This window comes from Furipterus horrens, unplaced genomic scaffold (genome assembly GCF_987537825.1).
Source record: "Furipterus horrens unplaced genomic scaffold, mFurHor1.1.pri manual_scaffold_4, whole genome shotgun sequence".
Classification (NCBI taxonomy): domain Eukaryota; kingdom Metazoa; phylum Chordata; class Mammalia; order Chiroptera; family Furipteridae; genus Furipterus; species Furipterus horrens.
The window spans coordinates 168,765,687-168,909,865 of record NW_028327174.1 but is presented as its reverse complement, the minus strand read 5'-3'; the positions used below and the strand labels follow the sequence as shown (position 1 = coordinate 168,909,865).

At 40.2% G+C, this 144,179-nt stretch overlaps 2 protein-coding genes, 1 non-coding gene and 1 pseudogene across 4 annotated transcripts; 3 read left to right on the top strand and 1 right to left on the bottom strand.

Moving 5' to 3' along the window:
- The first annotated feature begins 22,018 nt into the window (after positions 1–22,018).
- On the top strand, positions 22,019–22,182 carry LOC150013253 (U1 spliceosomal RNA). The gene has a single exon (XR_016510933.1). It is a non-coding gene; the product is annotated as a U1 spliceosomal RNA (small nuclear RNA).
- A 14,684-nt stretch (positions 22,183–36,866) lies between these two features.
- LOC150013252 (dual specificity protein phosphatase 5-like) lies at positions 36,867–37,492 on the top strand. The gene is made up of 2 exons (XM_090275235.1): positions 36,867–37,175; positions 37,322–37,492. The coding sequence occupies exons 1-2, from the start codon at positions 36,867–36,869 to the stop codon at positions 37,490–37,492; spliced, it is 480 nt and encodes a 159-aa protein (XP_090131361.1).
- A 5,924-nt stretch (positions 37,493–43,416) lies between these two features.
- On the top strand, positions 43,417–103,107 carry SLC28A3 (solute carrier family 28 member 3). 2 transcript variants are annotated; one of them, XM_090274229.1, is made up of 19 exons: positions 43,417–43,624; positions 73,497–73,592; positions 77,341–77,423; positions 80,009–80,100; positions 82,048–82,237; positions 83,406–83,550; positions 84,802–84,915; positions 85,542–85,619; positions 87,675–87,755; positions 89,057–89,137; positions 91,060–91,185; positions 92,745–92,875; positions 94,208–94,376; positions 94,748–94,945; positions 99,085–99,166; positions 100,415–100,513; positions 100,754–100,874; positions 101,665–101,812; positions 102,850–103,107. In XM_090274229.1, the coding sequence occupies exons 1-18, from the start codon at positions 43,565–43,567 to the stop codon at positions 101,789–101,791; spliced, it is 2,073 nt and encodes a 690-aa protein (XP_090130355.1). In that variant the 5' UTR covers positions 43,417–43,564; the 3' UTR covers positions 101,792–101,812; positions 102,850–103,107. The 2 variants fall into 2 exon arrangements, with proteins under 2 accessions (XP_090130355.1, XP_090130354.1); XM_090274228.1 differs by lacking the exon at positions 102,850–103,107 and having other exon boundaries at positions 101,665–101,864.
- LOC150013251 (translation machinery-associated protein 7 pseudogene) lies at positions 56,489–56,683 on the bottom strand (annotated as a pseudogene).
- Positions 103,108–144,179: the final 41,072 nt, after the last annotated feature.

The window sequence follows — 144,179 nt, the reverse complement described above, 5'->3', positions numbered from 1 at the left end:
TACTACCATGGCAGAATTCAGCTGTAGTGGCAGAGACTATTGGGCCTCCAAAGAGACAATATTTACTGTCTGGACATTTGCAGAAAGTTTGGTGACTCCTGCTCATAGATGGTGGGATTTGGGGTTATGGGTATTCGGGTTTGGGTTTTTACTTTCTTTTATGTTATTTGCTGTATTGCATAGAATTTTTAATGAGCACTGTAGTTTTTAATAAAGGAATAAAACCACTTTTGTATTTACAAAAGTCCACCCTCAACTTACGGGATTTAGGCGAAGTGACCTTGTGGCTGCTGAAGCTAGAGTTCCACGCGCTCCTTTCTAGCATAATGCCCTTCCGTCTGAGAGGCTGGCATTTCTGGGGAGCAGGCTCAGCACGAAACTGGCTGGCGGCTGTGCAAATCTGGGCCAGCTTGTCAGGTGCCCATCTGAAGAAGGCAGTTATGTCACTGGTTTTGGCAAATAATTTGAGAACATCATCCAAATAAGAAGATGGGTAGGAGAAGGCAGGGGCGGAGAAAAAAATTTTTTTTCTATTTAGCATTTGCCAAAATCACAACCTTCAGCAAATATCACAGAACTCATTAAAAAATTCCTCATTTACTGAAACTAAAATGGAAGTGGCCCAAGAATCAGAAAAAAAGAAAAGCTAATCAGTCCTGTTCATGTGTTTAAAATATCTTTCTGCACTACATGCTAATTTTCCCATGCCCAGATTAAAAAAGAAAAAGAATCTTTCTCAAAGATTTGAATTATAAAGCGTTTCAGAGTCCACGCAACCCAAAGAAGAGTGGTCAGAGTGCAAAATACCATCTGATCTGCTGGCAAGAGACCTTGTTATACCAACTCCTGTGAGAGGAAAGAAGCTGCCCACATGTGTCCACCACTTTGAGCCTTTGACCTTCTGTCTCTGGGCCACTTCTCTACAAAGCTTTCCCACCAGGAACACCTCCCTGACAATTAAAGCAACTAAAGCACTCCCAGCATGGGGTGAATACCCGACCCTGTTCTGCATCTCACTTCACCCAGCATAAATTATTAATTAATTACAGAGCATTTTCCAAGGGCATGGAGACATAATTCTGCAGGATGAGCTATCAGCCATTAGAAACAAAGAGAAAGATTAAGCCCCGTGAATTAGAGATTTCATGATTCAGAATGTTGTCTCTCTTTAAAGTAATTAATAATGTTGATTTTATTCCCTCATTGAATAAATGTGCTTATTCAAAGAACAGTAAATCTCCCCAAGTTCAATAGCAAGCAGAATAAAAGATCTACAGAAATCTCTCTTCTTGATTAGAAAGCAACTTTATTTTTATTTTAATATAAAATCTATATTAAAGACTTTTTACTAACAATGCTAACTGATCAATTAATTGTATCTAAAATCAGAAACTGCAAAATATTTTCTTTATACTTCCTTAGGATTACACACAATCAAAAGTTTCAAGAATCAGTTTTTATAGTTAACGCAAGTTGAAGTTGCCTAAGAAAAATGCTTATAAATTCTTATCAGAATCAGAAAAGCTAGAAAATATTTCTTCTGGAAATTTTACAATTTTTGCTCAGATTTTACAGATCCTCCCAATTGTACTATCAGTGACCCAAATGCTCAATAAAATCTAACATCCTCTCCCAAATAAGCATATAATTCTCCACTTTCTGTTGCCCCCACTACCCATCCCAACTCCCCAAAATACCTTCTGGAAAAAAAATAAACAATCCAGACCAACTTAACCATTCTTTTTAAAGAAGAGAAGAAACTCTTAGGTATGTTTCAAAATCCCTCAACTGAGCCACAAAATGCTGAGGTCTAGTTTGGGAGTCCAGGCTACCCACTAGGCACATGTCTTCACCAGTGGGCAGGGCAGACATCAGCCAAGACATTAAGAGCAATTTAAAAATAAACAATTTGATATTCTAGATCAGAAATCCAATCCCATTGCTAAAGACTAGGCATTTTTTGTTCCATTAATCATTTAAGTCAAACTGAAATACCCCCAAAGAAAAACAGAACCAACTGACAGTCTTTGGGGTATCAAATTATAAAAAAGGTCTACATATTTAACTTTATTACGTGCATTTCTAGACATCTTTCATTATATACTGAACATTTTGTTGTATTCCTCTAAGAATTGTGACATTTTGTCCAACAAGCAGTTAACTTACTAAAAGGTCATCTTGATCTGTTGAGCCTTGGATTTTGGCTTTGTTAAGGTAAATCAATTTCTTCCTTCCTTTCTTTCTTTCTTTCTTTTCTTTTCTTTTTTTTTTTTTTTAATTGATTTTTAGAGAGAGAGAGAGGAAGGGAGAGCAAGAAAGAGAGAGACATCAATTTGTTTTTCCACTTAATTATGCGTTCATTGATTAAGGCGGGTCTAGTTCATCTTTGTTCTCAATCCTATGGAATTACCCCCTTTATTTCTAGAACATGGTCCTTCCTCTTGGGGGGAGCCTTTCTGGGGTCTCAAATAAGTGTCCACCTCCACTTGGGTTGGATCAGAACTCCAACATCGCCCTTCCATGTGCAACTTCTAAAATCACATTCACCTCTCCCGTCCCCTAGAAGTTGTTCTCTGTTGATTTTGCAAAGTCTCATTCAGTGCATATACAGCTAAAGATTTGGCAACAAACCTAGAGGCTATTTCTCATTTGCTGCCTCCTCTCTGGTACCCAATCCTGCAAGTTTCAGCAGACTTTGCAGCCCTAACCTTTAACTTCATTTCCTCCCCCAGCCAGACTGCCCCTCTCTGCCTCCGCTCCAGTTGCCTACTGGTTAGACCAATGCCTCAGGCAAAGAGTCAGCATGAAAGTGGACCTCGCCTTGTGTGTCCCTTTTCTGCAGAACCAGAGCCCTGTGACATCCACCACCCAATGTCTGAGAATAGTTGTTCATATATTTTGCCCAGTTTTACAGCTGTTAAAGGTAGAAAAACAAACCTGTTACTATGTCTTGGCAAGAACTGAAAGTCCTATGGATTTTAACATGTCAGTAACTTTCCTTATTCTAAGAGCAAAGACTTCTCAGCTAAAGTCATCAACAGCCAGGTTAAAACAAGCCCTGGGCTGGGAGTGAGGAGACCAGGCTACTCTACCAGTTCCTCCGCTGCCTGCTCCCATCTAAGCCGCCCGCGCCTCTCAGTTTTGAACTCTACAAAAGAAGCTTAGCTACATGATCACTGAGGTCTCTTTCAGCTCTAGCATGTTATGACCCTTGCATTCCCGTTATGAACATTGGATTAAGGAGATGTACTACTTCAGAAATCAAACCAGCAGTTCTTTGCAAAGGGAAAGTCCTTTCCGAAGTTCTTGCTCCAGCAAGGAGGTCCAAGTCAACCCTGAGGGCGGGAGTCTGAGCCCAGCATGGTGGACCAAGTCAGACTTCAGAGCCCAACTGGCCCAATGTCCAAACTCCCTTACAAAGAGGTCCTGCTGTCATTTCTTTTCTCTGAACCTATTTCTTCCTCCGAAAAGTGATGCTACCTTGCAGGGCTATTCTGAGGATCAAATGAGATAAGGTATATTTAGGGGGCAACTTACAAAAGACTTTTCTTTTCACTGATATTTAAATATGTCCAATGACCTCTGAGAAATGGCTATTCATACACTAAGTTGTAAAATGTCTCCCCCACCACCCTGTCTCCTGTATCCCTGTTGCATCACTGTGACCAACACCACCGCCACCCCGCAGTGCTACAGGAAGCACTTGGTGGTCAGCAGCACTCCCCAAAGTGGCACATTATCCTCTATCCCCTTCCTTTAAAAATAATTATACTTTTTTTTCTTTCACTTTACATGGAAAAGAATTAGGAAGACTTTAATCAATTAGCATTATCTCAAAAAAGGATGAAATATATTTTTTAGATTTTGAGGGCTTCGAAGGAAAACCATCTCAACTCTTGTCTCCTCAATCTCTTCACCTATCTACCCAAAACAGTCTCAGAGCTGAAGATATCCTTTCAGATCCTAGGTAAGGTCCCTGAGTCACTCAAGGAGCACAGGCGCCAGAGCAGACTGACAAAAACTAAAAACTAAGAATGGTCCCCAGAGAACCTCACTAAGGAGCATTCTGGACTGAATGAGGCCCAGGTGGAGGAAAATCACCTTCCTCTGAAGGGCACCAACCTCTTGTACTGAGTGATGGAGCAGGAACAAGTCAAATAGCTGGGGCACAATCTGTGTTCAGCAGCACCCCCAAGTGGCAAGAAACAGCCAATACAGAAGACTGACCAACACTAGGATTTATCCCCACTTGAAAATGGAAGTTTAGAGAAATTTCCTTTTAGACTACAAATATTTCCAAAGGTTCGTGGATAATCCAGAGCAGTGGTTCTCAACCTTCCTAGTGCCATGACCCTTTAATACAGTTCCTTATGTTGTGGTGACCCCCAACCATAAAATTATTTTCGTTGCTACTTCATAACTGTAATTTTGCTACTGTTATGAATCATAATCTAAATATCTGATATGCAGAATGCATTTTCATTGTTATAAATTGAACATAATTAAAGCATATTGATTAATCACAAAAACAATATGTAATTATATATGTGTTTTCAAGTGGTCTTAGGCGACCCCAGTGAAAGGGTCATTCAACCCCTAAAGGGGTCACGACCCACAGGTTGAGAACCACTGATCCAGAGAGAAGAGGGGACCCCAAGAGTGTGATAATAAGCTTATTTGCCAATCTAGTGAGTGGACACCTGAGCAGATGCATTTATCCTACATCAGTTCATACCTATTACATACATGAAGAGCAGAATATATAACTACTCAATAAATTATAAGTATGAATATATATGAGCTGAATTAAATAAGGACAAAGAAATATATATGAGGAAGGACACAAAAAACAGAATTATCTTCTGGAGGGCAGGCCCCTTGGAGTACAGCCTTCCCCTGCTAGGTGAGTGTTCTAGGTGAGAGGCTGTGTTCGACTTCAGTGAATTTTTTTTCATGATGGGTGATTTACGAGCACACCTGCTCACACTACACTGAATGTTCAGAAGTTTTTGACCAAAAACAGCATGTCCCTCATGCCCTACCATCCCTCTTCACCCAAGTTCACCCCAAGCAACTTTTTTTGTTTCCCCAGATGAAAAAAAGTCCTCAATGGGAAATGTTTTGCAAATGTGGAAGCAGTAAAACAAAAAACAGCAGAAGCACTAAAAGGTGTTAAAATTGATTAGCCCAAAAGCTGTTTGGAGCAGCAGAAAAAATGTCTCAATGGGTGTGTTGCATCAAATGAAGAGTACTTTGAAGGTGACCAAAGTTTAAACATATGTGATAAATACACAATTTTTTATAAATAAATTTGTTTTGGGAGTCCCGTCTCATATGATGGGGGCAGACTTGTCAGCCAAAATGATGTTCACTAAAATGTAAACTTCGTAGAAAGAGTATTTTTGTTTATTTTGTATCCTCCGCATTTAGAACTATGCCCGTGTGTACAACTTAGTAAATATTTGTGTAACTGAATGTTAAATGAACTTGGGAGAGGGAAGGGCCTCTTGTAACATGTCATGTGGTTGTGCCCCAAACCCTTTCCTGTATTTACCAGCAGGTTGAGGAGAGACCTAGAAGGCCCAGATTTGCCAACAACACCAAGCTGGAGAAAATGTTGATATGCTGATGACTTGCATCATATTACCATATCTAAATACCAAGCTAGAAACCTGGGCTGCAACCAACAAGATGAAATGTAATTCAGATGAATTCCCACATACAAACTGAAAAAAATCAAATGTACTATTTCAGGGTAGACAAGGCCTGGCTTTACAGCTGTCTCTAAGGAAAAGACTTGAAAGTTTTAGATGGAAGCAAGATCTGTATTAGCAACATCTGATGCGGTCAAAAAACTCATGCAGTGACAGTGACCTCATTGCAAGGGAGCGTGCAGGAGAAAGATGAAATGGTGTGATGTACAGAATGTCACATTCACCTGGGGTCTAACATGGGTCATGTAGAGTGGGCCTAGAGAGTGTAAGTAAATAGAATGGGTAAAAGAATGAGGAGGAATCTTAAAATGTATCATCTGAGGGACAACTAAAAATTAAAGAACGAGGTTTGGTTATGGAGAAGAAAAGCCTCCTAGTGGGACAAGGCAGTTTTCTTCAAATATGTGTAGAATTGCCCTTGACTGTACCTCCAAAAAAATAAAACTGAGGTTAATAGATAGAAATTATAAGGAAGCTTAAGAAGAGTTTCTCATAAGCTAGAGCTGTTAGGAAATGGAACTACCTGTCTTAGGAAATTGGTTCCTTATCATTAGAAGGAAGCAGATGAAAATGAAAATATGCATATATTGAATGCCTGCTGCGTGCCAAGCCCTGGACTAGAGGATTTATGTAATCTCACTTCTCCTTCACATTAATCCTCTAAAATAAGCATTTATTATTAATGCAGAATCCTTTTGTCCAACACCCTCCACCTGTATATGGGTGGTTAATTGATTTTTTTTTTAAGTTAATGCAGGTAATCATAAAAGATGATAAAAACATGCCTTAAAATTTTAATTTGAACCCAATATATATGAGTGTTCTTCCATTCCCCAACTGTGGTTTTGACCCAAGGGCTTTCTTTGAGGAAATCTGCTGATTAGATTCACCTGATCTTTATTTCATAAAGTCTACTTCTATGTATCAAGCATGATTGCCAGTTTCCATTTCTTAGAAGTAGAGTGAGAATTTAAACTCTTTTAAGAAACCATCTGAATTGGAGAATTTTCCAGGTTTTTATCATTTTTCCTAGGTCTTTACAACCATCTTTTCTACACTTAATTCAAAAGCTAGCTTTTATGATATGATCCAGCAATTCCACTTCTGGGGATATATCCAAAGGAAATGAAGTCCCTGTCTTGAACAGATAGCTGCACCCCATTACTCACCATAGCCAAGACGTTAAAACAACCCATGTCCATCAATGGAAGAATGGATATAGAAAATGTAGAATATGTATATAGAGTGGAATATTACTCAGCCACAAAAAAAAAAGAAGGAAATCCTGCCATTTGTGACAACATGGATATACCTTGAGGGTGTTATACTAAGTGAAATAAGTCAGACAGGGAAAAAAAAAATACTATCTGATCTCACTTATATGTAGAATCTTTAAAAAAAGGTTGAACTCACAGAAGCAGAGTGTGAAATGGTGGTTGCCAGTGAGTGGAGGAAATGGGAAGATGTTCGTTAAAGAGTACAAATGTCCAGTTATAACATAAATAAGTTCTGGAGAAGTAATGCACAGCATTGTGACTACAGTTAATAATGCCGCATTATATATTTGAAAGTTGATAAGAGAATAGATCTTAAAAGTTCTCACCACAAAAAATAAAAAATATAACTAGGGGAGGTGATGAAGGTGTTAACTACTGTATAGTGATAATCAATTCACATATAGACATATATCAAACCATCATGTTGAGCTCCTTAAACTTACACACTGTTATATGTTAATTATATCTCAATAAAATAGGGGGTTGAGGTTTTTATCAACTCACCTGTTCCAAGTCTTTACATTGCATTCAACCATTTCAAAGAAAGTAAAAATAACTGTTTTCTTTGGCATCCATATTTCCTCAATTCCCATGATATTTGATTAGATTATGTGAGTATGCTAGGGAGTACAGCTGGCATGGACTGGTTTGGGAGAGAACATGACAGCCTGTGACAGCTTTGGGATGTGTCCGCAGGTAGTTCCTTGAGCATCTCCAGCCACGCCTGAACAGTATGCCGTAGACACCTGTCAGCTCACGCAGTGGACAGAGAGTGGGCCAAGCTGGAGAGATGGCTACATGGAGATCTGCTAAACAACCTTCCACTCTCCCTTTCAGTGCTAGAGCTTCCCAGCCTCAGAGAAGGTAAGCAATTCACTCAGAGTCAAACATCTAATGAGTCTATCTACCCCAAATCTGCAGTTTCTCCACGGGGACCCTGGAAAAGTTTGAGGAATCACTGAATCTACTGCAGACCTTGCCTTACGAAGAACTCCGGTATTGGGGAGAGGGGAGCTGAATGATCACCAAGGCCACTCCAACTCTGAACCTGTGACAATCTCTACTTATGTGTTTGTCTGGGGCTAGAAAGTTGTGCTATACTTTAAATGTCCCATCAATGTGTCTCTGCAACTGCATGTGTTAAAAGATATGAGGAAATAACATCAAGAGTCTAGACCTCAAACTAAAGATTAAAAAAGGCATGTTTGAGACAACGGTGGAGAAATTTGAGTATGGACCAAGAATTAGATAATACCTAGAAGTTATTATTAACATGTAACAATAGCATAGACGTTATGAAGAAATGCCCCATCTAGGGAAGAAATGACTAGATGCTTGGATTTTGCTTGAAAAAGACAAAGACAAAAAGATATGAGTAGGTGGAACAACTATAGCAAAATCTTAATTGTTGAATCTAGATGATAAGGACACATCATGCAATTCTCTTTACTCTTGTACCTGTTTACATTTTTTTGTGATAAAAAGAGTTTAAAGCCTAAAGCTGAGATCCCCATGTGTGTGAGGTGAGGGCCATCTCCCTAGTCATTGGGAAAGCCTGGAATGGAGGAAGAACAGACCTCACCAGGTGCACAGTCTGCTTCCTGCCCCAACAAGGCCCTACAACATCTTCAGGAAATGAGAGCAGACAAATCTCAGTAGCTTAAAGGAGTAGATTCCAGGGCCATGTGCTTTACATAGAGTTATTATTTCCACTAGTTTCTCTCTGAAAGGAACCAAGACAGCATTTCCAGACATTGGACTGCGCCCCCAAGTGTTCTCCGGAGCTTATTAAACATGCAGGCTCCTGGGCTCCAACCAAACCCACAGAATAGGCTGAGCAGTGGCACCGCCTGGAATCTGTGTGTTTCATTTATTTACCCAGTGAACCTGGGGCAGCCTCTATCTCAGCAAAGACCTTGTCTTAGAAGTTCTGTCCACCTGCCCAAGGTCATCACCCCTGCAACTGTCCCTCATTTTTTACAACCTTGACCTCTGCAAGTCTCCTGCGAAGAAGTTGCCCCCCTGTGAGGCCCCTCAGGAAGAATAGGCCCTGGGGGCTCCAGCTGGTAGATAGAAGAAAAACATCCAAGCTCTTCCTCAAAGGCAGTCATTTTCGTAGGTTCTGGGGGCCTCGCACCGTCCTGGGCACTCCTTGCTGGTTGCTGTAACTTCTCTCTTTGCTTCCCCACCCTCACGTCCTCGTTAAGGCCTCTGATTCTGTCTCAGTATATACTAATGACCCCCTGGCGCGGCTAAGGGGCTCTTAGCCTGGAGATGTTCTAATAAAAAAGACAGGGAGGAACCAGAGGATATCTGTTACAGCCGTTATTTTCCACTCAGGATCATATTTTGCATCTTTACTTGAGGTCCATAAATTGAACCTAGAGGGAGCTGCTCCCGAAATCCGCAGTGGGAAGTTCATTAAAACCAAGCCGGGTGCCTTGGGCCCATCAAAGTGAAACACTGCCACCATGTGGCCGCTCTGGGTCATTACAGGCTGCCGTCCCCTTCCCCACCTCTGCTTTCACGGGGTTAAACACAGATGGCGTGCGGGATCAGGTGGATGCGTACAGCCCTTCCCCTCTTCTTAAATGATGCTATTTATATTAATAGAAACACATTCAGCTAGTACAAAACTGGTATGTTCCAAAGGCTCTGCAATAGAACGTTAATCTCCCCACCCTTGGCCCAGAGGCATTACTGAGGATTTCTTGTGTAGCCTGCTAGACGTGCTCTAAATACACACACATGTTCTCGTTGTTTCTACACCAATGATGGCATGCTTGCCCGTGCGTTCGCTGCTGTATCCCTGGTGCATTGGAGACGCTCTGAATAAACATAGGCCCTGGCTATGTCTTGGTTTTTTTCACGTTCTATATCTCATGCAATTGATAAAATCCTATCTTTCACAGACACAGCAGGAGAAACCAGCAGATAATAGACAAGCATGATTTTAACCAAAAGGCCATTCTGACCCACACAAAATCAATTCAGACCACCCATAGTGGAATAACTCTCAGAATACCCTACCCCAACCTTGTTGTTTTACAGATGAGAAATCAGAGATAGGGAAGGGGATTTTCCAAAGTCACACAGCCGTTACTTTCTGGGCTCCTGTAGATTCAACAAATGCTTGGGGGGGTGGGGAGGGGGCGGTTTACACATTGTCTTAAGCCATGCCCGCCATCTCCCTCGCATTGCCCCCTGCTCCCTGTCCTCGGGGGCCCTGTCCGCAAGTGCTGGATGCTGACCTTCCTCCCAGTTTACCAGAACTTTGGGCTGATTCCTCAGCACCCGACACCTGCTGCTAAATGCTGCAACCCTAGGCCCCTTCCTGGTCCTCAACAGCCCCGAGCACCAGCCCAGGGGGTGAGGCAGGACCATATTAGCCTCAGCTGCCCTAACAACCCAGATGGCCCCGCAGCATGAGAAATTTAGGCTGGATGGAGACAAAGAAGAACTTTATATGGGCAAAATTATTACAATCACAAAACGGATGGCCAGAGAAACTAAGAGAATCTCTTCTAAAGATCTTTACAGTTGAATTAAATTTTAAAAAGAATGCTGTGTATAATAACAAATCTGTAATGCTGTAAAACATGAGGGGAAACATAATAAGAGAGCCCGAGGGCTGCCCTGCATTTGTAACTCTCTTTCCAACATTCATTGACTGTGTGCATTTTTCTATGAATATTTTATTAATTCATGTAATGTATATACATACTAGTCACATATTTGGTGAACTATCCATGGCACACCTTACACTGCTTTTAACACAATGCTGTCTCGAAGTTATCAGGCAAAATATTTCTAGTTTATGAAGAAAGGAACCCAAATATTAGTCGTTTTTTTTCCTTAATTGATAGTTTTATAAATAATCGGGTGCATTACCAGTTTTAATTTTCTGGCTTGCTATATAATAGACCATTTTGAGACCAACCAATGAATTATCCTTTTTTATGATGTGAAAATGGAACTAATGCTAGTTGGCAGCATTTGACTTTGAAGAGTAAATCAAATCATTGTTTTAGAAAAATGGAAAAGCCAGAACATGTACAAGGAAGAAACTTTGGATTGTGGGGTGTTAGAGCTAGTATCTGAGAGGTGAAGCCCCAGCACAACACCCCTTGTTTATAAGATGGGGAAACTGAGGCACGGTTTGCTGAAGTGATTTGCCCACGCCCCTCATTCACATCTCACAATGTCTCTGGGTTCTCAATCTCTGTTAGTAACCACCTGGCTGTGAAGTCACAGAACCCCATCTACTCTCTCTAAGCCTCAGTTTCTCCACCAGTGAAATGAGGAAGTTGGACAAGAGAACATCTACGAGGCAACAATCTTAAAAAAAAAAAAAAACCTTCCTGTACTCATAAAACTAAACATTAACTATGCATGAATTGGCATACATGTTATCTGTTTTCTGCAACACCATCTGTAAAACAGAAACTAGCCATAGCCGCTAGGCATTGGTTCTCAGCAGGGACCCTCTCACCCACCACACTCCATTTCTCATCAATGGGGCTGCAGCTGATTGCAATTTCCTCACTGCTGTGCCTGACCTGCACTCCTTCCCACCAGCAGGTCCAGGTTAATGGTAAGGAGCACGCTTCTCTGCAAAGAGCTGAGCCATCCTTCCCACATCATTTGCTTCTGAATATATTTTGAAAATACATTCTGAAGCTGCTGAGGTTAAGTCGAGAGAATAACCCAGCATGTAAATTACAGCTGCCTCTGTTAGAGGTGGACAGAGATCCCACAGCCCAGGACCACGAAGGAACTCAAAGTTGCGGGCATGCCCCGAGGTCAATGTCATCTTTTCTCCTTTGAAGGCCAGAGAGATTTGAAGGACACATAACCTCTGCCTAAGCCAGTCTGACTGGGATATAGACACCTGGTAGGCTCCCAGAGGGTAAAACAGGGGGCTGTTTTACCAGCTTCTTGGCCTGCTACATGTAAGCAAACAGCCTTAAGTACCTCTGAGAGACCGTTCCCTCTCACTCTCAGCGGCTGAAGTGACCTTTGTTCCAGCTTCCACCACTCTCTCCCCTCTCCTACTTCCTCTGTTGGGAGATTTGTGGGAAGGCAGGTACTTCAAGGTACTGAGTCCCCCCCCAAGGCCTGAACGATCCCACAATGGTGCTTGAGTGCATCTGTGACTGCACCCAGACTAGGGAGTAGGTCCTGCTGCCTGCAGACTTTTGCTGTAAGTGGGGTGGCCATCCTGGAGGGGGAAGATAGGAGGAACATATACCACCAAGCCTGGGCACGCAGAGTGTGAGGGTGTGCAACCAGCCCCACTCAACTCCAAGCCCTTGTCCCTGTCCAGGGAGGGCTCCTCGCAGGGGAGGCGGCAACGGTGCTACACACAGAAGTGACTTCTGCTCCAAAGTTGCTTATCCCAGAACTGCAGTCACCCTTTTGAAATTTGTCCATGGGGAAGGGACATTTTCTCCCAAAATTTAAACACAGAGGTCAGCAGGAGCCCTCACTCTCTGGAGCCTTTTTTTCCTCAAACCCCGGCCATGCCCCACCTCGTCCCCCCTGCTGCCTTCACCTGAGCACACTCGACCTGAACAGGCCCACTCCCCACCCTTCTTGCTGACCAGGGACAAAGAACCTGAAGGGAAGTACACTGGCATGACAGCCCTGACCTTGAAGAATTTCTACACAGACCCCCTGGGAAAATAAAGTCCCAGTGAGAAGTAGGAAGCAGAAAAGGCAAGACTAGCAGAGGCAATGGCTTTGGCTCAGCAAAACCCAGGATGGGGTTGGGTGGGACTGGGGGTGAGAAGGAGAGAAGGGAAAAGACTGCAAGCAGAATGTGGACCAGAATGTGCAGGGCCTGGAGTGCTAGGCTCAGAAAGGTAGCTCTAGTCAGGGGGTAGAACTCGATTGGTGATGAGGGCATAGACAGAGTGAGGGCTGGCTGGTAAGAGACACTTTGAAAGAAAGACTGTTAAGTTTGGAGGGTATTTCAGTCTGAGAAAGGAGAGAGGCTCAAAGCCTTGGAGAAAACTGGGAGCATTTGAGCACACATGAGAATTGTAGTGTCACTTTAGAGGGTGACACAGAAATGGTTAAAAGCGCCAGCCTACTCACTGTGTGACCTTGGGTTTTGGCTTGCCTACTCTCAGCCTCCATTTTCTCCTTAGAAAAAATGGAAGTTACAATACTCAGTACTATGATGGTTAATTTTACATGTCAACTTGACTGGGTCACAGGGTGCCCAAACATTTGGTCAATTTTTCTAGGTGTTTCTGCTACAATGTTTTTGTATGAGATTAAAATTGGAGTAGGAGCAGTAAAGCCAATTACCCTCTTTAATGTGGGTGGGCCTCATCCAATGAGTTGAAGGCCTGAATAGAACAAAAAGATGAACTCTCCCCTGAGTAAGAAAAAATTTCTCCAAGAGAGATTGTCTTTGAACTTCATGGGCACCATCATCTTTCCTGGGTCTCAAGCCCACCAGCCCACACTGCAGATCTGGACATTTCAGCATCCATAATTTTATGAGCCAATTTGTCATAAAAAAAATTTCTTTGGTTCTATTTCTCTGGAGAATCCTGATGACATATGAGATCTGTTTATAAAAAGTCCAGCCATTGTTAATATAACAAGAATGGTTTGGAAGACATCAGTGTAACCTGGCAGCCAAGGAGAGTGGACTGGAATGTGCATGTGAACAATGATGACTTCACTGTATTAGTCAGTAGGGGCAGTAGATGCCACTGAGTGAGCATGTGTGCCATGTGGCTATAGCAATCAAAATGACTGAGCTAGTAGAGCAATGAATCTGCATCAAATTTTGTGTTAAACTTGAACATTCCTCCACAGAAACTATAGGGATGATTCAGAAGGCTGAGCTATGGGCAACTTATGATTGGCAGCTTCATCATGACAACACACCTGCTTATGCATCACGTCTTGTGAGGTTTTTTGGTGAAACATCAAATCACCCAGGTGACTCAGCCCCACTACAGCCCAGATCTGGTGCCTTGTGACTTCTGGCTGTTCCCAAAACTAAAATCACCTTTGAAAGGGAAGAGATTTCAGACCATCAGTGAGATTCAGGAAAATACAATGGGGCAGCTGATGACAATTGGGAGACCTGTGTGAGGTCCCAAGGTGCCTACTTTGAAGGGGACTGAGGCGTCATTGGCCTATGTACAATGTTTCTTGTAACTTGTTTCTTCTTCAGTAAATGTCTTTTTCATAGGGCGCGGCTGGATACTTTCTGGACAGACCTCATAAGACTGTGTAAATTAAGCAAAACACTTAGAGCGATGCTTAGCACATACTAAGTATCAGTCCAAGGCCTATAGATATGTGTAATTTAAAATTATACTTCACCTGGGAAGGTTAGTCATCATTTGAAGACCCCTCATCAGGAATCCACACTCCAGAGGTGTTTAATTAGCAATAATCAGAAGACTGCAGTCATAAATCCATTCTCCTGTTAAAGAAAAACCATACACCTAGCTCATGAAAAGTAGAGTGGTAATTGCTTCATATTTCACATTTTGCCAGAGTGCTTCCCAGTAAGCCTGCCTGACCCTCACCTGACATCCCCAGGGTCTAGCATATTAGGCTAGCAGTTCACATTTAGATTGCAGGTAGTTTTTAGCCCTACTAGGCTAAAAGTGAACCTACAGAAATCAGTAAGTTGTGTTTTATTTTGTTTTTAATTTTTATTTATTGATTTGAGAGAGAGACAGAGAAAGACATCAATTTGTTGTTCCATTTATTTATACATTCATGGATTCATGATTCTTGTATGTGCCCTGACTGGGAATCAAGCTCACAACCTTTGTGTATCGGGATGATGCTCTAACCAACTGAGATATGTGGCCAGGGCCAGTAAGTTATTTTGACTGTATGACCTGGTAGGAAAGTGATCCCCAAAACTGTTGCAGTTCTCCTGTGTTATGGAAAGTTAAAATCATATATCTGACCTCGTAACAAAATGCATGTCTGGCTGCCTGCCACTGCAAAAGCCAATACTCCAGAGGCAGGTGCTGATGTTAAGGAAAGTGGTTTATTTGTAAATGCCAGCCACTTGGAAGATGGGGGACTCATGTCTCAAAGCTCGTCTCCTTCTCTCAGCGGAGGCAGAGGTTTTTATAAAGGAAGGAGAAGGGAACAGAACAGAGAGATCAAGGAAGAGGATTGAAAAGTTCTCTATGTGCAGATGAGCACAGTCTATTCCTATAAGGCAAGTGATGGTCCAGTGTGCATCATCCTGGTTTAGTCATCCTGGCTTCATGTCATCCTGGCTTCATGTCATCCTGGATCTACAGTGGAAAGTCAGCAAATCTCCTGGAACTAGGACGCTTGAAGGTGGAGTCTATATCTTTTGGGCAGTTAGTTCCTAGAATTCTTATACGAACATGCTGTTTATCTATAAACTACACATTAATCAGAGTCCGCACTTACAGACACAATGGCAAAGAATGGTGGGGTCAGTTACAATTTTCCACTGTTACAACCTGGCCGTTCAGTTGGGCACCCACTTCCCCAAGGACTCCACAAATCCCTCTCCTTCAAATGCTACGCACCCATGCTGTGGTCTCCATGCTGGTTCTCTCATTAAAGATTTAAATCAAACCTTGACTTGGGGCTGCTGTTTATAGGAAAACTGTGTTCTTAACACACTAGAGGGAGCCAGATCTACACCAGGAGTTCATGATTTCTGAAATGTCTAAAATAACGTCTTTATGGATGAAAAAGTGCCGCCCAAGGCATACGATTGGCAGTGTTTCTCAACCTTTGTTTTGTATTCTTGTACCCCATAAGAGTCGTTTAAGACATTTTTCCCCCAATCATCCTCCTCTTATGAAAATTGAATACAACAGCTATGCAGTGATCCCTCACTTATGGCAGGTATTATGTTCTAGAACGCCCCGCAATAGGTGAAAATTCACGAAGTAGGAACCTTACGCTTATTTTAGTATTTACTGTACAGTACCTCCAAATCCCACGATATAGCAAAAAATCCGCGACAAATAATTAAATATAATATTTTTTAAAATCCCGCGATACAGTGAGGCCACGATAAGCGAACCATGATATAGAGAGGGACTACTGTACTGCACAGCTGTGTATATATGCTGGCCCTTTGGAGGGACCCAACCCATTGTAACAGCTAATATTTTTTCACATAGCCCTCAAGAACCCATGTATTCTCAATGGGAGTTATGGCCCACAAGGGAAATTTTAGGCTCTACCCTTGTATCCATTTGATCTTGGAAAAGGGACCTCCTTTCTCATAGGACAGTTCTGAGGTGTAGGGGCTGGAGGGATCATTCTTCCCAGAGGTATCTGTCTGGGCAAAGTAATTAGACTCTAACCCCTTTTCCTCCAACTCCATTCCATTCCCCCTACATATACACACCCATCCCATCCAGCTTTAGTGTTTTAGGGGGTTTCATTTTTTTGGTTTGGGCTTTTTGGGGAGAGGGGTTGGTTTTTTTGTTTTGTTTGGGGAGATTTATTTTTGTTTGTGCTATTTGGGGCGATTTTTTTGGTCCTTGGGTCACAATGCCTTAAAGCTCTCCTTTTATTTTTTTCTATTAAAAATATTGCTAACTATAAATTGCTTGTTTACTTTGATTCACCTCTATGCTCCTTACAAAAGAGCTCTGATAGAGGACCCCAACCAGCCTCTCCGGGTGTGCACTTCCTCTATCCCACCGTGAGCTATACTTCCATGGCGGACTCCGCTTCTGTCTCACAGAGGAACACTCCGGAAAGACTGGAAGACCTTCTATTAAAATAATACTTCTATTTAATACTTTACTAAAATGATAATGGTCATGAATGAAGTCCCAGCTTCAAGGATAATCCTCATAGAATTTAGGCAAAGTTATTGGAAAGTCATGTGATTTTGTCCTGAACATGTAAAAATGTTTTCTCACTCCAGATTCAGAGCTCCCAGCTTCACAGGGCTGGAAGAACTGGAGCCTTGACAGTCCTGTCCCTGTTCTGAGGAGACCAGGTTTAGGATAAGAATGAAAGGTGATACCATCTCAGGAAGGCACCTGACCTGAAGGAGCGAGACCTGAAACTGAGCCCAGAGCGATATCTGCACAGTAAATGAAAGATAAGGTTCCTTTCTCATCCCCAGGTCATCAAAGTCACACCCTTTCCCTAAGAAGAGATTCCACCTCCTAAGTCTGGACAAGAAAAACAGAGCAAAATGTTTCAGACAGGACGCTAGTCAATCAATTATTCAACCAGAAAGGAACAAGAGCAGGACTAGTACAGCTAGCAGGGCGTTTTGAACGACAATGAAAGGGAGAAAGTGGGAAAAGTCTCTTTTCCTGACGTTTCAAGCTAACCCAGGGAAAAAAGGACACGAAGTCATTCCTAGGTTCCTCAGACCAGCCTTCTTGGTTGTCTTCCCACATCTGTCGTCCTTCACACCCACGTCTCTTCCAAGTGCTTTAGCAAACCAATGTGTGTCCTCTATGTGATTGAATTTAAATCAGAACTACTTTAATACAGGGAATTTTCCTGAACATCTAAGTCCACCAGTAGTCTACACACATTTCCAGCACAAAGCGGAAACTGAAATTGGATTTCTACAATCAGTAGAATATTCCTTCTAAGCATGAGCAAAATAAAATATATAATGAGTGAAAATGTATGAATACTGCTCTGGCCAGGTAGCTCACTAGGTTAGAGTGTCATCCCAATATGCCAAGGTTGCTGGTTCAATCCCTGGTCAGGGCACACACAAGAATCAACCAATGAGTACATACATAAGTGGAACAACAAACTGATCTCTCTCTCTCTCTCTCTCTCTCTCTCTCTCTCTCTCTCTCTCTCTCTCTCTCTCTCTCTCTCTCTCTCTCCCCCTCTCCCCCACTTTCTTTCCCTCTCCCTCTCTCTCTAAAATAAGTAAATAAATTTTTAAAAGAGAAAAATTACAAATACTATCTGGAGTCAAATGAAATAAAATATTCCTGATGTCCCATTAAGAAGCATATTCTAAGTCATCCAGGTTAACCAAGTTATTCCTGCCTACTTATCACATTCATAAAGATGCACTTTCCCTAAGGGAGCAGTACATTTTGTAAGCCTCCTCCTATGGCCATTGAAAAAGTATTTTTTCAGCTTAAGGCTTAAATAGAGTCAATTCTTATTATTCGTGGTAGTTATGTTCTATAAATTCACCATAAACACTGAGTTAGTGAATATCAAACCATTGCTTATACAGGAAATACGGGTTTCCAGTCCTGCAAACCTCTGGTCACAACCTTTTGATCAATCAATCGATACATAACTTTGTTTTATAGGTGTTTCTGTTTAAAAGTACCATACTTAATATATACTGTTGATTAACAATTAATATTGAATGTACAGCCAACAGCACTGTAACTCATGCCTGAAGGCAGCTTATCTAACACACATATTTTCTCAGGTACATCACAGCCTTCTTGCCCTTAGGAACACTAGCTGGAATTTCAACACTATGCCTGAGGGTCATTTTAAAAAGTGAAATCACCAACAAAAAAAGCACAAAAATTCAAAATGTGTCATTAAATGGACCAGGAAACAAACACTGTCTACAGTATGAGGCTGATTCAAAGAGGCAGAGTGTCATCTCGTTTGACCTCAGCTGGGAATGTGTGACTCAAAACTTCCTCCTATCTGCACACACTCACCTATGGCCACAAAAGTGCCGTGAGTACTGATGTTGGGATTACAAAGAAATGTTACTGATAAGGTAAATTCACAAATACAGAATCCATAAATAATGATCTACTGTACGAGTATTTCTGACTTCAGCTCTGATAGCCTAGATGATCAGTGCTGCGTTTGGAGAGTCCTCCAAATATATACAAACAGATTTTACACCCAATGCAAGAACCCTTTCAATTCCTTTCTGACTTTCTGCCTGCAAGAGTCCAGTCCTCTTGGCAGTGAAGGGAATCAGAAATGCCACCCCAAAATATGCCAATTTGGCATATGGATTATTTTGAATTTAAGGTACTTGAGAAATAGCCAGTGCAGGAAGGACACACTGACCCTCCTCTATCCCCAACAGCAGGAGATAAATCTCCCATGTGAAAGCTACCTTCCCTGTATCAGGATATACCAATCACCAGAGACATTTGCGAATTTCGAGCAGAGAAGGCTATATAAATAAATCTTGTTACTTCTTCACCAATTTACTACCCCAAGCCCAAACTCCTTTGTTCTGTCAGTTCTTCACAAATTTATTGTTTCTTTGTCTAAAAAGTATAAGAGCTTCCTGCTTTGATTAATTCATTGAGTCTCATATTTTTCTGGGGCTCCCATGGACCAAAATTAAAATAATTAGTTTTCTTCTGTTAAGCTGTCTTACATTAGTTTAATTTTAGACCAACCGAAGAACCTAGAAGGCAAGAGAGAAATTTTTTTCACCCCTACAACAGCCAGTTTTTCCCATGAGAAAGGTCTTCCTCCCCTAGTAGGTCCCTGAGCCTGGTGGGTAAGAGTGACCTCAGAAGCCTGACATCTGAATTTATGCCCGAGACCATCATTTCCAAGATTTGGCCTTTGGCAAGCCTTGATTTACTTATCTTTTAATAGGGAAGATAAGAGTACTTACCTCATTGGGTTGTTGCGACACTTAAATGGTACGTACAATAAGTCTCAAGCACTTAGCTCCATGTTGACATGTTCATTAGACCTTAATAAGTGAATTTCTATTGAGTTGAACAGAACACCTTTCCCACCATAGTCACACAGAAGGCGATGCATGAAATACTACTCTCCTTATGCTTTTCAGAGCTGTGAGCTGCAGTGCCAACACTGTAAGAGAGAAAATAAAATAGCATTACGAAAAGGCTTATTTTACCCCTGACTCTTTATTTCTCTCTCCCCTGAGCTCCAAGGACCCTCCTTTTGCCTCTGTAAGTTGTTTCCTGAGCCCACACAGCCCAGCTGGCTCACTTTTTCTATCTCTGTGACTTTTTCTAAATAAACTTTTGCTTGTATTTGAAAATAATAATAAAAGATGTGCTTTAATAGGATTTACTTTTCAAGTGCATTTAACTTCAGAAAGGGGAAAAAACTTGGATCTAGGAACCAGGTCCTAGAACTTGACAAAAGACATTCCATGGCAGTTCTCAGAGTTTTCCAGATCACAAGCTGTGCCTTGGCCAATAGTCTGCCTCTCTGTAAAGTGAAGTGTCCTTAGATTCCTTGTCTATCCAGCTCCCAGAGCAGTAATGTTCCAGCCCAACCTGACTTGCAACCACATTTCCCACCTCAACCCCTCACCCTGGTCTCTCCAAGATGCTCCAGCTAAAACAGTTTTCTCAGTAGTAAAATTAAAAACAAAATTTCCTAGGATACTATTGTATCTTGAGTCTTTGTTGAATGCAGTGCTTCTCAACCAGGGGTGATTTTTCCTCTGAAGGGACATTTGGCAATGTCTGCAGATATTTCTGGCTGTCACAAGGTGGGACAAGAGAGGTATAACAGGCATCTGAAGGGTAGAGACCAGGGATGCTGCTAACATCCTACAATGCACAGGACAGCTGCACAACACAGAATTATCCAGCCCCAAATGTCACTGTTGCCAAAGCTGAGAAAGCCTGGTTTCTCTTAAAAGCACATTTCCCATGGATGATGGGATTACAAAGAAATGATGCGTTTGGAGATCTAGGAATGCAGGAGTGAAGGGACTACCTACTTCACATGGTGTCTGGTCACAACCTGTGACTTCCTGCCAACTCTGAGAGAGTGTGATCTGTAACATTATTGGCTCCTTGAACCCCCACAAGACTTAATCCTGCCCTAAACCTATGTTCCAATAACTAGACTTCTTCCAACTGTAAGATCCAATTAAACTATTTTTAAAACCTAAAACTAGAAACTAGAAACACTTTGTGGGTTCAGTTCAGTCACACACCTTCAACCTCAGTAGAAATAATTACAAGGGAATGCTTTACCCGGGTAAAGAACTAACACCTGGTGCGGGTTAAGAATTCTGGCAGCTGGAATAGCTTCAGTATGAACAAGATTTTCACTCCATCATACTTACCATTTGTGCTGCTGGCAGGGAGAGAGGGAAAGGAACTATTTTAAACATTTTTTAAGTACAAGAGAACACTGCATTCTTCTTGACAAGCCCTGCCCTCAGGAGAAACTGATTTATCAGAGCTTAACCTGCTGGGGGGTTTTCAGAGCCTAACTGACCTAGGGGAAGGGAAACACCAAACTTTATCCCCCTATAGCTTTCCATGTGGAAGAAAGGAAATACATAATTCCAGCTCATTCTGCCATCCTGTCTCACCTAAGGAAAACTGAGAAGCACCTGTGAAGTTCATGGTCTAGGGGCACAGGATCACTGAAAGACTGAGACCTAATCAGAGTACAACAGAAGTCTTCCCCTTCCCCCATACCTTATCACCAAATTACTAAAAGTCATTTATAACAACAGTTCTTTTTACCTAGTACACCATGTATAGCTATCAAGGAAAAAACATAGTTTAAAGAAACAGAGCAAATATCACAACCAGACTCTGATATGGCAGGCATGTTAGAATTATCAGACTAGGAACTTAAAACAAGTATGATTAAAATGCTAATGGATAGAGTAGGCAGCATGCAAGAATACATGGACAATGTAAGCAAAGAGATTGAAATTCAAGGAGAAATGCTAGAGATCAAAAACCTTGTAACAGAAATAAGGAATGACTTTCATGGGCTTATTAATAGATTAGGCATGGCTGAGGAAAGAATCTCTGAGTTTGAGAATATCTCAGTAAAAACCTGCAAAACTGAAAGGCAAAAAGTAAAAATCACTGGAAAGAAAACAAATACCCAGGAACTGTGTGACAAATATTAAAAGGTATAATATATGTATGATATAATGGGAATACCAGAAGGAGAAGAGAGAAATGAACAGAAGAAATATTTGAAATAATGGCTGAGAATTTCCCCAAATTAAATGCCAGACACCAAATCACAGACCCAGGAAGCTCAGAGAACACCAAACGGTACAATGTTAAAAAAAAAAAAAAAAATGTACACGTATTTACCTGGCAGGGGAGATCACATGATCATGAAGGTGGTTTTCCCAGGGCGTGGCTTATGCATTGCACTCCGGATGTGCTGACCCCTGCGATTTCCTCAAATGTGGGAAACTCGACTGCATAATTTGTGGTAGTGGAGGACTGCATTCATGCTTTCCCCTGGAAAAGAAAAAAATGTTTTACAACTTAGGTACATTATATACAAACTACAGAAAATCAAAGATAAAGAAAAATGTCCTGAAAGAAGCCAAAGAGGAAAAAACACCTTACCTATAGAGGAGCAAACATAATTATATCTGAATTCTCCTCAAGCCATGAAAGTAAGAACTGAAGTATTTAATATCTTGAGAGAGAGAAAATTATCAATCTGGAATTCTGTACCCTGTTAAATTACCCTTCAAAAGTGAAGGAGAAATAAAGACTTTCTCAGACAAAAACTGAGGGAATGTGTTGCTGGTAAACTTGCCTTGGGAGAAAGCTCGGAAGTTTTTTAGAGAGAGATTGCGTAGTGTTACTGATAATTGACAAAACTTGAAAGTAAGCAGTATGTCCTTCAGTAGGCGAATGGATAAGTAAACTATGGTACATCCAGATAGTGGATTATTACTCAGCACTAAAAAGAAATGCACTATTAAGCCATGAAAATACATGGAGGAACCTTAAATTCATATTACTAAGTGAAAGAAGCCAATCTGGAAAGACTGTATAGTACATGATTCCAACTATATGACATTCTAGAAAAGGAAAAACTATGGAGATAGTAAGGTCAGTGGTTGCCAAGGGTTAAAAGCTAGGAAGGAATACACAGAGAACAAAAGATTTTTAGGGCAGTGAAATTACTCAGTATGATGGCTATATGTCAATATACATTTGTCCAAACCCATAGAATGTACAACACCAAGAATGAACCCTAATGTAAACTGTGGACTCTGAGTTGTCATTGGGGGATCATCACATATAACAAATGTACCTTCTGATGAGGGATGTTGATAATGGGGAGGCTGTGTATGTGTAGAAACGGGGTATATGGGCAATCTCTGTACCTTCCACTCAATTTGCTATGAATCTAAAAGTGCTCTAAAAATAGTCTATTTTAAAAAAGAAAATTCAGCTCCTCCCAGGTAATAGCCCCTGTTACAGCCATGTTTAGAAATCACTGGCTTATATGCCATTTAAAAACTCTGCGACCCTGTGACCTGGGAAAATTCTTTCACCCCTGGCTTCAGTTTATTTCCCATTAAATGGGGATAATCACTTCCTCATGGGATTCTAGGAGGGATTAAATGAGGACTCAGTGTAGGAGAAGTACCTAATACATGTATTGTAATTCCTTTTTCAATCCCTAAGGAATTTGGGTTTTGGTCTAAGAGCAGTTAGAAACTCACTTAATCATTTTAAGAATAATATGATTAGCTGTGTTTAGAAAAATCATTGTTTAAAAAAAAAATTAGTAATGTGGAGATGGATGGAAGGAGGAAGAGAGAGCAAGCTAGATGTCCAAGGAGAGTTAGTTGACAGCTTCTTGCGGGAGTTGAGATAGTGGAATGGAAAAAAGGATACATAGATTCAAGAAGTTAGGAGGTAGATTAAGGGTCATACTCAGCCCTGACACTTATTTTTTCTTCACAGCCCCATCTGCTCTGATAGCAGGTTTTATCTTCTCTACTGCAAAATAACAAGATTCTCTAGCCTCTAGAACCTATGCTGCTGCTATTGTTACAGAGCAAAAGGGGGGTCCTTCACTCTGGTGTAAAACCCAGCAACTAGTATTGAGAGAAACAGGTCTTCATTTACAGTATTCCAATCTGGGGAGGGCAGTGAGCACTTCAGCTCAGAGCCCTGTTCTCCCATGGGACCCAGTACTTCCCTTGCTCCCCAAAAGGCTAGAAGCCAAAAACATGCCCAGAATGTCCCCATCCCTTATCTGTCAGCTGTCTCCTTCGGGATCTGGGGTACAATGTCATCAGCCTCCGTATAACAGTCCAGGAAAACATGTGCCTTGTTGCACTGGATCACACATGGTTCACTCTCTGCCCTTTCCAAGTTGCATGGATCTCTTCTTTTACCTCCTTACAAACCCCGTGGATCTCTCTATCTTTCCTCTCTCCAAAAAAAAATGGCTGCTGCCTTATTTTTAAATCTCTGACTGTGGAGTGTGACGCAGTGGGCACAGTAACCTGTTCTGACCGTTCACAGAACCTTCCGCAGGCCCCATATGCTCTTTCCTCCCCATTCTATGGTCAAAGCCCCTCTCATCTCCTTGGGGCCTTGGAAGAACTAAAGCAATTTGCATAACTAAGACACTAGCTACCAGCCATAGATATGCAAAGACATCTTGAAAGCTGTTCCCTTCCCCCATCTTGCTACCACAGGCTCTGGGGATTTGGGGGGACCTGCTCTGTAACACTATTACCATCTACACTGCTCAGTCCCTATTCTTGGACTATTGCAAAAGGCTTCTAGTGATCTTCCTGCTTCCAACCACAACCCATTCTCTAAATTACAGCTGGAATGTAATTTAGGAATGTAAACCAAATTTCATTCACTCCCTGCCTTTAAATACTCTAGTAGGCTCCTACCACATTGAATAAAATAAAATCACTTAACCCATCTCTAGGTTCTAGCTGATTTCCTCTCCCACTTCATTGCCAATTTCCCTCCCTCACTGTGCTCCAGCCTTTCTGTTTTCCATGAGCTAAGCTCAGGCCCACCTTAGAGTGACAGCAATTAGCTGTGCCCTCTGCCTGGAATGCTCTCCCTGCCCTTCCATCTACCCACCCCACCTCATCCCTTCTCCCACCTCCCCACCATACCCCCTCCATACTTCCTTTCCTATTTCTGTTTTATACCTAGCATTTATCACCATTTGCTATTTTTTCTTGTTCATGTATTGATTGATCATTGCCTTGTCTAACTCTACCTATTGAAATGTTACCTCTCCAAGAGTAGAAACTATCTGTCTTGCTCCTTGTACCTGGTCTGTAATAGATATACAATAAAGGTTGTTGAAGGAATAAAACGAAATTATATGGGGGTGGATGAGGTATTTTCAAAAATGTCTCTGGTGATCCCACCTCAACAATGATTACTTTCATAGTACTTTGAACTCTTGTTCAGTATTTAGTGTATACATACTTCATTACATCATCTTTTTTGCACATCTGCCTTTCCCATTCCCTTTCAGGATAGCGACAATTTTTCAAATTTACCTTTGCATGTTGCTCAACACCTGTCACATGATAAGTGTTCAACAGATATTTGTAAAATAAATGAATGAATGTGTGGATGAAAAGGGTCTTCTACAGTAAGTAACTTTACAGAGTGATCTGATTATAAATTCCTAAATGGTCAGGTCATGGTGAGTAACCATGCCCTAGGCATGTAACTTTTTTGCAAAAGATTTATCTTGGCCTTAAGCAAGTCCTGTCCATTGTTTCTGTGCATCTACATTAAGGTACCTTTGAAATAACCACTCTCAAGAGAGTGCATAATCTTGTTAAGTATCCTGTAATCCAACCCCACCCCTCTGTATCTGACTGTCAATTGGTAGGCCAGTTTTTTTTTCTTTCAGCTACCTGGTTCAATTTCACTAATCCACTTTCCAAGGCATTTTCCTACCTTCTTTCTAAACTGTCTCAAAAGGATGGCTAGAATCAACATAATTGTTAAAAACAGACATTGCTATGTCCCTCCTTAGACCTAATGCATTGGACTCTCTAGAGTCAAGGTCAGGAAACATGCATTTTTTTAACTTTTCAAATGATTCTGAAGGAAACCAGAATATCACCCCAAAATATGCCTTTGACATAAAAATTATGTTAAGCTCAAGGAAATTAAGAAGCAGTAAAGACAAAAAAATTCCTCCTTTTCTGCCTACAAGAAGGAAATAAATTCTCCTTTGACTATAGACAGATTCTCATTAGCCCAGAGCTAACACCAGAGCAATCTGCAAACAGACCTTGTTAAATTAACCCTTTTCTTTCTAGTTAAGGAAGAGAAGGACTATCTCACCTTAGGTGGACCACCCTCAGCCCAAACCCCTTTTTCTTGTCAATTCTTCACAAATATATTGTTGCTTTGTCTGTAAGGTACAACAGCTTCCTGCTGTGGCCACTTCTTCATGTCTTCATTTTCTTATGAAGGCTTGTGTGCACATGTAAAAATTCAATAAAAATTGTTTGCTTTTCTCCTTTTAGTTTGTCTTTGTCAGTTTAATTTTTACACTGAGCAAGAGCCCTAAGAGGGTCAAAGAAAACTTGTTTCTTTGCAACAATTCTCAAGTACAAAAACATTTAAGACTCCTAAGCTATTTTTGATTTTTTAATTGCTGTGTTGATATAAAAAAAAGTCCAAATCTGTAGGGAATTTTTACAAGAGTTTATTTGAGCCAAAATGATGACATATGTTAGGAAGCAAGATTTCAAATGCTCCCCAGAATAACAAACCGTTTTTGCAGTTTCTTTTATGCGTTTGAAATTAAGGAGGGAAGGTAAAGAAGATTGGAGTTAACAAGATTATGTGCTCTCTTGAAGGTTAATACCCTTTTTAAGAGGTATTACTTCTGGTATTTCAAAGGTATGTTAACCTAGTAGCACAAGAACAACGGGCACGGGAAAAGGAAAGAAAATAAAAGAGAAAACCAGAAAAAGAAAAAAAAAATGGACAGGGCTTTTTTAAAACTCTTCACTGAAGAAGTCATAGGCCTGAGGCATTGAAACTGGAAAAAATCAGTATTCAAGCTGCCTGTCACTACCAAAACTAATAAATAGAGGTAAAGACAGAATCTTTATGGGTGCTTCAGATGGCTGGCAATCTGACGAAATAGTGTGTTATGTACCCTAAAAAAACATCTTAACATCTCATCTCCAGTTGACCCTTTTTATAAGGAGAAGAAAAGCGTGGGTAAGGGGGTTTGAAATACAGGAAAAGAGTAGGTAAGGGGTTTGGAATTCAGGGAGAAAAGTTAATCAGATAAAGGCTGTAGTCTAGTGATTTTCCTAGCATCCCTTCATCTGCTGACTGGTTTTTCTTTATCTGTGTCCTGAGCAGCAGACCTCTCTCCCTGGAGCACAGTGGTTCAGACACTACCTAACCCTGACTTGTGTGGCTCCGTGGGTTGAACATGAACCCCAAAAGCAAAATGTCAAAGGTTCAATTCCCCATCAGGGCACATGCCTGGGTTGCAGGCTAAGTCCCCAGTTGGAAGCATGCAAGAGGCAACCAATCAATGCTTCTCTCTCACATTGATGTTTCTCTCCCTTCCATTCTCCCTCCCTTCCTCTCTCTAAAAATAAACAAGTAAAGTCTTTTAAAAAGAAAGAAAAAAAAAAAAAAACAATGGCTCAGATATCATCTTGATCATTTGCAGTCACCCTTAGGCACAAAGGCTGAACTGCTTATGGGCCTCTTGGAGTAAGGACTGTTAGGTCTTACATTCCAGTTCCCAGAACAGGAGCTTTCCATGGGCGTTAATCTCTAAGCTCATTAACTATAAGCTAAAGCTAAAACATTTTAACTCTTGAGTTCCCTTACCAACATGACTACCCAGCATGGCTTGCCCAGTTAGGAATTTATCATCAGATCACCCTGTGAGATTACTTTCCATAGCACCCTCTTCTTTCCCATCCATAGTCAATACCCTTACAATGCAAAAAAATTCTAAAACTGCAATAGTATTTTGGCAGCTTGCTACGTGTAATGACAGAATCACTCCTAGTTAATAAGATGGCCAATAGAAAAGTGTGCAAGAGACATGAATAGGCATTTAGGATTGCCAACAAGCTTATGAAAATATGCACCTACCTTGATTAAATGAATATTTGTATTAATTTCTCTCCTAAATATTTATATACCCTAAGAATTCTTATACTTGGGCACCAAAACATATTCAAGAATGTTCTTAGTAGTTTTGTTTCTGATATAAAGATCTGAAACACTTCAAATGTTTACCAAGAGAAAATTAAATAAATAATAAGTTGATACTGAAACCAGACAAGCCAGTGTTCATGCTGCCTGTCATCTACCAGACCCAATAAGCGGAGACAGGGATTGAATCTTTATTGGTGCTTTATTCAGATGGTTGGTGATCTGAAAAGACAAAGGGTTTGTACCCTAATAAACTGTCTTAAATTCCAGTATAAATGGGCCCTTTTTATAAGGAGAGGAGTAAGTAAGGGGTTTGGAATTCAGGGCAAGTGTTAATGGGATAATCAGATAAAGGCTGCAGTATTCTTTCATCTGCGTCCTGGGTGGTGGTCCTTGTTTCCTGGGTGGTGGTCACCCTGGAGTATAATGACTCAGATATCATCTCGACTGCTTGCCTTCCTCCTGAGGCACAAAGGTGGAACTGCTTATGGTTTCCTGGAGTCAAGGTGGGTCATACCTCCAGTTCCTGAAACAATAGCTTTTTACATGCATTGATTACTAAGCTTATTAGCTGTTACCTAAAACTATAATTTTCCAGCATTTGAGTCCCCCATCAATACAGTGGAATACTATACAACAATGAAGATAAATGAACCTAGTTAGAAGCTTCAACATGAATGAATCTCAGGAAATAATGTTAGGGAATGTAAGGGAAAAATAATTTTCTTTCAACCCTTCTGAATTGTTGGCTGAGAACACTCTGTAACAAAAGACAGATTAACAAGAGAAAAACAGACAAAATTTAGTAACATATCTACCTCCCAGATACGTGGGACACACCCAGGGAAATTAAATCCCTCTCATGGAAATGGTCCAACCACCACCTTAAATACCATCTTAAGTTAAAGACAAAAGAAAAATGTTGGGGAAGGGAGACCAGTTATGGAAGGGTAACCAGGACAAGTATGGTAAACATGGGTACATTCTTATGCAGATTTCAGCCAGTGATTTCTCCATTAATAAGAGAGTTTCTGAAGATTTGGAGTCATTCTTCTCCTGAGCTTAGAGAGACAGACACCTTTCCAAGTGGAGATTCCCCTATACAGTCACGTGCCACTTAACAACCAGGATACATTCTGAGAAATACGTCTTTAGGCAATTTCATCATTGTGCAAATATAACAGCATACTTACACAAGCCTAAATGATACAGCCTACATTTGTAATTGTATGTGCTGTGCTTTTATACAACAGGCAGCATAGTAGGTTTGTTTACACCAGCATCAACACAAACACATGAGTAATGTGTTGTGCTGTGACTTCAGGCTTTATGACAGCTGCAATGTGTCAATGTAAGAAATGTTCAAACCTATAGAGAATTTTTATAGGGATTTATTTGAACTAAATGGACAATATATGCCAGGGAGCAAGATCTCATATGATCCCAAGAATAACAGTTTTGCAGCTTCTTTTATGCATTTGAAATTAAGGAAGGAACATAAGGAAGATTACATGGAGGTGAGAGAAAGCAAAGCAGGGATTGGATTATGGGATATTTAATAAGATGATGTGCTCTCTTGAGGGTGGTTCATTTCAAAGGTGTGCTAACCTAGACACACAGAAACAGTGAACAGGGCTTGCTTAAGGCAAGTGGTTACTCACCATGACATGCCCAGTTAGGAATTTATGATCAGATCGCCAAGTGAGGTTACTTTCCATAGAACCCCTTTTTTCATCAACAACCATAACCAGGCAAAGGGAATTTTCAGCTCCATTATAATCTTATGGGACATTGTGGTATATTCGGTCCATCATTGACTGAAATGTCATTATTCGACACATGAATATAAATGTAAATGCCAATTAAAGAAGGGTAATTTCTACTCTGTTTTTAGAGCTTTTCCTGTGGCTGTTGTTTCTCAAAAATAATCAGCCCAAAGAGGCCTATTTTTGGGTGGCATGTTCTGCTACACTTTGGGGAGGAAAAGCAAATTAACAAGTTGCAAAAGGATACACACAGTATCACCATATTTACAAAGTTCATAAATAAACAAGACAAAAGAATATACTAGCTAAGTGAGACAGGAGAGAGACTAGGAATGAGGAAGTCCTGGACACTGCAGCTGTCATCAGTCAGCACCCTGATTTCCAATAATCACCTTGTGACTCCTGGCCAGGAGCCACGCTGGTGCACCAGAGCTTCAGTTGTACCTTTGCCTCATTATCCTAAATTAGCATTGCAGTTCCTTCCCTGTATGGGCAATCAAAGAGAGTTATGGGACTCATTAAGGCCTGCACACTTTCGGCTAATGTGAGCCATTCTCTGGTCAGAGGTGGCCTGCTCCCATATCTCAGGAAGTGTACTTTTGTTAATAAATCTTGCTTGCTTTGCTTCTCGCTTCACTTAACTCTGTGTAGTCTGTTCAATTCTCTGTTCACAACCACTTAGAGCCTGGACCCTGTCTCCATCTGCAACATCAGGGTACACATGTATATGGAAAACTCATATAGGAAGGCAAAAAAAAATAGCCCTGTAACAAATTTCAGATAGGGATTACCTTAAGGGATGGGGTGGGATGGGGTTGGTGGGATGCAGAGTAATGGGATAATGGGATAAAGAGATTTCATATATTGTTGATGGAAATCAGGCTCTTCCATGGAAAGCATTCCAAGGACCCATCCGAAGTCTACTGTGGCCTCGGTAGTTGCTAGACCCTCATGGTTGTATGCTCCTGGGAAAGAGAGAATGGGTAATGGGTGAAAACACAGGGCAAGTATGGGTCACGAAGCAAGAGGGAGAGGGGGAGGACGAGGGGGAGGGAGAAAGATTCTTTTTCCCCTGGGATTATGTTAGCTTGGGTTTGGAATGGACCAGGTGCTTTTTCAAAATAACCAATCAACTTCTTAACTTCTTGTGGGCTTTTGATAGGTTCACACCCACTAGTTAGATGACAGGCCTCTATGGTCAACACCTCCTCCTGTACACCCCAACAATCTGATACTGGAGTGTGAAGGGAGAATGTTAATCCCTTTGGCAGAGAAATGCTATAATCCCCAAGGCTGTGAAGCTGCAACTTCCTGGTAAAGCAAACAGGGTCATAATCCCCTGTTTATTAAACTTAATGTCTAATTTCCTTTGCTCTCTTTCTTATTAATAACTAGTTAACTATCATACCTACAGCAATACATAGGGTACCTTAAGAGTCTCCTAATGTTGAGTTATTGGCTCACAAATATTTATTTTGTATTGCATATCATAATTTACACATAGATTTTATTTATTCTTTTAGAGGAATAAAATGTTTCATTATTTTCATGAGAATAAAAGATCTAGGGTAGAAAGCATATCTGCCCTAGTCCCCAGAGGACACCACAGGGTGTTTCCTAGTAAATCCTTCCAGAGACATTCTACGCATACAGGGATGGGCAAAAGTGGGTTAATAGAAATAATAATAATAATAATAATAATAATAATAATAATAATAATACCAGAATAAACTCTGTTTCACATACTCACAACTGTAAACCTACTTTTCCCCACTCCTGTAGACAATTACAAATATGTACACAGTTACAGATGTGTATACAGTTGACTCTAGAACAAGCAGGGGTTAAGGGTACCATCCATCCCACCACAGTAAAAAATATGAGTATAACTTTTGATTCCCCCTGAACTTAACTACTATTGTCCCTCAGTATCTGCATGGGATTGGTTTCAGAATCTTCCCCCATCACACTCCACCACCCCACCACCCACAGATACCGAAATCCTTGGATGCTCAAGTTTCTCATGTAAAATTGTATGGAGCAAAGCATACAGTTGGCCCTTGGCATATGCAGATTCCCAACCAGGTATCAAAAACACTGCTTTTCATCAGTGGTTGATTGAATCTACAGACACAAAATTTGGGGATTCAAAGGGCCAACTGTATATTTATTGAAAAAATCATATATAAGTGGATCCACATAGTTCAAACCCATGTTATTCAAGAGTCAACGTTACATACCTTTTTAAACAAATGATCCCATAAAACACACAGCATTCTGCATTCCGTTTTAGATTGTTATGTTATAATGTATTAGACTGTTTCATTTCATATCTTATTGAGCTGTTGAACTTTTCTTTATTTATTTGTAGGAACCTCCTTTATTTTTTTAAATAGCTTTTTTTCATATTCAAATCCATTTTCTTCAGTTTCTCTTTTATCTCTTGATTTTGTTTATGATAATTTTTCACAAGAAAATTTTAAATTTTTAATGCTGCAAATTTATCAGACTTTTTGTGGGTTTTTTATGGTTTTCTTCATGCTTACAAAGGTCTTTGACATTCTAAAAAAATTTTAATGTTCTCACTTTTATTGACATTTTAATAGATTTTTTAAATATCTCATATTTTTATCCTCCTAAAAATTCTTTTGATATATCAAGTGAAATTGGGGTACCATTTCTTTTTCTAGATGGACATTTTTTTCCTAACAGCAGGCACTCAATAAGCCATGTTTTCTCCAGTGATTTGATATGCCACCTTTCTCATGTAATAAATTCTGTATATATCTGGATCTGATGAATCTATACTTTCTCATCTGCTGGACTGCATCTGTTCTCAAAGGCCACCTATAGCTTTGGAACACAAAGCAAAGAAAACCTGACCATTTTATCTCTCATTAGCTCCTTAATGGCATTGCCAAGACAGCTCGTTACAACTAGCTAGTTGCTATGACAACTAGTTAAACGTATTTATTTTTTTTAAGTGTTTATAAATGTTAAAAAAGGCCATCTACAGATGGCCCAACCTTCTCCAGGTCCAGTTCATGAAGATCAGAAAGCCCTTCCCAGGTTGAGTTTCAATAACGCCCAGCACAGCCTGATGCTGGATTAACAACACACATCCTCTCCAGACAATCAATTTGCTGTGGCTTTACAGCATTATTAGCATTTTCATCTATTAATGGAGATTTTGATTTCAGTCCTATGAGAACAGGACTTCACCAAGCAAAGAACTCTTGCTTTGAACCAGATGTAAGAGAAACATCTTCCCTTGACATGCGACTTAACCTCAGAACCAATCTGAAAACTTTTTCAGTTTCTTGGCAAATTTTGCTTTTGGCTAAATTCTGTAACACTTATTATTAAACTATCCTTCCCCTCTGTCAAAGTATGTGAATAACCTTGAGAATTCAAAGCGTCAATATTAGGCATTCTTAGTATCACCAACTCCATCACACAGTTAGTACTTCCCTGCTGTGTATATAGGGCTGTGCCAGGAGCTATGGAGACAACTTAAAGACAAAGGTGACCTTGTTCTATTCCTCAGAGATGTTATATTGCCCTGGATAACCAAATAATAATAGTATAAGTCATAACATGATCACAACCATTCATGCAGGGGTGAGGAGTTGGTTAGAGTCTGTATAAACTTGAGCATGTCTTTCTGGGTCTCCCTTATCTCATCTGAAAACAGAATAAAACTTATATTGTCAATGAGAGGAATAAATGAAACATACATGTATAGAGTATGCTACAGTGTCTGATGCACTGTGAGCCCTCAATAACATTAACCATTCCTATCATTGCAAAGTGCTATGGGAGTTGGGGCCCATTCATTATGTCTATGGACCGCAAAAGAAATAAATTTCACAAAATGGTGACTATAATTCAGTTAATGGCAACAATTTGGAAGTGCCTAAAGGGTGCACTGCCCTCTGACATCAGTCTGCAAAGGCAGTGCAGACCCAGAGAGGGCCATGAAGAATCTGGTTAGTCACTAAGGCGTCAGCTCCTGGATCCAGCCAGAGAGTTCAGCAACCAGCCTTGCTGAGTAAAGGATACCATTCTTTTTTTTTTAAAGGTTTTATTTATTTATTTTTAGAGAGAGGGAGGGAGAAAGAGAGGAAGAGAGGAAGAGAGACATCAGTGTGTTGTTGCCTCTCATACACCCTCAACTGAGGAACCTGGTCCACAACCCAGGCACGTGCCCTGACTGAGAATCGAACAAGCAACCCTTTGGTTCAAGGCTGGAACTCAACCCACTGAGCCACACCAGCCAGGGCTGGGAATACCATTCTTTATCTAATGTAATCTTTTCCTTCTCCCACTTTATCCCTTGTGTTTGAAATAGGAGCATCTCCAGGGCTCTTCCAATCACTCTGTCACCTTCCGAGGGGTATGGTGCTAACCAGGTTTTCATTAGAAGACCATTTTCCATCTTTCCATTTCTCCAATAAATACTAATATCTTCCTCCAGTCTGACATGACAAACAAATCATGTCCACCTTGTTCTTCCAGCCACACAAATTCTATTTTGCTCGCTCTTCAAGTGACAGAAGTTAAGAAAATACATTAAAAGTATACCTTAATTATGCTGTCAGAATGCACATTTTCTAGGGCATTTATCAAGCTTATCAGAGTGGAAGAGAACAAACATGGGGGCAAGTGACATTTTCAAAGATTTAAAGATGCATAAATTCATTTTTTAATAAGAAACAGATGTACCGTAACTAATTAGAGTAGAAGTCTTCTGGCAACGACAGTCCTAACTGTAACTCGCCAGCAACGTCAAGTTTTTTAAAAATTGATTTTAGAGAGAGGCAGGGGGAGAGAGAGAGAGAGATTTGTCATTCTTCTTATTTATGCATTCATTGGCCTCTTCTTGTATATATCCTGACCAGGGATTGAAACTACAACCTTGATGTATTGGAACAAAACGATGCTCTAACTAACTGAGCTACCCGTCCAGGGCAGCAACGGCAAGTTTAAAGTAAAGGGTGACATGGACAAAAATAAAGATACAGTAAATGGGGACGACTAAGGGAAAATAAAGATTTGACCTCTCCTATAACCAGGCAAGACAGGACCAGTATTTAGAATTATTATGTTTGCATAACTTAATCAAAAGAAAAATTTGACCCTAGAAGCACATCTGCTCAGAAGAAATGGGTTCAGTCACTCTATTCTCAATGGATTGGCATAGTGATACCTTTAAAATGTAAGTCAAACGTATCATGTCCCATAGGACCCTCCCCGGTTCCTCTTCACCGTTCTGGCCCCATCTTCGACCACCTTTCCACAGTTTTACCACCCTGGGCAGCACAACTTCATGTTCCTTTTTTAACTGAATTTATTGGGCTGATTTTAGATAACAAAATTACATAGGCTTCAGGGATACAATTCTACAATACATCATTGTACATTGTATTGTGAGTTCACCCTCCAAGTCAAATCTCCTTCCATCACCCTTTATCTCCTCTTTACCCTCTCCTATGTGCCCCCCCTTCCCTTCTGGTAATCACTACATTGTTATCTGTCTCAAACGGTTCCTTTAAAATGGGGTTAACCATGCCCAGACAGAAGGGATTCATAAGCATTCTCCCAGACAGGCCAGGAATGAACCTGGTACCCAACCTTCCATCGCACCTACCAGAGAGGAGGGGTGTTGGTAGTATAGAGGTTATCTGTGGCTCCCATGGAGAATACAGAGAACAGAATTTCCTTCCCTCCACTTCTCACTATTTCACTTACAGGCAATAAACAAATAAGGTATCATTTCCTCTCAGCAAAAATAGAAGTATATTTGGTTTATAAACTAATTAAAGCAGAAAAAAGTATTCCTCAACTTAAAAAATATTTATGCATTTAAATAATCCACATTTGCAGTGAGGGTCATCCAGTGTTTACATAGGTAGCAAGTATTCTAATTGAAAGATAGATGATAAAGGCATCAAGGAAAGATTTTTTTTTTTTTTTTAAGGAAAGAAAAGAAAAAGTCTTATTGTATGGAAGGGTATGAAAACAGCCTTGTGTCTTGCTTCTTGGAACTCATGCTTCCTGTATGTAAATTACTAATTCTTCCTGGAACCATGAACCATATGGATGCAAACAAAGGCTCTATAATGCACAAGTTAGTCTGTCCTCAACTAGGAGGGGGCTCGCAAGAGGATTGGGTGTTCTGGGAATCAAGCAATGAGGAAAAAATCAGTCCAAGGAATAGTCCGAGTGAAAATGCTCTGAGGCAGAACAGAGCCTGAAGGGCCTCAAAGATTTGTGAACAAGGAAGAGAGTTGAACAAGATGAGGCAAGGGCCAGGCCTTCTGCCCTGTTCCTCTACTAACAGAGAACAATGGTGAACAGCATCTCAGTACCTGCAATCCTCAGAAGAGGAAACTTAGAATAGAGTCTCTCTTTTTTTCTTCATTTACTAATTAAAATTTGAATTGAGTGAATGAATGAATGAAGTTACTTGGAATAATTAGTTTTGAGAAGTTTTGCCTCATGTTAATGATGCAAATGATAACTAATGAACTAAAGTTAACAGAAAACTCAGAAGCTGAGATTTTTCTTCCTTAATTTTACATAATTTTGTGTATTTGTGGTTGTGACTGTTACTTTGCATATGTAGGACATGGTCTTTTTCTGCTTAAAAATTGTTTGTAACTCAGTAGGTTGAATAGAATTAAATTCCAATATTTCCCAATGTGCCCAAACATACTACAACTTCCAGATGTTCTATCACCTGGTTTAAGAGCATTGACACTATCTCAAGCTTCCACCAGTATGTGAAATACCTGGATAGAGATAGGTGAGGCTGAAAATGTAAATGAGTTCAAGGCATGGTTTAAACATTTCCTTTTAGACTTAAAGCAACTTTAAAGGCCAAATTATTGATAATTACTTGGTATCTCTATAATTCTGAGCCATAAAGCATGACCTAGTAATGGCAAATCTTACCTTTTTTATGAATATGTGAGAGGAAACCTCGATACCAAAACCTTAAATCCCACTGAGAGCAAAATTCTTATTGTATTGTCGTTAATAAATCCATCCCAACTTTGAACTTAAATAATAAAATTTGTATGGAATCTGTATGTATTAACTATATGGGGGAAATATGTAAAATAATACATAGTTTCAAAGTCTTTATAAAGTATAAAATAGGGCTTCTGGGGCAGTGAGTGGTTTGGCCAGATTGGGCACTGAGCATACAGGATGTTCCACGATCTTTCTGGTGGCCCCAGATCTACTCATCTACTTCCTCAGAGGGAACATCCTAAGTGCTGCATAGATATAAAACTCAGTTTGAAACATCCTAAGTGCTGCATAGATATAAAACTCAGTTTGAAACTGAGTGAGCCCTCATTAGCCAGTGTGGGAAACCAGTGCTCAACATCAAGCTCCAGGCTGGCTTCTGAGCAGGGAGGCACAGTTGGAATCCTCCCATTCCTCAACCTTGGAAGTGGCAACCATGCATTCAAGCATGGGATCCACACCAACCTGCTCATCATGGTCTGGCTGACTGTATGTCTCCCTGAGGACCTCTGAGAACTGCCTGGCCCACCTATATTACAAAGTGGATCCTCCCAGCAGCTGACATTGGCTCCCACTTTCAAAAAGCAACAAGCAAGGTCCTGGTCTACCGTGAAGAGGGGATTTCCCCTTTGCAGACCATCTGCATGGCTTACTTCATGCAGATCCGCCTGGAGGGGGACTTAGATGATATTAAGCATGGGAGCAGTGAGATCTCGCCCAACTTTGACTTTTGGGGCCAGTTCCTGCAACAGGAACCTGAGATCCTGCCTTCCACGCCCACCCAAAGGCTCTGTCCTGCCAAGTGAAGGCTGCTGGTTCTTCATTCATAGCCCACTTGCAGACACTGAGCCCTGGTGCACGGGGATCCTACTGCACATGCGCACATGCCCTACCTCCTTGCCCGCTCCAGTGCCAACCCATCCATAGCCTCAGTGCTCAGCTGGGACCGCATGGCCACAGCCACATCCTGCAAAAATGGAGGTGGGGAACCAGCCCAGGCCCAAGGGAAACTGCAATTATGTTTTTTAAACTTGCAGGCATTTCATACCTGTGCAATACTATCCCAGTGGGGTAGAGAGTGGCTCACCAGACTTAAGGACAAATTTCAGACTGACATTGGGGGTAGGTTCTCAGGACCTAAGGAAGGCCAAGCCCGTGGGAGAGCATCGAGGGCTGACTCCTGTACTTCCAGACCCCCTGCCCATTCAGGCTCAGTCCTGGCAACTCAGCGTTGGCTTTTTCACTTCAAGTGTAAGGCAATACGTACCTGCAGCAACAGGGAAGAAAGCCGTTGCTAGACTTGGAGAAAGGCAATTAGAAAGCCAATGTATTTTGAAGTGAGCACATTCTCCACCTTTTTTTTTTTGTTTTTTTTTAACTTTGTCAATCTCCGTATCTGCCTCTACTTCAGGGCATAAATTGATCACCAACTCCTAAGGAAAGTAATCCCACAGGGTTTGTAGGGACACCATATATACGCTGATTTGACCCCTTAAATGTTTTTGAGATTTCCCCCCTGGGTCCAGTGGAGGCAGTTAGTTGAAGCCGTGATACACTGAGCCTTCTGGGTAGCAGCCTTTTCAATGTGGGCTCTTTCTTCGATGTCAGCGTGATTCTAACTCATATTCGAACCTTTCTTTTTGCACTTCTCCTCACAGCAACTCTTGTGTCATTTGAAAAGAGTTCTCCAGACCATAGACCGAAAATCACCCCTTTGAGGTGGTGACAGTGGGACCAGGAGAAAGAGGGCCCTACTGTGTATTCTGGAACAAAAACTACTGATTTCCCCACCTTGCAGTCCTCATAGGTGCTTGTCTGTTTCCCTTTTCTTCCCTGCCCACAAGGGGTGTTTTCAGGCTCTCGACTTCTGGGATTTGCAGATTTCATAATGTAGTACTACTTTTTTTGTCCCTAAGTTATTTGTCCAGCAGAAAAGGCAATCATTTCCTCAAACCCATACAAATGTGAAGAAAAGCACTGCTATTGGTTATTGTTGTTTTTTATAGTGCAAAATAAAAACAGTAAAAGAGAAAACTATATACTATATAAATTAACCATTTCACTCTCCACATATAACTGGCAAAGAGCCTAAACTTATACTTTTGTATATATATGAATAATTCAGAAAATTTTACACTCTGATATAATTTCAAACTTACAGAAAAGTTGCAATAACAAAAGCTTTCATACTTAATCAGATTCACCATTACCATGTTGCCTCATTTGCTTTTTTTATTCTCTCTCATTTACATTTACATGTCGTTGCTTTTTATCTGAACTATTTCAGAATAAATTGGAGACACATACCCCTTTATTTCTTACGTCTCCAGCATCTAACTAAGGGCATCCTCTTACATAACTAGAAAAGAAAGGATGCTTCAGCTTCTCTGGCTTATTAATAACCAGGAGAAAACAATGAGCTTCCCTAACATTTCTTACTAAGGCACAAACAATGAGGATAACCATGTATATATTTTATAGTTTCTTTTTTAAAACCTTTTTAAATTGAATTTATTGGAATTACATTGGTTGATAAAATTATATAGGTTCCAGGTGTACATCATCTGCATATTGTATTGTGTGTTAACCACCCCAATCTTTTACAGTGTCAACACTGATAACTATAGAAATCAGTGCCTGTTCTTGCTACATCCTGAAAATTTTACTTTATGGGGAGGCAGGGACCATTTAAATATGTATTTGAAATTAAAAAATACTTTGGGATTTGTTTTTCTAACAAAATCATTTTTGCAGTTAGATTTTGCTTCTTAACATTCCCAAATTAATATTGATATTTAATTCCATTCAATCTACTGTGATAAAAACAATTATCTGGAAACTACAGTTTCAAAGCATTCTGCTCTTCAGACCCTGTGTGCAGACTTTGACAGCAGGGGGCACCATGACCTAATCTTTTCTTTCCTATACATTTCTTCCATTTGCTGTAAAACTGTTAATCATTGAAATGTATCCACCCTAATTGTAACCTCTGACACACCAGATGTACTTTGTGCTTACTCTTCTGCTATACAAAAGCATGCCCCACTTTTTCAAAGTTGGAGCACTGTTGAAAATTTTCTTAAAGCTCTGGTCTCAGGCTATAGCCCGCAGCAAGGCCTAAATAGAAGTCTTTCTAATACTTTAAGAGATTCAGATTCTTTTCATTGATATAACCATAGTACAATTATCAAGATGAGAAAATTTGATATTGAGACATTATTATGACCACAATTTAAATTTGGTCGATTGTCCCTACCTTGCCCTTTATAACAATGGACCCACTCCAGTATGGTGTTGCACTTATTTGTTGTTTATCTTTGGTGTCCTGCCATCTGGAATGGTCTGTCTGTCCTCTGTCTTTTATGACCTTAACAGTTATGAAAATACAGGCCAGTTATGCTGTAACATCTCTCTTGTTTGGTTCTAACATCTTTATCGTCAGAAGCAGGTTGTGCATTTTGGGCAGGAATATCACTGAAGTGTTATGTCCTCCTCAATGCATCATATCAAGAGGCACATAAATGTCCCTTTGTCCCATTCTTGGTGACCATTTGGTTAAGGTATTATCTTGTATAATTGAAGGGTTTTTCATTTTCTGATAATATTTCTATTTCCAAGATGACAAATTGAGCCATAGTTTTTACCAAGGTACCATAAGTTAAGTGATAGCCCCGTATATCAAGTTAATTCTTGTGCTACAAAGTAAGTCTGAATTTTCATTAGTTCTAAAGGCTCCCAATGACAGGCTTCAATTTTAAAATTAAAACTTCTCTGTATATTACCATCATATTTACATTTTAGTATAATGATTGTATGTGCAATTTACTCCAATTTTAGATCTTAATTTATCCTTTTAACAGGTATATTTGGAGAATGGAATGGGCAAGTCACTGTGTCTTTTAATCAACACTGTACAGTGGTTTCTAAAATTTTTATTTAATTTTTAATTTTTAAATTACAGGTGACATCAATATTATATTAGTTTCATACATACAGCATAGTGGTTAGACATTTATATAATTTACAAAGTGATCCCCCCTGATAAGTCTAATACCCAACACTGTATAGTGTTCTTGCTTACACAGTGACATCCTCTCAAAATGCTTGGAATATTCAGATTTACTGTCTGCAGTCAAGGGGCTGAAAAATAAATGGGTTGTTTCATTTTAAAAGGTTCATGTGAGCCCTAGCTGGTGTGACTCAGCGGATTGAGAGCCAGCCTGCAAACCAAAATGTCATGGGTTCAATTCTCAGTCAAGGCACATGCATGGGTAGAGGGCCAGGTCTCCATTTGGGGGCATGAGAGAGGCAGCTGATCAATTTTTCTCTCACACATCAATGTTTTTCTCCTTCTCTTTCTCCCTCCCTTGCCCTCTCTCTGAAAATAAATAAAATGTTCATGTGACAGTATCTATAAGAATGTCAGGCACTTGAGTCAAATTTGTGTAATTATAAATTATCATAAATAGCAAAATGAAGATTTTCTTTTTCCTCCAGAGCATAAGGTTCCTCCATAACCTTAAACTAGATTGAGTCTTGAGTTCATTAAGTTTATACTACCTAGTTGCAAGAAGTGGCTTTTGGTTTCAATAATTTTATCATGTAGGTTTTCCACATTATCTGCCTTCAATTTCTCTGCATTTGGTAACAGTGACCGCTTATTTTGGCAAATCATTATTATGAAAGAACTGATAAAAATTCCCAAGTCTCTATTTATCAGAGAATCAATGAAGAATTAATAAAGACCTAAAGCATAATGGAAGTGTGGATGGTGTTAATAAATGAGGAAGACATGGGGTAGGGGTCCAGGAATATCAAGAAATGAGAAGTCAGGAGTCAACTTTCTCACAATGCCAATATGATGGAGATTTAAGGAAGAGACGGACTTGGCCCTCCAGTCCAGCAGGGGGTGCTATGCCTTCTTATGTAGATGCAACAATAGGTGTACCTGGCTTCAGGTAGAAAGATGTACCTAAAACACATGCAAGTAACTTTGTATAGATCATTTTACTTTTTTTAAGCAACAAGTTTACTATATGCCAGATATTATTCCATGTGTTTTTAAATATATTAATGCATTTGTCATCTCAATAATAGTGTAAAATGGGTACTATTATTCCCATTTTGTAGATGAAGAATCTGAGGCCCAGAGAACATAGAAATTTGCCTGAATTCACATGGCTAGTAAGTCAGGGTTCAGCACAGAATTTCTATAAAGGGCAGGAAATGAATATTTTAGCCTCTGAGTCATACGGTCTCTTTCACAACTAACCAGCCCTACCTTCATGGAGGAATAGTCACCAAAGCCAATATATAAGTGAAGGGTTATGCTTGTGTTCCAACAAAATTGGATCTATGGGCACTGAAATTTGAATTTCATGTAATTTGCTTGTGCCATGAAATATTTGTGATTTCGATTTTTTTCAAGCATTTAAAAATCTAAAATCAATTCTTAACTCAGGTTGCATAAAAATGTCAGCAGGCCCCGTTTAGCCCTTGAGCTGTAATTTGCTACAGTAAGTGGTAGAGTCAGAACGTGGCCCCAGGCAGTATGGTTCCAGTAAGCTCTTTCTTTAAAATCCTAACCTGAGGATATGTTTTCACTGATTTGAGAGAGAGAGGAGGAGAGAGAGAGAGACATCAATATGAGAGAGAAACATCAGTCGGTTGCCTCACGTACACTTCCAGACCAGGGATCAAACCCACAACCTAGATATGTATCCAGATTGAAAATTAAACCTGCATCCTTTTGGTGTACAGGACAACACTCTGACCAACTGCAACCCAGCCACAGCTGGTTCCAACAAGCTCTTAACCATTGTGTGTGTGTGTGTGTGTGTGTGTGTGTGTGCGTGAGCAGGCTACATCATAATAATAGTCATACAGTGCTCTCTATAGAACACTCAGCAAAGTATATAGGAGAAACTAACAACCATCCATAAAACCACAACCCAGAAATAACCACTCGTAATATCTGATAGTTTCTTTTATCCTTTTGTCCATTGTATGCAGTGTTCTATTTATTAATTCTCATTTTTCACCTATCATAAGCATTTTCTACACTTCCACATAGGCTGCACAATTATCATAGTTAATAGATACATAATAGTTCACTTCAAATGTACCTTTTTGAAAGAATCCTACAGCTAATAATTTCAGAAAGCAAAGAATCCTTTTATTAAGTGAGCAGTTGGTCACCTTTCATTTATCTGCCACATATTTGCATTTCTAGGATTTGGATTTTCAAAAGCATCCCAGGCCACGGATAGGGATGGAAGAAAACAGCTTTGGAATCCACCATACCTGGATTTAGCTTCTCTTCATGCCTTTATTCGTCAAATGATCCGAAGTATATTGTTAATTTCCCACACCTCAGTTTTGCCTTGTTCTGAAAATACACCAAGACCACCAAATATAAAGTACCAAGTACCTTCCCAGCACAGCACAATAGTCACTCGTTTGCAGCCAGCTCTTATGTCCCCTGCCACCCCCACCACTCCTAGTCTCCAACACCACCCACAGGAAATAGATTATTTCACTCATGGATGTAAAGAGGGTGTCCTGTTGTGCTTTGTGCAGGACATGAGTTTTCTCCCTGGAGTGAAAATGGGCTGGCAATCATGGGGAAATAGGAAGGATTAATGAGATGGGTGGACCTGGATTGAAAGCCTCCACCCCACCCACCTTCCCCGCCCCGCCCCAGTTAGGACATTATGCTTGACATTTCCAAACTGAAGCAGTGTCCAGGTTTCTACAACGGCAGGTGGCCTTCTGACATCAGCAGAGGCTGTGCCGTTTTCATAGGTAAGGAGGACCTCCAGACCAGACATCTGAAAGGAGTTCCGAGACCAGCAAATTCCAAGAGCAGGGAAGAGCTCATGGAGCTGAAGAATGTGACCGCCTCTGAAGCGGAGGGCTACAGAAACACTGGCTTCCAGGTGAGCAGAAGCTTTATCTTTAAGAAAATGGAACTAATCCTCTTCCCTTGCCTCTGGCAACTTTCTTAACTAAACCAGCGGGGTTATTGGAACCCCCGTAAGGTTTTTAATAGAACTCTTTAAGCCTCTTTTTTTTTTCCCCCCTTCTTGGGTTGACAAACCTGAAAAGTCCCTTTTAACTGGAACCTATTTTGATCCCTAGCTTGCCCTGTCTCTTAGAAACAGACTATCTTCTGCTTTTGTCTCATTTGCTCCAGGCAGGGATACATTTAATTGCAGAGGGGGTGAGAGAGAAAGAATAGGGGGAATTCAGATCCTGAATGTAGTTCACACCTAGGGTTTCTTTCTCTTAAAGCAGGTCCCAGAGTTTCTGTCAGAGGTTGGCCAGTGCAGCCAGGTTATGCAAACCAGTCTCATGTCATCAACCAAAACTCACCGAGTGATTAAGGCTGCTTGGCCCAGGGCTGGGTGGCAGAGAGCTCCAGGAGTCCCATCTCTGGGAAACACTGGGCTGCTCTGACTGGGTCTCGTCCGGGGATTTTTCAGGGCTGTTCCTCCATGTGCTTCCTTTTCTGAGCTGACATTCAACGTGGGAGCCTGAAGTCACTAAACAGGCAAAACAAACTTTTAGGCATTAGCCAAAAAGGAACAAGGAAGGTCAAAGAGCTTTGACACAGGTTTTGACTCTTCCATCCACAAGTTATTAAAACTTCTCCGAGCGTCAGTCCAGCTGCCTGCACAGTGGTCACGATGATGCTTATCCTACAGGTTCTAAGTGTAAGGAGAGGAAAAAAATATTTTCTCTGCCCTTGTAGATTCAGTGCCTGTGTTCTGTGAATTAAACTGATAAACGACAGATTTACAGGAAAAGCGGCATCCAAATTTAATTAATATTTTTAATTTTATTCTGTACTGGGTTTTACAGAAAAGACGTGAAAAACTCTAAGAAGCAGTAAGACTCAGGGGCTTATATACCATTTTAACAAAGAACAAGTAAACCTGAAGAAGTGACTGAACAAAGAAGAGAAAGGTTGGGCATTTAGGGTCAATAAATTATGGGAAAATGATTGGAAGATAACCTTCCAATGGAAGTTAAGTTTTGTTAGTGAGGTTCGTTTCTGCAGTCTTAGCTCGGTGTCATCTCTCTTTCCAGTGATAAGTGTCGTTCACCTCCTTCTGGTGTGGGAGGCGGGGGCACATGCACGAGGGGAATTTATGCCCTGTTTGGGGGCAGATAGGGGAAGAGAAAACAGTTCTCTCTGCATCAGGTTTTTTCAACTGTCTTTAGCTCAAGAAATTCTTGTGCCAAAGCATATTTTGGGGTGGCATATCTGTATCACCTTCATAAGGGTAAATGAAAAAAAAGGCATATAGCAGAAGGCCTATTATGATCCAAGAGAATAAAAAGGGATGGAATGGGATAAAGAGGCCAAGTGAATAGGACAGCAAGACAAAGCTGTCTGCTAAGGAGAGAGGTCACAAGCAACTGGCTGCTCAGTCAGATAGGAGGACACACCAGCCACAGCCCTGTTTTCTATCCCTCACTGTCTTCTATCAAAACAGAGGATCTCCAGACCTCAGGGTACAGAGCAAGACATCTCAAGCCCTATAGAGCATTGCACACCAACACCAACCAGTGGTGACCAGGTAATTTCTTCCGATGCTTGTTTTTCAACAAGAACTTCCAAGGACATGTATTGACTCAGCAGAACCATTAACTTTCCTCTAGATATGACCATTGCTAGGAAGCGATTCCAATTCAAGAAGGAATAACACACTATTCTAGCCCTCAAGGAACAGGGCAGGCAGGAACAAATAAGCAATTGTAATTACAATATAATGTGATAGAAAACCAAAGCAAATAATAATCCTGGAGGTTGGCACCAAATACCTTGTAAATAAATGTAGGTGGAGCTGGGCTGACAGTGAGTCTGTGGCAGCATCACAGAGGTAGAGAGAGCATCAGATGGGGCTTAAAGGATAGGCAGGGACTCCCCAGTTGAACAGGGAGGAGTGTCAACAGAGCATCGCAAAGGAAAAAACTGTGCACCGGCCCAGGGGTGGGAAAGTGTGCCTGCCAGGGACAAGAAAATGTGGAGGTGGGTGTGGGGAGTAGGGAAGGAGGGCAGGCTGGTGTCAGATCACATGGCCTCTGTGTGTTCTAACGCACTTGAGAAGTAATCGATTGGAATTCACATGATCACATTTTTACTTTTTTAAAGAGTATTCTACTATCCCTGTTGAAGGGGGACAGAGATGGAAGGCTGTTTGTGTGTGTGTGTGTGTGTGTGTGTGTGTGTGTGTGTGTTTGGTCAGGACACCAGTTAGGTGTTTACTATAACAATCCAAACTAGAAACCTGCTGGGGGTGGGGGTGTTGTCCAACTGCTGATAACACGGCTTTCAGCACTGGCATTGACAGGAGTTGGGAGTAAGAGTTGCTGGCTCTGAAGATTTCAGGTTTTTTTCTCCTTTATAAGGAAGGATAATAATATCCTATGTCAGGGTTGTTGAGAGAATTAAGTGAACTAATGTAAGTTTTTTAAATGTATGTCATATATGTAAAAAATGAAAGACAAACAAACCCATATAATTCTGTCTTAGTCTGTTCAAGCTATATAACGAAATATCACAGACTTATAAACAGAAAGTTGTTTCTCATGGTTCTGAAGTCCAAGATGAAGGCACTAGCAGATGCTGGGTCTGGTGAGGATCCCTCTCCTCAGAGATAGCCATCTTCTTGCTGTGTCCTCACATGGAAGAAGATGCAAGAGTACTCTCTGGGGCTCTTTTGTTAGAGCACTAATTCTATCCATAAGGGCTCTGTCCTCAAGATGTAATCACCTCCCAGAGTGTCCCCCTCCTACTAGCATCACATTGGGAACCAGGGTTTCAACATTTGGATTTGTAAGGAACAGAAACCTTGGACCATAACAAGAGCCTAGTGCACAGAATGAACATAATAATAGCAGGCGTTGGAATGGGGGGCAGGTGAACGAGAGTGGTGAGTCAACATTTCTAACTTGAGATGTCAAGTTGGAAGTTTATTTAGACAGGAAATCCAGGAATAGGATTGGAGAGAGGAAGAGAGTGAGTTCATTTTGATGCCTGTTGGTTGAAATTCAGATGACTTCCTACACCCAGGGAAAAGATGGAGATGAAGCAGGAAACGTATGAGTAGCTGCACCTGGAGCCTAGAAGGGGACGTCACACATCCGGAGGCTGTTAGCAGAGAGGTGGGCTGCCCGTGTGGATGAGACCACGCGGGGGGAAAGCTGGGCAGCACCCGTGCTGAAGAAGCGGGAAAATTAGAGAAGTCAGAGGGAAGGGTCATGGGGAAGCCAAGGGAAGAGAGCTGCAAGGGCAACAGTGAAACCTCCTCTGGAGAACAGGGGAGCACATAGAATGAGATAAGTTCATTTGATTTTTCAATTGCTGGTGACCCTGGGGGTGGGGGGAGGGGTGCTTTACGGTATGAGGGGGAACTAAGAGACTGGAGACAATGTGAGCAGAAGGGACATTCCTTTGGAGAGAAAGAGACAGGATCAGGGGAGGCAAGGTTGGGGTTGTAGGCAGGGAGCTTTTTTATTTAAGAAAAAATTTTATCGTGAAAAATGGCAGAAATACTACACTGGCAGAAAAACACACAAAACCAAATGTACAACTTATTATAAAGTGGCACCCAGGTTAATAAACAGGATATTGCCGTCCATCAGCGGGGAGGCCCCACCACAGGCATTCTGTCATAACCGCCTCCCTCTCCCAGGGTTACAACTATCCCAGCTTAATGGTAATTACTTTCCTGCTTTGCTTTATACCTTAACTTCTAATTATAAATCCCTAGGCACTGCCTTTGCCTGTTTTTTAACTTTATGCAAGTAGAAACATACAAGAAAAATTCTTTGCTTATTGTAAAATATTCATATGGAATTAGGCAACATGAATCATTTTGTAACTGGCTTCTTTGGTTCAGCTTAATAGTTCTAAGTTTAGCTGCAGTGTTGCATTTAACTGGAGTTTATCTGATTTCATTGAGATACAGTATTCTCCATAACTATTAACTATCGATTTTTACTGTTAGTGGACAGTTTCGTTGTTAAGTTTGGAGATTTTGGGAGCTCTTGCAAACAACAAAGCTATGAATACTCTTTTACGTATCTCCTGGTGATATGGAACAAGTTCATTCTGGAGTTACACCTAAAGAGTGGAATCGCTAGGTTATTGGGAGTGCATACGGATTTTCAACGTTAGTAGTAAGGCTAAACTGGTTTCCTTGGTGGTTTTACCAATTTACATTCCCATCCACGGAAGTGTGAGTTCCTATTACTCCATGGCCTTGCCAATATTTATCTGTTTTTTTTAATTTTAGTGATTCTCATAGGTGTGTAGTAGTATATCATTGAGGTTTAATTTTAATTTTTGCATGTTTTGGCCATTAGATGTATCCTTTATGAAACTTGTTCAAGTCTCTTGCCCCTTTTCTTTACTGGATTGTGTCTTTTTTTTTTTTTATTGATTTAAAAGAGTTCTTTAAATGTTTCACATACAAACCCTTTCTTGGTTATATGGTTTACAAATATTTACTATCACTCTGAAGCTGTCTTTCACTGTAATATTCTGATGAACAAAGTTAATCACATAGTGTCCCAGTTATCAGGTGTTTTCCTGTTTTATATATCCTGTTTAAATCTTCTCCTTACAGAGAACAAACTGATGGTTACGAAATGGGAGGTGTTGTTGGGAAGATGGGGGAAAAAGGTGAAGGGATTAAGAAGTAAAAAGTTGGTTGTTACAGAATAGTCACAGGGCTGTAAAATACAGCCAGGGAATATAGTCAGTAGTATCGTAATAACCATGAATGGTACCAGGTAGATATTATATTTATCCAGAGATCAGTTTGTAAACTATATAAATGTCTAATCACTATGCTGTACACCTGAAACTAATATAAAATAATACTGAATGTCACCTGTAATTGGAAAAATTTTTTAAAGAAATATTTTCCTAACTTGCAAGGTAATGAAGATACCCTTTCATGTTTTCAAAATTTGTTATGTATTGTATAAGAGGGAGCCCAGTTTTTTATTTTTCTACCTTCCTGGATACCAATTATTCCAGCATCACTTTAAAAAAACAAAACAACTCTTCCCCACATGAAAAATACCACATTTGCCAATTGTCTATCATTGGGGTAAGTCTTTTCTGAATAAGGCAACTGAAAGATTTTTTCCAAACTCAATGGAGGCGGAAGGATCCAGAGAAGCTAGAGAGATAGCAAGAAAGGTCAGATAGAGCTCAGAACTTCAAAGGGTGAAAATTCAGACAAGTTTTTCAAGGAACACCTTTACTGAAGGCTATCCCTTACAATCCCAAATCAAGTTACCTAATGCTCATGAGGAAGTCAGTTGGGCGGAAACCACTTGTGAAAGTCTGGATAGAGGACTAGACGGGAAATGTGCCTCCACCCTGCATGCATACAGAGGAAACTGACCTACTCAATGTACTGTGTGGTGAGCCAGTCAGGTGTCAGAGTTTGCTCAATGGAGGCTGAAATTTGAAAGGTGGTATCAGTGCTAGAACACTTGCATGGACTTCTAATTCAGATACTCTTAATATTCAAGTTTTGAAGTTGGAAGTAATTACGCAAACTAAAGACGAAGAGTATTGTTTCTCCAAAACACTGGTCAGGGAGGTGAACATGACTCCCACTCAGGTTAGTTCTCACATAGCCCAGGTCATGCTTTTTTCCCCCTACAAATGAATTAAAACACGGAATACACATGACAATACAGTATCTTGCTTTTATGAAGGAAGTTTTAAAAATTGCATTCTCTACTGTTTTCTCACAACTGTATGATCATTCCTACACTTTTTTTATTTCTAAAGGGAAACAACCTAGATGACTATAAGCCATGTCACTTCCATGACGTCTCAGAGGGGATGAATTTAATGATTTTGTTTTTTCCTCATACAAGCATTCCTGAAATGATTCCCTTCGAAAAAAAATAATAAATGGTCAGGGAGGGGACTACTTACTCATTGGTAATCAAGGCATTGGAATGAAAACAAGAAATCATTAATAATGTGAATAAAAGTAGATATTAGCTGAGGGCTATGGTAGTCTTGTCTAATAGAAATATAGTGCAAGCCACATATGTAATTTAAAATTTTTCTACAAATTCATTTAAAATGTAAAATGAAACAGGTATAATTAATTTTAACAATATAGTTTATTTAACCTAACATATTTAAAATATTATCATTTCAACATGACTAATGCAGTTATTGAAATTCTTTCTTTACATTCTTTGTTCCATACTAAGTCTTTAAAATCCAGTGTGTTTTTACACTTAGAGTACATTGCCAATTTTAATGCTAAATTTTTATCAGAAATAATTAATCTGTATTTAGGTTTTATAAAACATATAGTTGAAAAATAAGATTTATACCCCAATTTCAAAATACTTAAATGTTTCCCAATAAATGAACCTCTCATGTTCATTTTAAAATTCAGATTAGTTAAAATTTAAATAAAATTAGCATTCAGATTCTCAGGTGCACTACTTACATTTCAAGTACTTAGTAGCCACATGAATTGATGACTCAGGTAAGGTACATATTTCTTGGTTTAGGATGATACAAAAGAAATCTGATTATCCCTGCCCTTTAAGGATCTGACCACTAAGTTTATATCACAAAGTTAAATATAAAGTGATAACTTTACATTTGCCTGATTTTAGTAACTTATCTTTTCTTATTTTTTCACATTGATCTTTTTAAAATTTATTCTGGATCTTTCTATGTTGGGAAGTTTATTATTCCTAAGTCAATCGTTTTACTTGTTATAGGTCTGATTTTTTTATATTTTTTCTTGAATCAGTTTAGATAATTTGTGTGTTTCTAGGAATTTGCCCGTTTCGTCTATGTTATTTAATTTGTTGGCATACAGTTGTTCATAGTATTTGCTTAATGGCCTTTGTATTTCTGTAGGTTGGTAATAATAGCCTGGAACCCATAAATCTCCCAGTCTTTGCTAGGAGCACTGGGTGCATGTTGTGGGTTTGCCTTCAGTGCTCAGGCAAGCACTTTATGTTCCTGCATACTACTTTATGTTTACCTGCACTTCCTGCTTCTGTTCAGTCTCAAGGTCTGACAGAGATGAGAGCTTTGATCCTTCTCAGGTGTTTCCCACCCATGAACACAACCTTGGCCATGTGTCTGGGCTTCTAGAGTCCCAGGAACTTTTCAGAGCTTTTCAAAGCCCCTTGCAGAAATATTATTCCCAGCTCTTTCTTTAAATTTTTGCTGAGCTTGTTTCTTACTCCAGCCATTAGTTATCTTGGCTCCAGGCAGATGCCTACAATAACAGCTGCCCCCAGGGGAATAATGGTGTGAGCTCTGAGTCAGGTCAAATACAGACAAGCCTTGTGGGATTCTCTGAAGGAACTGCAAGGTAGGTCAAAAATTGCAGTTACCTCAGAATTGGACTCCGGGAGAGTGCCAACTCCATTTTGCCCCTTCCATAGATGGGGAGGCTGCCAGTTTTCATTGTGATTGAAGAGTTGTTTTTCAAGGCTATCATGAGTCTGGGGAGAGTGGAATAGGACTAGGGAATTAAGACACCAGAAAGCTTGCTGTTCTAATTGAGATTTAGTGGTTTTATTTGGTTGGCCAAAAGTTTGTCTGTTTTTTTCTGTAGATGTCTCTAGTGGCACTTAGTTGTTTTTAACTTCATATGAAACAATTTTGTTAAATTGTATTGTGACAGCCATCATATTAGCGTGCATTTTTTTAAAAAAATCAAAATTGGTGAATTCTTTATATAGCCTTTTTAATATTGGAAATTGAAAAAATATGCAACATTTCAGCATATTATGCTTTATTATTTCAAGAAAGGTTGAAACGCAAAAAAAAAAAAAAAAAAAGATTGGTGCAGTGTATGGAGAAGGTGCTGTGACCTATCAAACACGTCAAAAGTGGTTTGTGAAGTTCTGTGCTGGAGAATTTGCTCTGGACAATGCTCCACAGTCAGGTAGACCAGTTGAAGCTGATAGCAATCAAATTGAGACATTAATTGATAACAGTCAACATTATACCACACAGGAGAGAGCCAACATACTCAAAATATACAAGTCAATAAAGTTATTTGTGAGAATTAAAAATGTTTTTTTTATTTTATAGAAAAAACTAAATGGACTTTTTGGCCAACCCAATACATAAAAAATATATATACTCTCTGGACTGTTGTGAGCCTTTGATAAATTTTCAGAGTTCTAAAAAAGTTATTTTGGTCATTTTCCCAGCATTCATGTTGCTTTTATGGAGGCAAGTTTGGGAGGTCCTTACTCCACCATCCTGTTAATATCACCAACAACCTTAGATTTAAATAACAAAGTCAGGTATGACACAAGGGAGAATCTGTTGGATCAAGTGATAATAGTATTGGCCATATCTCTGGTTTCAGGTGAGTGAAAGTAGCTTAGGCTGAAATGCATTGATGATCAGTCATGTGCAGAGCAAGCATTATGGTTCTGAGTCTTATAGCAATCACTTGCTTTTTACTAAAACTGGAGGAATCATTCAGGCATCTAAGTCACAGGAAAAGAAAAGAAGAAAAGAGAGATTAAGTGCTATTTTTTTCCCTACCATGAATGTGCCAAGAGAGACGACATCTTGATCTAAAGAGGCTTTTTTTGAGGCTCTACGTGTTGATTGTATGGAGAAAGGCCTGGTTTGTTATCCATCTCTGGTCCTGCATGGACTGCCATGCAAATGTCATCTCAGGAATGATTGAAAGCCTCTGATCAGCCATGGGAACACGAGTCTCAGTGGATCACAAGGCAATGTATCCTACGAGCACATCCCCCCGTCCCCCCGACCTTCAGAGGGTAGCTACAGAGGTTTTCAGAAAAATGTCCTATCTCACTTAAGACAGAACCAAGACTAGTTACAGGCTCTAGTTTCATTTTTGTTTTTCACTACTGATTATAAAACTTCCAGTTCACAATCTCTTAATTTAAAATGAGGGTGGCGGTGTTCACTGACCCATCTCATCCAGGCACTGTTGATGTTGATGAGAAGCTGGGCCTTGGATGCTAGTCAAACTGTTATTTTTCAAATTTTTAAAAATCAAAGATGGGAATATTTGGAATTTTCTATAGCTAGAACAGATCATCATTAGCAGTAATCTCAAGTCTATCGTGACACAGGAGTTCAGACAGACAGATTTAGACAGACATGGTACAGCATGATTTTCACTCAAAGCCAGTATCTGAATTTGGAGGTGTCTAATTTGACTCCACACATGGGCTAACATGTTTGACCCAGAAGCCACTTATAGTCTTAATGTGTCTAATTGTCCTTTCTTTTTCCTTTGAAAGTAAGTTGAAAGAAAGAGAAACAGACAGAGAGAAAGAAATAGATGGTATGCATATACTGTGTCCTTTGGAAATAAAGGTAGAGTTTTCTTATGAAAATCCTGTGAGTCATGTGGTGAAGAAGCCTCCCATAGTGTTCAAAAACAAAGTAGATGATTACTAGGAATAGTTAAATCAGGAAGCAAGGAAATGTACTTGAAGACTTTTTAATCTTTCTTCTGATCTCCTGGTTCTACAAATTCAATGCTCTGTTCGCTTCTTTTCCTCTAATAGCCAAAACTCTTGACATAAACCATTTACTGATTCAACAAATTTTTTTTGAGTTCTGACATAGTGCCAGGCTTTATGCTAGGAGGTAGAAACAAGAGCTGCTCTTTGGTTAAAATATAGTGGTCAGCTAATACAACACAGAGTGTTCAAAGTGCTATTCATCATATAAGAAGGTGAGCTCACCTAGGTTGGGGGTTGGAGACCATTTCCTAAATATTCCAAATGAACCCTTACAGCTTTTCATTCTTTTTTCTTTTAAGACTTTATTTATTTTTAGAGAGAGGGGACAGAAGAAAGAAAGAAAGGGAGAAAAATATCAATGTGGAAGAGAAATAGTGATTAGTTGCCTCTCAAATGCCCCCAACTGGGGACCTGGCCTCTAAATCGGGCATGTGCCCTGACTGGGAATTGAACTGGCATCCTTTGGGTTTACAGGCCAGTGCTCAATTCACTGAGCCACACCAGCCAGAGCAGTTTTCATTCTTATGCTCATTTATCCCACAAATATATATTGAGCATCTACTCTGTGGTAGGTGGAAGGAAAATAACCAGTAGAGTACAAATAATATCAAGCTACTGTGTCAAGAACTACTTTTTATGAATTGAGGGCATCCTGTCAAGATGATGACATAGGCAGATGTGGCTGGCCTCTTTGCACAACTACATCAAAATTACAACTAAAATATAAAACAACCATCAACCATAACCATCAGAAATCAAGTTGAATAGAAGTCTGACAACTACAGAATTAAAGAAACCACATCCATTGAGACAGGTAGGAGGGGAGCAGATGTGGAACAGGCTGGTCTCTCACCCACATGTGGTGGACAAAAATTCTGGAGGGATATATCAGAAGAAACGAGTTCCAGCCCCATACCAGGACCCTGGCCCGTGGTTCCAGTGCCAGGAAGATAAGTCCCCACAACTTTGGGCTGCAAAACCGTGCAGGGATTGAGTCACTCAAAGCAACTGCTGGACCCCTAAGCAGTTCCTCTTATAGAACCCACACATGGACTCACCTTCTCAGACTCATTTGTTCTGACCTCCAGCACTGGGGTAGCAGCTTGAAAGCCAACAGTATCAGGCATCAAGGCCAGCAAGGGCCTTTGTCACTTTTGTAAAACCTCCCTGCATAGAACCAGAAGGCTGGCGCCATATCTGAGACTCCATCAACCTGGCTAACTCTGTTTGACCTACTTTGGAGATCCCCAGAGACTCTGCCCCACCCAACTTATAGGCCCACTCAAGTTTATTTTCTATACGAATGACTGGTCTTAGCTCATGTTTCACAACTTCCTAAACCCTATCAAACAAGCAACAGCTGGCCTCAGTGAGCACCAGGCCCAGCACTAGCAGCAGCCAGCCTAGATTCACAGCTTGGCTTCACCTGGGAATCTCCAAGCCCAGCACAAGTAGCAGCCATCTCAGATTGCTTTATAGCTCATGCAGGGTGCCCTGGGAAAATCACAGGTTGGGGCTGACATTGGCCTGCACTACCTGGGAAAACCCAGGGCCAGCACACCCAGTGGACAGCTACAGACCATGTCGGAGCACCACCACCCTGTCCCTGCACAGCTGATCCTCTTCAGAGGGTGAAGGTTGTCAGTCAGTGGTCACAGCCAGTCTTTGCAAGTCAATGGGCTGGGTGAAACCCCCTCATTTATCTTCCAACAACAACCAAGCCTCAACTACAAGAGGAGGGTGTACTCAGCCCACTCAGAGGGTGCACCTCAAGTACCTAGCTGGAATGATAGGGGAGGCTGTGCCATTAGACCCTACAAGACATGTACTACATTAGGCAATACTACCAAGGCACAGAGTCAAAGCAGCTCTACCTAATACACAGAAACAAACACAAGGAGGCTGCCAAATTGAGGAGGCAAAGAAATATGGCCCAATTGAAAGAACAGAACAAAACCCCAGAAAAAGAACTAAATGAAATGGAGATAGCCAATCTATCAGATGCAGAGCTCAAAACACTGGTGATCAGGATGCTCAGAGAAATGATTGAGTATGGCCACAAAATAAAGGAAGAAATGAAGGTTATACAAAGTGAAATAAAAGAAAAATATACAGGGTACCAACATTGATGGGAAGGAATCAGGATTCAAATCAATGATTTGAAACAAAAAGAAGAAATAAACATTCACCTGGAACAGAAAGAAAAAACAACAATTGAACAAATGAGGAGATGATTAAGAACCTCTGGAACAACTTTAAACATACCAACATCAGAATCATAGGGATGCCAGGGAAGAGGAAGAGCAAGAAATGAAAAGCTTATTTGAAAAAATAATGAAAGAAAATTTCCCTAATTTGGCAAAGGAAATAGACATACAAGTCTAGGAAGCACAGAGTCCCAAACAAGTTGAATCTAAAAAGGACCACATCAAGACACATCATAATTAAAATGCCAAAGGTTAAAGATAAAGAGAGAATCTTAAAAGCAGGAAGAGAAAAGCAGAAAGTTACTTACAGAGGGGTGCCTATAAGACTATCAGCTGATTTCTTAAAAGAAACTGTGCAGGTAAGGAGGGGCTGGCAAGAAGTGTTCAAAGCATGAAAAACAAGGACCTGCATCCAAGATTACTCTCTACAACAAAGCTATTATTTAGAATGGCAGGGCATATAAAGTGCTTCCCAACAAGGTAAAATAAAGGAATTCATCATCACCAAGCCATTATTACATGAAATGTTAAAGAGACTTATTTAATAAAAAGAAGAAGATCAAAATTACGAACATTAAAATGACAATGAACTCACAACTATCAACAGCTGAACCTAAAAAATAAAACCAGGGACTTCTGGCCAAGATGAAGGCTTAGACAGACATGCTGAGTTTCCCTCCACAACTAAGAAGGAATACAACTACCTCAAAACTAGAGACAGCCAGAAGTTCCAGAAAATCAGGCTGCATGGAAGTCCAACAAACAAAGATATAAAGAAGAAATACTCATCCAGACAGGTGGGGGGGCTGAGCCAGGGCAGAGGGGATGCAGTGTGGTGGCAGCAGCTGGGGTGGCGGTGGCAAGCTGCCGGAAAGTGCAGTCACACTTTTTGTTTTGTTTGTTTTTATAAAAGTTTATTCTTAAATGTACAACAAGCTCCAAAACAGTTCATTCTAACTATAGGTGGCAAGAGATGTTATGATAGGGAATCCAGATGTTAAAACAGGAATGAAATTAAGGATCACCTTTGCCCAAGGCACAAGGAACAGCTCACTTCTTTCCAGATTTCTTAATTCCACCCATGACCAAGGGGCCCTTCCCTGCAGCCTTCGCTGTTAGCTCCTCAAGTTTCTTCTGCTCCTCTTTTTGCTTCTTCTTGAATGCCTTATCTTCCTCATCCATCTCCTTGGCCTGTCTCTTGGGTTGCTTCAGGGGATTCTTCTTGCCACCTTCGTAGCCAAACATGGCACCTGCGACCCCTTCCCCTGCAGTCACACATTTTAAAAAGTCAGGAGGGACACCTGGGGAGCACTCCCAGCGCCAGACCAGATCGTGCAGCTCATGATTCCAGTGCCAGGGAAAATAAAGCCTCATTGCTTCTGACTGTGCAGGCCAATGGAGGTTGGGGCGGAGGGGGCGGCAGCCAGTCTCTCAGCAGAGTCCGCTTGTGTTGGGAGCCCCCACAGTCCTAGAATGTCCTCAGACCCACCCACTCTGGGAACAACAGCCAGGGCAACAGCTAGAGAGGCACCAGTCCTATACAAAGTGGGAGAAGTGCCTGGAAAGGGGGTGAGTGCTGATCAAGCAACATTGTTCGCTCTCAGACCCCTCCCCCACATACAGTGTCACAATGTGGTGAAACAGGTCCCCCTGTACTGACGAGAAAACCTAAGGCTCTACCTAAGACACAGAGGCAAACAAACATAGGAGCCTGTCAAGATGAGGAGACAGAGAAGTATGGCCTAAAAGGAGGAATAGATCAAAGTTCCAGTGGGAGAACTAACCAATGAGGAGATAGCCAACCTAACAAGTGAGGAGATAGCCAGCCTAACAGATGAAGAGTTCAAAATACTGGTGATAAAGATACACACAGACTTGATAGATATGCTTAAGTATGGCAAACTCATAAGGGAAGAAGTGAAGGCTATGCTAAATGAAATGAAGAAAAATCCACACAAAACCGTTGGTGAAGGGAAGAAAACTGGGGTTCAAATCAATGATTTGGAACATAAGGAGAAAAAAAACAGTCAACCAGTACAGAATGAGGAAACAAGAATTGAAAAAAATGAGGAGAGGCTTAGGAACCTCTGGGACAACTTTAAACATGCCAACATCCAAACCATAGGGATTCCAGAAGGAGAAGAGGTAGAGCAAGAAACTGAAAACTTATGTGAAAAAATAATGAAGGAAAACTCCCCAAATTTGGCGAAGGAAATAGACATACAAGTCTAGGAAGCACAGAGAGTCCCAAACAAGCTAGACCCAAAAAGGACCACACCAAGACACAGCATAATTAAAATGCCAAAGGTGAAAGATAAAGAGAGAATCTTAAAAGTAGCAAGAGAAAAGCAGAGAGTTACCTACAAAAGGGTGCCCATGAGGCTCTCAGCTGATTTCTCAAAAGAAACTTTGCAGGCAAGAAGGGACTGGCAAGAAGTATTCAAGGTGATGAAAAGCAAGGACTTACAACCAAGATTACTCTATCCAGCAAAGCTATCATTTAGAATGGAAGGGCAGATGAAGTGCTTCCCAGATAAGGTAAAGCTGAAGGAGCTCATCATCACCAAGCTATCATTATATGAAATGTCAAAGGGACTTACTTAAGAAAAAGAAGATAAAAATTATGAACATTAAAATGATAACAAACTCACAACTATCAACAACTGAATCTAAAAAATGGAAACAAAATCTAACTAAGTAAACCAGAATAGGAACGGGATCATAGGTATGGGGACCATTGGAGGGTTATCAGCTGGGAGGGGGAAGGAGGAGAAAAGGGGAAATGGTGCAGGAATTAAGAAGCATAATTGGTAAATACAAACTAGACAGGAGGGAGTTAAGAATAATATAGGAAAGAGTGAAGCCAAAAAATGTATATGCATGACCCATGGACATTAACTAAGCAGGGTGGGGTTGCTGGAGGGAAAGGGGGTACTGAGCATAGGGGAACAAAGGAGGAAAAAAATGGAATTACTGTAACAACATAATTAACAAAATATACTTAAAAATAAAATAAAAACAAAAATAAACTAAGCACACAATCAGAACAGGAACAGAATCATAGATATGGGAACCATTTAGAGGGTTATCAGCTGGAAGGGGAAAGGGAATGAAGGGAAAGGGAGAAATGGTGCAGGGATCAAAACGCATAATTGGTAAGAATAAAATAGACAGGGGGATCTTAAGAATAGTATAGGAAAGAGTGAAGCCAAAGAACTTACATGCATGACCCATGGCCATGAACTAAGGGGGGAGGAATTGCTGGAGGGCAGGGGGTACTGGGCAGAGGGGGTAAAGGAGAAAAAATTGTGACTACTGTAACAGCATAATCGATAAAATATATTTCAAAGAATAAAGTAAAATAATTAAAAGAAAAGAGCTACTTTTTGCATATTACATATTGTGAGGAAGTCAAGGCCTTGAACGGGAAGGCCTGAGAGACCTGAGCAGGAAGGCAGACAGGGTGGTGAGCACAGGCACACGGGAATAGAGGCCAGTCCATTCTGATTTACCTCAAGGTACTTTGCTTATTTCAAAATCCTTGTCCTAAGAACACAAAACAATAAGTTTAGGTTTAAAGTCCAATTTCTATACTCTACGCACTCAGGAACATTTCAGAAAAAAGCTAGCCTGCCAGATTTTAAGGTTTTGTAACAAGTAATGATATAAACTCCTCCATGAAACATGGCCAGAAAGTAATTCATTAATGTGAGGCAAGGCTCTTTATATACCATGAGAAAGTGTCAGTCATAATCCAAAGGGGCCAAGACAGACATATTTGTTATTCTTGACTCTAGTTGCCTGACCCTCCTGACCTTCTTAACTTCAGGATCATGCCAAAGTTCCTTCCCATCATTACAGTCTATAAAGTTGTGCAGTTGTCCACTGATGGGTCCTACTTCCCTGTCAGTGACCCCCTCTTTCTAGCTTTTAAAGAATTTTTATTTTTCTAATTCAAGTTATTATATCCTGAATTTCTCATGTACCCAAACCCACGGGTTCAAGAACATTTGCAATGAGAAAGTCGGTTAGAGAGCACTGGTCTAACTTGTGCAACCATGGAGATTTAAAACAAATCATTGTTTAATTGAGGGCCAGACCCATGCAGATAAAGCAGGTGGGGAACAAAGGTCTAGTTACATGGTATATTGATCTAGCAAGGAAGGGGAAAGAGACAAAGACACACAAAACCAACAAAATGTTGGCCTTCTTCATTCCCCTGCAGAACCTGAGGTCTTCAGGTCAGAGAACAGGGAACAAAGAAGTAAAGGAGAAGAATTTAGAAAACAGGTGAAAGTAAGAGGTAGTCTGTAATGTTCCAAGCACTGACTCTGCTATACATGGAAATGGTAAGGGGGCTCTTATTAAGGACAGGGAGGACAAAGGGTGAGCTTCTGAAAAAAGCCAGAAATGGAAGGAGAGATTTGCCTACTAAAAATAAATCAGAAAGGAAATGAGACTAAGAAGAATTAATAGATTCAAAGAGATTATATACTTGTTTCTTTTCTTTTCTTTTCCTTTTTTTCTCAACTGTAGAAAGATGTTTTGCTGGTAACTTCCCCCCATGACTAAAGGGGTTGCAGCTTTAGAATTTCAGACACAGACAAGTTTATTCCAATTAACCTGTAGCAGTAGTATGTTGAATTTTTTAAATAGTCCTTATTATGACTAGAATTAAATAGTCAATTGTATAATTTATGGTGGACAATTCTTTTGCCTAAACTACCTATGAATAGAGCCCCCAGAAACTGTTGAGTGAAAAGGCTGATACAGTACAGGAAATGGAGAAGTCCAGGTGGTAGGAGAAAACTAGCAAAATATGTTATCACAAAAGTCAAGGACAAAAGTATTTTAAGGAGAGAGTGGTTTACTAATAACATAAAAACTGCAACTAAGGAAATGGAAACCATTGATGACTTTGACAAGGGTGATTTCCGTAGCATGATAGGAGTGGAAGACATACTGGAATGGAATGAATAGTGACTATGCAGCAACATACGGCACCACATCTTAGTCCATTTGGACTGCTGTAACAAAATATCATAGACTCACAGAAATTTATTTCTCACAGTTCAGGAGCCTGGAAGCTCTAAGATCAATGCCAGCATACAGTCTCGTGGGGGGGACCCTCTTCCTAGTTCACAGCCAGCACCTTCTCGTTGTGTCCACATATGGTGAAAGGGGTTTGGTATCTCTGAATGGTCTCTTTTGTAAGGGCACTAACCCTACTTATGAGGTTCCACCTTCCTGACTTACGCAACTCCCACAGGCCCAACCATCTAATACCATCATCTTTGGGGGTTAGAATTTCAACATAATGAATTTGGGAGCACACAAACTTTCAGGCCATAACAACCAGTAGGGGCAGAAAGAAGACTGGTTTTTAATGGGAGGAGAAAGGATGCTTATTTATAAATTCTTGGCTTCAGGGCAATAAAAAATGTATACAGATACAAATATTAGAAAACAAGGGGGTGTGTAGAGAAGCACAGAGTACTGTGCCTTTACCTGGCCCAGAGTAAAAAGTCCAGGCATTGGCGTGTTATTGCTCTTAGGATTAGCTTCTCATTGGATGTCTTGAGACTTACTTCTGGTATTCTTCCTCTCAGGCATATAATAGAAGCTCTTATTGAAGTATTTTCTCTATTCAAACAAATCAGACTAAGTCAAAGAAAGGCAAGAAACAATAACAGGAAATTAGAAAAAGACTTAAAGAATCACACCTTATCAAACACAAATTATCAACACAAATATCAAAAGCAACAGTAACAGTGAAAGTCAACCCTGAAGGAGGTCAGTGATATCATGGAGCATACAATTCTACCTTTTTGTGACTTTCAGCTAGCTCTAAGCTCTAAAAATTCTGCATGTAAAAAAGAAATAAAGAAATATGCATAAATGCACCTGGAGGAACTTAACGCCTCTATTGGTGATGACCAGGTTAGGGTGGTGCTGAGCAACCACTGTATTATAAAGGTATACTTCTCTCTTTCTAGTTTAGTGGAAATCTGAGTAGGGGAGACTTCAAGTATATGTGAATATCCAGTTTCCCAATGCACTTACCCAATGGTTTTAGCATCCACTGACGATTATTTTCTCAATCAATTATTACTTTGGGATCTGTAAAGTAGTGATTTTTTTCATTTCTTCAATATTCCTTACCTCACATTCTTCTGAAAAAGAATAGATTTCCCTTTTTTTCATCCTGCTCTCTCTTTTTGAGTATCATTAGAGACTAGCATTTATTCAATATCTTATAATCAATTATTAACATTATTTCTTTCTTTCAACACTTTATTATGAAAACTTTTCAAACATTCAGCCCTGACTGAGGTGGCTCAGTTTGTTGGACATTGTCCCGCAGAGCCTGGGCTGTGGGTTTGGCTCCTGGTCAGGTTACGTACAAGAGGCAAACAGTCAGTGTTTCTCTCTCACATCTCTGTTTCTCTCCTTCTCTTTCTCCCTTCTTTCCCCTTTCTCTAAAAATAAATAAATAAAATCTTTTTAAAAAGTTTTCAAACATACAGAAAGGTTGGAAGAATTTCATAGCACCTATATACCAACCACCTGTATTCTACAATTAATGTTTTATTATGCTTGCTTTCTCACATATTTATTCTTCTATGCTGCCCTCTCTATCCATCCATAAATCCATCTATTTTGTCACAAGTTGCAGCCATTTTACTCATGTTTTTGACTCCTTGGTGTTCAATTTGTCCAAAACTTGGCCAGCAATCTCAGGATGCTTTTTAACAAGGATTGAATTTATTTATTAGCTATAACTGACCTAGACAATATATGAAGTAAACATTTACAGTATATAAAATTGAGACCATTGGTTAGCATATTAATGCTTTTAATCAGGTTCCTACTGCCGGAGCCAACATACTGCCATGATCAGAAGTTGGACCAAAAAAGAGTTGGACCAAAAAAAGTTGGACCAAGCATTGACCTTCATGGCAACTGTGTCTTACAGCCTTGATGGAGAGGTGTGATCAAGCAGACATTTCAGGCAGCAACCACTAGGGTCCAGCCTACACGAGCCTGTCTGGTCTGGCACCAGAATTACAGAAGTTAATTTGCATTTCATCTTCTAAATATAACCCAGGACTCTGATGAAGTCAATGGAAGGCAGCCTCCGAGACAATTAAGCAGAATGCTTAAACATCACTCATTTGCTTTCTGTTTCAAGAATCTATGTAAACAGGATGCTAAGGCCTTTATTCTTGGATATTATTTGATTTCCACCACTGGTAGATTTATGGACATATTCATAAGTGGAAATCAAGATATCCAATTACAAATAAGAAAAAAGATCCATATTCTCCCAGATGTATCTATTCATAGTAATGTCATAACTAAGAGATGCCTGTGGGTAAAGGAAGGGCAGGGCTTCCACATAAGCCTGAGTTGGAAAGGAACACATTCCATTCCATTCCACAGACCAAGAGGAGATAGAACTCCTAGTTTGAAGTGAATGTGCAAGATGCAAAAGCACTCTCACTATATGGAGTTAATAATACAAGGAGTAAAAGGACTTCATATTTGTTTCAAATATCTCAAAGTATAATTTACATCCAAGGCATTTACATTAAGGTAGTTATTAGAACTGGAACTTGTTGGGTTTTTTCCTTATTTTTTTAATGTGTTAATAAAAATGCATATACACTATTCTATCACAAATTTATTTTGGTAACTATTTCAATATAATTGGTTTTCTTTTAATCCTATATATTTAATTTTATGTATTTTAAAACACCCAGAAAGAGGTCTAGAGGCTCTGCTATCTGCCCTGCTTGAGGACACTTCCCAGAAGTTGCACCCAGCTTCAACCACACTGGCAGAACATAATCATAGCCACAGGGAGGTTAGGAAATGTACCTTTATTCTGGGAAATCTTAGGCTATGCTAAAATTCAGAATTCTATTTTTAAAGGAAATGGGAAAGAATAGATGCTGGGGACAACTAGCTGTCTTGGCCACAACAGATTTTCTATTCAGGTTATAGAGTTAAATAAAAGTGAATTAGATTCCTGTTATTCATTTTTAGTTTGGTCTTACTTAACCTTACCTTTGCCCATTGGATCTATCATAGACTGAAAGGCTTTCTCAAACTCTTTCTAAATGTGCTTTTAGATATTTCTCCCTGTGTTTCCTTTATGTTAACCTATGCCATTTGTACATAGATAACTATGCTTCTAAGAGTGTGAGACTGTATCCCGTGCTTCTTTTTAGACACATTAATTGTTCTTGGTTGTTGTTGTTCTGTATTCAGCCTTGGTGGATTAAGATCATGACCAATGCATGTTTCATCTTCTCTGAGTCATCTTCAGTGTATGGTTGTGTTTTGTTTATTATCTGCCTTAATCAAAATCAACAATTGATTTGCCAGATAAGTTTGTTTGTTCTTAGCTCCTCTCATCATATTTTATGTTGTGTTTTTTTTAAAATCTTTTCACTGGATGGTTTGTATGTTCCTTATTTTTGTTTCATTTATACTGAAGACCTGTGGTTGTTTGTTTGTTTTGTTTTAATGCTTCTTTTTTTTTTTAATGTGTTTTATTGATTATAATATTACATTTGTGCCAATTTCCCTTCCCTCTGCTCCCCTCCACCCGGTGGCCCCCCTCCCTCCAGTTGTCCCCTCCTTTTAGATCATGTCCATTAGTTGTGCATACAGTTCTTCTCAACCTCTCTCTGTCTATTCCATTCCCTCCTACCATGATCCTTAATTCCTATATCATCTCCCTCCCTCTCCGCATTCCCCCTCCCTGTTGACCTCCCCCCAATATGTTCTCCGTACCTATAGTTCTTTTTCCACTCTCGTTGCCTGTTTAGTTTGCCTTTGTTTCAATTCCCTAGCTTCTGTTGTTTCTTGTGATGCAGTTTTCATTTTAGATTTCATTGTCTTGATCCTCCTTTTTCTAAACCAGTCCCTTTAACATCTCATATAACAGTGGTTTGGATCTAATGAACTCTTTCAGTTTTATTTTGTCCTGGAAACACTTTCTCTGTCTGAATGACAATTTCGCTGGATAGAGTATTCGTGGTTGTAGGTTTTGGATTTTCATTACTTTGAATATTTCTTGCCAGTCCCTTCTTGCCTGCAGGGTCTCCCTTGAGAAGTCAGCTGATAGTCTAATTGGGACCCCTTTGTACATAATTCTTTTCTTCTCTCTTGCTGCTTTTAAGATTCTCTTTTTATCTTTAATTTTTGACATTTTGATTATAATGTGTCTTGGAGTGGTTCTCCCTGGGTCCAGTTTTTTTGGAACTCTCTGTGCTTCCTGGACCTGTAAGTCTATTTCCTTCCCCAAGTCTGGGAAGTTCTCCTTTATTATATTTTCACTCAATTTTTCAAGTTCTAGTTCATCTTCCTCGCTCTCTGGCAAACCAATGATTCTTATGTTGGGCCTTTTATAGCTGTCCCAGAGGTTTCTGATCCTCTCATCGTTGCTTCCCATTTCCTCTCCCTGCATTGGTTGACTTCTTGTTCCTTCTCCATATTCCAGTTTGTTGAAATGAACTCTGGATTTTTTTTCCTCACCATCTGTCTCGTATGTGGTTTTGTTCCTTTCGTTATGAGTGTTTTTCGCTTCTTTCTCATCTTTTTCCAGATCTTTTGTAAATTCTGTAAGCCACCTGATAACAATGGCCCAGAACTGAGCATCTGACAGGTTTCTTATTTGTTCATCTGTCAGGTTCTCCATCTGTTGCCTGGTGAGCTGCGCCACCGGGATTTCTATAGTTGTCTGCCTCATTTTGACAGATGCGTTTTGTTTTCTTGGGCCGGCAATAGGGGGCAGTGCCTGTGTACGCGTCACAACCCAGCGACCGGCACCTGTCCGCGACCTATTTCACAGCCCTGTGGCGCTTTCTTTGGGGGCGGGGGTCCAAGATGGATTCACACAGTTATTCCGCTAGGAGACCGGGATCCATCCTCCCATCCCCCTGGGCCTCACTGTTAAAGGCGATGTGGTGGCTGCTTTCCCCGGCGTTGGGGTCGCAAGCTGCCGAGGGTTCGACTGCAGCCGGGGTTGTTCTCCCCGCGGTTGTCCCAGGTGCGACCGCAAACAGCACCGCCCCCTTTCGCTTTTACCTGCCCAAAGAGTGCCGCTGGTTTATAACTTCATATGTTGGGCTTCCGTGTAGTTTTATTTTCTGGAATTTCTAGTTATCCTTTGTTTTGAAGTAGTTGTATTCCTCTCTAGTTGTAGAGGGAGACCGAGCGCGTCCGTCTAAGCCTCTATCTTGGCTGGAAGTCTCTTTTTTTTTTTTTTAATGCTTCTTTTCATAACCAGTTTATGACTCTTAAGTAATACAAAATTGGTATGTTTTCAACCTTCCATAATTTCTTTCTTTCTCTTCCACCACTTGATTTTAACTAAATACATATGTAGTATTTACCCTTCTATCTCAAACAGAGCCACTTATAATCTCTTTCAGCTCCCAGAAATTAACAGATGAGGAAATGGGCCTGCATACCCTACCTTCTACCTTTTCTTTTCCTTCTCCTTCAAGTAGTGTTCTGATCATCTTTTCTAAATTGTCAGTGGTATAATGTTTAAAATTTGTTCTGGAATCAGAATCCCTGGAGATGTTTTAGATTTTACTTCATTAAATAGATTCAAAACATATTATCACTTCTTTTGTCATAATTTTTCCATCTATCATTTGTTTGGCTGACATTCTTCCTCTAATAGTTTTTTCAAGAAAGCTCGTGGAAATGTGTTCTATGAGTATTTGCATACTTAAAATTTTTATAATTTAAAATTTTTTTTCCAATTATCAATTGCCATTTGCAACAACATGGATGGACCTAGAGGGAATTATGCTAAGTGAAATAAGCCAGAAAGAGAAAGACAAATACTGTATAATTTCACTTATATGTAGAATCTAAAAAACAAAATAAATGAATAAACAAAACAGAAGCAAACTCAGAGATTAAATTTATTTTTTTAATACAATGATTGTAAACCTTTCATTTTTCTCCTTCAGGGGCAGAACTCTGCCACTCTCCCTTTTTTCTTATACTACTGTAATTAAGGGTTCTGTTTTCCCGTAGCTCACAAAGATCACAAGGGGAGAATGTTGCACCCAATTTAAAGCTCCCTTTAGAACATTCAGAGGTGACAGAAAATTGTGCCAGGGACATGTGGCAGTGAGCCCTGGCTTGCCAGGTGGCTTCCTCCCACAGCACTGCTGCTCCTTACCAGGTCTACAAACTCACACTTGCGGGCAGGAAAAACAGGAACATCTCAGGGAGGAAGGGTCTAGCCAGTGCCCATTAATTCACATTAAAAATTGCATAGCCCTGGCCAGTGTGGCTCAGTTGGATGGAGTGTTGTACCATAACCAAAGGGTTTCAGGTTCTATTGCTGGTCGGGGTGCAAGCAGGAGTCAACTGATTGGTACTTCTCTCTCCCTTCTTCTCTCCTTCCTCTCATTTTTAGCAATGAAAAAATGTCCTCAGGTGAGCATAAGAAAAATTTTCATAAACCCAAGACTTGAGCCAGAAGTTTACATGAGCCAGGGTCAGGAGCAATAGGTAAAGATCAAGGACTTCTGAAATACCGTCTTTGAAAATGCAATCCTTCAAAGCAAAGCCCATGCAATTTGGAGAAAAACATTATAGAGAAATGACCTTAAAATATTTGACATTTGTAGATTTTGGAAGTAAAAATATAAATAAAAACAGGAGAGGAGTAATGGTCTCAAACAATTTTGAGAGATCAGATTCTAAAACAGAGGTTGCCTTTTACAAGCCAAATCTTAATAATAAAGAACAAAGAGACTGTAAATGCCCCCAGAGTAAGCAAGCAAGTAGCAAATTAAACCATAAAATTAACATAAAAGTCAAAGAGCTCTTACTTCTGGAACAGCCCCACAGGCAAGTAATGAATACTACATTCCCTTATAACAGGGCACAGGGCCTCAAAAAATTAAGGCTGGATTTGAACCCAGGTGTGGTCATGGAACCGAAGCATTTTATCACAAGGCAGTGCCAATTAATATAGATAATTTACCAGTATTCCAAAAAGCAGTCATCCTAAGATTTATGTTGAGCCACTCCCTACAATCTCTTTATAGTGTATTTTGGATTTTTAAGTTACTATTTGAGGTGGTTGCTCTTGTCTAGTCTCATTCCATGTTCAGAGAAATGAACACAGAAAGATTAGATCACTTAAAGCTCAGAAAAACAACAGAAATTAGAGATGTGTTTCTGACACCTTTATTTAGACATCTAAGGCTTAGAATATTAGAACATAAGGTAACATTCCTGTAGAAACAGAGAAAGTAGTCCTGTACCATTTGGTCTCTAAATTGTAGAGATGCTGTTTCAGCTGCTACTATAATCAGCTCAGCAGCCTTTAGGACTATCCTTTCCATTCATTCAAAAACAGTACCAAGCATTTCTATGCCTGGGTACATAGTATTCAGTGTAGAACAGGTGACAAAGTATCTAGCTTCTTAGCTTAACAGGCCAGTGGGTAAAATATATAGACTTACACAGTTCCAAGTCCAACTGACATCATATTCCCATTTTTGTCACAGGCACTGGGACTTGGAGATCCATGGTAATACTTGAGGCATCATTTCTTCTCAGAATGTACCACATTGACTGCTTCTAAGATGATTGCTTCATTTTTTTTGTTTTTAATAGTTTATTTTTTATTGTATTTTTCCATCACCATTTATCCCCCTTATACCTTCTTCCACCTAGATCCACCCTCCTGCCCCCACAATCACCACACTGTTGTCAGTGTCCATGAGTCCTTTTTCTTTTTCGCTCTCTCCACCTCCTGACCCCTACTCACCAACCCCCACCCCCAAAGCTGTCAGCTTGCTCTCTCTCTATGAGTCTGTCTCTATTTTTCTGTTAGTTCAGTTTGTTCATTAGATTTTACATATAAGTGAAATCATATGGATAGACCTGGAGAACATTAGGAAGATTGCTTTAAAGGTGCACAGAGATGTGCAAATGATACAGATAGATAGATAGATAGATAGATAGATAGATAGATAGATAGATAGATAGATGGTAGATAGATGATATATACATACATAATAAAATAATCAACTTTGAGCACCAATCTAAATTTGTTCTGATGGTAAAAAGCCTTCCAGCCAAGGTATATTATCAAATACCTTATAGAACTTACTGTGAAGTATCAAGTGCTAAAACCAGTTGAAGATCTTTATAGCAACTTTCAGGCTTCATGCCCATGCACATTGGCCTGCTGGGCCATTTCCATCTTCCATAAACCTACATGATCTATGTCCCACCAACAGTCAGAATGAAAATCTCCCTATCCCTCAAGCCCAGCTGTATCCCCTCAACAAGGCCATTCGTACATTCAGAACAATGCCAGGCCACAGCACTGTCTATAGAGAAGGTGGAAGAAAGGCTCTCCTGTCACAGTGATGCTGAGTCTGCAGCAGAGAAATCCTGGCCACAAAAACAAGAAATAGAAGTCACATTGGGAAATCCGGGCCACAGTGGTGGAAAGAGACTGAATGAGTAGAGCAGATGTGGTTAGGTGAAAAAAGAATGTCAAACTCATCTCGGAGACGTGACATGTCCACAAATGCCAGAGTGCCCGCTCATGTGGTTTAAGGATACGGTCTACTTAGAATCAGTCTGTAGGGCGGGTCTGGGAAAATTCTGGCTTGAGAAATGAACTCCAGAGCCTAAACACAGTTTAAAAGTGGTCACCAGCATTTCTGGAACCTTTCACCACCTCTATCATTTCTGCTCTTGTCTTTTACATCTAGAATTTAAATCAAGCTTTCCTAATCAAAAGGGAATTGAATCTGTAGGTGTATTGCTTTAGAAATTCCCAAAGTCAAGGGCCTTGGCCCAGGGGCCAAACTCTACGTGAATGATGTGGCCTGAGGTAGAACAGTCTGAGCTCAGATCCCATCTCAACTATTTCTGGTTGTGCAATCTGAGTCAAGTAATCTACTTATTTTTGCCTTAGTTTCCTGGTCTGTAAAAAGAGAAATCACAGTACCGAACACATGGGCCTCTTAGGATCAAATACAAAATGTTTAAAGGATTTAACCCAGTGAGTCTATCAGTTCAGGTGCAACTAAAAGCAAACCTCAAAAGTGACAAGAGAGAAGTTTGTTTCCTGCAGATAAAAGTCAGGAAATGGGTAGTACAGAGCTGAAGTGGGAGTGTTGCTCAGGGCTTTTGGGGATCCAAGTCCCCCATCCCAGCTCATCACTCTGATATCACTGGGATGGGGCCCTTGTGTTTTCAGTCCAGGTGGAACCATCCACATACCAGGCAGCAGGACAGAAGAAAAGAGGACAGGGATAGAGTACCTGCCAGTCATCTCTTACAGAGCCACCCCATTCAGGGCACCACTTCTGTTTACATTTCATTGGCCAGAATCTAGTGGAAAGGGAGTCTAGGAAATGTAGCCTTTATTCTGGTTGGCCATGTGTTCCCCTGAAATTCTATAGAAGCAGACATCACAAGGAGATGGAGGGAGGTGCGATTTCACTAATTTTCTATATTCTAGAAATTATAATATTAGAAACTGACTGAAAAGAAGAAATTTTAAAAAAGGTCTCTGTCCGTCTGTACTCCCTATAATACCACTGTGGATCTGTAGTTGCTGGAGCAGTAGGCAAAGTGCAACATCAAAGAGAAAACCCCAGGCACAATGTACTCCTGGCCCAAGGATCTGCCCTTCAGGGGAGGTTCTATCTAGGATTACCACCCTCAGGACTCGCGGCACCTAAGGTTAATTTGAGAAATTAAAAAGTGGCATGCTGTCAACTGTTTAGAAATATTCATATGCAACACCCACAATGTTGTTACTCATTCAGTGGAGTGACAGGTTTGCACTTAGAGCACAGTCATGACTGTAGGAGTTCAGTGGAGTACTAAGGTGTCTAGTAATCTGAATTGCTAAATAGACCAGGAAACAACAATGGGCTAAGAAGTAATTGTGGGCAGCCTATTGCGGGCCCACTGACTGCAATTTGAAAAGAAGCAGAGAAACATGTGTCTTAAGGGTCATTTTTCAGACACCAATCAACACCCACATAACACCCCCCATTATTTCTGTTGGAAAGCCTCAAATAAGAGGTATTGTTCTTCCTGGAAATGCTAAAAAGCAAAGATGTGTATTCTGCTGGGAGTAAATCAAGCCCATTAAACATTGCAAACTATATTCAGAGGTACCTTTGTCATCATTCATGCTCACTCTGCCTGCTTCCCCCCACCCCCGCCCCATACACACACCCACACACACTCCTTTCTTTAACTTTAAAAAGCCAGGCTCCATCCTATGTTCTTTCTACAAGGAAGCTTCTGATTCTGCCACCAGGTGGCAGAAATAATCAGCCTCAAGAAGCTGAAGCTCCTCATGGAACCAGAAAATGTCAGGATTGTCAAAGGAACTATAAGAACAACAAATTGAAGATGCTGTATAGACGAGAGGACTGAGGCTTACAAAGATGTGACCTTCCCAGTGTCATACTTGTAATTAGGGACCCTGAGGACCAGCCCCTTCCATTACCTGTGTCCCATATTTCCACCAACTCTTGCTGTATTTTATTTTTAATGTTTCATTAAAGAAATTTTCAGCATCCATGAAAGAATAGTGAAATGAGTCCCTAAGTACCCATAAGCCAACTTCAGCAATTAGCAACACTGTGTCATTTTTCCATACTATATATATTGTCCCCCCACCTACCAAATCTGACAGGAAATACCCAGAGGTACCATATTGCTATAAATGCAACATTAAAATCACTATATTCATTAATTCAACAAATAATTGTTAGTGTCTGCTAAGCACACGGAATTACACTCAAGTAAGATACAAATAACTAACATAAAAGGGCATTTTGGCAAAAGACATGCATAAGTCATGTGTGTACTGGAAGTTAGATTTTATTCATGTTTATATGCACTTTGGTTTCAATAAATGGAAAATGCAACACAAGGTGAAATTGCAATTTTTTCTAGATCCTTGGAACCAACCAGAGAGGCAAAGTTAAAATTAAAGTCCTGCACTTGTTCTTTTTACAAAGACAAGGTCACAACCAACAGTGCTAGGAGGGGACATTTCCTAAAAAGATATAGGGCCCTGCCTGACACTGTTTATCTATCAGTTGCCTTACGTGAAATGAAGTACCATATAAAAAGGCAAGTTGGGATGAGGTGAGAGAAGGGTTGGACCCCAAAAAAAAGGTAAAAGAGAAGTGAGCCAGGTGTTTGTCCCATCTGGAAACAGTGCTAAAGGGTCAGGAGACCCCTCCAAGAGCAAACTGTACTCAATTCCTTAAAGTAAAATCAAGATCCTCACATAAAAAAGATGTTTTCTTATTCTCGTTACTACCAGAGATTTCCTTAAACCAAACAATACACATTTTAACATCTCATAAATCCAATACCTATGAATAAAATGATCTAGCCAATGCTTCACTATAGTTCGTTTTATTATATAAGTTGAAAGCCTGTGTGATGTGATGGAAAGGAGACTGGGAACCTTCACCCTTAGCCTCAGTTTAGCTTATTAGAAAATTATATGGTCCTGAAGAGGGCAACTGTCTTCCTTTTCTCTTCCTCAAGTTGGACTACACCAATCTTTTCTATCAGAACAAAACAAAACAAAAGTCATCCATGTTTCTTTATGAGCCAAGATTCACTGGTTCTTTCTTTAATCAGCTGACTCATTTAAACACCTCAACTTTGTCACCCTACCACTAAACTGCTGTTTGTCCCCATATACGAAAACTAACTCAAAATGGATCAAAGACCTAAATATAAGACCTGAAACAATAAATTAACATAGAGGAAAACATAGGCACTAAACTTAGGGACCTTGGTCTTAGAGAACATTTTATGAATTTGACCCCAAAGGCAAGGGAAGTAAAAGCAAAAGTAAATGAATGGAACTATATCAAACTAAAAAGCTTTTGCACAGGAAAAGAAACTGCCAACAAAACAAAAAGGCAACCAATCAAATTGGAGAAAATGCAAATGACAGCTCAGACAAGGGGTTAATATCCAAAATATATAAAGAACTCATACAACTCAACACCAAACAAACAAGCATCCAATTAAAAAATGGGCAGAGGACTGAAATGACACTTCTCCCAGGAAGGCATACAAATGACCAACACATATATGAAAAGATGCTCAACTTCACTAGCTATTAGGGAAATACAAATCAAGACTACTACCTCACACCTGCTAGAATGGCTGTTACCAACAAGACAATAACAAGTGCTGGAGAGGTTGTGGAGAAAGAAGAACCCTCATTCATTGCTAGTGGAAATGTAAACGTGTACAGCCACTATGGAAAACAATATGGAGATTCCTCAAAAAATTAAAAATAAAGTTACCATATGACCCATCATCCCCTCTTCTGGGTATCTACCCACAAATTTTGGAAATATTTATTTGCAAAGACATATGCACCCCTATGTTTATTGCAGCATTATTCATAGTGGCCAAGACATGGAAACACCAAAGTGTCCTTCAATAGATGATTGGATGAAGAAGATGTGATATATATATATATATATATATATATATATATATATATATATATATATATTATGGAACACTACTCTTCAATAAGAAAAGATGAAATACTGCCACTTGAAAAAACATGGATGGACCTTGAGAATATTATGCTAAGAGAAATAAGTCAGACAGAAAAAGTTAAGAACCATATGATTTCACTCATATGTGAGATATAAAACTGAAAGCAACAAATGAACGAACAACAGCTCATAGACACAGACAACAGTATGGCGGTCACCAGAGGGGTGGGGTATGGGGTAGTATAGTATAGGGTAAAGAGATCAAATATATGGCAATGGAAGATGATCTGACTTTGAGTGGTAGATACACAATGCAATATACAGATCATCTCTCACAGATATACACTTGAAACCTATATAATCTTGTTAACCAATGTCACCCCAATAAGTTTAATAAAAAGAAAAAGGTCTTCTAGGCACCATTCTGAAAGAACATTTATTTTTGGCTTTGAAATTTTATTTTCTAACCTGTACTTTGTTTCTAGAATGAAGAAGACATTCATGAAAACCAGAACACATCAGGAAATAACTCCTTAAGGAATAGAGTTGTGCAAAACAGAGAACATGTCAACGCCAAACAGGTATGGCCAGAGATCATTGAGTGAGTTTATTACCATGGTAACCCTGTGCAACAGGCCCTTGAGATCCATGGGGACAGAAAGCATGGTGTTCGCTGCCATTCAGAGGAATGAGTTAAATGGTAATTCAACTGTGTAAGGCAGAGTCATGAAGGAAACATATGTCCCAAACAAAGGCTTTGTGTTTATACACCTGTCCTTAGAGTTACTTCTCTGATGAAGAGAGTACCCAGGGTTCTCTGACATATCACTACTGCAGATTGCAAGCTCCAGCCTGTGCAGAAAGCACTGGCTTAAACAAAAGCACTTCAATTTTAAGGTAAGTGAGGCAGACAAGAAAGATTCTAAGATATGGTTCTAAAACAGCGTCCATCATGCCCTAGGATTCCTCAGTAACACCTAAGTTACATAGCCGGCTGAAGTGCTCCATCACAATGCCACTTTTATTTCTTTTATATTGAATTCTGGGTAGGAACTCATTTGAAGAAAGCCTTCTGTTGTTAAAAAGTGAGTAAATTCTCCATCTCTGTCATCTCTCTTTATTTAATTTAATTAATTTATTTATTTATTTGGAATTTTTTTGGTTATTTTGCTTAGTTGGATTTTGTTTTTATTTGGAAATTTTTGGTGCCCACTATAGAGACATTTATTGAGGGGTGAGTTATTCTCATGATAAAAAGGATAACTCGTTTGAGGTAGAAAAACAATTCTAAAAAATTATTGCAGCAAAATTCAGAAGACAAAAAGGTAACCTGTAATTTCAGAAAATATCAGTGCCTAACATCTTATAATAAGGCTTTTTAATGCAAGTATACATCCACATGCATGTGTTACCTGTATTGGGGTCATGCTATATATATACTGTCTATTTCATTTACTATATTGTAAAAAGTGTTCATTTAATTAAATATTATTCAACAAAAAAAAAAGGGAGAGAAAACAAGACTTCTGTCCATACAAAACCTGCACATGGATATTTATAGTAGCTTTATTAGTAACAGCCAAAACTTAGAAGCAATCAATGTGTCTTTCAGTAGGTGAATGGTTCAATGAACAGTGGTCTATATAGACAATGCAATATTCTTCAAGGCTAAAAACAGATAAGTTGTCAAGTCATGAAAAAACATGGGGGGACATTAAATGCATATCTAAATGAAAGGGGCCAATTAAAATGGCTTCATAGCATATGACTTCAACTACATGACATTCTGGAAAAGGGAATCTGTGGCTGCTGAGAGGGGAGGGGGAATGAATAGGCACAGAGAATTTTTAAGGCAGTGAAACTACTCCGTACAATACTATAATGGTTGATACGTGTTATTAAATATTTGTCCAAACTCAGAGAATGTAAAACAACATTAAACAAAAAACTTCGATGCCAAAATATTTTTCTGAAAGAAAGGGTTTATTGAGCCATGTGCTAGCCTGAAGAAAGACCCAGTCCTAGGGCCTGCAGACCAAACGACCAACAGCAGAAGTAGATGGGCAAGGCTACATGGCCACCATCCTGAGGCTGAGGGGGTTCTTTTACACCATGAATTTGGGGAAGAAAGATGTAAGTTGTTTTAAAAGAATTTACATTGGTTATAGACAAGGGGGGAGGAGAAGGTGAAGGAAAGAAAATTCTAGAACAGGGGCATAGTCCATAAGAAAGAAGTGTTTGCTGCTGTGGATTGATTGTGGGCAAGAGTCCGGAAGGTTCCTGAGTAAGGAAGGCATGGTGGTGTCTGGTACTCAGCTACTCTCTTTAGATAAGAGCTGAAATAGCTGCCTAGAAATTAGTTCACAGTTTCAACACACCTTCAGGGATGTGAACTGTCTTTTGTTGATTTCTACCCTTGACTCTGTTAAATATTTAACTTCTTGTCTCTTCTTCCTGTTGTCCAGCCTGGTATAATTTAATTTAGGGCATCTCAGAATTTTTCTCTGTCAACACCAAGAGTGAGCTTTAATGTAAACTATGGCCTTTGTAGGTTTATTGATTATAATTAATGCACCACTCTGGTGAGAGACATCAATAATGGGGGAGGCTATGGAGGGAAGGAGGCAAGGAGTATATGGGAAATCTCTGTACCTTCCCTTCTGTTTTGCTGTGAACCTGTAAGTGCTTTAAACAGTCTTTTTAAAAATTATCTCACAAAAAATATCGAAAAGAAAAAAAATTAGACACTTTATTATTGTAAACAAAAATGTGAAGACTGAGAAGTAGCTACTGGATTTGGTAACAATGCCCCCTGAATGGCCTTGGCAGAAGCCATCTCAGTAAAAGCCTGCTCACAGAGGGCTGCGTGAGCAGGATGGGAGGAAGCGGTCACTAAAAGTAAAGGCCACTCTTTCAAGTGATTTGGCTGTGAAGGAGAGGAAGGAAGATAGATGTCCCATGACTCTGGGATCAAGAAGATTTTGTTGTTGGTGTCATTATTCGGTTTTATTTTGTTTTCAATACAGCAAGGGGTTGAGGGGACAAAAAGAAAACAATAGTGATGCTTAACATTCCATAGATAGTACGTGACTTGTGGCAATTTCACTGTAAAAAATAATTATAATCATTTAAATTAAATATTTACCAACCTTTAATATTGGCCAAGCTAAGTGTCAGATGGGGGGAAAAAAATGAATAAGGGTCATCTCTGCCTCTGTCCCCGGCACCTACAGCTTGGACTCAGCTGATCTTTTCTGCAGTTATTCTCTCACCTTCCTAGTTCCTGGGATCCAGCCCAGAAAAGAAAGGTACTCTGAGTCAGAAGTACAGTGTAGTTTGGCACCAAAGGACTTCATGATCTTTGTGGATCCTTTCAGCTCAGTTACATACTAATGACTTATCTCTATGAGTTCTGTTTAAAAAAAGAGAAACCAATGGCCACATAGGATATGACAAAAAACAAAAGCTGATATTTGGCCTTATACCTCTTAGGGCATGTTCAAAACCGCTCCACACCTGCACACTTCCCACCTTCCCTCACCATTGCTTATGATAGCATTTTAGACAATATTACAGAAAGGAGGGAGACAGGAAATTCTCTACATCCAAGAACAGGACAGGTTATGGATATTAAAGAGCTCAAATGGGACCTGGAAAGATTATCCATGTAAAGCTGACCCAGGTATATACATACTTCACTTGTTAATTAGAGCAAGGTCTAGCTGAGGAAGGGAAATATTTCCCTTTAATCCAACTGATAGAAGGAGCCTAGTTCCCAAGGGGAAGTTTATCAGCTCTTGAAGATGCTGAGTTAGTGTTTACATCCGCAGACAAAGGCTTGGGCTGCCAGGAACATAAAACTGGCCTTCATCTCTGCTCTTTGGAAACCAGGGCTGGCTGAGTATAAATGGAAATTTGTGCAGCCTCTAGTAATAACTTCATTTAGCACTTTCCTGAAAACAGAGCTGGGGTTGAATGATTATAGTAGGCACAGGAGCAAAAAGCAGAGATATGAATGAGTCTGTTCCCTAAAGAAAAGGAGAAAATACCAACAGCTCCTTTGGAAGAAAAGGGAGAGAAAAGTAGCTCCTTTGGAAGAAAAGGGAGAGAAAAGTGTGATGCTGGGTTACACATTGTGTGTGTCTGTGTGTGTGTGTGTGTGTGTGTGCATACGTGTGTGTGTTAAGGAAGAAAATGTCTAATAGGAGCTGTTTCCTTATAATAACTTAAACGGACATTTTGAAAATTGTTTATTAAGCAAAGGAGATCAGGGTCCATTATTCCCAGGATTCTCATCATTGTGCCTCTGCTCCAATGTTTGATTTTCAGGACGAAGAGCAGGTCACCATTGAGCAGGATTCTCTAAGAAATGAAGAAGGCAAGGAGGAGGATGAAGAGATTCATCCAAAAGGGTACGGGCTTAAACCAGAGAATAAATACACCTACCTCCTAAACAAATGGTTTTGCTACTTTGTTTATCCTCACCTAATTTTTAAACATTTATTATTATTTATTAGAGATGGTCATCACCACCCATCCTTTTTCCTCACTACCCTCCAAACCATTTTCAGAAAAATTAATGGAGCTCTAAGACAATCAACGTGGTAAATTCAAACTGCTGATGCCCTGGGAAGCCAATACCCAGGACACTCTTTTAATTACAGGTGTAAATTACCAACTAATTACTCCTGTGCACACAAAAGTAGTTCATTCATCTTCTCAATGTCAATCAATAAGCAATTGGTTTCTCAAAACCCAACCTACTTGCTATTACCTTAAGGTATCTTGAAGGTATTCTAAGTTTTTATCACTCCTTGATGTAGGAAAGGCAAATTGTATTTTGGAGAGTGGGGGGTGTCAAGAAAATGAAGCTCAGAGAAGTGACTTTATTCAAGGTTAGTCAACTAGAGAGGAACAAAGCTAACTTAAGTTCAGCTTCTGATTCCTAGTCCAAGATTGTCTGGTACTCTATCATAACACTAAATTATTTGTCAATTTTCTAAATTTCTATTTAAATTTAATTTAAATTCCTAAATGTCTGAGGAAATTGGTTTTTATGTATCAAAGGATATCTCTGGAGTTGGTCAGAATTATGATTGAAAGATCTTGTCACAAAGACCCCATCAAGAAACTTTTACCACCTTGGAAACCTGAACGTAGTTTCATCCTTCATTGCACTTCATGAATCTCTGACCCTGGGGGTTTAGAGAGTCTCCTGGGTGGTCAGAGGTCCTCAGGTTTCACTTACGTTAATGGGATGAAACAGCCATGGGGAGGTTGAGAGTGGCTCAGCCTAGATAACCAAATGGCAGAAGCATCTGTTTCTAGCTCCTTTATTGTATGCAATGTCAGGGTGCTCTAATGGACTACACACAGTCCTTGCAATTAAAAAATCTGATAAATCCAGCCTAAAATAAATGAATGGTCCCTATTAAATGTTGCCCTTCACCACTGCTACTTTTTAACACTATATCCACAACTGATGATAATGTATTATCCTCAATTAGACCATAAAAATGAGTCTTTTCTACACTTCTATTACCTCGTCCTCTTCTAGAACAGCGTTTGTCATTCTCAGTGCACACATTCATACACAGACATAATGACAGAAGTTTTATGAAATAATACCTATCATCACTACACATGATCTACTCTGACATGTCCTATTTCTTTCAGAGATGGTTATCATTCACAACCCACTAATGGGTCCCAACCCACAGCTATAAATACTGTTCCAGAAAAGCAATATACACTCCTGTTTCATTTATCTACTAATTCAACAAATGCTTGTCCAAGGTGCTGGTGCTATAGGACTCAGAGAGGTCTGTTCTCCAGGAAGTCAGTCAGATCAAGGCTTCATAATAAAACACAATAGAAAGAAGACAGTGGGAGTAAAGTGCAGAAGAATGCCTCTGTCTGAGGATACACAAGAAGGCTTTGTAGAAGGGAAGAACTTGAGCTGTGCCCTGAAGCTTGAAGGGGGCTGAGACTTGCACATGTAGGCATCACTGCCAGAAGGAAGGGACCTGAATGCGCTAACCAGGGGAGTGAGGTCCCAGCAGGGAGCAGAGTCCTTTGAGGTCCCAGAGATTGGAAATCTTCTACATGGACAAAAGGTAGTTGTTTTCGAAATGCCATCCAGTGGCCTGGAAGTGGCAATGGTTAAATGTGCGAGGCCTCCGTTAGATGTGGCATGGAGGAAAGGCACCTGCAGGGAAGCCAGGTTTTAGAGCAGGTATGGAGGGACCAGGAGTATCCCAGGAGAAGTAGAGGACAGTGGGTGTGGGACAGGCCCTGTGGCCCCTCCAGTCTCACTCACTGGTAGTTATGATCTTCCGAAAGAAGTAATCACATGCACACATTGATCACACACTACCCACCACCCCGAAACAAAACCCTGAACAGAAACAAAAACACATCAACAATTCTAGAACTTTCTGAGGAAGCTATATGACAACCTACTGGTTAAAGCTCTCAAACCCACAAAATCCTACTGTACATTTCAAGCACCCAGTGAAGTCTGTCAGCTTCCCACTAAAAAGTGTGGTGAGCGAGGACAAGGAACCATCACCTTACTCAAACTTTGTGAAGCCAGAGGGATGAGAATTCATTGGATTTTCTTCTAATCAACATTTAATAACTCTGGCTTACAAGTTAATGGAGGCCCTCAGAGTCTAGTGAGAATCATACTCATCCTATGTATTATTGTCAGCTTCTGGTTAGTTATCAACGTCTCCCACTCTTTCCAGGAACAGGCTTTCTGTTTCTCTGCAATCTCTCACCGGTTGGCACACCCATTCAGCAGAGGTGGATCCAAGCCATGACTGAGTTTAGTCTACAATGAAATGAGTTTCCTATTTCCATTTCGTAGGACATATGCTTTTTGAATTTGTTAGCTTGCTTTCTTTACGAAACCTCATCTAGCTATAATATACCAGTTTATTTCATGTTGTTGGCATTTACTTCTGCCGGACATTTTGCTTCTGTGTTGTTACAGGTATCTGGCAAGGAAATATGGTATAGTTTGTGCTTTTTGTAGGAAACACAAAACAACCATTCGGCACATCATCTGGGGCATCGTATTAGCAGGTAAATATCAAAAGGGGATGGGATGTCAGTGTCTCTCTTTGAGGGTGCCCCAAATATTATGCTGAGCTTTCTGCGGAAAGAAAATAAATCTTCCCTTCCTCTGGACCTCATGAATCATCCAGAGAGGCAGAGAAGTAAATCAAGAAGGCCCTGAATTGCAGGTCTCAGCTCAGTGTACTTATCCAAATTGTCTCCCTGTCTGGTTCATTTAGTTTAGTTAGGTCACCCACTCTGCACCTTTGTTATTGCAATGTGGATTTGAAAGTTGGTTAACGCAAATCCAGGTAACTAGAAAACAGAGTGGTAATCACAAAGTGGAAATCTAACTGCAGGAGGAAACCTAAGCAATTGATAAATACTTTATGTAGATACAGTGTTGGCAGTTGCCTGCGGAAGTGTAGCCCACTCCTTTTGCCTGAAGGCAGAGCTGTGCTGTCTACACTTGACCCTTGAACAATGCAGGGGTTACAGGCAGCAACACCCTACACTCCCCACCACACACAGTCAAAAATCTATGTATAACTTTTGACTCCCCGGAACCTTTACTAAAAGCCCACTGTTGACCTGAAGTGTTGCCAATAACACAAATAGTCAATTAACACATATTTGTATATTGTATGTATTATATACTGTATTCTTACAATAAAGTAAGTTAGAGGAAAGAAAATGTTATTAAGAAGATCATAAGAGAATACACATTTATAGTACTTATTTTTTAAAATCCACAGATAAGTGGACCCACGCAGTTCAAACCTGTGTTGTTCAAGGGTCAATTGCACACAGAAGAGGAGGGTTTTTAAAATTTTCTCCCTCCAAAGCAAAGAAATCCACCCATTTTAAAGAACACACCTGTCTATAAAACATGAACCCTACCACCCAAGTTCACAGAAATTAACCCAAGACTCTGTACCTTCAAAGGCAGTGGTTTTGCTCATGCTCACACAGCCAGAACAGGGAATAACAGGGTTGTGAATTTTCTCTGTACTGGGCCAAGTAGTATTTTGCAGGACATGCATCAAAACCACACATCTCTGCCTTCATAGTATAAAAGTGAACACACACGTGTGGCTGTGTACCCATTAGACTTTATTTATAGACTACCAATACAGATGTACAAACACAACTGCACTTGCCACCTACAAAAACAAGGGGCAGGCCAAATTTACCTTACAAATAAAACCGTGTTTGCTGACCGTTAATGGGAAACCTTGTTGTTCTTACTTATCCTACAATCTCCTCTTTGAAAACAGCCACTTGGTCACCACTCCCACCACTTTCCTTTAGAGGTTCTGTGCCACTTAGAGATTGTTGATATGGCACTTAGAGATTTTCCTATTCAAGTTTAGGGCAAATCTGAGCTGCAAACCAGGAGAATCAATATCATTTTTTCAGTGGTTGCTTCAACGCCTGGACTTTCTCTAATAGAAGTTCACCTGCTGAGTCTGGCTTGATACCAGAAAAAGGTGGTTAGTACTAAGTGAGAGGCCCAGGGATCAAGCATCAAGATTCAAGAACCCAGAAGGTTCTATTAGAAAAAAAGACTTAGCACACTGTCCCAACATTCATGGTGAGACTGTTAGTGACTTAAAGTCAAAGGAGCCAATAATCACATCAAGAATATCAAGAGCACCCTGACTGGCGTGGCTCAGTGGGTTGGGTGTCATTCTGGTCAGGGCACATGCCTGGGTTGTGGGGCCAGGTCCTAAGTTGGGAGTCATGAGAAAGGCAACCGATCGATGTTTCTTTCCCTCTCTTTCTTCCTCCCTTCCCTTCTCTCTAAACAATAGATAAATAAAATCTTTTTAAAAAAAAAGGGGTATATCAAGAGCACTCCTTTATTCAGTGGTTTGTTCATTGAACCTGTCCTTGGCTGAGCCAGATCAGTGCTGGAGGCTGGTCTCTTACTGGTGTGGTGATGTTCTCTGTTCACCTTTGCTTCCTGGACAGCTTACCTCGCTATGGTGACTGCAGCCTGCGTGCTGAATTTTCACAGAGCCCTTCCTCTTTTTGTGATCACCATGGTTGTCATCTTCTTTGTGATCTGGGATCACGTTATGGCCAAATATGAACATCGAATTGATGAGTTCCTATCTCCTGGCAGAAGACTTCTGGACAGCCATTGGTTCTGGCTGAAGTGGTAAATCCAGTTGGTTCTCTTATTACAGTTGGGAGGGGTGTTAGTTTTTTCCAACACTGTTCCAAAAATTTGTTCTAAAATTGCTTCCTCAGTTATGGGATATTGCAGCTAGAAACAACCCTGGGGATAATCTGTTAAAATGTCTTCATTTTACAAACAGGAAATCAAGGCTTAGATAAGGCAATGACTCATTTGAGACATGTTCAAATGTCCCAATAAACTACTTAATTTCAAGTGTTACTATATAATAAACTGTTGTCCAAAACATGGGACGATTCTACTTGGGGAGGTGGCTTCTTGCTCTGGCCTCCTTGAGAGGAAGAACCTGTGAATTACTAAAGCCAGCCTTTTCCTATAGGACCTTGTTTCCTGCAGGTGAGCACTGAGCTTTCCCCCCAGTCTCTGTCTGTGGGACCTCATCTCCCTCCCGGTGGCCCTCCTGCATAGGATCCAGGGCCAGTTTTCCCCAGTATGGCCCACATGGGGTCTACTAGGAAACTTCACACATCCTTGGCCTAATAAACCAGGACTGTGCAATGCCAACACAGCATGCTTTTTGGTTCTTCCATCCAAGCGATGAACCAGACCTGTCATACCTGCCAGATTCTGCAGGGAGTCAGAACCCAGTCTCAAGTCCACCTTAGCTCTCTGAGGCTTGGATAATTTGCCTCAACTGCAGAGAACACATTTCAAGTTCCCCTTCAAAAAGTAACACCTCACTCATCTCCCAAAACAGAGGTGAGGACTCCCAGTAGCTCTTTCAAAGAAATAACCAGACTTCTCTCTCCAAACATCCTTTCTCCTCTCTGACTTCTTTTTTTTTTTAAGTATATTTTATTGATTATATTGTTACAATAGTTCCAATTTTTTTCCCTTTGCTCCCCTCCGCCCAGCAGCCCCCTCCCCCTCCCTGACTTCTTTATATATCCTTGAACCAGCAAAGAGCGCAAGAGTTGTGAAGTGAGGGAGACACATTGCTTAATTTGGGGGCTATCTGGCTTTATAGCCACAACCAAAGAGGATCTGTTGCAATTTGCAGAAGCACAACCTCCTGGTGCCAGGGTGTGTTTCTCTTGTTAATATTTTTTTGTTTGGTAGTTTAAGCCTGATTAAGATTTTCAAGTTAGCACAGCAAATGATGCCAAGACTTCTTTTCTGGCTCTCTTAGGGTAATTTGGACCTCACTGATCCTGGGGGTTATTTTCTGGCTGATCCTTGACACTGCCAAACTGGGCCAACAGCAGCTGGTGTCCTTCGGTGGGCTTATCATGTACATTATCCTGCTATTTCTATTTTCAAAATACCCAAGCAAAGTAAGTATGAAATTTATTTCTTTTGGGGCAGGGGGGTCTCCCTTTCTTCTCATGTGTAAATTGCTCAAATTAATGAGTGTGAGACATTTTAACTGTTATTCAATATTTGTCTCACCTTGCTATGATATTTTAAGTGCTTAGGGTGCCTTTCTTCCACAACTTTTATTGTACAGTTACTCTCTCATTTTTCACTCTCAGTAATTTTTCATTTACACAACCAGTGAGATGTTCTCTCCCGTCAAGTCCAATCGCTACTCAATTACCCCATCTCGCCCTGTGAAGCACAAATACAAAATACAAAGAAAACTCATCCATTTTGATCCAGATTTCCACAGACCAGCAAATAATCTAATATCCTACCATTGGATTCCACAGTTTATCAAATTTCCATCTGCAGTGTAGGCTGTTTCACTCCAAACCTTTGTTCTTAAACAGTTTTGTTCACAGAGAATTCAATTCTCATCCTTATTCTGTCAGCCTGTAATCCATTAAATGGCAAGAATTCTGAGACATTAAAGCTTTTGTATATGACTCGTACAGCAAACCCTGGAAGACTTACTGGCTGAGAAGTTCACCCAGGGAATAAAAAAAGTCACCTAGGATGATCTCAGTTCTTTGCCATGTTCTGGTGAATGTCTCCACTGTGTTCTATGTCTCCAATCCCATAGTTCTTTGCAGACCACTCATCTCTGCACCAAAAATGAAAGCAGATGATTGTCCATTACTGCTGCACTCTCTGGGTCTGCATTAGAGTTAATTGGTGCCTTTTACAGTGAAATGAGAGCCCCTCAACATGGTGGAATTTCACTTAATTCACTTACAAATCATCAGATCAACAAACTTTAGGCACACAGAGAAGTCATGTTCTGCTTTTACATTTTCCAGGTAAAGGAAATAATGGCACGTATCTAATATGAACAACATGGCTAGAAAGGCCAAGTCATTCCTCCTGTAATGGCTCTTCTAAGCCTACTCTAGTGTCTAAGTTATTTTATCATGACATAATGGTTACATACTCTCCCGGGATTGAAGGCTTCAAACTCAGGATTAGCAAAAGGGAATGCAACCCAGAGATGTTTGGGTATGATTCTATCAAGGGATTCTTTGCTCATGACTGCTGTGGCCTCCCACAGAAGGCAGGTCACAGGCCGCATAACAGAAGCTACCAAGAAAATAGTGATCTTTTGAGCATTGTTGCTGAGTTCAGCATTCATTTTCTAATAAGATATATCTCTTCCTCTTTCTGTATAGATTTACTGGAGGCCTGTCTTTTGGGGCCTTGGATTACAGTTTCTTCTTGGGCTCTTAATACTAAGGACTGAGCCAGGATTTATAGCCTTTGATTGGTTGGGAAAACAAGTTCAGGTAAGTTGGGTTCAAATGAGTACCTTGCTTTTATAATGCTTTTAACATTTGAATATAACTCTCAAGACATGTCAGAAATGGGTCTATTTGTCTGCATTAGTGGACTCAATTTTAATTCTGCAGCATGAGTTAGACAAATAGTTATGCTTATGCACAGTATGTTAATCCACCTAGTTTATTAACATTATGGTTGTCCCTTAGCCATATCATCCACTATATCACACCCTATCCCGATTGTCCCCTTTATTCTGCCCAAAAGGGTGTCACACTTTTAAAATGATTCCACAGATAGAGAAGAAACAGGCTTTCTTTGCATCTGGTGATAACTAGTGCCACCTGTGTACCATCTGTGACTTGCTGGCGTTATTTACCATACCTGGCTCATTCTTTAGCACTCTGGGGTCAGACTGAATGTCTGAAATGAAAGAAAATCTGTATGCAAGTGTACTTCAAAAATGCACTTTTATGCCATCCAGGAGCTGGGGAGAGCTGAGAAAATTAATTTTCCAAGTCTATCCAACAAGTTTGCTGGGTCCCCACCCTCTGCAGAGCCTGGTCGGTCCTGTGAATTGTAACCACTGCTTCAGTGGTCATAATGATCTTCTCTTTTCCTTTCTTCAACTCAGACATTCTTGGAGTTCACTAATGCTGGTGCTTCGTTTGTCTTTGGTGAGAAATACACAGACCACTTCTTTGCATTTAAGGTAAAACCAAACCCCTTCTCTATGTAGTCACTTCTTTTTGGTAACTTCTCAGTCTTTGTAGGTGTTCAGATAGAACCTAACTGACCAGAAACCAGGTACATGCCTGCTGGGCATGTCACTGGTGCATAACATATTATTATCCTTTTGCATTTACAACTATACATGAAGTCAATGGACTGCAAACATTTTACTTTGTTACTATGGTATTAAAGGAAACATCAGAGGAAGTTAAAAATATTTTCTAAAAAATCCTTTGGTGGGGGGCTTGTAGATACTTATGAAAATCACATGGGGTAATAGTATCTGAGATTTCAGGGAAGAGAACATTAGGTACCTGGCAGTGAATAGGCCACTACTGGCTTCCAGGTCCAGGATCAGTGACAGCTCTGTACTCAGGAAAACCCTCAAGTCTCAAGCACACCAGGACAGCTAGCTGTTCACCCACGTCAGCTCTGTTCTCCCAGAGCCATCCCCGTGCTAAATCTTCCCCCTCTTTCCTTGAGCACAGCCTTTGCCTAGGTGGGTCTGGAGGCTGGGCCTTCTCCCCTCCAAAGGAGGGATGTTATTCTACAAAAAAAGGCAACCTGGCCCTGTGCCCAGGCCTAACAGGTTCCCTCCCAAGGCTCCCATAAACCCCAGAAGCTCACCTTCCTCTGGAGAAACCGCTATGAATACCTGTTGCTGATTCAGAAAGATGCATGTGGCTTTTTCTTCAGCTTTATTTTTTCTGTGGTATGTTATTATTCCTACACTTCTAAACTGTTTACTCACTTAGGGACTCCAAATTTACCTCCAAAGTACTCCAAAATCAGTTAGGCCAACTGTTAATGGTGAATCTTTTTTAAACTGTTGATTTCGTGCTTTGGTGCTGAGATGACCAAGCTAACTCTGAAAGGTCAAGTGTGTATAAACTGAGGTTGAAATATGTTCATGTCATGAATTTAATTCAAAACTGGAAAAAATAAAGTCACAAGGAAGAAGTAACTTGCTGCCCAGACTGAGTGTCTTCAGAACTTGTCCCCCCAGAGGCGGCAACCTCTAGCCTTTCTGCCAAAGCAGAATCTCTGTGGGAACATTGGAGAGCTGAACCCCTCCAGCTCCCTGAAGCTTTCAGGAAGGCTCTGCTTGCCCATTAAAGCCAATAAAAGCACATGTGAGCTCTCAGTAATGGCACAGGATGTCTTTTAATATATATTATTAATAGATTTTTTTCTAAATTAGATCTTGTACAAATTGTCTTCGGTCATTTTGTGCCTCTGGTGGCAGTTTATCCCTGGCCATTTGAGCAGAGAGTTTGAAGGGGTGCAGTGGGGGGGGCGGTACGGACCACAGCCATGTGGTCTCTGCAGGGTAGAAGCTGCTCCCTGTAGACACAACATGCTGCACTGAGGCACCCAAAGAGCATCAGGAAAATAGGATCTAGAAAAAGGCAACATTTTGTTAACACAGAAGTTAACTAGTTTACCCAGTTCAATCATTTTAGTGACTCAAAAATCTATAAGTAAAATCGTCATTACTTTAAAAGATAAATGAATGAGTGCTTCCTCTCTAGGAGGCACAGCGTGTAAGCACTAACCATGCTGTATCTGATCTGTGTAGCCCCCATGAATGAAAATCAAAGGTTGCTCACCCAGGTTATGCTGCTAATGAGTGGTGGTGCCCATGCTCTGTCCTATCGGAACAAAAATATCTGCCAGTACCCTTGTCTTTGTTGATCCAGTTATGAATTCCTCTAAAACTTCATTCCTTCTCTGAGACACTAAAGTAAGAAGAGCTCATCATAGCAGAGAAAAAAAAATGTCAAGTTGCCTATGAAATATACTCAAGCTTACACAGAACAAATTCAACTAAGAAACAGTCAATTGGGAAGATGCCTACTATAAGCGTTGCTTAGTTCAAGAGGAGTTTCTAGTATTGTTATGATGTCTCAGAGGCAGAAAGGGGCAGAAAGGAGGGCAGAAAGGAGGGCAGAAAGGAGATTGATCTGAAACTTACTCATACTCCTGGGGCCAACATTAACCGGTGATCACTTTCATCCCCACCCTGCACCCACAGGTCCTGCCAATCGTGGTTTTCTTCAGCACTGTAATGTCCATGCTCTACTACCTCGGACTGATGCAGTGGGTCATAAAAAAGGTACCAGGACTGAAAAGGATCGGATGACAGGTGTAGAGCTGAATTATTTCAGGGACCAAGTCTTACATGCCTTTTATCCAGGTTTTTCCAATACTCTTTTCTTTGTACCAAGATCCACCAGCACCACCCCAGTTATTAGATTGAAATGCCCAAAATCCCACATGCTTCCATAGAGGGAATTTTATCTCAGGGACTTCTATTAGCAATTACTTCTTTAAGCCAAAGACTTGACTCCACCAGGTCAGACACCTGCCGGGGAAAACTGTCCACCCAGTGCTTCACACAGAGTCATTCTGTAAGAGGGGGTCACAAGAGTGGGAGCTCCTGGTCTAGGAGTTGTTAGAAAATCAAAGCAAAAAAGGCAAGAGGGAACACTACTGTTTTGTTTGTTTGTTTGTTTTTCTCCTGGGGGAGTTTTATAAGCACACAAAAAGTTTTTAAGTCTGAAAAGTTAATCTCATTTCTGCTGCCCCAGCAACTGTCAGTCTTATACTCTCTATGTTAGATCAAAAAATTAGGAGATATGTAACATAGTTTGAATGCACATGAAATCAAGGCAGTACATACAGGGCCTTAGCACAGTTACAGCCCTACTTTGATCCCTGTAAATAAATAAAATGGATCAAGATAGAGAGAACCAGAATACCAGCAGAATTCAGAATTTCAGCAAGAGTGCCAGGACCTGTAATTATCTGGTTGTTGATTTAAACATTCAGAATTACTGTGCTTCTGTCCAAGCAGAAAGGAGAGAAATGTAGTTGGAAGTTCTCATCCTGAGGTGAACATCATAGGCTCTGGTTGGAAGGACCAGTACAAAGGTGGGACCATAAACCGTTCACTTCAGTTTAGTAGAAAAGGCCAAACCTCAACTACTTAAGAGCCCAGTGATCTTTGACAAAACAACTAAACCATTCTGTGCTTAATTTCCTCTTCCATAAAGTGGACATAATTATAAGACCTCCTTCAAAGGGTTATTATGAGGATTAAATGTATTACTCAGCTAAAGGGCTTAACCCAGTGCTTGGAATGCAATAAAGTCTGCATAACTGTTTACAATATTTCAACAAAAATTCACCTGTATAATGTTCAAAGTATATACAATGACTCAGACATATGACTCAATAGGAGGATTTCATCAGCCTGTTCTATGGACTAAATATGATATACTCACATTTAGCACCATCACTGCCTGTCAACAATTGTTGAAGGTCACAGCACTTTCCTCCAGTTTAAAGATGTTTATCCCTACTTTGAAGTTTTGTGTATATACAAATAGTTCTTCACTGGCTTTTCCTGTTTAGGTTGGATGGATAATGCTAGTTACTATGGGATCATCTCCTATTGAATCTGTAGTTGCTGCTGGCAATATATTCGTCGGACAGGTAAGTTGTAATATCAAAAAATAAAACAAATGGATACTATTCCCAGAAAGTGGAATTTTAAAATGACTGTAGTATTTCTTTTAGTGTAAGGGTGTCAAAATAAGGAATGCTCAGTATTGATAATGTCCAGGATTCCAGAGAAAGAGAAAAAAAAAAGTGAGAGAGTGAGAGAGACTGAGATTAAGATCTCTTCCAAGAATCTCAGTGCACTAATGTGGGATTTGAATTTTTGAAAGTTATGGACAGGAAAAGAGATTGAATCATTTTATCAAAACATTGGGCTTCTCATGTATAGATTCTCAATAAATCTTTTCTGGATTTATTGAACAGGTGAGGTCTCTGGCTCATCCTTCAGAGGCTAGCAGCTCTTCCACTTAAATGGAGTTCACCATTTATCTTGAAGCTGCAAACATGCACAGGCAACTTCATGTTCTACAGTATAATGCTCATCATAATGATAGAGCCCAAGAAAGGCTTTCAACCAACAGTCATGCATCTGTATGAATACTTGAGCTCATTCTCACTTTTCTGAACTGGCCAACAGTCTATCTTTGCTGAGACTGAAGAAAAATGATGATGAACAAAAGCATTTTTATCTCCCTGGTTCATCACACGGATAAATGTCCTCTTGCCTAAAGTCCATTTAAGGGGGTAAAGAAAGATGCCAAGGGTTATCTCTCAAAACAGCAGGATTCCTAAGGGGTGAATAAATAAAAAATGGTAATGATCATCCTTATCACTCAGGATAGGTAACTTCAGGCAATATGGCATCACACACCACTGAAACCAAGTATGAATGCTTGCTATCATGGCTGCCCAAGGAAATTGGATTTGAAGCAAACACCAAGTCAGCCAGAAAAACACATGGCCACAGATCCTAGGCTTACAACTACTCCAGGTAAGCTGGGCCTTCTTATTGGTAAGCCCAGCTTGCTAGCCTGGAGCATAGTCTTTAGTGAGGGGCCCATAATCCTTCCCTAGAAGTTGAAATTATTATAATTATAGTCATAAAATCTCTCAGAACTAATTAGGGCACCATCTTGAGTTGATTACTCCTACCTGCAGGGTAAGAGAGCTCATGTACTGAGTTTCAATTTAGTCCATAAATTGAAGCTCAACACATTCAATCTTATAGAACAATTAGAAATAATGAGGGGAAATTGTGAAATTGCACACATGCTTCTGTGGTGTTTAATTTGATACTTAATATGCTAAAAGTACAGCTATTATTTATGGAGAGCCCCATGCTGCAGGCAGCCAACCCTCCTTAATGGGACTCAAGCCTTTACAACTACACCCTCTCCAATTCCTTTCCAGCCAAGGGGAAGAGGAGGTCTCTGATTCTCCATGAGAAAAGGGCTTATGGGCCCCTGTCCTTGTCAGTGCTGCTATTTTTTTATAGTGTCTCTATTTCCCTGGGGTGCCAGCAAAATGATTTGGGGTCTGTCAAATGAAGCTGGAAGATGGGAAGTCACAGAGGCTTGGGAATCATAATTCACAAAGTCAGGCCACCAGGTGGAGTTACTTGGCCAATAATGTTCCCATCCAAATCCAGTCCTAGGCTAGGTGGGGGCCTTATGTGTGTTGGCCTTGCAAACTTTGCAAACCTAACACATGACTCTATACCATAAGCACACTGACCTAGAGTTCAAATGACGCAGACATCCATGGTAGGGGTCCTTAAACTTGAACATTCATCATTACCACGTGGAGGCCTTGTTAAGACAGGTTGCTGGCCCCACCCTCCAGAGTTTCTGATTCAGGAAGGCTGTATGTCTAGGGAATTCCCAGGTGATGTTGATAAAGCTGGTCTGAGGTCCACTCTTAGAAATACTGCATTTAGAGAATGACGATTTCAGTAAATTGTCATAAACTCCGAAAATTTATAGGGAACGTTTAATCTGGTTACTCTCTGTTTCCAGTCAGAGTCTCCGCTGCTGGTCCAGCCATACTTACCACACATTACCAAGTCCGAGCTCCACGCAATTATGACGGCTGGGTTCGCTACCATTGCCGGAAGTGTCTTAGGTGCATACATTTCTTTTGGGGTAAGAATGCTTGGAAATTGATTTATGGAAAATATAACCTCTTCTTTCTTTTCTATTATTATTTTCCTTTTTTTTTTTTCCCACTGCTGCTGGATAAGGATGCCAAAAGAGTGTCCTTTTTTTTTGCATAGTTGATCACAGTTTCTTTGGCATTTGAATGGAGTGATCTTTGGAGCTTCACTTTCATATCCTTGCCACACAAATGTGAATTCTATCCAACCATAACAGAATGAAATTATATTATGAGGTTACTTTAGCTGAAAACTTAAGTTTGATAAAAATAAATAAATAACACTGTTACTGACATTAGTAAAGGCAGTCTAGACCAGGGGTCAGCACATGAGGACCTATGGGCCAAATCTAGACCGCTCCATTTTTTTGTAATTGAAGTTTTATTGAAAACCAGCTACTCCCATTTGTTTCTCCATGGCAGCTTTCATGCTACAGAGTTGAATAGTTGTGGCTCCTAAAGCCAAAAATACTCCCTCATCCTTTACAGAAAATGCTGGCTGACTGCTTGCCTAGGGCAGTGGTTCTCAAACCTTACTGCACATTAGAATTACCTGGGAGCTTTTAGGAGCCCTCATGCCTGAGCCCGCAACCCAAAGTAATTAAACCAGAATCTCATGCAATGAGACCCGGGCATAATTTTATTTTTTTAACTCCCCAGATTCCAATGTACATCCCAGTTTGAGAGCTGGTGGCCTATGGTATGGGGCTGGAGAATGCTATGATACTGGTGCATGTGCCCCAAGCACAGAGCTACAACCCACACACAGATGCAGCCCCCAGTGAAGAAATGGAATAACACAGCGGTGCAGTGATTAGGAATTCTTACAAGACAGGCATATTTCATTCTAGGACCTCATCTGGGCCTCGGAAAGCCAATTGTAAAAACAAGGAAGAAGAAAAGGGGCAAGGAGACTTAAGGAAGAGCAGTTTGACCAGATCCCCAGAGGAAGAGAGGTGTTGAATCTAGAATTCTGAAACTATAGGAGATGAGACTCCAAAAACAATAAGGGCGCAGGGAGGAAAAGGGAAAGAGTTTAAGACCGGCAGTGAGGAAAACAGAAATAGCTTACAGATTAAAGGGACTCTGAATAAATGAATATTATGGAAAGACACAAAGGATTGTAGGAGAGCAGAAGAAAGATGGAGAGGGGCATGCCTGCAGCCCCAGATATCCCCTATCTAAACTGATGACATAACTAAGTAGGGATGTGAGGGACTATCTGAACATTCAAAGGGACAACAAAGAGGTGGAAGAATCTTCTTTGAAAGTTCCTACAGCAACAGGATTAATTCTCTTCCACAATGATCTGACTAGTTTTGTGCTTCTCCCCGAGGACGTAATTAATTAACTCAAATTCCTCCCTTCTCCCTCTGACTCTCAAGGTGAGGCTGACTTGGCTAAGTGAGCACTTCAAAGCCTCCAAAGAAACATTATTTTCTGGCAAAGAATCGATTCCTGCCCATCTTTTCCCTTGTTAGGCTTTTGAGTCATTCATTCTGAACACAACAGCTATACCTAAGTTGGCCTTTTCCTCCTGAAATCACAGGTTCCATCCACCCACTTACTAACGGCTTCAGTTATGTCAGCACCTGCATCACTGGCTGTTGCCAAACTCTTCTGGCCTGAGACAGAAACACCTAAAATAACCCTCAAGAATGCCATGAAAATGGAAAATGGGTAAGTGGATCACGTTTATCTAGTTAATGACAACACGAGTCAGAGGGGGAGTGCAGCAAAAATGTGATAATCAGCACAGTGAATCATGGCAGGAACTGAATTAACTTCCCAGTGACCATTTAGACTTCATTCCCCCAAAATCTTGTTTCAACACTGAAGGGAAACCTTTCTAAATACCTGAATGTCAATACCTTTCCTCAACTGGCCAATGTAGATATTTCACCTTAAATATAGTAGTGTTCATTGAGCTTTGGTTTAAGACCATTGGAAAGCCATAGAATAACCATTTCTAAAAGTTTCTTACATAGCCCTGGCCAGATAGCTCAGTTGGTTAGAGCATCGTCCCCATATGCCAAGGTTGTGGGTTCAATCTCTGGTCAGGGCACATACAAGAATCATCCAATGAATGCATAATAAGTGGGACAACAAATTGATCTCTCTCTTCCTCTCTCTCTTTCAAAATCAATAAGTAAATTTTTTTTAAAGTTTCTTACATAATAGGGATGAGATGGTGTGATACAACGATACTTAGCCCCTCGTTTGTTCATATTCTTTGGCTCTGTGCAAAAGAATGAAGGGTGAAAAATACTAAGGGATTTAAGATGTTCAAAAGTGTTTCATGAAATCACAGAATTAATCAACCAACACGTTTTTGAGATTCATCCCTTGTTCGTACGTAGGTAAAGTCCTAACCATGAGTGAAAAGCAAGTTGTCAAATGTATATATAAAATATGGGTGATTCCACCTATAAAGTTAGCAAATGTGCAAACCTATACAACATACTATTTAGGGAAAAGACAAGTAGGAAAATTGAAAAGAAAGGGAATGATTAGCAAATTTTAAGGGAGCCAGGCACTTCTGAGATTCGAGAGAGAAGAGGATGAGATTAAGAAAGAGCAATGAGGGGCAGGAGGGTGTGCTTCAAAGGTGATGGTGACATTCCATTTCTTTAATGAGGTTATGGATATTCAGACCTTTCTTGAATTGTTAATTCTTATACCGTGGGCATTTTATAAATATTCTCTGATAGCTATTTTTAATTAAATATAATTTTAAAAGCTAAGTTTTTCTTTTCCTAATTTTTAAATTATAAATGATCCCATATTAAAAGAGTCATATGTGTATAACAGTTACACACTCCTCACCTACACTCAACAATTACAAATGTCGTTCATGATATCATAGAATTCAGGTGAATATTTTGACTCAGGCAAGGGCCCAAGAGTTGCTCTCTCCATCCAAATGAGCTCTGAACTGGCCATTTCCATACATGTGTTATTCATCTGCCACCAACTCCTTGGTAATTCTGGGGTTGCTATTTTTTGATAAAGTGATTCGAGGAATCTCCTAGAAGCTGCAACACAGGGAGCCTCCTCCTCCATCTCCCTCGTGGCAAACATCGCTGTGAATCTGATTGCCTTCATAGCCCTGTTGTCTTTTGTGAACTCAGCCCTGTCCTGGTTTGGAAACATGCTGGACTACCCACAACTAAGTTTCGAGGTATAATTCCACCCTGCTTCTCCTCCATTTGAGTTTAAAAATAAAATAGGTTTCTGAACAGCCTTCCCTAACTGCCTATAGTGCACTCTTACCCAATGTACACTCTTATCATGTAGTCCCTATCTCCCCACCCCCTTCTCTGTCTCTTATCACCCTCCTCCTCCCAACATTCAGTCGTCCTCTCCTGACCCCATCCCAAGAATCCAAATTACTTCAAATGACCAATTCCAAACTTGATTCCATTAGGCAAGGGTGTGTGAAGGGATTTCTATGCCTCAGGGAAACACAGAAGGGGCAGGGACCCTCTTGTCACAAGGGTGAAGCAGAAGCTAATCTCTATTAAAGTATCTATTTTTGTTTTGTTTTTGTAGCTAATATGCTCCTACATCTTCATGCCCCTCTCCTTCATGATGGGAGTGGACTGGCAGGACAGCTTTATGGTTGCCAAACTGTTAGGTTATAAGACGTTCTTCAATGAATTTGTGGCTTATGAGCATCTCTCAAAATTTATCAATTTAAGGAAAGAGGCTGGACCCAAATTTGTTAATGGTGTGCAGCAGTATATGTCGGTGAGTAAATATTTTGATAGTCAGTACACGTTTTCATCACATATATACACTCATCAGATGGTTTACTGGTGCCTCTGTATGTCAGGCAGCAGGGAATGTACTTGGGATACACCAGAGAACAAACCAGACCAAAATCCCTGGTCTCATGGAGCTCATAGTGTACTTAGCACCTCATAATTTTCAGTAATGTTGAATTAATCAGTGTGTGTATGTGTGTGTGTGTGTGAACACATAAAGAGAAACACAACTAATTCTTACCACTGTGATCATTTACTTTTGAGCACTATGGATCCAAACCCAAAGTCATATGAAGTAGGACTGGAATCGATCAGTTAACAAAAAATATTGAATACGTGCTGTGTGCAGCATACTTAGGTACTGAAGCCATAGCACTGAACAAGTTATGATGCCTAAGTGCTAATGGATATCATAGTCTAAGGGGCATGAAGACCTCTTTCTTCCATCTTAAGCAATTCTATGAACTCTGAGAAATCATAAATGCAGCATAGTACCTGGACACCCTAAATAAATAGTGAGACACAGTTGCTACTCCACTCTCCAAGTGGATGAGAGAAGAGAAGATCAGGGTCTGTGGTCTGAACCTCTGAGACAAGCATCCCACAACTATATCAGGCCTTCAGGTAAATAGACTGCAAGGAGATGCTCCTGTCTGCTTGGCCATGGATGGGATAAGGGAACTCAGGTGAGGCCATTATTCAGGCCATGTTTGCAGTTGAGTCTCCAAATTTTACTTCTGTGAAGAACAGAATTATCATACATAAAAGCTCTTAGGAAAATGGTGAACATTTCTGACCATTTCTCATTGAAACAATCTATTTGGAATTGATGTCCTAGGCATGTATTTGGCTTTAAAAAGAAAGGGGAGGAAAAGCATGCTGCCCAAGGTTCTAATGCAGACAGACTGCCCATTTCTGAATGCCATCATCTCTTCCAGCCTCCCAAAGACCAAACATGCTCCCACATATTACACACATACAACAGCATACTCCAGGAGAGTACTAGTTTGTATTTTATGGTCAAGGGATGATATAAGTGGTGGTTCTGTAGGTCTCCTGTTTCTCAAATGTTCATTCTTCAACTGACAGCACAATGGAGCTTGGCCCAATACACTCATTGTTTAGATACCACCTCTAGCTGGCTGCTTCCCTGCCAAAAGTAAACAATAGACTAGATTAAGTGAAATGTTTTCCATTCCCAACTGTTGGCTGCCAGGAGAAAGTTGTTTCATTAATGGGCAAAGTAAGCTCACAGTTCTGGCAGTGCTAAGAAGGTTTGTGAACAGGTTATTAAGAGGATAGAGAAAAGAACAGCAGAGCTGATTTGGGCTGGGGATGAGCCCAGCCAGAGGCAGATGTACAGAGGATGTTTGGAAATATGAGCTCAATGTCTTCTACAAGTGTTGTGTCATAACTGGAAAAGCATTTTTGATTTTCCCAATCTTATGTCCAATTAACAAAATGGGAATGCAGCCCTACAATTTCTTGTTTACCAACCAAGAAGTGGTGAGAGTGCCCCAACAGTCTCCTAGGAAAGTTACCATGTAACTGGAGTGTAAGATATGAGTGCATGAGGCAAAAACCCAATGTAACTGAATTATGCCTACTGCCGACCTCCATTTAAGAGGTCAGAACATGTAAGTAGCACCCACATACCCAGAATGATCTCTTAATTGCTCCGTCATGTTCTCTTCCTTAACCATAACATTGCATGTTTTTTTACATGTAATACATACCATGGTACAGAACTCCAAACGTACAAAAAGATGTAGAGAAAAGAGTAAACATCCTACCTATTTCTCTGCCCCCATCTCCTCACCCTGTACCCTATTAGCCTCTCTGTTCTTAACCTTGCTCATTGAACTTAATGCCATATTTCAGATGCCCTTCCATATCAGTGTCTGTGGCATAGTATTCTCTTGTACAAGCACACCGTAATTTATTTTAACCAGTCCCTTGCTGATGAACCATCTTACCAATTTTTTGTTATCAGAGGTAGTACTACAATGACCGTCCTTGTTCATATGGCATCTTCGTTCATGTGCAAGAAGAGCCATGGGATCTATTATTAATTTCCCAGTACAGTGCAGCTCGTTCCATCATGTAACCTTGCACTTTGATGGGAAAAGGCAAAGTGCAATCATCCCAGCCTCCTTTTCCTCTTATTATAAAACCCTCCATGGCCACATCTGTGTATCCCCTCCCTATAATTCCCCAGAAAGGGGAAAGAGGAATCTCAAGTGCTTTATGTCATCTCCCTCCCCACGGTCTCTTAATAGGCTTGCCTGTTTTTGAAGCATATTGCTCTAAATGGAAAGCACTAGAGAAAGCAGGGGATGAGAATGAGCTTTTCCAGAAACACTGGGCTGCTCAAATACTTGCAATATTTTTTTCCTGCCTGCTATATGCACACTGATTGAAAGACAACAACGGAGTTCTCAGAAACCATGAAAAAGAAGAGGGACCTTATAATTAACAAAAACTTAACCATGATCACTTGAGTCTTAAATATGAGCTTTAAAAAAATCCAATTTGTGAAAGGGGGTAAAAGTACCCCTACTTTGAATGTAGCATTGACCTGGTTTGTTCTTTGAAACAAATCATAGATTTTTCAGGATTTTGGAAAAGAATATTATTGCCTTAATTATGTGGGTGCCTTTATCAGATTGGGTGTGCTTCTGTTAAACAATAAAGTCCATTTAATCTTCTGAGCCTCCTATAGTCAGTCCCTCAACCTGAGAGAGAATTATTGGACCTGAGCAGCAGTTCTTAACAACCTGAATGGAGGCAGAGGGCCCTATTCATGGTTCTATGAATTCTCCATCATCTCACTGCCCTGTGAGGACTGTTAATTCTCCCACTTTTGAGTGAGCACTTCATATTCCTATGGGATGGTCAGAGCTCAGGAACAAAGGCAAGCACACACCACGGTCATACTGAAAGGAACTCTTGTGGTATCTGTGAGCTTCCTTTTTACTATAATTCATTTTAACATATTCTTTTTACTGAAATATAGTTACATACAGAAAAAAGCCCATTTTTGGTGTACATGAGTTTTTGACAAATGTGCCACCTGTGTAACCATGACCACCATCAACACATAGAACATTTCCATCACACCTAGAAAATTTCATTCACATTCCATTGTGGGCAACAACCCTCCTCTCCAGTCCCAGGAAGCCAGTCATCTTTCTTTCACTGTAGATTACTTTTGTGTTATTCTGTAATTTCATATGAATGGATTCACTTAGCATCCATGTTGTTGCATATATAGTTATTTCTCTTTTTATTGCAGAGTAGTATTCTATTTTATGGATATCCACAATTTGTCTATTTGCCTGTTGAAGGACATTTGGGTTGTTTCCAGCTTGGGGCTACTGTGAATAAAGCTACTATAAATATTCATATAGTTTTCTTGTGGGTATATGCATTTATTTATCCTGGGAAAGAAAATTCCTAGGAGTGGGATTGCTGGGTCATACAAGCAGTGTGTGTAAACTTGATTTTGCAAATAGGCTGTGTCAGCTTACATTCCCATCGACAATGTACAAGAGTTCTAGTTGCTCCAGATCCTCGCCAATGCTTGCTAATGTCCATCGTTTTTAGCCGTTGTAATGGATGTGTAGTGGTATCTTCTTGTTTTTACTTGCATACCCTGCTGATCTTTATCTGTTTTGTATTGGGTGCTTGTCTTACTATTGAGTTATAACAGTTTTTTATATATCCTGAATAAGTCCTTTATCAAATAGATGTAATATAAATATTTTCTGGGGCCAATTGGTATCTTCAGCAGCTAGTACTGTGTCTAGCACATTATAACAGGTGGCCAGGTCATATGGAATGTTAGGAGTTACTATTGGGCAAGAAGGAGCAATATGTAGAGGCCAAGACAACCAACCCCAAGCCCTTTGTAGAGAGTCTCTAAATACACACAGCCCCTCAAAATTCATGGGGAGATGGGAAAAAAGAGCCTAAGAAGCCATGAGTGTTGGGCACCATGCACTGTACATTTGCTTGTCAATACTGTTTCCATAGTAACAATAGGAAGCCTGGTTAGAATGTCAGATTTATAAGCTGGATCACACCATTTATATACCTTTGTGTGTTTATGCTTCTTTACAGATTCGTTCAGAGACAATTGCCACTTATGCTCTCTGTGGCTTTGCCAATATCGGTTCCTTAGGAATAGTGGTTGCCACACTCAGTAAGTGGAAAGAATACTCTTCGACAACAGATGTGATGTAAACAGGCTTCAGATCTCCATTTTTCTCTGTAGCATTATTCATGTCAGGGAAAAAAAGTCTCTGCAATAACAATAAATGCTTTGGGGTCTCCTTTTTAGCCCCGTTCTGCAATGTATTAGGTTGGCCAAAAAGTCTGTTTAGTTTTTTCCATAAAGTAAAAGACACAATTTTCATTTTCACCACTAACTTTACTGATTAGAATATTTTTAATATGTCAATTATTTCCCATGTGGTATATCCTTGATTACTGTCTCAATTTGATCGCTATCAACTTCAACTGGCACATTTCAATGTGGAGCATTGTCCAGCAAGAAATCCAGCACAGAACTTCACAAACCACTTTTGACACATTCAATCAGTCATAGCACCTTCTCCATACACTGCACAAATATTTTTTGTGTTTCAGTTGTGTTTTTACCTTTCTTGAAATAATAAAGCATAATATGCCAAAACTGTTGTTTATTTTCTTGCATCTTCAATATTAAAATAGCTACACAAAAATTGACCAATTTTGATAATTTTTTTAAATGCACACTGATATGACAGATGTCACAATACGATCGAACAAAATTGTTTCAAATGAAGTTAAAGACAACGAAGCACTAGAAGAGTTATCTTACAGAAAAAAAACAAACATACTTTTTGGCCAACCCAATAGTTTTCTTGTGTATTCCCAAGTTAACCTGAGCAAGAATTTGCTCCAATGGACAAGTGCTTCTCCACCCAGGGATGACACATATGTTTTGTTTTGCATTCCAGTTCCAGGAGATTTATAATGGCCACCTGGAGAAGGATTCTGAGGTCCAGGGGAAGTTCAGTGGGAACATGCTGTGATTAAATTGTGATGCCTGCCATGGGCATAGAAGTAGATGGTGATGAATGGATTGCAAATATTTGGAATCCATCCTTGCAACACATTTGTCTTGCCATGCCCACAACATACCAGGAGCCTCCTGGGTGAAACTGAGGACTTGTTTCTTTGGACAAACTTCTTCCCTTCCTTACACACCAGAGAACTTCAGATGTGGAGATCATCCCTAAGCTCTTAAATCTTGAATTTCCCCACTAAGCCTTTTTTTTTTTTTTTTTTTTTTTAAGTTAGTTGATGTGATATCCCAGCCCCAGAACAATTCTCAGAGGCTGGGAGTTTGGAATTCCAATCAATACCCTTGATGTTAATCTCTCATGCTTGCTTCCATGTTTCCCAGCATCCATGGCTCCTTCCAGAAAGCATGACATCACCTCCGGGGCACTGAGAGCTCTGATTTCAGGGACCGTAGCCTGCTTCATGACAGCCTGCATCGCAGGTACCACATCCTGTCCTTTGTGTCCTGTCTCCTTGTGCCCACAGGATGGAAGCTGTCAGTGGTCAGTGTCTTCCCAACTGCATACCCAGCATCTGCTGCTACAGAAAGCTGAGAGGCAGAGCTGCCTTTAAGCATGTTGTAAACTGACTTGTGTGGGACATGCAGGAGACACTAATAACAGAGGAGAGTTCAGGGACTTTGGTAATTAATATACTGAATGGCACTCTGTTCCACTCCCAGGCATTCTCTCTGGCACTCCCGTGGATGTCAACTGTCATTACATTTTAGAGAATGCCTTCAACTCCAGTTTACCTAGAAACACTACCAATGTAGTATCTTGTTGCCAGAGTCTACTGAGCAGGTACTGTATTCTTGATTATAACTTCTTTATATTCATGAAAGACCCCATCCACTTGTTTTTATAATTTCATACCTTACTTTATTTAAATGTAAGAATATGTGTGACAATTCTAACTCCCTTTCACTTTGACTTTTCTCAGCTAAGACTGGGAACCATAATACTAGCCAGTGCTGCTCAAGCATTTTATATGCCACCAGCTCAGTATTAGGTACTGGGTATGAATTAGCTCATTTGAACTCCGAAACTACTGTTTACGTTAGGTACTCTTGCTTGGTTAAGCACTGGATAAAATCAGGGCTTAGTGAGGCTGTGTCACTTACCCAAGAAAAATGAATGCATGCATAATCAAGACAAAAAAAAAATAAACAAGAATAATTGGTCTTTCTGCTACAGAGCCCATGCCCTTAACTAGTACCCTTAACTACTATTAATTACTAGATACTGCCTCCCTTTGAAGATCAAGCAGTACAGGATGTCCTGATAACATGGTGATGGACAACAGTGGATGAGGAGATACCAGTGATCCATGCCAGCCACCCCCCACTCAGTATAGTTTTTATTTACAAAATCAATGTCTCCACCCATCTGCCCTTCTTAATATGCAAGTGTTCTAAAAGGATTGAGTTGATCCTTTCTTTGTTTATTCTGGAGGAAACAGGGGAAGTCTTTGAGGCCAAAAAGGATTTGAGACTCAACATCAATTCTCTGGGGCGTCTGTCCTCCTCTTTTGCATACCTACTGTTTCTGTCTTCTAAGGCTCAACTAACTGTTTCATTCCACTTTCCACTAGCACTGCTGCCAGTGGTCCTGGCAAGGTCATCCCAGGAGGAAACCACAGCCTGTATTCTCTGAAGAACTGCTGCCAATTGTTGAGTCCATCAACACTGAACTGCACTTGGATCCCTAATGCATTTTGAGTTCAATCACTTCTCCAACAGGTGCTGAATTTTCTACTTTGGGAAGAAAATAGAAGTTATTCTTACAGATTGATACTTCCATTATGGAATGAGTTTTAATGGGAAAAAAGAAAAACAGGAGTGAACTCTTAGGATCTACAGCATCTTCTTTCAGATCTACAAAATCTTCCCTTCCCTTCTCTCCCCAGCCCCTTCCCCATTGAGAACTACTGTGGCATCCTGAAATATGATGTCTCCAGTCCCAAAAATGTTTAATAACCTTAGAATTTCAGGACATTGAACCAGAATACAGGTATAAATGACAGCTCACAAAAACTGTGCTATGACTCAGCCACACCCAATTAGTTCAAGTCTCAGAGTAGTCCCAAGTGGCTTGTTTTAAAAACATCTCAGGTCAGATCACTCTGCATTCACCGTGGTTGAACTGAAATAACCTGAACATGAATCTTACATGGAGGAGGACCAATCATTGGTCACCCACTCATTGCCTGCCCTGGGGGAGTCTTGCAGAAATCAAGAGTTCTTCAGGAGAGCACCTAGACTATTCTAAAACTAAGTTTAAATCCCATGTGCTTAGAGGATTATATCAATCAGCTTAAGCTAAACTGGTCTGCACTAACAAATAAGCCAAAATCTTGGTTTCTTACATGCTTATTTTAATTCACATTATAAGTTTATTAGGGTCAACTTTGGCTGTACTCTATGTTGTTTTCATTTCCAAGACCCTGGCTAAAGGAGCAGACCCTATGTGGAGCATATTTGTCTTATGAGAAAGGGAGGGAAGATGGTGGGGACCACATGATAGCTCTTAAAACTTCTGCTAGAAGTGACATCTTTCACTTCTACTACAATCTGTTATCCAAAGCTTATCACATGACAAACCTGATTTCAATGACCATGGGTGAATTATCCTGTCATAAGGAGAGATAGCAAGTATTTTTAAGAAAAAATATGATAGACCACATGGATGCATAATACCATGTCTCCCCTTAAGGAGTCGGCCTGTTATTGGGCATAACTGTAAGCCTATTCATGTGGAAATTTTGTTATATTGTTAGTAACAGGACTGGAAAATGATGCTACACTTCAGTCAAAAAACCACATAAGGACAATTTGAGGAAGAAATATGTCCTGGCTGAGATCTGAAAACCTCCCATTGATACTTCCACTGACCAGGAAAGCATCAGCATCAAACTTGCTTCCTTAATGGGTTCCAAGACAATGTGTCTTAGAAGAAAATTCCAGAGACAATGGTGGGGTGCTCTTTAATGAAGTGCTTATCACCAATGCTCTTCATACCATAAAGACCACTTTGTGTGAGAAAATACAAATACTAATGGCTGGATTCATACACACACACACAGAAAAAAGTATGTGAAACAGGTTTTGAAATACCTTAAGTAATTTATTTATATATTTCCTTTTTGTTCATGAACAAGAGTAATTTTTTAAAATCTATGCGCAAATATTTGACTTTCTTTTGTAGTGGTGGTGGTGATGGTGAAGGAACAAGCTAAATGCCCAAAGAACTCTTTATGTCTAAAGTAGAATATACCAGGATATTTCTAGTCATTGATCATTTGTATCAAATTTTTCTGGGAACTCAATGTGCCCTTTTTATACATAGACTTTATTTTATGAAAACATATTTATATTTTGTTTCCCTCTGTTCTTATGTTCTGGTGTCAGCCTTCATAAAAGCCTTTGGCTTAGTGTGTCAGGGATGCCAATTACTCATATGTTTTTTTTCTCTTTTGTATTTTAGGGCTATTATTTTTCTCTCTTAATTCTTTACATTTTTCTATTCTGTTTTATTTTTAAGACTCTCTTTGCAGATTCTAATGTACCTCTCTGACCAACTAATTTTCATTTTCTGTCTGTTACCATTACTATTCCTTGGATTCTTATAGCTCTAGCTCTTCTCTGAGCTCTTTTTTAAAATTATTATTTCAAGAAAACCAATTACTGCCCTGTTTTTTGTTAATCTTTTTTTTGTTTGTTTCAAATTACAGAAAGTAATATCAGCTTGTAATTTTAAAATGATGATGTTACAGATGCTTCTCAACTTATTACATTCCAGGAAACTCATTACCAGTTGAAACTATCAGTCAAAAATGCACTTAATACACCTAACCTATCAAACACTATGGCATAGCTTAGCCTACCTTAAATGTGCTCAGAACACCAGTAATTGCCTTCTTCTTCTCACCAGAAGGAGACACAGATGGGCATTTTGTAGATGTGATGGGATGCAAAAACACAAAACACAGTATCTTAAGAATGCTGGCAACACAGTACATAGTAGATATCCGTTGTTTACCCTTGAGATTGCATGGCTGACCACGATCTTCATCTCACTGCCACTGCCCAGCATCAAGAGAGAGTGTCTTATCACATACCCCTAGCCCAGGAAAAGATCAAAATTCAACATCCGAAGTACAGTTTCTACTGAATGTATATCACTTCGATGTCATTGTAAAGGTAAGTCATAAATTTGGGACCATCTGTATACACACACACACACACACACATACACACCTTTTTCCCCACCCTGTTGACCCTGTCTCTTTCCAGCACCACACTCCTGAAACTAATATTGTTAATTGACTGGCATATTCACCTTGCTCCAAATATATAAGAATGTGGGGGATCTGTTGTTTTTATACAGAAAGAATGAGTCTATTTACATATCACCTTTAATTTCTTTTCACTTGGCAATATACCCTGGAAATTCCTATAAGTCATTATGTATAGTTCTAGTTCTATCCTTTCTTTCCTGCATTATGTGTGTGTGTGTGTGTGTGTACAATTCTACATAAATGACATAATATGCTACATGCTCGCAGTGAAACCACTGGTGCATGGTGAAGTCTTCACTCTTCTTCAGCAGACATAGAGGCTGAAGGGCTGTTCCCCACTCACCACTACCACCAGTTTATCCTTCACCCCACCCACACGTAGTCTTCTAAGGTGGTGTGTCTGTGTGTTTCCTATGTGCTTTCTCAGTTGTTGTTTGAGGTCACTAAGTGCTGACAGCATGTTGCTGTCAGTTGAGGCACCCTGACCTTGTTATAAGCCAAAGCTGCAACATACTCTTTGAAAAATTCTGCACTGTGTCTAGTCAGCCCATGAAATTTGAAGCCCCAGCCTTCTCTCTGAGTCTGTGCTCACACTGGTAGTTTTCACTAATCTGAAAGCCCTTTTTCAAACAGTTACAAGTTCAGATATGAATGTCTCCTAATTTCAGTGAAGATGGAGGTTTGCATTACTGCTTATTCTTCTCCTTGTTTTTCCACTGGTTTGCAAAAGGAGTGGGGGACAGAAATGGCATTTCTTTTCCCAATGCAGAAACTATGGTTACAAACAAATTCTTTAACCCTATAGAAACCTTGGCCAAGAATAAATTGGAGTCATGGACTACAGAAAATTTTCTGAGTTCCGCCCCCTCTTCCCCATTGGTAAAATCAGCACATCCAAGCAGTTAGATCCGAGTGGCAAGATCTCTGTAAATACACAGATTATTAACGTGCATTCATTTTGCAAATGCTTCCAACTAGTTGTTTTTATATTTCTGTAGTTTAATCAGGCTGGTAGACCACTCTGAAGGGCTTAAGAAGTGTGCTTGCCCAGTGAAGCTGACTTCCAATTACAGAACAATTCCAAAATCAATCAGACATGTTTTTATTTTTTTTTAATGAAATTGTATCTATAAATTATGTATGAGCAACAGCTAAAAGCACTCTTTCGTGTGTCAAGTCACTCGATGGCATATGCACTGACATCTATCTAACTTCTAGAATCTATAAATGCCAATATTTATACCAGCAGAGTGGGGAAGCTCGTGTTTCCACAAGCGGCATTTTCATCTCACTTTCATCCTAAGATTTTGTCTTAAGCAGCAGCCCAGCCTGCCCAGCCCCAGGTGGGTAGTGGGGTAAAGGAAGAGCTGGCATTCCAGGCCTGCTTTCAAAGAAGGTATTGAAGGACAGTACTGTCAGGTAGGATTACTGCCCTGAATGCACTGAAGTGGGGAGCCGGGAGGCAATCATTCACTTTTTAAACAGGCAGGAGCACAGAGTTGGGGGAAAGAGGTGGGGACCAGGGAGCTAATGAACCACAGGGTCTGAGAATAACTACTTTTTACAACTCCTTACTTAATTTACGAAAACAAAAAAACTTGTTTCAAGCTCGAACAGGAAGGAGAATATCCATTTACCAATTCTTTTTCTGGATCTAAAAACAAAACAAGCTTCTGGTAAACAGTCGTTTTCCTTTATATTACCAAGCAATGTGACTGCCCCCTGGATGTAGAATGAGTACTTTCAACTGTAATTAGTGGGGCTCCTTGGCATTTTCATTTCAAAAAACTCTGGAAAAAAAGCAATGAATCTGCACCGAGTCAGCCCCTCTTACCCACAGTACCTTCTGCAAAATGGGAAGACAGTGACTGGTGTTAAGGAGGCTATAGCCTGTAGCCATCCAACAGAGAAAGGCATTCAAATGACAACCCTAAAATGTAAGTCCTCTGGCAAATGACAACAACCACTTTATCATGAGAAACCAGGATTGGAATAAAATTTACGTCTTAGAAGCCATATTAACATGTAGAAATCAGCCCTATAACTTCCATGCTTCTGGTAATATTCATAAAATAAGAGGATTGTAGAACCCTAGGTCATTCAGAAATGCTTCAGCTCCTCTCACCCCCAGCTCCACATCCTCAGTCATGTAGGGCCACCAAACCCATGGCTAACAGCCAAGTTGGGGCAGTATTCCCTGGTCTAATCTAAATCCTTTTAACTGCAGAGTATCTACCTCATTCTTTTGTTGTTTGCCCACATGTCTGTCTGACCACTAGACTACTAATTCCTCCATATCTCCAGTACCTCGTATCTGGCATCTAGAAGACATTTGGTAAATGTTTACTCAATGAATGAAATGAATGAATGAATGGATGAATATTGCAAAATGGCTAATCTTCACATAAGCAGAAACAGGTAATTGGATCACTGTTAAAAACTTATAAAAACCTCATCAAGAAAGCATACTCATAAAAATTACAAATGACATGCAAGTGTATAATTGTGAAATTGGAAATTTCCTCCCACTTCACTCTTATTCCCTCATAAGTTGACCCAGTTAACACTTAGGTGTCTATATATAATAAGCAATACAATAAGTGATAACTATCAAGTTGGAGCGGGTGAGTGTTGAGGAAAAGCCCCCAAAAGTCTAAACTCAGGGTTGATTTCAAAGAACTGACACATAGCCTATTCAAATTCATAAGAGCTTAAATAGGAGAAAATTACATACAAGGGTAAAGTAGCTGCAGCTCCCAGTGGTGGCCAGCTGGGAAAAATCCACACCCCTGTCAAGACAAGGTCTCTTTTTATAGGGAGTTAATAGTAAAACCATATGATGGGTAGCCATGTAGACCACCACAAAGAACAATGCATTTCTAAATTAACAGATAACATCAGGCAGGTATCCACACTCTGTACCTTCTTCCTGGGGGCATTACATTTATCTTTGGGTTTTCTGGGCAGTGAGCCAAGCCTGAGGCTACAGAGTTAAACAGTAACAAAAGGTTAAACAGAGAGTCCAGCATTTCCCAGATGCCTTTACTGCTGGAGCCATGTTGCATCTTTAAGTGAGCTCCCCTACTTCTTCCAGGCTCAAAGTCTGAATCACAATTTGGTAGTGTTTTCTTCATTGAAGCTAAATGGAGTTATTAAAAGCAGCCCAATACCCAACATAAACAAGCATATTTAAAGTAACCAGATTCTTTCTGCTTAAATGAGCCATTATTCTATCACATTTGGAACAGCTCTTTAGGGAAGTGGAAAACAACAAGCCAGTTGCTACTTTAACAGCTAAGATTTCAGCTCTGGAGTTTCACTACCCGTGTTCAAATCCTGGTCCCAGACACTAGCTCCATTACCTTCAATATTTATGTACCCTTTCTGCCTCAGTTCCCCCATCTATAAAATGCAAATAAACTTATCTTTTCTCCCATATTTTTGTGAGAATTAAATAAGTTAAATCATGTAAAGCACTTAGAAGAATGCCTCACAGAGACAGGCTATATAATACACTTTTTCTTCGTTGAAGTATAATTTATATACAGTAACTGCACAAATTTTAAGTGTACAATTTGATGGCTTTTGACAAATGTATACACCCATATATGCGACTATCACCCCAGTTGAGATGAACACATGTCCTTCATTTCAGAAAGTTCCCTGGTGCCCCTTCCCACTCAGTCGAACACCCCTGTCCTCCTAGTTTAGCCTGATTAATTGTCTTTCCCCCAGATATTAGTTCTGATATGTTCAGATAGAATTTCATGTAAATAAAATCATACAGCACAAGCTCTTCTGACTTCCTTTTTTTATTCAGCATATGTATTTAAGTTTTATCCAGTAGGTAGGTCTTTCTGTTTTTATTGTTAAATATTATTCCATTATATGAATTTATCACCACTTATGTATCCAATCTATTCCTGATGAACATTTACATTGCTGTTTTCAATTTTTGTAGACTATATTTTTTGAAAGAAACTTATATTTACCACACATTGCTTAGGTGTTTCAGAACATTTTAAGTTTAGGAAATGTGAATTGGAAGGTGAAGAGGGTGTGGTTTGCCCACATGGGGGTTTGCGGGTTTGCTCCTTAACGCCCTTTCTCTCCCTCATAATCTCGATGATCCTCTTTATCTACATGTTGCCTTTCACAGATATTTTCAAGATTGTTGCCTTTAGGCCACAGATTAGTGATAATTGAGCCTCAAAAGAGAATAACAGGGAAGCTAGAGCACCATGAGGTCACTCTTGATTGAAAGAATGTTGATTAACCTGTTCCTACACACTGCCTAATGGCACTTCCACTGTACTGCATATTGAGAAAATTCACTTGGCTTTTCTAAATCTCCAGTAAATCTACTTTACATTAACACTGGATGTCATGGGGCTACAGTGCAGAAACATGAATTTTTAAAAATACAAGAATGGTAAGAAAACACTTTGTAGTTTGAAAGTATTGTAGGAAAGCACGACATGCACAGAAGGTGAGCTCTTATCCTGTCGGACCAGATTTTAGCTCCAGCAGCTTGCAAGATACAAAAGTATCCATCAGCTGAAAATTTTGTTACTTAGGAGTTTTAAAAAATTTAATCCCATTTATGAGAAAGGATGGCCAGTTCTTAAAAGCTCTGTGTGAAACGATGATTAATTTTCTCTAAAATTCGCCTTTCAAAATTCAACCTGCCTGTTCTAAGAGGGACATCTCAAACAACTGAGAATTAGTTGCTCTCTTTGACCATCTATTAATCTATGTCTGACCACGGAAAACGGGTTATCCAGAAAATAAAAGTTTCTGCATCTATTTAAACCAAATTAAACCAAACAGAATAAAACAATATGTTCTTGGGTGCTCAGGAAATGTCCTCCTGTCAGTGTGACTTGACTATAGTTTCCATAGCAACAGACTGAAATTCTCAAACAGACCCCATGTGCTCACAGGAGGCTACAGCTGGACACTGAAGAAAATTCTTTCTCAAAAGTTGCTGAAGAAGTAAGTCAAAATTTCATCTAAAATTGCTAGGGAAATGGTCTTCTAGATTACCTGAAGGTGACATGAATTTCTTAAATGCTCTCTCCTCCTTCTTACCTGTAATACCTGGAATATGCTTGAGGGGAATTTTATTCAGGTGATAGGTATTTACCAGTGCCTCTGCTCAGGAAGACAGCATAGACACCTGGTGTCCAGACATCAGCAGCGAGGAACAGGGCAGAGATCCAGATAGTTCCCCCAGCCCCTGGCCAGACCCCACACGGCCCTGGGAGGACAAGGCAGAGATTCGGGTTCTAGAGGTGATTGCCTGCGTTAGCCCACTGTAACTGGATTGGGAAAGAAGTTCAGAGGCATTTATGTCTCTACCCCTTCTCATAATAGCTTTTATAAGATGCGTCATTGCAAAAGTATCAATCATTTGTTGTAGAAAATAAAATCTTTACCCATACCCCATTACAAAAATGTAACTAGTACTAATAATCTGTAATATACAGCCATTCAATGTGTGTGTGTGCATGTGTGTGTTTGTGTGTGTGTGTAACACTATTGTGATACATTTTGAGGCCAGCTTCCCCCTACTAATATATCCTGAACACTTTTGCATGTTGTTACATAGTCTTCTACATTTTTTCTTTTTCTTTTTAGATTTTATTTATTTTCAGAGAGAGGGGAAAGGAGGGAGAAAGAGAAACATTGATTGGTTGCCTCTCGCATTCCCCCAACTGGGGACCTTGCCTGTAACCCAGGCATGTGCCCTGATCAAGAATGGAATTGGCAACCCTTCGGTTTGCAGACCAATGCTCAATCCACTGAACTACACTAGCCAGGGCATCTTCTACATTTTTTAAAAATTATCATTGATTTTAGAAAGAGAGATTTGTTGTTTCACTTTTTTATGCCTTCATGGTTTGATTCTTGTATGTACCCTGAATGGGGATTGAACCCTTGATATATCAGAATGACATTCCAACCAACTGAGCTACCTGGCCAGGGCTTCTACATTATATTATGATTTAATGGATGCAAAGCATTCCATTATATAACTCTAGTATAATTTAACTTACCTCCTATGGCTGGCCATTAGGGATATTTCCCCTTTTTTGTGATTATTAACACATGTACAGTAAAAATTCTTGTGATCAAATCTTTGCATAAGTTCATGATTAGTTTTTTGCAGGACATAAAAATTCTAGAGACACAGAGATTTATCTTCCAACAGAATATTTCCCATCTTAAGCTAAACCTCAGGGCAAAGCCAAATGATCAATCTTTGAAGGGACAATTTATTTCCAGTACAAAGCCAGTCTACCTATAATCAAAATTCTAGATTCTGCTGGCAAGTAAGAAGGTAGTTAAAACATGACAGCAAGCTTAGGCTTCTGTGGGATTCCATACTCTGACCACTGGCATTCACTTTGTAAAAACCGGGTTATCTTCATCTGATTAACCATGAATTTTCCAGTTCCAAAATTGGAACTGAAAGCAGTTTTTCTGTTTCTTCAGTGGCGTTTTATGCTGCCAACATGGTTTCATCAGGTATAAATAAAGCAAAAGTACGTTTGAATGCTAACTCCTGACCATCCTTAAACTCAGTCCCACAGGAAAGAAGTCCTAGTCCACAAAGAATCAAATAGTATGGTTCCTTCCCACTAACATAATTGGATACAGTGTGTACTGACAGCAGGGGAAGGGTGCGCACTGAGCAGGTCCCTGAGGATCTAGGTCTGTTCACTGAGTTAGAAGAGAGCCAGCAATTTCACCAGCAAAAGCAGGATCCAGAATTGGGTCTTGCCCTACCTCCTCAGGTTGCCCAGGAGAGAAGCATGGGTTCCCTTTGATGGGGCGAGGGGGTCAGCTCCCTGTACTGATGACTCACAACTGGCTGCGTACTGTACACACTGTTCTGTACCTAGCTCTTTTTCACTTAATAATATACCTAAGGCTCTTTCTATGTTACTACATAAAGACATCATTTTTTTGTATGTATTATATGGGTTTACTATAATTTATTTAGCAGTCTTCTACTTATGTTATATCCCATATTTTGCAAAAAAAATGCTTCAATAAATAGCTTCTACATGTGTCACTTAACACATGTGAGTAAACTTGTAGGAAAAATTTCTAGAAATGAAATTGCTAAAACTTAAGACACATAATTTATCATTTTGAAAGATTGACAAATTGCCCTCCATGGAGATTAGACATTGATATTCTCAATAGGCAAACAGAGAGCAATATTTTATTAAAATTTTGGATGTAAAGTGACATGTCAGTGTTGTTTTAATTTACATTTATCTTGTTTAATGAGGCTGAGTATCTTCTTTAACATTTAAGAGCCATTTTACATTTCTTCTGCTTCTAGGGATAGTCTATTCCTATCTCTAATCCAATTCTCTGTTGTATAAATTACCTTTTCCTCAGACATTTGTAGGTGCTATTTATCCATCAGGGAGTGTAATCTTTTGTGTGCAATACAAATTGCAAATATTTCTCCCATATTGTCATTTGTATTTTTACTTTTCTGTGGTGCTTTTTTGCCCAACATCATTTATTGAACAATGTAGTTTCAATTTTTCCCATTTAGTTGAGATACCACTTTTATCACATAACAAAGCTCCATGTATTGGGATATATGTGGACTTTCTTTCCAGTTCCATTGATCTGTCTATCTATTCCAGTGAGGATCAATTCTTTGATCTTGAAGCGAATCAAAATATGCAACCCCAAAGCATGTCACTTTGGTCTAAGGATTGTCCTGAGCTGCAAGAAATTAACTCTTTGCCCTCCCCCTTTCTGTCTAAAAGGAAGACATTATTTTCCATTTGTAAAGGTGTTTCTCTCTCTCCTGTACCAGGAACAGGAGGATCAATGAAGAAGGCACCAACTTGCGTCTGTAGAACAAATTTTACTAAATAATTCTTTTCTTTCATTAGTTTGCCCCATATATTTACCTTCCCACAACTTATTGCCCCTAGAAGCACAATTTACCGCCAATTTACTTCCCATAGTTTGCTTCTATTGTCTAGTTATTTCACAATTTATCACTCTTTGGATTTTCACTTCTTTCTTGTGAAGCCCCCATATGTATGTAGATTATCATATCTGCCTCAGAGAATTAGTCTTAAGAATTAAGTAAATGTGGAATATTTAGAAGAATTCAGTAAATTTCAGCAATGATGATAAAGAGAAGAAAATGCTGCCTACTTCACTCATATGCAAAGAAATGCAGATACCCAGGGTTCACAGGTAACGGTTGTTAAAAGATTAGCCTTTCATTAGATCTAAACTACAGACTCTTTAACGCTTGGAAAATTATGTTATCAATGATTTTGATAGTAGGTCTGGGGCAATTTTAGTAAATTTTTTCACTAATTCAGTTTGAAAGAGAATCTACTAAGGCAAAATGTCAGATAAGACCAGATTTGAATTCTAATTTATCCATTCATCTCTGAGATTCCATTTCCTTATTATTAAAAGAGGGATAATTTTACCTGCTTCACATTCTGACAAATAATGAGATAGTAATATAAGAAAAGTGGCTAGTGCTATGCATATTATATAGTAAATGTTTCATAAATGGTAGTTATTTTTGTTATTATCATCATGTTCTTTGTTGTAATCATTAAAGATGATGGCTATAGGTGAATGAGGACAAATAAAAGGAGGATAATAAATGTCAGAATTGGAAGGAAATAAAGAAGAGAACAATCAATATTAAAATCAAAACTACCCAAAAAAGATTGTATTGATGGCGGAACAGAGGGATATACAAATGGATCAAGTGTGATAAAGTGTGATAAAGTACTTAAAATAAAATGTTAATCATAGAATCTAAGTAGTGTGTTTCACTATAAAATTCTTTCAAGTTCACTATATGTTTGAAATTTTTTTATAGTAAAATGCTGGGAGAAACTCAAGGTTATCATCTTTCTCTCCTTCTAGCCCTAATTTTATCATACCTGTGCCCAAACACTCAAAGGCAAAGGATGATTGATTTTCCTGTGTCTTGATATTTCACCTAGAAGGAAGAACTTAAAACTCACCTCCTGGCCTAAATTTCAAGCTGTTTTTGTGAATGTGATTCACTCCCTCCCCCTGAGATTCATACTTGTTACTTCCTGCTGGTCCAGTTGACAGCTCCAATTTACACATGTCTGCCACCAATTTCACTCATGTCCCAGAATCCCCCCTCCTACCCTGTTTCTCTCAAACCCCTAACTCCCGGAGTCCAAACAGCTTCACACCCCCAAACTGGGAAGTCAGGGCCTGAGATTGAAAGCCTTGTTTCTAGGACTTTTGGGCCACCAAGGTCAACTGCAGCTTTCTCCTGTTGCTATGACACAGGTGACCCTATAGAGTCACCAGCCTGGAAACTGACAAACAGGAATCAATGTGCACTGGTTGCCATGGTGAGGAGGGGGCCTAATGCTGATTTCTGCACTTCCATTGGTGCCTGGCCTGCCAGGTGCCCAGAGCTGCAAGAGAGTGCTAGAAGCACCTCATCGAATCATTAACATTTAGGCAGGAATTCAATTGTGTACAATTGGTCTGAGGACCATGCTTCACAAAAGAGATTGGGAGGAAGAGAATTCGACCTTTCAGAAACCCACAAAATGTAGCATTTAAAGCAAATTTTGTATTTTTTCACTGTTCCTGTACCTTTATTTAGTTGGGTTTTTTGTTTGTTTTTTTTTACTTTTTTTTCTATTACAGTTGACATTCAATATTATATTAGTTTTAAGTGTACAGCATAGTGGTTAGACATTTATATAATTTACTAAGTGAACAAATTCTATATTTTTTAATGACTTGTTCCTATTCTTTTATGAAGAAAAGTTTAAGTGCATCGACTTAGAAATGTTAAACTTTGGGCAATCAGCATCCTCTAGTTCAGTATTTGTCAAAACACTGTCCCCAAACTACCAAATTGGAATCTCTGTGGATGGGGCCCAGGTAACTACAGTTTCAAAATGTCCTTCTTAAAGTTTGAAAAATACTGCTCTACTGTAGCTATATAACCTGAAAGTCTCATGACAAAACAACAATTCTAGCCAGTAGCACCCAAATTTTCACTATTCTGGATCATTTTTGCCATGTTCTCCCATCCCATGGCATCCCAAGAGTTGCAATCTTTGAAGGATATTTGTATACCAAACAAACTGCATGTATTGAATAATAATGCTTTTCCCCCTTTTTATCTAAGACTAATATAACCCAAATCTGATCGGCAGAGAGCAGTGTTAAGATATTACATTGATCAAAATTCAGTTCAAGGAGAGTTTATCTACCCCTGTAGTCTCAGCTCAGGTGAATGCACATTGCTCATCAGGCCTTTGGAGATAAGAGAACAGCCCACAGTCAGCAGTATTACCTTTGCAGAGACTTAGTAATCTGAGCATCCTAGTTTCACAGAAACTGTGAAAGAACTCCACGGCATCAAAGAGCTCGTTCTGAGAATCTGACTTGTGTCAAACAGAAACAATAACAAGATATCTTCCTCCTTCTAATGAATCTTTACATATTTATCCCTTCACTTATAACTTTTCCTGCCTCTGTATGTGCTTTAAAGTTATTTGCAAAGATCCATTAAACAATCTAAATTACAAATAAATGTACCACAGCCTGCTACTTGTTTCCTAATGGCCCACCTCTCCTTCCTCCTCAGTACTAAAACGCTTCATTTTTAGCTAAAATGCATGGCTACCCACACTTACTAGCTGTGCTTATAGCTAGGTGAAGCCATGTGAGTAAGGTATGGATGATGGGATATAAATGGAAGTTGTGTGTTTAACTTCTAGGAAGTATCCTTAAAAGGGAGGATTGATTGTGTTTCTTTCTTTCCCAATCTCCTTCCTGCTGACTGGATGCAGACACAATGGCAAGAGCAGGAGCAGCCATATTGTACCATGAGTTGAAAGGTGTGTGCTGAGGAGTCTGGATTCCTGGTGATCATGGAGTTGCTGTTCCAAACTTGGACTACCTACCCAGAATTTTACCTGAGAGAAAATGAAGCCTCCACCTTATTTAAGCCACTGGTATTTTCAGTTTTCCATTCCCCAGAGCCAAACCTAACCTTTGCTGTTAATGTGTAAATGAGGGGGGAAAAGGACAAAAACATACTGAGTCAGAAATAAACTTAAGACAAAAATATATACCACAGTCTTTATATTTGCTATGAATAACTTGCAAATTTAGCTTCAAGCTTTCTAGTGGTTAATGTGACAATAAAATGAAACAATACTCTGTGTCATAAGGTTTACTTTTTTTAATTTCCCAGGGGAAAAAAAAAAGACTGTTCCTGATGGTATGAACAAGTTGATTTATTCTGAATCTTCATAAAGAGGACATCCATCATGTAATTAAACAACAACTGCAGTAACTGCTTTACAGTAGAAACGATGTGTTTCATGATGGTCTTTGATATAGGTCAGGAGAATCAAAGTGTACATAATTTGAAATTGCCCTGTGTACTGGTTTATGTAGTATGCTAGATTGAATGCTTCTTCTCCAATCCCCCACAAACACTAGCTAGGTAGAACTTAGAGAGGTAACTGATGGGAGGATAAGTTGGTTTAAAAAGCCAACTCAACTCCTATCCAAGTTGTCTACCACCAATACTAACACCACCACCATCAAAGAGAAATGGGCAGAACTGACCTGTCCTCCCTTCCATATACCCCATTCAATCTTTAATTTTATTACCTATTTTCTTCTTCAAAAATTGTGTGTGTGTGTGTGTGTGTGTGTGTGTGTGTGTGTGCGCACACGCACGTGTGCATGTTGCGGAAAGAACTCAATGTGTGATTTTTTTTCCACTTCTAGTTTTTGTAAAATTCAGCTATATAAGACACTCACTAACCCATAAAACACAGGAACCAAAAATGTGAATATTTAACTTATAGGTCATGTGCCCCAATTGTGAATACAATTTATATCTCATAAAGGAAACCAAAATGGTTTGTAACACAAAGCAGGTGCAGCAAGCCAGGCACCCATGAAGCCTCAGGGATACATTTTCAAAATCCCAGTGAGAGGCTTACTGATGGTCCTCATGCCTGCTCAACTGATTCCACAGCATTCAAGTAGAATGTTGCCCTCCAAAGACTTGCCAGTCAAAGCTAGGTCTCTTTCTGGATTTATCTCATTAAAGGAATGATGTGTGAGGGCAGTGTGTGGGAAATTGGTGAATACGTGCTACCTAAACCACATGATTATATACTTTAGATCCAACATGATCCCTTTATACTTCACGGCTAAGTTGTTTTAAGGTATGCTTCCCAATAACTCAACATTGGCTTTGAGTAAAGAAAGGTACATTGCTTTTTGTTTGGATGGTTTTTACCCAAGAATTTCTTAATTTCATGATGCTAAGGCTGTATCGACATTGTTAGAGCTGCAGGATACCCAGCCATTCCAACTAACTCAAGTTCCTTCAACACAGAACACAAAATTAAGTCCTCTCTATCTCTTAGAATGACTGAATATCTTTCCCCCCTTCTAATTTAAAATAACTATCCAATTCACATAGCTGCTGGCCAGAATTTCAAAACTTTATCACACTAGTCTGGTTGTTACTCCCAATGGTCCAAAGCCACCTTTTCATTTATATACTGAATTCACAAACAAATTCATTTTCCACAAATGGAATCTCTAATTAGGTTCAGCTTTGTTTGAAATTGTATCACAAATGAGGAAATGAGAAGATTAAAGAACATCAGCAATAGCAACTGCAAATAACTTTTAAATCAATCTGGATATTCCTCTCCAAGAAGTCACTCTTCTCTTCCATTTAGGAAATAGAAAAATTCTGCCTGCCGTTAGCAATAATTTCAACAGCATGCATAATGATAGTAATAATGACAATTTTTTAAAATGTCAATCAATATCTGTGTAGATTTTTTTTTCAATACAAAATGCTTCCATTGTATTATCATCTCCTTTGATTTTGCATCTTCTTTGTGTGCAGTAAGTGGGTGTTTTTACTTTATTTCACAGAGACAGTGTAGAGGGGTTCATAGTGGGAACTCACTTCCTTAGGTTTAGGTCTTAGTTCTACCACATATCACCTCAGTAACCTTGGACAAGTTATGTAATATATAAGAACCTCAATAATTTTTAAAATTGTCTTTAGATACAGAGAAGAAGGGGAAGAAAGACAGAAAGAAAGAGAGAGAGACGTAGATTTGTTGTTCCACTTATTGATGCATGCACTGGTAGCTTCTTGTATGTGCCCTGATCAGGGATCAAACTCGCAGCCTTGGTGTATTGGGATGACGCTCTAACCAACAAAGCTACTTGGCCAGAACTGAACCTCAATAATTCTATAAAATGAAGATAAAAATAGTACCTACCACAGACAGATGTTGTGATATGCAGTAACAGACATGTAATAACCCTGGTAATATGCTGTAATATTATTTGAGAAGAGAGGGCTGGGTCGGTCTTCCCAAGAACGAACAATAGTTTAATATGCAGAACCAGAAAGAACCTCGCCTCTGAACTCCAGATCTGGGGCCTACCTAAAGCAAGAATTGATTTAGGAGTGGAACCAAGATGGGACATTTTCAACACTTAACCTTTCTCCATTTCTATCATCCCATCAGCTATGGGAGCACTCTTGAGCAATGAAAGGATAACTGACTCGCCTTTGGGGCTAGGGTGCAATGCAAACATTTGATGATCAACGGAAGAGTCTATCGTGAATAGAGTCCACAGAATTGCACTTGGAATCTTGAAGCCTAGAAATGCCTGTCACAGACTGCTTCTCCGCCCACCTCCTTCCGCCCTCCCCCGGGCTCAGCTAGGATGCCCTGCACACTTAGAGGACAACGCACAATGCTTAAGTCCACTGCTGGCCACAAGGTGGCAGGATGTCACCAGCTCAAGCCCCAACTTCACGAGGGAGCAAATCACAAATCAGGCCAGGGCACTGATTGATGTCTGACACCCAAGAAGACAAACTGAAATATTCCAATTAACATCAACCCTAAACCTAAATTAGTGCCAAAAATTCTGCAAATGCCAGTCTTCTGCATAAATGCTTAGCTCTTACTTAAGACAGTACAGTGGGCATCTCATCAATCTACACATACAAAAAGGAACCTTAAGGTGACCATGAACTTATTCCAACACAAATGCCTACTTCTGTTTGCATGAATTCCAATGTTCAAATGTATAAAGGAATTGAAAACTTTAGGTGTCAGCTCTCCAGAATCTACAGAACTTTCTTATTACAATATTTTCTTATAAAGATGAAAATATCTCTTAAAAACAGTCAAATTTAAATTATTTCCATATAACTCAATTACCAAAAACATTTTAAAACTTGGATTTTCCTACCAACCTTCATATTCTTGAGCCATCTTCTTTCTTTTACTCATTATGAAAATGAATGTTTAAAGATTATAGAATAACTTAAATATAGTCTAAGGTTTTACATAGACTCATAATGTTTTATTTTTATTATATTTTATTGCTTTTACAGTTGTCCTGATTTTTTCCCCCCTTTTCCGCCCTCCACCCAGCATCCCCCATCATCTCAGGCAATTCCCGACTATTCATGTACATGAGTTGTGCGTGTAAGTTCTTTGGCTACTCCATTTCCTATCCTGTATTTTACATTCCCATAGCTATTTTGTAACTACCTATTTGTACTTCTTAATCCCCTCACCTCTTCACCCATTCCCCCAGACCCCTCTCCCATCTGGCGACCATCAAAACACTCTCTGTATCCATGATTATGTCTCTGTTCTCAGTTTGTTTTTTAGATCCAGTTGTTGATAGATATGTATTTTTTGCTGCTTTATTGTTCATAACTTAGAGAACCACTAGCAAGGAGAGAGAATATCAGTCCAGTATAGTATGCTATGTGATTATAGTAGTTCCACTGACTCTGTTAGAAATTCAATAGTAGGACAATAACTATCTGGGAAGCATCATGATTATACCAATAGTAAAGCCAAAACGAAAAAAGTCCTGATGATCCAGAGCTAATCTCTCTAGAACCTGAAAAAAAAACTTGCTGGGTCATAGCCACTTGACTGGAATACAAGACTGGATAACATTCAGATGGAAGAAACAAAATGCCTTTCCCTGGACTCTGGAGACCCTGAGCCCTGTCTCACAAAGTTTGACAGTAAAGTAATGTATCTGATGTTAAAGGAAATGCAACCCGTGCTTTCTAAGTGAGCCCTGTGTTCTCCACAACACTCACCTTGGGAAGCTGCATATCTGTCCCAGAGATGCCGCAGCAGTTCAAGTATTAACTCTTCTCTGTGACTTGGCTTCGGAGTTTTAACCATGTTCTGCCAATTCTGAATCCCAGCATAAATCTTGATCGTGTGAGGGTGCAGTTGTTTCTGGAAAACTTGCAGAGTCAACTCTTGGGGGAAACATGAGTGATCAAGATAGATAACACTTTTGAATAGAACTTCATTGCATGAGACAAATACCTTATGAGCTCACTTATATGTAGAATCTAATGAACAAAATAAACTGACAAAATAGAAACAGAGGTGTGGATACATGGAACACTGATAGCTGTCAGAGGGGAGATGGGTGGGGGGAACTGGATGAAAGAAGGTGAAGGGATTAGCCAAAGAACATATATGCATAACTCATAGACAGAGACAACAGTGTGGTGATGGCCTGAGGGAAGACAGTGCAGGTGATGGGCGGAGGCAAGCAAAGGAGGTGAAATTGGGACATCTGTAGGAGAGTAAACAATAAAAATAAAGTTTAAATAAACTGAATTGCATATAGTTATTGGGTTTATTTTCCCTGTGGCTTATAAATTGGACTATATTGCTCATCTAGTGGAATAGATTCATCTTCATGGAGATAGGAAAAACCTGAAGCTATTACTAATACCTTCTGCATTACTGACTTCTAAATAAAAGCTTCTTAATTTCAGGCCTTAGTCATTTTGCACCTATTGATAAGTTAATCTTCTGTCTCCCAATTCACATCTAAACTACTATAAGAAAAAGACTACTTACTAGATTGAATTCTATGAAATTGCTGCCATTTCACTATATTTGATCTACGAAAATCATATGGTTAATTAGACATTTTAATATTTTACGTTTGATGTCTTACTATTTTAACACAGTTGTGAAAAGGAACTCAACAGTGTTAATATCACCAGGCTAAGATAGACAATCATGAATGTCAATATTGAATTTCCAGAGAATGTACCAGGTATGATGCTCCACAGCCAAGGTAAACATCAGCTTCTCCCCTTGGTAGTTCTACTTTTTTACGCCTCTAAATTTTTTCTTTCCCCAATTTAAACAGCACATCTTAAGAGTGAAAAAAGTCTGCCAAGCACACCAACAATCAGCCTTTTACAAACAGGGCTCTCTGTGAAAAACAACAGTCTCTCTCTAAGTAATAAGCTACATACAGGTCATGAATATAATCCACATATCTGGAAGCAGATTTGCTGGCCTTGTCCTTCTAGGTCTTGGGCCTCAGCAAGAGAGGAGGATGATCTTATTTTCCCTTAAACGGATTTCGCTAAGGAACAAAGTGACTCTCTGTCTTCCCACCTCTCTGACAGGGCAGATGTGACCCAGAGCATCGGGGCTGAAGTCATTGTGCTGCAAGCCATCTTTTCCTTCTGGTTCTTCTTCACTTCATTTTTTATTTTGTTTTTCCTTAGCCTAAATTTGCCATCGAAATATGATTAAAGAAGCTGCTCCACCACCTATTCATTTCAATATTCAGGAGGTGTCATGCAGCATCTCTAACCTGTTGAGCGGGAGGGAGGCAGGAATCACGGTTAGGACAGAACTTTCTGGCTATGATTTCAGTGTAAAATGTCACTTAATGTCTGGATGGGAAACTGTGTGCCATCTATCTGTCTCTTAAAGAAATACTCTTCACAGGGAAAGCACTGACTAAGGGGAAATGTCACTGATAAACCCTGGCCCTGAGGAATTTACCTGGTGATACGCAAAGCCCTCAAGATGCCTGAAGAAACGCTTCCCATCTAGAGCAAAGTACGTCCCCAGCAGAAACAGGCCACAGCACAGCCGCAATCCTGCTCTTGCCATGAGCGTGTCTTGCACCTCCGTCTTAACAGTCCGCACTTCCAAGTCACCATCGGTGGGAAGGCACTCTGCACATTCAGTTTACACTGAGACAAATTTTAAACTGTTCACCAGCACCTCAAACTGAAAAAACGGGGGTTTACATGGTTGTAAGATTATGGTCTCTGCTGGGGTCTTCCTGAGAAGTCCCAGGCACACAAGGGAGGTATTCGCGCGCTCGTGTGTGTGTGTGTGTGTGTGTGTGTGTATGTGTGTGTGTGTGTGTGTATGCGTGCATGCGCGCTCGCGCGATATCTCACAAACAATTGGGCTGACCCACCTTCTAGGTCCATTTGCGTTACTGCTACCCAAAAAGGTATGTCCTTTTTTAAAAAAAAATAACGTTTTGTGATTACAAAGCAATATTTTTCAATATTAAAAAGTTAAATCATTGTGCACTATTTATGTGTGTCAATTCATCACATTGTACATCTTAAACTTACACAATATTATGTCAGTTATATCTTAATAAAGCGGAGGGGGGAAAAGGAAAACTAAAATATCACATTTGTATCCCCAAAGGCTAACACAGTTACCACAAGGTTATCTTTCCACACCTTCCTTCTAAGCACATATACTTATTATCTATATGCATGTATATACTAATATATATAATCATTCATCTTTCCATGTTAATAAATTTTCTTATAATCTAACACCTTTCAGATCCTCCTATTGTCCCCAAAATGTGTATTATTGTCAGTTTAGCTAAATCAGCATCCAATCTAGAACCACAAATTATGTTGAGTTGTTATGTTCCTTTGAGTCCTTTTACTTGAAAATATTCATCTCTTATTGCAGAGAGCAAGCCAATTGTTGGGCTCAGATCCTATCCTCTGGATTGATGTACCCTGTTGCTTCCTGAGACTCTGTCATTAAGCTTGTTCTCCCATCCCCACATTCCTTATAAGCTGGAAATTGATCCAAAGGATTATTGCAATCCTGGTGCCCTCTATTTTCCAAAGTAATTGGTAGACATTAATGAAGCCTGGCATAAACTCACCAGCCCTGGGGACTTGGCTGAGACTAAACAATTGGTAAAGTCAGCATGGGTCTTCTGCAACTTTTTTTTTTCCCCAATGAGAGAATCCTGGGAGTTCATCCAAGATTCTGATTTCTCTTTTAACACTCATTAGTCAAAGTGACAATGCCAGGCTCACAAGTGCAAGTTCTTCAGAAACAAGAAGTGAATTTAATCCTCCCTGAGGAGTTTGATCTAAGTACCTGCTTCAGCTGCAATCCCATGGGCTGGGTATTGTCACTGCAAACAGGCAACAGCAGGGGTTGATCCCACCTCTCCACCTCCCCACCTCCCCACTTAGTCTCACTCTCCATTCTGGGGGCAATGACTCTGTGACAATTCTCCATGCAGTCAAGTTGTTTGTGGAGCTATGGTTGCTGAGTTCACTGTTAGCTAGGGGATATGGAATGCAGTCTTCTCAGACACAGGTACCATCAGGAACCACCAGCAGAAACAAGAGACAGAGACCCAAAGGTGATCTGGTAGTCTGGATGGCCATGCCTGGTACACGTTGCACACTTTGCTTTTTCAAGATGGAAGTGATGCAATATTTAAGATTGCAGGATACACAGAATTTAACAGAATTTATCAGCCCTATGAGCAAATACAACTGGAAAGCTTCAGAAGGAAGTTGCCTTTGAAGATGGTTACCTCTGTGCCCCTGAGCAGAACATTTGTGTGATAACAGAGCCAAGGTGTCTCTGCCTGAGACTGCCAGGATGGCCTGATTTCCAGAATAACAAAGATATGCAATTAACCTGAAAAGAGCAAATTGGCCCAGGACATGAAAAAGAAAGAAAATAAATATCACATACCCAGAGGCCACACACACACACACACACACACACACACACGCACACACACGCACACACGCACACACGCACACACAGCCAGAACTTGGCCTCAAGCAAACATAATATAGATTTAGACAGTCTGGTTCAACTGAAGTTCTTAGGGAAGCTCTAAGAAGTTATTCCATCTTTCTTACCATATAGAAAGAAGACTTGAAAGGGCTCTTGGGACCACTTGGTGAACATCAGACTGCAGGAGCCTTCTGCGTGTTCCAAGTTAACAGGGAGTTCTTTGGATGGCTGGTAGACACACAGTCTTTGGCCAAGTGGAAACTCAATAACTCTAAATGATCCAACCAGGTAAATTTCCCCCTAATGGACAACAAGTTGAAAATTTAAAGCAGAAACAGCATGGTATTTAGAAAAAGGGTCCTAGAGGCTGTTCTACCTGCTGCTTCATATCTGGGAAGGCTCCCCTAATCTCTGCTTTTAGTACAAGAAGCTTGTACAACTAGTTCAGCTGGAAGCCTGCCTGCCGCCCTGCCAACAGCCCTCATTAGCTGCCTCTGACCTGTTGAAAAGCTGAAAATAGAACCTGGAGCCATTTTCTCTGCAGTTCAACTCATAATTCTCTGTCTTTCGAAATATTAGCAGCATCCCAGTAATACCATCATTTTTTTTAAAGTACTTGTCACCCTTTGCCTTTCTGACATCCCCCCCACCACCACACTACTTTTCTTTAAAAAGGGGGCTTTTTAAGTGTGAAGTGCCTTTCTTTTTATTTGCTTTTCTCCCCATGTAGCTAGGGATGCCGCTTTTTTTCTTGATGGCGTTTATACTTGGTTAAAATCACCTGGAAAAATCAGTAGGGAAGAATGCATTCTTTCTTGAGTTACACATTAGCCACATTAACTAAAGTCTATAGAAATCCAGTTCCCATTTCCTATTAAAATTTTATGAGCATTTAAAATATTCACTTGGGTGCCGTGTGTTTTCTTTTGTATCTGAACTGAGCTTCTTTCCCACCCTTTGGCCTAAAGCCTGGCTGATTTTCCTCAATTGCTTTATTCATTTATTTATAATAATTGTTTTTGTTTTTGTTTTTTACTAATAACTAAACACCCAATTCTATTTATTAAACCAGTGACCTTTGATTTTCTAACATTGTTCTCCTCCTAAACTGGAGCCAATCCTTGACAGCACTTTGGTTGATGGATACACACAAATTAAACTCTGTGCCCAGGATGCATTTTCTTCCTGATTTAGTAGGACTCTCTGCATTAGAGGGCAGGATTCCTACAAATCATGACCAAAATTCACCACAACTTACCTTTCCCGGCTTTAAAGTTGATATAAATGCCCTCTCTGTCCATCAGTGGACTAGAATTACTCAGCCCCCACTCATCACTCTCTAGATCCTTACCCTAAGGGAACCTAATTCCAATTGACCTGAACATCTTGTAAGTCCCTAGAGGCTCTCAAAGACCAGACTTCTCAGGGAATCTTATTTAGATTCTCAGGCCTCACTTCCCACAGACTCTAATCCAGTAGGTCTTAGTGGAATCTATGAATCTGCATTTTAAACAAATTTCTTTCTCTATTCCAACCAGGTAAAGGGTCCCTGGAACTCGCTTTGACAAACCAGTAACCTCCAAGAGAATGCATCTCAATGGCTTCTGATTGATGCTGTGTGTTCATTCACTTATTCAGCAGTGACCTGCCTCATGTAGGATGTTACTCAAAGGGCAGATAAATTTCACATGGACCCCCACCCTCAAGAAACATACAGTCTAGCAGGGGAAATGAAACACAAACATAAACAACTACTCAAAGAGAGTAAGAGATTTGTCATGAGAGAGGAAAAGAGTTCAGAAAGGGAAAAGGTAACACTGAGCTGGAGGGAGGTGACCGAGACTCTGTGGAGAAGTGACATATACCATTAAACCTGAAAGAGTGCATAGTATTTGAGCACATGGAAGTAGAAAAGAGAAGGCATCCTGAAACACAGCAGATGTGAGCAATGGCACAGAGCAGGGAAGCATGGGGTTGAGCAGGGAAGAGGGAGTCATTACACTGGCTTAGAGCACAGAGTATAGAAAGGGGCATAAAAGCAAACAAGCTTATAAAAGAGATTTTCAGCCAACCTTAGAGGGCTTTGAATGCCGAGCACAATGCTATGGTCACCAGAAAGAGCTTGGGGTGCCAGGCAAAGGAAGGACTGGGAGCAGAGTTGTAAGTAGCCCCAAGCAACATGGTGGTCCTGGGAAGTGGGAAGAAAGTCTATTGAGCTCTTCTCTGGAAAGATCCCCTCAACCTTGCTGTCCAGCCAAGAGCCTCAGACATTATTCTTCAGAACAAGACATCCAATACAAGCTCACACTTGCCTCGCAGAACCCCATTAATGTTAGAAAAGGGCTAGATCTTTAATCAGTGGGTTTTACCACCACAGAGTCTGTAGATGCTCCTTGAGATAGAAGGATAAGAAAAAATATAGAGTGCTCCATGCTCTCACACTTGATGCTCTTAAGAACACTGTTGCCTCTCCAGTGGTGCTCCAACACACACACATGAGCGCGCGCAAAATTGAGGGGGTCCTGAGATACTCTCTGCTGGCAGGTGGAAGAATAAGAGCACAATGGTATTAAGACTAGACTTTCCCTGGCAACATTTCCCATACCCAGCTTAATGAACAGGTTTTATTTATATGTTGAGCACTTCGTAAACTTGCAAGGCTTTGCAGCTTCCCTGATATCCACCCAGGAAAAAGGTGGCCCATAAATGTTAAAGGTATCATTATTTCTGTAGTCATAATAACTTTACCCCGTGATGCCACCACCCTCAAACAGAGGTCCCCCATTCAGGGGCTGGCTGTTCATCTGCATATCAAAGAATCCTGTGAAAATCCATAATTAGAAAGATAATGCCTCTGAATGCACTTCAGAATCACCAACAGCATAGATTACAAGAGTAAATTGTACCAATAAATTAGCTGCCACGCTATTTTTCACCTTATTCTTATCAGAAATACAAAACAACATGTGCCAGAGAGAAATGAATTACAATCAGAAGCAGGGACCCAGAAGAATCAGAGGGGTGTTAGGATTACTTGCCCAGGTGATGAATCATTTCATTAGAAAATCTAATCAGAGATGAGGATAATGTACTTTTTCAGGGAAGGGAGAGGGAGGGAGCTTTTTTTTCTACTAGCTTTGTGAACAGCAGCACAAAGTTTAGCAAGTGTAACAGGCCCCTTGTGACTCTTTTGCACATCGGATATTACAAAGAGCCATTCTAATAAGAGGAATACAGTGCCCGCTGGTTTTGCCAACAAATTAAATGTATCAGCTGCCTGGGTCCTGCTGCCGGGCTGGCCCATTCCTTGTGTGACCTGATAATTGTGAATCGATTGGGAGAAGTCAGGAAGGACAATTTGAAGACTTATGTCCCCCTTTGCATAAATGTGCGCTGACACATATTTCCCAACCATCTCTACCTGCCAGAGCTTCAACTACATCATGCTGTTTCCCCACGACCTAATGATGAACCAGTGGAAAATGCAACTTTTCAGTGAAAATCGGATCTGATGAAGATACAGTAAAGATGCTTCCTGGCCTGCCCCAGTGAAACATAATTGTGTTGTCATTCCTCTCTCTGGTGCACGGTCCTGAGGTGGCTCCCGTGCAGGTGTCAGCGATAGCAGATCATAATGTGGGATGACAGTAAATGATACTGTATAACACCTCAAAGTCACTGTGACAGTAGAGCTTTAATGTTCTCACCATAACAACAACAAAACGGAATTTCTGTCAGGTGAAGGATGTGGTAAATAACCTTACTGTGGTACCTGTTTCACAATATGTACATCTATCAAATCATTATCCATTTGATACTTACACAATGTTATATGTCAATTATATCTCAATAAAGCTAGAATTCTTTTTAATGTATTTAAAAAATGTAATGTGAACCCTCTAGAAGTCAACACTGGCCTCTATGAAGACCCAGAAAGACAGCTACCTGCCTGATTGGCAGGACCGGGGGCAGTGAGGAGGGATCTTTAGCAGGAGACTAGTTTGCAAGCTTGTTCCTACTGGGATGACCACTAAGATCTGCAAAAACTGTCTCTTTTTCCCTGGGCACCTGGGATGTCTGCTAAGGCTTCTGGCCCTGCCCCACTGCCCACAAACACAGCATAAATGATCATGGAGGCAACCTATCCATATACACACACATACTCACACATATGCAAACTGCCACTGGCAGGAAAGAGTTTTGGAAATGGCTACCTTAGAGGATGCTGTGCAGATGCCTGGAGCTGGGATAAATCAATGCTGGGGACCTCAGCTTTCAGAATCCTGGGGCAAATGCTCTAGAATGATGTTTTTCAGTATGGTAGTCACCAGTCATATGTGGCTACTAAGCCCTTAAAATGGGGTTAGCCCAGCCCTAGCAGGGTGGCTCAGTTAGTTGGAGCATCATCCCATATACCAAAAGGCTACCAGTTCAATTCCCAGTCAGGGCATATACCTAGGTTGTGGGGTTTGATCCCTGGTCAGGGTGCATATGGGAGTCAACCAGTCAATGTTTCTCTCTCACATCGATGTTTCTCTCTCTCTCAAAAAAAAAAAAAAAAAATTAATAAACATATGCTCAGGTGATGATTAAAATAAAATAGTGCTAACCTGACTTGAGATCTGAGACATTGAAGACTTAGCATGAAATTAAGAATGGAAAATACCTCATTCATAATTTTTAAAGATTTTATTTATTTATTTTTAAAGCTAGGGGAAGGGAGGGAGAAAGAGAGGGAGAGAAACACGGATGTGTGAGATACGTCGATTGGTTGCCTCTCACACGCCCCCAACTGAGGATCTGGCCCGCAACCCAGGCATGTGCCCTGACTGGGAATCAAACCAGCAACCCCCTTGTTTGCAGGCTGGCACTCAGTCCACTGAGCCACACCAGCCAGGGCTCATTCATAATTTTTATATGCTCAAATGTTGAAATGAGAATATGTTGGGTTGTACTGGTTTCTTATTGCTAGTGTAACACATTGCTACTAAATATAGTGGCTTAAAACAATGCTAATTTTTATATTATAGTCATGGAGGTCAGAAATCCAAAATGGGTTTCACTGAACTCAAACCAAGGGGGTGACAGGGCAGTGTTTCTTCTGGAGGCTCCATAGAAGAACCTGTGCCCTTGCCTTTTCCAGCTTCTAGAGGTCACCCATGTCCTCCAAGCCAGCAATGCTTCATCGGTCTGACCATCCTTCTCTAGTGACATCTTCCTTTGACCACAGCCAGGAAAGACTTTCAGCTTTTAAGTATCAACGTGATTAGACTGGGCCCAGATAACCCAGAATTATCTTCCGCATCTCAAGGTCCTTAACTTAATCACATCTGAAAAGTCCCTTTTGTCATATAGGATAATGTACCAGAAATTGTGAAAATTAGGATGCGGACATCTTTAGAAGCCATTATTTTGCCTACCACATGGATATGTTGGATGAAATACAATATATTATTAAAATGAATTTCACCAGTTTCTTTTTCACTTTTTTAATGTGTCTACTACAAAAATGTTAAATTACATATGTGGTTTGCATTGCATTTCTATTGGACAGCACTCACTAATCTAGGGCCTTTCTAATCACCAAAATTCACTAAATGGACCATTTTAGGGTGTCAAGACCCTCTCCAGGGCACAGGGGTACAGTCCTCACGAGACCTCCACTCCTAGAGCACAACCACATGGCATTTACGCAGGGCAGTCCTTGCTTACACTGAAGTCCTGGTGGAATTACTAATGTTCCCGTTCACTTACAATGTACTGGCTTGGACAATATATTAAATGTTTGCCCTACTCATATGTTACATGGACGGTTAAGCTGCTCACTCACCATCAGTCAAGGAGAGCCTCCAATCGATTTACTAGTGATGGTAATGCATTTGCATTGATCTGCATGCCCCACCCCACTGGCCTTTCCCAGTCCTCCGTGTGAGCAATAGCTACATCAGCTGACCCGCACGTCCACCTCTGCCAGCCGCCTCAAACTGATCAGCTAGAAGTTAATCGACTTTTGGGTTTTTTAATTATACTTTATTGTTGTCATTTTATAATTACAAAAATACCACACTAATTATGACAATAAATCATCATAATAACCCATCCTGTAGAAAACTTATGTCCCTTATAATTACACACACACACACACCCCATAGGTGACCACTGTTAACAGCTTGCTGGATTTTCCTTCAGGTATTCTCTTCTCTGTGCAACAGGTTTGGTTGAACAGTCTCAGTTCAGGAAGAACAAAGGGGAAGCTGGCTTTACTGTTTAAGATGGGCTCTCCACATCTATTCCACATCAGTTAGACTCAGTCATCCAGTAATGTTTAAATGACCTCCAGCTTCAACTTAATCTCGCTCTCTAGTTAACATTTAATGAAATTCAGGAAGTACAATTATTACTGTTCAATTCAAAGTCTCAGTCCAAGGGTTGGTTTGAAGATGCTTCAGGCAAAGAAGGAAATTCTAGACCCACTTTTTCACACCCTCTACTCTCTGATCCAGCACAGCTTCTAACGGCTGTGTGCACATTTGGAGGGTGCAGTCCCCTTTCTGCTGGCCGTTGCCACCACTCTGTGCAGAGGTGGCCGTGGAACACTGGTGTTGCATATGCATATGGGACAGATAGTCCCACAGTGACACATGTTCTTGTTTAGGCAACAAGGGCCACCAGGCAGCGCTCCCTCATGGGGTTCAGGGGAAGGCAGCAGCACATCTCTCTTTTCTGCACAGCCCCAGTGGTAGGCACTGTGCCCCTTTAGTGGTGTATGCCTTCCCACCTGACCGAGTGCCACTCTCCCCAACCTCCTCATCCTTTGTCATGGAATCTCCCACCTTCTCCACTGTGCTCCCCTCAGTACTAAATGGGTGAGCTGAGGAGTCTACCCAGCACCTCCAACCCCACAATTCTTTAAGGCATTTTGCTTCTTGAGCCATCAGCAACTCCACAAGCATTTGTCCAGAGTCCAGCATCACTCTCAAACCTTAGGAGCAATTGTGCAGCCCCTCTTCTGAGGGGCAACATGTCAAACACTCCCTCCCCTCCTCTGGAGGGCTAGAAGAGGGATATTACTATTCCAGGAATCCTGCTACCCGCTGTCTGCCTCCACTCCAGGCATCTTTGTAAATGGAAGAGGTGGTAATGTAAGTTCTTCTGAAACCCACCTCAGAAAGCCTGTGTAGCTGCTGGTGCCAAACACTCCTCCTTGGCAGCTGGGGCTGGCTCCCCTGCAACCAGGTAAACCTGGAAGGAACAGGAGATTTTCTCTGCCAGTCAGTATTTACACCCTCCTGCACATATCCTAACATATTTTGCTTCTACAGCAGCCCCTCCTGGGACAAATTCTCCCAGGTCCTACAATTTAAAATAGTTCTCCACAATTACTTTAACTGTTATGTAAAACACACATAAGATTTTCAATATTTATGTAATTGGAACTTGAAGGCAAAACCCAAAACAAAACAAAAGAATTGTAACAGAAGAAATGAAACTGGGCAAATCTTGCACAGATTATCTCCATCATAAACAAAAGCTGAAAGCAGTCTGAGGGGGAGTGATGTCCCCGCACCACTCAGCGGCTGCCTTTTGCAACAGCCAGCTGCAGGCAAGACCAAAATATAAAATCAAGTTCACCAGAATTGTTAGAAGATGAAGCCAGGAAAACAACCCAGACAGAACCAAAAAGAAAGACAAAAATATGGATTATAAGAGGGGAAAGTGTTCCAGATCATCAACTCAGGAAGTCCAACACCGAACAAATAGAAGTTCTAAGAAGAGAATGGGAAAAGTGGAGGGAATGAAATTATGAATGATCATGACAATAATGGGAATACATATCATGCTGAAAATTCTCCACAGAATGAATGAAAAAAGAATCATGAAAATTAAATTGCAAAGTTAAACTTCAAGAGAAAAAAAATTACTCCTGTACAAGGAATTGTCATCAGAATAACATCAACTTGAAGATGGAAGATAGAACAATGCTTTCAAAATTCTGAATGAAAATTATCCTCAGCCTAGAACTCTCTCCAATCAAATGACCAATCAAGGGAAATGGAGGAAGTGCTATTTTTAGGTAAGTTCTCAAAAACTTCCCAAGCATTCTTTTTAAGGACCGTAATGATAGCTGAATCTTAACAACAACAACAAAAAAAGCTGATATGTATATGGCACTTTCTGTACCAGGCACTATTAGACGTGCTGTACAAATATTAATTGGGTTACTCCTTACCACACTCCTGTGAGGTGGGCACTATTATTTCCATTTTTCCAAGGAGGAAACTGAGATCAGAGAAATTAGGTGATTTGCTCAAAAGTCTCACACCTAGTAAGCTATAGAGAAAGAAGTGACTAAACTAAGAAGGAATATAAGGAACCCAGAATACAGGGATTCAACCAAGAAAATGGCACTGAAAAGTCAGATGATGCAAAGGGCAGCCCTAAGATGCCCCTGATCAGCTGGTGTTGGGCACAGGCAGACCAATTTGGAACTAAAGGATGGAAGACTCTGGTAGGAAAGTCTGCAAGAGGGAGGAACTGATTAATCAATTATCTGAAATTTTTTACTGGACAATGAAATTGATCAATGTGATGTAATAATAGCACACTATTTAGCTCTATAGATAAGAAAATAATGTAAATACTGATTATTGATTTTATTAAAAAGTTTTTGATACAAAATGAAATAGGAAGAAGAGATAAAGTGTCTGTGTGGAGGGGCAGGGGCATGGCACAGTGTAAGAAATCTACATTAGCCAAACAGGGAGACAGAGAAAATGTTTAAAATCAATATATCAAGAAATGGCAGTATAAGTATATTGTTTAAATGGCAGCAAATATTAGATTAAACTGTTAAAAAATATTCAAGCATTGCTTTTGGGAAGTAGGATTCAGGGGTGAAAAGGGATGAAAAATTTTATTATCACCTAATCTTTAAATCTATATGTTAATTTAAGTAATTTTAATATTTTAAAATATACATCCACAATCAAATTTTATTATTAGTTTTCAAATATACAAAGAAAAAGATAATCAATCAGAAGTATAGAAAAACACTACTGACCTAAATATATGGCATCTGACCTGTACTGTATTTCCAGAATTCAGATATGGTAATGATTTTGGTATAAATGATATAATATGGAACATGAAATAATAAATACAAGATATTAAAAAGTTTAAAATATATACAGCCATTAAAGATTCTTTATTTACTACAAATATACCACAAATATACCATGCAAAACAATTGTTCATCCTTATGTAGGTAGCTTGTTGTGTTTAAAATTAGAGGTGAAATTATCATTTGGGTGTTAAGAGAGCATGTCAGGCTTAAATTTTTCCATTTAGACCTTTTCTGAAATTTTCTAAATTTGCTTCAATTAAAATACAATGTATTTCTAACCATAAAAGTTTAAGGCAGAGAGAGATGTTTTTAAGACGTTTGGTAATGTACCTGAGTTTTAAAACTAGATCAGGGGGAGGGGGAATGGAGGAGGTAGAAGAGGGTAAATGGAAGATAAATGGTGATGAAAGGAGACTTGGCCTGGAGTGGTGAACACAATACAATATGCAGATGATGTGTTGTAAAACTGTATACTTGAAATTTATATAATTTTATTAACCAATGTCACCCCAAAACATTCTATAAAAAATTAAAATTTAAAAAGATATTAATAATTGTACAAAAACTAGACTCCGATACTACTTTGATAAAAACAAAAATTGAATTAGAAAGGAAAGAATTAAAAAGGAGAAATTAATTTCTTTTAAAAACTGAAGAACAGAAAGGAAAATGTTCCTGTATCATACAAGAATATTTAGTTTTTCTAAGTGACTCAACACAACACATTGCAAAAGCATTTCTTTCACATGTTTTACTGTATAGACTTTCATCAGTGTTGCTCAAAATGACAGGCCGTAGGCTGAGGAATGGAAATCCTCCATCACTTAGAAAGAGGCTGCTCAGTGTGATGGTAAGTGATGTAATACAAAATGGAAAGAAGCACTGGGCTGCGTCCTACCCCATGTATAACTGCAAGGAGGAAAGGAAAGAGGAGAGAGTGAAATGATGGCAAAACTCCCTGCCTTTCCCACTGTTCCCCATGCATGAATCTAAACAAAGCAACCAGGAAGCCCCACAAATACATGCTTCTCCTCTGCTAGTCCTGAGGCATGGCTGTCACTCAGAGGACTGGAAGGAGTTTCATGTCAGAAGGTTACTTGATGGAACCCTCTTCCCTCACTTGTAATTTACTTAAATGCCAAAAATCTTAACGCCACAGCAACGTGTAACATTTAACACGTGTGACCTCAATTGAGCCTCTAACTGTCTTTAACTACTTTAAAAACACATTATCAACTTATCTCAATTTACATACAGCAGGGTCTTAAAGAAATGCCATTTCTTAAATAAAATGTTACATGAATCACAGCTGCAGAGTGCTGGGACAAAGCCAGCCTGACTCCCAACCCCCCGCAGCACACACAAGGGCAAGAAACCTGCTCTCAAAACAAAGGGAACATATGTCTGTCTGTTACAGAATTTCCAACGTCAAGGAGAAGCCTCAAAAGGATACAAAAAAATTCCTGTTCAAAATAGAATGCAGATTTCTGGGTCATACTGGTACATTCCCCAAAACCACCACACAGCCACTCAGTCTTAGTGTCGAGGAAGCTTTGAGACTGGCCCTGGGATGTTCGTGTCTCCCAAAGGCAGGAGACTTCCTGGAAATAGAGGAATAGGAGTTAAAATGCCCCTAGAAAATCTAGTCCAATACTCAAGAGCAGAGCACCTCAGGATGATGGTCCCCCCCAAATGGCTGAACTGATCCTGAAGAAGGTCCTCTAGTACATTCAGGCAAAAATCTTCCCAAGGGGCCTTCAGTAATAACCTGCTGGGCCCCAGGGTGAGTGCAGGCTCTGCAGAGCCCCCAAGGGTACTGGAAGCACCAGAACAGAGCAGGACCAGCCCCCATGGCATAAAACTATATGAGATGGTTTATGGCATGTTATAACACACCCTAGAATAACCTGGTGCTTCTGAGAGGCCATATTCAGCTTTTGAACTGGTCTTCCATGGTGATTATTTTCTGACAGGCATTGATCAGCACCTTCCCCTGAGCCCTGCCTGTGTTCTGGATAATCAATGTTTGTCCTCAGGCTTCACTCTTCCCCACAACACTCTGCCTCCATGCCTATTGCCCATTATGTTCTCAAGGAGTGTTGGATGCCCCAGCCTGGTGACCCAATTCTCCACAAACCAGCCTCCTCCACCACCTCCAAGACCACTTTCTAGGTTGTAGTTTGCTTCTAGTCTCCCTGGTTAAATAGGGTCATACAAACTCTAAAAGAAGCTAGACGTTATTTCTAGAAACAAATGATAGATATTTATTTGAGGGTCTTGGAGTTTGCAGACTGGGAATACACCTAGGCAAAAACTGAGACGTGTTCCAAAGGAAGAGAAGTTAAAAGTTCTTCAGAATAATAAGTTCTGCACTCTTAGCCCTAGGATTGGTCCAGGACTATTATCAGGCAGGCAGGATGATGGGTGCCAGGTGGTTTGGGAGATGGGCACCAGGAGATCTGGTCAGTCCCTGTGGCCTGGATAATGGATGTCAGGTGGATGTCTATGTGAGTCCTTTTGGGCTTAATCAGGTGGCCTGGATACATGAGACCTTCAGGTGATCACGAGAGGGTTACCTGGAGGTCCAGATATATAACCAGGCATTGACACAGGAGTGGAAAGTTCAAAAAAGTTTAAGTTCTCAGACTACTTAGAGCAAGAATGAACTCTCTCCTCATTCTTTAACCTTCGTAACGTTAATAATTTTAGCAGCTTGGTAAAAATGACTTCGTTTTATTTGTTCCCTCCATTCACTCTTTCCTTTCTGGAAAGTGCTCACCTGTCCACTCTGTCCCTGCCTATGCAGGCAGGGTGTGAATGGTGTCACATGTCTTTTATTGCATAACTCAAATGCCAAGCTTCTCAGGCAACCACTCTGCTGACCTGGTGAGAAGTACAATGCCTGTCCTTTTTCTAATTGCACTTCCCTTCCCCCCAATTACCAGAGCCTTACGGAACCCAGAGGTAGTGGGGAATCTCTTGGCATCTGGTTTCTTGGCTTTCCTTGCTCCTTGCAGAGAGCAAGTGGTTTGCCATTTGGCCACCCACATTGTTCTGCCACGAATGGGCTTCCTGAGCAGTCCCACCGGGGAAGCTTCTTCCTGCAGCTCCAGGCCCAGCCCACTCCAGACCACTTCCAGGGCCCCGGTCCTGCCATCTCAGGAGCCAGGCTCAGTGCTCCTCAGGCCTTATACCCAGACCTGAACTCCTTCCTCTTCAGGACCTGAAACCCAGCCCCACCCTCAGGCTGGCCTGTTTTTCCAATCCTGGAAATACAAAGTCTTTATTCGCTTGCTTTTTTTTAATAAAGTGGCCTGACATTGTTTATATATATGGAAGGAGGAGGGAAAACAGAATAAGGTCGGTGTCAATGCACTCACTGAAACACATCTATAAAATGGGATTCTTTGTAATGCATGTGTTTACTCATCAAACATTTATGGAGCCTGCTATGGGCCTGTTAGACAATGGGAATGCAGACAAAAGAGAGGCAAACCCAGCCCTCAAAAGGTAGCATCTGGAGAACAGCCATCAAAGAGACTCCTCCCATCCACTGTGAAGAAATACTGTTTATTATCATTTGACACAACATATTATTATTTGTCTGTAGGACATAGCTTAAATTTCCACTTCTTAAACTACCTGTTAGTTACTCCATTTTTTACAGAAAGGATTGTAGATCAGATTTCTTTAGGGTAGAGCCCACTCAACACCAACAATCACAGGAGTTTTCGTGGACTTGGAGCTATGAGATGGAAATAAAACTCCTCTCACTTCATGGGATCCCTCTTGCAGAATTACAGGTGGCAAGCCTGTCAGTCCTCCAATTACATTTTATAAAGAAAGAAAGCAAAGTTCATAGAAGTCAAGTAATTTCCAAGGAGGGGGCCAGTTCTGGAGAGAGGCCTGGGTATCTAGCCAATGACTCATCCACATACCTAAGCAACTCCCCACCCCCCAACTCCCCTACCTCCCCACCCCCGTTCATAAAACTTGATCTTCCTGGAAGCTGAAAGAAGGTGGAAGCACTGAGCTGCTGGGGAGGGGTTTGAAAGGTCAGGGTGTTGTCTTCAGAATGGGATTTACTATGAAGCTAATAAAGCTTAAGCTTTGGGGCTCCGCACTTGCCCAAGCTCCTTTGGAGGCTCATAATATAAAAAGGTAACTATTCATATGCCTTCAAATTGGGAGACTGTAGTTTCTCACTTGTTTTAAATTTATAACTTCTTGGGTTCTATTTTCTCACTTTAAATAAAATTCTAAATTTTAAAACTCCTTTCCTTAAATAGGCACACCCAAATGGTACAAGTTCCAAACAAACTGGTTGCCCATCTGGTGGTCAGCCCCACAGCTCTATATTTGTTCAGCAAGTAGGGGGAGGTCACAGTGTACTGAGGCCCCAAGGAGGCACTTGTCAGCTCCTACAGATGTCATCCCTTACCTCATTCACCCAAGAGGGAAACCCATATGTAAATAGCACTTAAAGTTAATTTAAAAGTACCTATTAATTGACTTCCTACACACCAAAGAATGCAGCAAAGACTACCAGTGCCTGGGGGAAAATCGACAGGCAAGAAAACGCCCACCAGTAGGTAAATGAACTGAGGAACTCACGGGCTTTTTTTTTAAGTATATTTTATTGATTATGTTGTCACAGTAGTCCCAATTTTTTCTTCCCTTTGTTCCCCTCTGCCCAGTACCCCCCTTCCCTCCAGCAATCCCACCCCCCTTAGTTAATGTCCATGGGTCATGTACATAAGTTCTTTGGCTTCACCTTTTCCTATATTATTCTTACCTCCCCCCTGTCAATTTTGTACCAACCATTTATGCTTCTTAATCCCTGCAGCATACCCCCCCTCCTCTCCACCCCCCCCCAGCTGATAACCCTCCAAATGATTCCCATACCTATGATTCTATTTCTATTCCGGTTTCCTTAGTTGGATTTTGTCTTTATTTTTTAGATTCAGTTGTTGATAGTCATGAGTTTGTTCTCATTTTAGTGTTCATAATTTTGATCTTCTTTTTATTAAGTAAGTCCCTTTGACATTTCATATAATAATGGCTTGGTGATGATGAACTCCTTTAGCTTTACCTTGCCTGGGAAGCACTTTATCTGCCCTTCCATTCTAAATGATAGCTTTGCTGGATAGAGTAATCTTGGTTGTAAGTCCTTGTTTTTCATCACCTTGAATACTTCTTGCCAGTCCCTTCTTGCCTGAAAATTTCCTTTTGAGAAATCAGCTGATAGTCTTATAGGCACTCCTTCATAGGTAATTCTCTGCTTTTCTCTTGCTCCTTTTAAGATTTTCTCTTTATCTTTCACCTTTGGCATTTTAATTATGATGTGTCTTGGTGTGGTCCTTTTTTGGGTCTAGCTTGTTTGGGACTCTCTGTGCTTCCTGAACTTGTATGTCTATTTCCTTCACCAAATTTGGAGGGTTTTCCTTCATTATTTTCTCATATAAGTTTTCAATTTCTTGCTCTTCCTCTTCTCCTTCTGACACCCCTATGCTTTTGATGTTGGCACGTTTAAAGTTGTCCCAGAGGTTCCCAAGCATCTCCTCATTTTTTTCAATTCTTGTTTTCTCATTCTGTACTGGTTGATTGTTTTTTTCTTCCTTATGTTTCTAGTCACTGATTTGAACCCCGGTTTTCTTCTCTTCACCATTGGTTTTGTGTGGATTTTCCTTCATTTCATTTCACATAGACTTCACTTCTTCCCTTATGCGTTAGCCATACTTAAGCATATCTGTCAAGTCTGTGAGCATCTTTATCACCAGTGTTTTGGACTCTTCATCTGTTAGGTTGGCTAGCTCCTTGTTTGTTATGTTGGCTATCTCCTTTGTCACTTAGTTCTCCCACTGGAACCTTGATCCATTCCCTTTTTTGGGCCATACTTCTCTGTCTCCTCATCTTGATAGGTTCCTGTGTTTGTCTGACTCTGTGTCTGAGGCAGAGCTGTCTCTCCTGTTACATTGTAACAGGCTGAGCCTTAGATATGTATCAGTAGAGGTCGACCTGTTTCATTGTGTTGTGGTGCTGTTTGTGGGGGAGGGGTCTGAGAGGGAACAATGCCACTTGCTCAGCACTCACCCCTCTTCCAGGCACTTCTCCCACTTTGTATTGGTTGGCACCTCTCTAGCTGTTGCCCTGGCTGTCGTTCCCAGAGTGGGTGGGTCTGCGGATATTCTAGGACCATGGGGACCCTTTAAATAGTGGACTCTACTGAAAGATGGGCAGTTTCTCCCACCACCCCAACCCCCACTGGTTTGCACAGTCAAAAGCAATGAGGCTTTATTTTCCCTAGTGCTGGGACCATGAGCTTCACGGTCTGGTCTGGTGCTGGGAGCACGCCCCAGGTGTCCCTCCAGACTTTTTAAAATGTGTGATCACTTTATCCACTGGCCTGCTGCTGCTGTACCCACCACACCGTGTCCTCTCTGTCCCAGCTCTGCCCCTCCTACCTGTCTGGATGAGTATTTCTTCTTTATATCTTTGTTTATTGGACTTCCATGCAGCTCGATTCTCTAGGACTTCTGGTTGCTTCCAATCCTGAGGTAGTTGTATTTCTTCTTAGTTGTGGAGGAAGATGCAGCGTGTCTGTCTAGGTCTCCATTTTGGCCATAAGTCTCACAGGGATTTTTAATGAAGTTGGTTTCATGGTGGTTATTAAGGATTGAAAACTCTCCAGAGGTCCAAATGAGTCCACAGGTCTGTATACTGTTGGTTATAACAGCCCCATTGTTTATTGATCAGGAAATTCTTCAGTTAGGTCCAGGGAGGTCCTGGTGTCCCCCAGGCCACTGAAGATTCCCAGTCATTATCAGCTTCAGCTGGTCATAACCAGCTATGATGACCCACAGCATTCTATTTTGAAATCTCCTGTGCAAGAGGTGCTGGAGGTGCTGGAAGTGGAAACTCTTCTCTCTTTTTTTAAAAAATTTATTTATTTATTTATTTATTTATTTCTAGATAGAGAGGAAGGGAGGGAGAAAGAGAGGGAGAGAAACATCAATGCATGAGAGAAATGTCCATCTGTTGCTCCCTCACGCACCCCAACTGGGGACCTGGTCCATACCCAGGCATGTGCCCTGACTGGGAATCAAACCAGACTTTTCAGTTGGCAGGGTGGCACTCAATCCACTGAGCCACACAATCCAGGGCAGGAAATTCTTCTCTTAAACATACAATAAACTAGAAGCAATAAGATACTCAGCTTAGGGCTAATCTACCCAACAACTATGAGTAATATATGTGTCTAGCACATAGCAAGTGCTAATCATATTTGCTAATATTATTATAATCATATACACTTTACAGTTGGAGAAAGTGTGATCCAGAGAGGTCAAGTAACTTTCTCAAGGTCACCCAACTAGCAGCGATGGTGCTGGAGTCTCATTTCAGGACTTTTTGCCTTCAGAGGTGGTATATTTTCTTCAGCCAAACCTGCCCCTTTGCACAGAAATCCTGACACATGAAAATACTTGGATAGGTGTCCAGTTTCCTTAATTCCTCTGTAAACTATTCTAGAAAGAACTCTGAGCATGCACTTACTCACCACCACCAAGGGCTCAAGAGTTTGAAAGTGGAAGAACCTCAATCCATTCTTTCAGCCCAACAACTGGGGAAGGCCTACAACATAAGACAAATTCTGAGACTTCTTTTATCCAGAAAATGTATGAACTTGAAGATAGAGGCAGACTGCGTTTTCTAAAAGTGGCCACAATGATAGCTCCCATCCCACTTACTCTTCTTACAATGCTTACAGTGGGATTTTTAGAGCAATGTTAGATTTATAGAAAAATTGCACAGAAAGTATACAGAGTTCTCATATTTCTCTTCTCCTCTCTCCTCTGATACAGTTTCCCCTATCATTAATATCTTATATTAGTGCAATACAGTTGTTGCAACTGATGAATCAATTACTTTGTTATTCACTGCGGTCAGTGGTTTATGTTAGGATTCACTCTTGGTGTTGCATACTTTTATGGGTTCTGACAAATGCAAAATGTCATGTATTCACTATTATGGTACCCTACAGAATAGTTTCACTGCCCTCGAAATACCCTGTGCTCCACCTAGTCATCCCTCCCCTCTACCCCAAGAAACAATGGGAACTTCTGATCTTTTTACTATCTCTGTAGTTTCCCATTTCCCAATATAATACAGTCATAATACTCTTTCCATCGAGAGACTAGGTCTGTTTCCCTTCTCAGTTGAAACTGGATGGGCTGTGACTAGGGCAGAAATGACATCCTATGATTTCCAAGGCAGCATTACAAAAGACCACACAGCTCCGACCAGGTTCTCTTTGGATGTTCACTCTTGGAATCCACCATGCTGTGAGGATGCCTAAACTGTCTGCACAGAGACACTTGGGGGAAGGAACGGAACTCTCAGGTAATAGCCAGCCCCAATCTTCCAATCGTATGAGTGAGCCACCATAGAAATGAACCCTCCAGTCTCAGTTGAACTCTCCCAGCTGGTGCCACGAGGAAGAGAACTGAGCTGTCCCTGCCAAGCCCTGATCAAATTGCAGATGTCTGAGCAAAATAAATAATTGTTTTAAACCACTAAGCTTTGAGGTGGTTTATTATGCAGCAATACATAGCCAGAACATTCAGCTGTCCTCAAGGGACAGAAAATATATCTCATTCATCATTACAGTTTCAATAGCAATTGGGGGACTTGAGATATGAAAGTATCTCAATACTTATTGTTGATGATGGTAAAATCAAAATCTAAGGTGAACACCGTACATCAAAAATTCAAGAGAAAAAGTTTCATAAAATTTGAGATCTGGAAGGAGCTTTAGCAGTCATTTAGGCCAGTTTCCCTTAGATGATGAAAACTAAGTGATTTATATCACAAGTTAATGGCAGAATTGAGACTTGAACCCAGCACTCTATTTGAAAAACACAAGATAAAAGAATAAGTAAAAATTAGTTCTATCTCATGAAGCATGTAATCAATTTATGAACTCAACTAATCCAAAGGTAATTCACAAGTTTTTTACAAATGAAAATATTGATCACTTTGGAGACAGCAGGATCGTATAGAATTAAAGGAACACTAAAATATCTGGATCATATTTCCACAATCTACAATGAATGTTATTAATGAGGGGCATCTTTCATGCCTCCATTGTAAATTTTTATTAGGCCATGAGTTGACTGATTTAGCCAACAGGAAAACAATTGGTTTATATAGAACCATCTTGGGCTTTGCCTCTCTCCAACAAAGGGCTTTAACTGTTTTGGGAGATGGTTTTACACCGGCCTCTAATGATTATGCACATCGTGTCATCATGGTACTGGTCACATTTTTGTTCTGGAATATCTTTTCAAGGATGATTGTTTATTGAACAGCTTTGGAAAACAAAGACAGTGCCTTCCTCTGGAAAAAAGGCAGGCATAATTATTTTACTGCTCATTGTGAAACTAAACTCAGGGCTCCTCTCTGGCAATGCAAACACGGCATGGGCAGGCATCCATCTGGGCTCATCTGTGTGACCTGATGGGACTTGTGGGCAAGGGATACTGATGCACATATGCTGCTCATGCTGCTCTGTGCTGTGAGTAATGATGTCTTTTGTTTTTGGCCCAGGAGTCTTGTGCCTTCTCCACTATTCATAAAACTGTTGCAGAGTAAGTTGTTAGCTTGCAACTAGGATAAAGTCTCAGATCCTTTGGTCTTGACACTCTTTCCTTTTGAGTTGGCAATAAGGCCACATCAACAGTTGGAAAGAATGGTTACATTTATTGATGAGAATAATGAGTCTCAGAAAGTGTTAACCCCAATTTTAGGGTATGAAAAACCCTTCACTGGGATAAGCTATATATGAACCTTAACTCTTTTAAACCCAACAAACTGAAATCTCAGAACACTAAAGACAGAAACTGGCAGAGAAGGTTTACCAAAATGCCAGTGAAGCTTAAGTTCTGGGGTCCTCACTGCCCAGGCCTTTCCAAGGCCCTGCATGGTCATGTGTTTTGTAAAGCTTACAGAAATCATCTATTTAACCTCAATTCCACTGTCTCTTTCCACTCTGACTTTTCTTCTATTATACTTCCCTTCATATAAGATAGTTTAGGAGTGGCCACAAGTACTTGGGACACCACTGGAAGAAAGTTGGTGATACATGTAGCTTGGAATCAGCTTGAGACACATTTACATATTTCACAGTCACATCTGTGTGTAGTGTAGCCACCCCTCTGTGGGGATGGCTTCCAGGAGTACTTCTGCTGCCCACTGTGTCAGCATGAACATCTTAGCATGAAGACCCCAAGCCAGAGGCTCTGTCAGGAAATAAAAGGGCCCTATGACACTTGCCACTCCAAGGATAAGAATAATGGAGGAAAAACAAGGACAGAAATGGGTGCAGCCAGAATCCAGTCTTTGGAAAATTCTTCCAGTGATCAGATATGTAAAATAGTAAGCAAAGGACCCCTGGTCAAAATTTCTCTTATTAGTATTACTCAATGAAGTTGATATAATAAACCTATTATATAATTTTTCATGTCTGTTGGAAACTATGCAAAATGGAATGATCAGAGCTCCTGTGTGTATAGGCTACAAACAGTAAGACAAACAGTTGTGTGAGGTTCTATATTTTATGCATCGCAAGGTGTCAGGTTACATTTTGGCACATGGAATGCACCCTATCCTGAAAAAGTCCAAAGTGCCTGATGAGAAGGCACACAAAATTACCACCAATGTTTAAGAATGGCCTGGAACGAAAAAGAAAACTCCTATACTAATCATTGATAGATTAAAGGATGCAGTTTAGGTGTAATTTGATTACCTAACTATATAACACAATTCAACTTGGTGGCAACTTCAAAATGCATCTGAATTGCTCCTTATAGAGCTTATTTTCAGATTAATTTTATATATTGTGTTCAGAATCACTGATCAAATCAAGATAAATATGACAGGAGGGAAATATCCCGGTGAAGCCAATAATGTAAATCAAGAAGTGAAAATTAGCAGAGCTTGAAAGTGTCAAAAACTCTCTTGCTGTAAGAAGATATGGAAACTAAAACCTATGATGGTCAAAATCATGAAGACGGGGGGTTGGGGGGAGAATACAATAGCCAATAAAATGTAGATGAAAATTAATATAGAAAAGATAAAGGTGATTAGGAGAATTAGGACACTCTGACACAGGAAACAAAAGACAGGAAGAAATGGATGGCATTATAAAGGAAGACACAGTTTGTACAGACAATGGGGCAAGCCTGAGACCTACAGTTGCTTCATTTTAATGAATTGGGTGACTTTGCTACATGTCCTTTACCTTGCTATGTGTCTGTTGTGTGTCCTTTTTTTATCTAGCCAAAAACATAGGGGGGAAATGTACAGTATTCTAGAGATTTGCTATGTCTCCTTTTTTAATTTTGTAGTTTGCTGTGAGTTCTTTTCTAATTCCAAGCATTCCCTTTGATAACTAATTTTGTATCTGTAATGTTGTACTATTTGTCTTCAAGAAAATCCCTGAATCATATGAGCTTCAAGCCCCACTAATAGCAGATCTGGCTCTAGAGATGGGTCATGCAATTTTATTCCCTGTCATTCAATACCAAACAATATTCAGATGCTATTTTCTGCCCCAAAGAGAGATGATTCAGTTATCTAGAAGGTTATGAGCTAGAGAAGAGAAAAATCCAAGATGCCCCAAAATCTCACTTTCTCCCTGTTTTTGGGAGTTTAAT

Coding starts and splice junctions, on each gene's coding strand:
- LOC150013252 (XM_090275235.1), top strand. CDS start 36,867: ATGTTCCACGATCTTTCTGGTGGCCCCAGATCTACTCATCTACTTCCT. Junction 37,176..37,321: donor TCATCATGGTCTGGCTGACT/GTATGTCTCCCT, acceptor TCCCCTTTGCAG/ACCATCTGCATGGCTTACTT.
- SLC28A3 (XM_090274229.1), top strand. CDS start 43,565: ATGGAGCTGAAGAATGTGACCGCCTCTGAAGCGGAGGGCTACAGAAAC. Junction 83,551..84,801: donor TTTCAAAATACCCAAGCAAA/GTAAGTATGAAA, acceptor CTTTCTGTATAG/ATTTACTGGAGGCCTGTCTT. Junction 89,138..91,059: donor GCAATATATTCGTCGGACAG/GTAAGTTGTAAT, acceptor CTCTGTTTCCAG/TCAGAGTCTCCGCTGCTGGT.